Below are 143,437 nucleotides of genomic sequence, written 5' to 3' on the forward strand. Positions count from 1 at the left end.
TTCTTTAGTAGGCTACAAACTCAGCATTGTTTAAAAACTACAGTACAATCTGAGTACTGTTGTTGTCCATCCCTTTATGACCACAGTGTGCCCACCTTCTGATGGCTGCTCCCATTAGGAATGCACCATGTCACGAACCTCAAATCATCTCAAAGTGGTTTCTTAAATAGCCTCTAAAGTCACCACATCTCAGTCCAATAGAGCAACTGTGTGATGCGGTCATGCTGGTAAGGACCAAAATCTCTGATGAAAGTTTCCCGCACTTTTGTTGAATCTGTGAGAATTAAGACAAAAAGAGATCCTCCTTAGTACGAGTAAAGTGTACCTAATGAAGTGACCGGTGAGTGTACACAACTTGGTAGTGAGTTAAGCGTATGAGAGACTATAGTCTGCTACAGTTACAAAGCTGCCAAATAAAGAGAACGCTTACAGAATGTATTTATGTCACATTATTGACACATTTCTTCGGTCATCTCATTTTCTCTACGTTTAATTTGAATGATTCGTTTAGGCGAGAGTTAATAAATCAAAGATTAAACTTTTATACCACATCCTCTCATAACAGCAAAATACACTGTTCTTATAAGAGAGATTAGCATTCTTAAAAAAATGAGTCACTTTGAAAATAAACACAAAAAAAATCTCCATCCGCTTGGTTTCATGAGAGTGACTCACGTCGTGCCAGCCGGGCGACATTCCTGAAGAAGAGGGAGAAGAATCCAAGAGCTGTTGACAGTCATCGTGCTGTGGCGTAAAATGCTCAGCAGGACTAGTTTGACGAGCCTGACTGTTTTTTACTCAATCGCACTCCTCCTCTGAAACCATCTCGGGTGCGCATGGGACGCAGATTTGTCTCGATCAGAGGTGAAGCACGCAGGAACCTGGAACAGTGAATACACTATTTAAAGTTTCTTTCTTCCTTTTTTATTTTAAATTAATTTCTTTGTTTTTTTCCAACGGACACAGGATGAGAAGCTGAATAAGAGAACGATCTCTATTCGTACAGGAGGTTTTTTTTGGTCGTTTCTGTGGATATTAAAACGCGCAATGGAACAGGTATGTCCCATGACGCTCGTAACATTATGATGATTGGATAATATGCTATTGATATATTTAAAGTTGTGTTAGCAGACATAAATCCTGGCAATACTGTAAACTGACATTTGAAGAAAAAAAAGATCAAAGCTTACAACAACATTAAGTAAAGTGAGACAGCGTTTTAGCTCCGTACGCTGTAACGTTGTTACTACAATGATGACATAGTTTATCTTACCGGATTAAGACCAGAACTAAACTCCTCTTAATAATAAGTGATTTGGGATTTTGTTCTTACTCCAAATATGTTAGGGAAATAAAATTTACCTTATTTAGGTCCTGTATTGAGACTATTGTACTGTGTGATACTTTCATCAGGAGGAACAGATTGACTTTCAGGCCATAAGGGCCAAGTTTCAACAAGAAGAATTCATACTGAAGAAACCCAAGATAAAACCTGTTCTCCCAGAGAAGTCAAAGGTGGTCTCTCCTCCCCAGAGCCCCAGTCATTACCTCCCTTCAGGTGCACGCCCCTCCCTGCTGACCACCATTAATGAGAACTTGGAAAGAAAGACACTATTTGCCCCAAGAGTGGTCTTCAAAGATGATCCGAAAGAGAGCAAAAAACCTCTCATCGACGATAAAGACAAAAGTGAAGGGAAACGGAAAGGTGGTAAGCACAAAACACTCAAAGGGAGCAGGGAGAATCTTCTTAAAGATTCCGTGGATCAAAAGAAAGTTAATAAGAAAGACAAGACGCTTCCTTCGGTTGTCCCTGTAACTCAGAAAGAGAGTACTGCAGAGCTGGTGCCAGCCGCACCCCCACCTAAAGTCACAACAGAGAAAAAGAAGCCTTTCAGTCTTTTCAAAAAGTCAAAACGAGATTCAGTGTTGATCTCAGCTGATCCAATTCTGGACACCCCAAGCTCAGATATTGCTGGACTAGCTCCACTCCTCCCAGTGCCTTCTGAATCTGGTGGGGAAACAATACCTAATTCAACATCAGAGCCCCATCTACCAGACAACCCCACCTTACCAGATCACAGTGCTGATGTAGAAATGTCCCCAACCTCTACTACTCTTGAATCTTTTGCCTTCAACCTACCTCCTCCTCTCATACCTGAGAGCCCACCACCTGAAATCCCAATCTTGACCAGTGAAATCCCACCTGAAATAGAAAATCCCACTTTTCCTGTTTCTAGCCAAGATGAAGCTATTACCAGTCCACCCAGTGTCTCTCCACCTCTTCCACCCAGCTGTGTCATCTCTGGTTCTCCTTCCCTGGTTTCTTCTCCATCTCCATCACCCGCCGAGCCTGAGATTACATCTGAGATTGGGAAAGATGATATTTCTATAACTGCTGTGGAGAAACTTCCTTCTCTAGCCACAAACCCTCCATCTGTTCCACCATCTCCCAAACCAGAGCGTCCAGTCTCAGCACTCTCTGCCCTGGAGAGGGCAGAGGATATGAGTCCTGGAAAAAGAACACCACCAGGTGACCAGAGGATTTTCAATGCTCTACAGAATGCACGCAAGAAGACCAACAGGTAAAGAACACAAACAGCAGGAACACACACAGTTTCATTCCAGCAGTTACGAAGAAACATCTCTGTTTACAGCTCAGTCACTAACAAGATGTAATTTCTCACCTGCTCTTAGCCCCTTGATATGTGACATCCACTCCTATTCTGTTACCCCTCCACCTGAGGAATCTTCCCAGTGTCAGAGCCCCACTGAAAGTCTTCCAGAACTCCCACCCATTGATTATGAAGATCGAAAAGGCAATGCCGTCCCATCGAAACCAGCACAAGTCAATGGCATTGACCACCGTAAGTCTAATTAACATAACCACAGTAGAGCTCCCCTCCCCCCTCCTCTCTTCCCCACCTCTTACTTTTCCGTGGATTTACTTCACCTCAAAAGAAGTTGAGAAGAATTTATCTCATCATCATCAGGTATGTGCTGTAGGCCTGCAAAACATAATTTAATAGCTTAGAGTTTTAGCTGCAGAAAATACCTGGCCACAAGGTCGCCTCAGGTGGTGACATTCTTCTTTTGTGCCAGAAACAACTTAGCAGAAGGCAGGGCAGAGCTGCAGAGGTATGTTTGCTATGTCAGAGGTGCAGTGACAAACAGTTCAACGTCTGTTAAGCACAGTGCAGAAAGAGCAGGAAGTCTGCAGCTCTGTTTCATTTGCATTGCATTTTTGAAATTGTGCATACAGGTTTTTATGTCAAGCTCGTTTAATATGATGAAGTCTACTGTTACAAATTACAGATGAGTACCTTTGACATGGTTTCTAATCTTTTATTCTGCAACAGCAAACAGTTTTGTACAGCTTCAAAAGGCAGCAAGCGGGCAAGTTTCTAGAGATGTGTTTTTTATTTTAATTAAAGTAGCAAAATTGAATTATACTGCACATTTCTTATAAATGCATTAGCTCTGCTCTACAGAGTTATACAAGAACAACTTCCACAGTGGGTTTGACTGGTTTTGTTTCCTTACATATGCAATTCTTATTCTTTTTCTTGCCCTATCTCTATTTCTGTGTTGGAAAATTCACTTTCAGATGTAGTTTTGATGTTGAATGGTTCTTTTTGACTTAAATGAGATTAAAGTTCAAAATCTTTTAGCAATCATATCTAGTCATAACCTTCTAAACTGTTATATGTTCATATGTAATGTCATTCCTTCCAGGACAGCCCTCTCCATTGTTGCAAGAAATCACTGAGGGACCTGACCCTGTCCCTGAGGCGATTCCCCCGCCTCCACCCAAGATGACTATTTCAGATAATGGGCTTCTGAATTCTTCTGTAGAGGAACCTGCCATACCTAACTCTGCCAACTTGAGTGAATTCATTCCTCCACCTGTCATGGGAGTTAATGGTGTGGTCACCAGTGCTAGACTCACAATTTAGAGAAAAGCTAAACTTCAGTGGCCTGTTCTTGTAATGCGTCATAATCCTTTATGCTTCTTCTGCAGATATCCCTGCTCCACTTGAGTTTTCAGAGACCTACACCCCTGATGTCCCAGAGGTTGACAATGTGGCTTCAGGCATTCCTATTCCCGAGCTGCAGGGATCAGAGTTGGAGTATGAGATGTACCCAGGTGCAGATGTTCCAGACGGTTATGACCCGCCAAAGGCTCACAGTAATGTTCCGCAAACCGAGATCCACACAGAGACACCATATGGAGACATATCCCAAAATAATCCACTACCAGAATCATCTCATGCTCTCGGTCAGGACTTACAACAGGCGTCAGAGTAAGACATGCAAATTTAATCTATTTTATTTCTCATTAAAATGGTTCTTAATCCCTGACAAGTTAGTATTCATTAGTGTTTGTTCAACTTTTTGTCCCACGCAGGCCCCAACCAGAAGACGATGTTTATCAGAACACGGAAAATGCGTACGAGTATATCGCCACACCTGATGGTGACAAGAAAAAAGTCAAGACTAAAGTCAAGAAACGCAAAGAGCCAAAGAGTAAGAAACTATTTATACTAGAAAAATAGGAATTGTGCTCAAATTAATACAGTAATATTAGAAACTGCCTGGAAGGGTTGCATCTTTGGTATTGTACATAACTGTGTCCTTCTTTTTAAACCACAGATCCATATGTTGAGTCAATGCCAGTAACGGTAAGCTGCAGTGTAAAATCAAGACTTTATTTTTCTTCATTCAAAAAGATAAGCTTTCTTTATGCAATTTTAATTCAAAGTTAATTAATCCACATTCTTTATTCTTACTTATAGGTTCAAGAGAAAACCAAGACGTTGAGGTTTGGCAAGTAAGGCCTAATTTTTTTTATCCAGAGATTTTTTAATTTCTCTTATCCCCGGGGAATTAGCGATGAGAGTGTGATTTGCTTTTGTTTCACTCATATTCTCCTCTGCTATTAACCAGTAGTCCTTTTCTAACTGGATGATCCTCTTCATTCTGCCTTCCTCAGGAGTGAAAAGAAAGCAGCTGCAGAGGGGCCTGATGAGAAGGAGCTGAAAAAGAAAGAAAAGCAGCGGCTAGAAAAGGAGAAGAAGGAGCTAAAGGAGAAACAAGAACGGGAAAAGAAAGAACAGAAAGAGAGGGAAAAGAGGGAGAACGAGATGAAGAAGAAATTCAAGGTAAGTGAACACGGAAGGTTAAGAAACATCGGGGGAGGGTGGGGTATATGTTCGGGCATACAAACCTGTCTGGATTCATTCCTGGCAGTGGAAGAGTTGAAGTGAGCAACATGTGCAAGCTCAAACAGAATACGAGCAAACATTTGTTTTGTCTGTGATATTTCTGACAGAACACCTATGGGCCATTCTTTATTTCTGCATGTTCTTCTACAATATTACTGTTCTGAACATGTTCTGATTAATGTTTGTGTTGTAGCAGAAACTGCTGTAATAATTAACATAGGGATGAACCCAAAAAAGATGCAACAACTCTATAAATGCGGTTTTGTGTCTACTTTAGCTCTGGTTTTTTTTTTTTTTTAACACAACAGGCAGCTGGCTTTACCAGAAACACAAAAAATGGAGTAAATGCCAGCAGCCCAGTTAATATCATTAAGTGTAAAACCCAAGGATTACAAGATTAATGTCACATTTGTCACACGCTGTAAGTACTGTACATGTAAGAAGCACGTCAACATTTATTATGTCATCATGTGCTGCTTCTTTGCTCTATTCCTCTATTGATAAAACACAGACAGTTTTAATAATCATATCAATTCAAAGCCTGGTGCCTCTCCTGCTGATGCTTTGACAGTCTTACAGCTTAGCTGTGGTAAATATCATACATCTGGCAACTAAATGGTTTGATATGTCAAACCTTTTTTTGTGATTAGTGCGAAATGGTTACCTTGCTGAGATTGTGTTCCTATGCAATTCTCAGTGGAACTACTTTGATTTTAAATCTTACCCATATCCCCCCTGGACTTATGTCCCTTTTGAAACAGTGCTTTTTCCTAATAAAGACAGTATTGTTGTACAGTATAAAATCTTTTAATCTACCTTTTGCAGATAGGTCCAAGTCCTATCTGCAAAAGGCAGTCTACCTCTAATTGTACTTGTATCATCAGTAATCATGATTGCTCGTTGACAATCATGACATCATCATCCTTTCATAACGAGACTGTGCACTGTGGAGAAATTGTGATGGGGTTGTTGCCTTTGCAAAAGACATAAAAATATCCTCCGATCAATGAGAGAGAAAGAGAAAGAGAGAAGTTAGAAGAAAACAACAACAACAATAACAACAATCCCCAAATCAGATGATGGAATTCAAGTAAATCATCACTCCATTTCTCATTTCTCCAATTCTTGATCAGATTATATTGGGCATCCACAGGGCAGTTAGATGGCAGTCTTGTCACTCAAATACCTTCAGATCAGCAAATGCAAGCCTGTTGGCTTTGAGAAAGATGCCTTTGTAAAAAATAATACACATTTCTTACTTATCAGGAACAAAATCACGTATCGAGAGTAAGTACTGTGAACATAACAGCAGGTTAAAGATAAACTGCTCCTCCCACTCTGACACTTAAGAAGTCTACTATAGGTCTGTAAATTCTGACTGTTAAAATGAAGAGTAACAGCATGCATCAGGCAAATGGGAGTCATCTCAGTGTTTCTGCACAACAACAAACTATTTGTCAGGAGACTGCTCTTTAATAGAATAAATTACACGATTAGCCCACCATCCAGCTAGTGAACACATGTATTTGTTTTGTGGTATAAAGCCTCTTGTAGTGTTGTTTTCAAAAGTGCTACATGAATATTGTTTATTGAGGTTATTTGAGTGCAAGTGGAGGAATATTCAGTGTTAACATGTAACTGTGTTTGTTAGATCACAGGACAGGAGGATGCCCTTTACCAGGCAAGAGTAGTTGTAACTGCAAAGGGACGAAAGACTGATCTCCCCGTCAAAGCAGGAGACACGATCAGCATTATTCGAACAGCAAACTGCCCCAAAGGAAAGTGGCTGGCCAGAGACAGCACCAACAGCTGTGAGTTAAAAAAATAAACAATCAAGATTAAAAGGATAAAAGGATGCAAGAACCTGTTTTTGAAACATAAGTGCTATAATCTGAAATGACATCTGAAATGACTGAATAACGACCATGTGAATGTGTTTTTAGATGGGTATGTCGCCGTTGACCATGTGGAACTGGACATCAAGGAGATGTTAGAGCTGGGAAGGAAAACTCATCCCGGGTCAAACAATAACTTTATCGAACCAGACGGTGCCCGCATGATTTCACAGTAAGAGTTTCATACAATAACAAGCTATCATGTGTAACCTTCTACTACTGTTATTACCTTTAAGTTAAAAAGTTATTTACAGATGATTTTTATTTCCCCCAGTGACTCAAACCATTATCAATTACCAGGAGAAAGCTGTAAGTGTTTCCCGTTTCTACCCAAGATAACAAAATACAGTGAAATTATTCAGCAGCAGTTTAATATTTTTGATGTTGACATGCTCAGTCACAGACGACAGTGAGGAGTGGAGCGGTGATGATGATGAACCTCCCTCTGGTTCTCCAAGTACACAGGCTGTACTGTGAGTAAATGCTCAATTATGCTCTACTTTTGGTGTTTACTGCTTGTTTCTATTGAGGACAAGAGTTAAGGTGATCAATCTGCTATTAACAGTTTTTTTGGCACTCTTTTTTCCTGCAGAGGTCATACCCGGACATTTTCCATGCCAGATGTGGGTAAGACATAACAACTTAGGCAGCACCATTCCCCAGTCAGCTCTTGTGAAAAAACAAGTTTGGGAAGATCTTTAATTGTTTACTGGAAACATACATTAAACAAAGCATAATGAATCACTTACTGAATTACTCACTTAAAAGTCACCTTTCAGTACAATACAAAAATTAATGGGACACTTGTGTTTGTCATGTTGATTTCCTCAATTTGTTATCTTGATGTGGGTTAACAGATACAGTAAACAAAGATACTACAGACTTGATATTTTGCAGCAGCTGTTTCAGAGAAACACAGGAAGGCTTATGTGAGGTTGCAACACAACTGCGAGTGTGTGAGCGCCCTCAGTATAAAAAACACTCAATCTGAGTCCATAAACAAGTCCTTGAGGACTTACTGATGTTCTGGATGTTGTATCAAGTTTCTATCCAATTATAATTTCTTCACAACTACCGAAATTACAAAACTGCACCCTTCTAAACGTCTTTAATGAACAATGGACTTTTCATTACAGCATTCTTTAAACGTTAATTCCCTGCAATGTGACTCATTAGACAAGCAGGTGCTTAAACAGGAAGCTGCTAGTAAAATATGTAATGGCTAATCTTAGGTCTGGTAACTTAGGAATTATTTCCTTGGTGTAACTGTTGTATGTTTACTTGTATACAGTTATTTATCTGTCGCTTGTGTGATTTCGTCTTTAGGAAACAAAGACCTTAGCGTGAACCACCAGCACAGTCACAGTGACATGGGTCATGATAGCTCCCACAACCAGTGAGTTCACCTGTTTCACTCTTACAGAAACACATACAGACACGCGCAGACTCATATAATTCTTTTTATTTCTCCTTATAGAGCACTTCAGAGGTTGTCCACATTTTTCCATTCACAAAAAAATGTAGAGCCAGCTGCAAGGTAGGCATGGTGGAGAAAAATGTAACAATGTTGTCCATCCACGAGCGTGCATGTACACACACATCCAGAGCTTCTTTTCAATTTTTGTTTTTTCTTCTTTTTAACAGCACCGATGAACCAGTAATGAGTAAGTAATGCCCTAAAAATCACATTTAAAAAGTCACTAATGTACTACTTTTTCAAACCTAATGCTGATGCACTTTCAGGCAATACACTTATGCCGGAAGAAGCATTTAAAAAAAAAACATTCATAAAGTATTATCATAAAGTTTTTATAAACTGATTTTTAAATTGCAATATCAATACATCTTCAGGTTACACTGCAGGTTCTGTGAATGCGGCACAAGAAGCAAATCACACGTAAGTACAGAAAGAATAACGCACATAGAAAAATGTCAAACATGCTGTCCGACCTGTAGACGGAGAGGGTTCCTTCCTTTTTGCCTGGAACAGCTTGATAAGCATGAAAAGAGTAAATGTCTTCCTTTTTTTTAATCTCTGAGAGAAAGAAAGCTTTTAACTCCACCTTAACGCCACCAGGAAGTTAAGCCAGGTTGACTCCTGACAGAACAATGAGTTGTTAATTCTCAAGTAGGTCCCTCCTCTGTGCTTAGTGCAACAGACAGCATTTACATAACAAGAGCACTTAAAGAGAAGAGCACAGAAGAGTATATTGCATATACTCAATATACCCAATATTTCCATGGGTAATATAAAGCTTTTACTACTTTTTACATTTGGTGTGACCTTGACCTTGACCAGAAATTCACCAAAATAAAATCATCTCGAGCTGATTGAAATAGAACCAATTACATACTCCCTCCCTTCGAGGGAAGAATGAGTTACTGGGTTAAGAATATAAGGTGATAGATGAAAGACTGAGTTTTTTTCATGTTTTTTTTCTACAGGCCTGAGGCTGTGTCAGCAGGAGATACAGATTTTGTTCCTGATACACTCATTTTACCTCCTCCTGTCATGTATGCCGATGGAGTGGAGTGAAGGTAAAGTGGCCTTCATACAACAAGGCAAGGATGAATCACTCTTCACTGTCCATCACTGTGCACATGCCATGATGACATGATGTTTTTCTGTCTTAACAGCTGAACAGAAACTCCCCCAGGTGGAACTGCATTTGTCTGCAGCATTACCTGCTGGACTATGATCTTATTTATCCAATGACTGCATTCGTGAAGTAGAATTACATTTAACAACAATGAGAATTATATCATCTGGGCAAACGGAAATCTTTCTTCTGTTCTTTCAAATGCTGCAATGTGGAACCAGCATGGGACAGTTGATCTGCTTGCTTTAAGTGATCACGGTGAACTGCGTTGCACAGACACACACAGTATTTGTGGACAATGTGATCCTGGAAACTCTCGTAGGGACAATGAACTGCTTTCTGTGCAAAAACCAGAATGGAAAATATATTTAAAGTGGAGGAAATAAGGGAAAGAACAACGGAATGGAAACAGCGGTTTTTCTTATCAGATGGAAGTGTGTGTAGCTAAGAAATACTGGAAAAAGCTTCATTTGTTTTAAGATGCATCCATTAGAAACAATTAACCAGCTGTAAGCAGCAAGTAATGTGAGCTAATACCAGTAATATTCCTGGTTTATGTTTATCTACAGTACTCCAGCATTTAAAAACATTGTTTGTATTTTTTGCACATAAGCTTTTGCTAATTTGTAATTTGTACACTCATTATTGTTTTCAGTGTCAACTGTGGTATTTGGAAGGGACTATGTGACTACTCATGCTACAATACATATGACCTTTGAGTTTGACTTCTTTTTCATTGGACCCAAATAACCAGCATGCTGTGTAATATAATAGGTATAAAATATAGCATTTGCTCTGTATTGATCATAGCTGCAACTTCTAGAGGGATATCCATCAACTGAATTTTCTTTACTTTTTATAGAGCTTTTACCTGCCTCTGACACTAACAGTTCCCTATAAACAGATGAATAAGTATTATAGATAAACAACATAATGTGATGATTACTTGAGGTCATTTGCAACCGGCATTTGTAGTGGGTGTGAGTTTGTGTGACTCTATGAAAGCACGTTAAGACGGAATTTTTTTTATGTTTATTTTTTTTCCAATAAATATTCATTAAAGTGCAAATCAATACAGCAATATCATGCAACGCATAACATGAGAAATCCAAACCTCAATCAGACAGAAAGACATATAGAGACAGTATCAACACGCACGCATACAGGCAATCACAACAACCAGCGTGCACCCACATACCTAACACACACACGCACACACACACACACACACGGTGGTATTTAGGGTTACACTGATCATAAGAACCCCACTACAGAAAATACTCACTTTGGTACAACATGTGAAATTTGTATTTAATTAGGCCCTTTAGCATTTCTTCTGGCACTAAACACAAATTAGCTTACATGACTATCATGCCACTGGTATTTGCATACAGTTGTGATGGTAGACTACACCTGACAGTAAACACTGGTGATGTCAGAGGAGTTTTTAAATCTCACCCATGACTTCTGCTGGATAGTGCACTTCAATCATACATATTTTTGCAAGTGTTTTTTAGGAGCATCAGTACCCGGAATTAAAGCATAAAGGCCCATATATTATATATTGATGTGACTGAAGATGCTTACAATAGAGAAGTAATTTAAGACACAGCAATAGTGTAAAATAGATGGCTGACAAAGGCTGTGGACTAGTGTTTACAAAGGTGTATATGCAGCAGCATATTGGAGCAGGGAACACAATTTCTCCTTGACAAAGAACAATGAGCAGTGTATGAGCTTACAGACAGAACAAATACACAGAACATGTAAATAAAGGGTTTCAGGGTAGCAGAAAGTGGCTTTCACTGGTTCAACCAGACCTCGGTCTACTACCAAGTAGAACCAGGTGAGAAAAGCGACCCGATATTGATCTGGGAAAGCGTGGTGTTTGAATCCAATGTGAAACGAAAAGGCAGCACTTTTTAGACAAATGTGCATTTGTCTGTGCTCATCTCACAGGGTTGACGTGTTGGAGAAGAAGTTCCACAACTTTATTTTGAAAGATTTCTGCAGATTTAATATTTTTCTGTCGTTTCAGTTATTTCGTTTTTTTACTGCACATATTTATATCAGTGTATATTTCTAAGTGCTGTATTTACACTTTTGTAAATCTCTGTGACACCACTCTGCAGAACAGTAACTGCCTCAGTGCCACTGACTTCTACGTCTTACTGCAAACAGTAGAAAGGCAACGGTCCAGTATCCCCACATCAAAACAGCAGGTTTAAAACCAGAAGAACATAGTGAGAGAAAGAGAGAAAAGGATTTATATTAGCAGCACCAGCATTCAATTTACATTCAGTCATAAATGATTTTGATATAATGTTATGCCTGACTATAGCAATACACAACATCACTATGGAAATCTGACAGGACATTACAGAACGGTGGCGTGCATCAATAGCAACCAGCAACAACAGTTACAGTAAAGTTTGCAGTGCAGTAAACAGTAAGTGTGCAAACTGTCGGCCACAGCAAATGAGTTTTACAGTGCAGACTGGACAGCAATGACTAATTGAAACAGATAACAGCTCAGACAGCTGCACCACGCCGAACCGTCATGGTTTGTCTCTCGCCACTCACTTTTCTGATTCTGTCACCTCTCTGACATCCCAGACATCACAATTATACTGAAGAGCCTTTAAACACACCAGTGTTAAGTACCATACTTATCTGAGCTCACAAACACACACTTGTATGGAAAACTTCCACAACACACTCCATACCAATTAATGCGTTGCATTGTTTAAGGCAACTGTAGAAAAGTTCATGTGGCTTATACACTTGTGCAACAGATACACACCGTCTCACATCTATTTTTTGCCCTCCTCAGTGTCATTCTGTTTTGAAATTTAATGGCTTACTTAAGTATTTTAACAAGTTAGAAAAAAAAAAACTGGCCACACCAGCCAATAAAAATAGTTTTAAGATCTCACATTAAGCATCTGTCTCAATTTCTAAGGGGTATCTGCCTAATTTAAAAGCTTAATAATATAATAATAAAACAAAATGTTAGTTTTTACCTAAAAACAGCTATAATGCCTGTCTTTATTCAGCTTACTACATATGTGACTGAACTGAACACCCCTATGATAACTAAGCAAGTGTCTAAGTGTCTTCATTAGGGACTTGCATGTAAAGGGATCTGTTGGGTGTGTTGCATATAAAAGACTGCTTTAAATAGCAGGGTGATTGAATGCTTTGAAATATATCTGGATATCCCCCCGAAAAAAACCCAAACTCTTGTAAGATGGTCTGCATCTGTCTTCAACACCAATGCAACACATACTCGGCGTCATGCAGAGCATCATTCTACTATCCCGCTGTCTCAAAGAGCTTCGCTACTCATCTACAATCAATTCAAAATCAAGTAAAACTATGTTGAAGTAGTAATTAAATTAAAAAACTATAATGCCTAAAAAAACCTCTTAAAAATAAATATGGGTCTGACCGCTAAAATATAAATCTTAAAGATGTATAAAGTAATTTATTTGGTATTTCTCTGTCAAACTTTTCAGCTACATAATGATTGTAATATAAATATAATACAAGGATAACAAAATCTTCCTCATAAACAACATAAATAAAAAAAAATAGAATTTTACATTTTGCGATACTCTCTCTGACACGATTTAATGTCGAGTTTAACAACTTTGCCTCAGTGAAGATTTAAGACCAGATGCAAAACTGACCTTTGATCGGTGGTACAGTGGGTGAAGGAAATTCAGCAACTGATAATCAGCCGAAGATGTTTGTGGGAGAAGTGACAGTGAGCTTGAGCTTTGCTGAACTCTGACCACTCGCTTCTCACTTTACAGGCCTCCACTAGTTCATAGATTCCCCTCAGCTGCAGCCTGATGTGTAAGACATCAAGACTTTGACCCAATGACTGTCAAAACAAGAAATAATAACCCCCACTATTTTACCCCCTCATTCTCTCTCTCTTCATCCGAGGCGAATGCCACACCTGCCTTGCCATTTACATTTCCAATCGCTTCCCCCAATCCAGTAAAACAGAACAGATGGAGAAGAGACAGAAAGAAGAAGTCACTCCAAACATCTACACTCCCTACATCCTCGATCTGTGATTAGCTTAAAAACCCCACTGACATCCAGGTTACAGTGACCTAAGCAAGTCAGCAGGGCTCAGCGTGCTAGCGTAGTGATCAGACTGGCACACATTTCAAAGAAGTCCATGGTGTGTGATCCCTGACGTGGGGTGAGCAGATGGGAGCTACCAGACAGGGATCCCGGGAGAGAGGAGCTGAGCTGGGGCAGATCAATCGCTGGGGTTGCCGAGTCAATGCTCAGTCTGGGCCTGTGGAGACCGGCTGTGGAACCTGACCTCTGAGGAGTGGATGAGCCCGATTTAAAGCCCACTGCCTCGATGATGTCATCTAGAAGCACAGCAACAGCAAATATTAGTAGTCATTCATAAAGTAACTACTACGTTAACTTTTGTTTTATTAAACTTTGTGAGAAATATCTGTGAGACAGTACACAAATCAGTCCAGCTATTTCGAACCAGTGCTAAATGCTAAAAGAGGTCATTTAAAACAAAAGACACAAAGCTAATGGTACATTTTGTCTTAAAAACGATGTCAATGCATTTTTTAATAAGTAGTGGTCCTCTCTTCCTGAAGTGCAATTCTGTGCTAAAGCAAGTACAAGATGACTCATTCACCTGATTTGCATAACCATAAAAATATATATCTGTCATCTAAATAATAATGTCATCTATTGGATGTATGAAGTTTCTTATAGCCTTTTAAAATATTTTAGGCTTCAAATGACGTGATATTAAATCTGTTAAATTTTTTTAAATATAGTTACGTATCCTCAGAAGAAGATTTAATCTCATTATTGACAAAAAGAGTTAATATTATATGCACAATCCAAGACCAGAAATCTCTGCAGTGGATGATTTAAATGGTCTAAATGTAAATAATAGATCACAGACACCCATCTACTGAGCATCAAAGGCACCGGTGAGGTGAGGTGTCTACGCAGAAAGGATACTAAAAGACATCTTGCAAGTAATACATTAGTACCAACACACTTCAAAACGGTTTCTTTCCTCAGGCTGTAGGATTGCTGAACCCACTCTCAACGCTTTAACATGAAAAAGGAGCTTTTTCATAAAACAACTTTTTTCTTTTTTTTATGTTTTGTGACTACAGCTGCAATTTTCTTAGACAACCTTGTGAAGTGCAGTTCACGCCTTTATTCATTTCAGCTCAACTTTAGAATGACAAAATTAAGGACAAACATCAGCAGCTTTACACCTGCACAAAGGCCACGCATGTTTTATGATTTGGAAAATGTGTATTTTATTTTGGTTTTAAATTAGTCATGTATTGATTGTGACTAGATTGTGAAACCTGCTTAATGTGTTACTAACCATCAATGCTCTTGAAGTCAAGGAGGTAGGATCTGTTGTCCACTTGATAGAGCTGCAGGCTCATTTTCACCAAGTTGCCTGTCACTGGATTCTTCCTTCGAACTCGCAAATGGTATGGGTTCACCACCTGACACACACACACACACACACAAAAGAGTCAATAAATATATAAATAAATATTTTAAAAACAGCCAAAACAGAGACTCTGTTTGTGTGGGGTTCTTTGCAGTGATGTGCTTTATGTATGTATAAGCACCTTCCAGTCAAAGTTTAGCTGCTTCATAGCTCTGTACACCTCAGCCATGATATCATAGGGTCTGCTCTGACTCCTGATACCCAGGTGCCACTTAGCCTTCTTCACTGCCAGTGGTTTAGGCCGAGTGGTGTTGAGAGCATCCAGAGGACAACGCGACTTTGGGCTGTCAGCCAAGAGCGGAGGCATCCTCTCTGGGTGAGGTTTAACTCCAGGGGGCAACGGCATTCCCTCCTCTATAAAGGAGCCCTGTGGAGGACTGGACGCCAAATAGAATTCACTGGCCTGGGTCATGATGCGCCTGTTATCTATGATGAGGTGATAGGCTACGGATAACTGATCCTGCGTAAACAGAAGGATGACGAAAAATAAAGTGAAGACCAATAAGATAATTCACTCCCAACAGACCATTATACTACTGAAACCTACAAACGTTGTTTACAGCTTTCATAATATATCAGGTTAAGTTTATCAAACATAGAAAACATGTACTAGAACAAAGACAATGAGCACCTGTGGGTCTCCACTGTACAGGCTGGTCACAACCTCAGATTCAGTGCATTCAAACTTTTCGCACACTTCCCTGACAGCCTCTTCATCCAGAACAGTCGCATCATATGATGGATCCTCTGGGAAAAGGTAGCCTGGTAGGTCCTGCTTAAACCATTCATGTTCCCTATCAAAAAACATTGATCAACTCAAACGCTTCATCCCAAACTCAATACTGACATTATCAGACACGCAAGGTATGACTTTTAGCTTGCTTCAAGCTGGATTATCAAACAGAGGAGTCTGTAATAAAATAATCCTGTGCCACATTACAGAGCTAACAGTTATAAAAGAGTGGACAGGGAACTAAATATTTGACATATTGAGGAAAGAAAATAAAGCTATAACTTGAGTTATAAAGCTATGGCATTTTCTTTTGTGGCAACATTAGTTAAAGAACTGATATATGAAGAGAAACATACAGTATAATATTAATAAAAAAGTGTTAACAATATAGCTAAAGGAGGCCTCTGGATTCAAGACAGTGGGGTCAGTACCTGATGTCTTTGATGGTGGCTCTCTTCAAAGGATCCACCTGCAGCATGAGCATCAGCAACGAGGCCACAGAGCGGGTCAGATACTCTGGGATGTAAAAGACACCTCCTCTGATCTTCTTAAACAGTGTGGGGACATGCTCATCATCAAAGGGCAGGGTGCCACACAGCAGGGCATACAGAATCACACCACAGCTCCAGATGTCAACTTCTGGGCCTGCATAGAGTCTAACAGAGAGATGAAAGGATGTGACAGTTAAAAAAAAAAGCCAGATGCTTAACCACCAGAAACGCTTTTTTTCCACAGTGATTTATAGGTTAATGGTTAAACGGTTTGTTTATGACTTATCCCATGAGGCAGTTAAAAAAATAGTTGGTTGTATGATCACACACAAAAAATAGACGTACAAACCTTCCTGAGATGACCTCTGGAGCTGCATAATTGGGTGAGCCACAGCTAGTTCGTAGGAATTCTCCATCTGACATCATGTTTGACAGTCCTGTCGGACAATCCCAGTTACATGGCAAGAGAACATTAATATCTCTCCGTCTTTATTCTTACAGTAACAAGCATAACAACAACAAAGCATCTTAGTATGGAGATGAGCGACCAGCTGCCACCAGAACAGCTTCAGCTTTAGAACTCTTTTAAGGTGTTCAAGTACCCTCAAAAGATATTTCATCATTTGGTGGAGATGGGGGGTGGAGAGCAGTGAACCTATATCATTCTATCAATTTTCTTAATTTCTAATAATGGACAGATATATTTTCTTCTTTCCATTCAACTTAGGGTTTCAAGGGAGTGAAACCTATCACTGTCTATCTGTCATGTCTGTGACAGAGTGCCAGTCCAGCACAGAGCTGGCACAACGAGAAAGACTAGTCATACTCACCCCTATTGCCAATTTAGAATCACAAATTAACCGACAATCATGTCTCTGGAGGCAAAACTTCACACAGAAAGACCCAAAACAGCACAGTATATGACTATGTTTTCCATCCTCATGAATCCAGTCAGTGACCACTAATGGCCTATAAACAGGGTACTGTAATCCTTAAAGCGACAACTCTAGGAGTCAGGATAGAAATGTTTCATCCCAGGATGAAGTAATAAGGCATTGATTTCTAGTGACCCTTTCCTCTAAAAGAACAGAAGGGCTAGTCAAACCCTGCCAGCAAAAAGATCCCAACAACACAACAGATCTCCAGCACCCCTCCTCGCACGGGTCAAGGGTTCAGGTTTTTCCCCTAATCTGTCACCTGTCTGCAGGTTAAATTTGAACATAGCCCAACAGGGAGTTACACACTGCGGACACTACTGAGACCTTTATCCTTCTTTACTCTCCAAGACACTAAGCTCTAAACACACAGCTCGTTTAATTGGATGAGCCTCTCTCTGCCTACCAGGGTCTCTGCCAAACATTAAACGTCAGACCCTTTGTGTTGTGCTGACCTTCCCTTTATCTTTTATCCCTGGTCCCTTAACACTCCCTTGCTCTGCTTGCCAGTATTTTTTGCTCTCAGCCAAAACACTTCTCCTGCTGTACTCCACTGCCACACCCCGCCTTGATTCCTTCCCTATCAGATGACACTGGGCCTCAAGGCTTCCTGCCAGACTTGATATGAAACCTTGCCGTTGCTAAGGGATGTCTCTCCACCCCACACGCCCTGCTGCGCATAAGGGCCCTTGTGTGTTTTTGAAATATTTCTCTCTTTCATGGTCATATTACATCAGGATTTTTAACTTAAATTGCAAAAATTAAGGCCTTAACTGATAAGAGGCATTCTCAAGTGAAATTTTCCTTATCATTTAATAAAGCTAAAAGGTGCACAATTAGATTTCACATTTTTCTTCAAGTTAACAAAGTTACTGCATGTGTTGAATCATAAACAGCTGTCACTTGGCTTTATTTAAACTATGTAATTTTACTCTGTCACCCTAAACAAACCTCAGTATTTTATCTGTCCTCTTATCATGAATTTACAAAAGATTCTATTGTCAAGCTTGTTTTTATGTCTCCCCCTCTAGCTATAACTGTTTTCTTACCAAAGTCTGCTATCTTGGCATTCTTATTGGCATCCAATAGGACATTCTCAGGTTTGAGGTCTCTGTGAACCACCATGTGCCGGTGACAGTAGTCTACAGCTGAGATAATCTGCTGGAAAAGGCGGCGTGCTTCAGTGTCCTCCACCTGAAAGACACAAAATGAATGGACTTGACTGATCTGAGTGATGATGTTCCCTCTGATCTACAAGTATGCAACTGGGTCAGTTGCAACAGGACCCGACTTTAAAAACATTTCTAGCAGATTTTGTTGAGCCAGTGCAAAAAAAAAAAAGCACTAACATTTAGAGTTATTATGGAAAACATTCATTTACTGATTTATTAGAAATGGAAAACATTTCAGACTGTGTTTTCTATGCATGTAATTAATTTAAGATCAATAATAATTAGCCCATTTATCTCTTTTAAGTGCCCTTAATGACCTGAGGGAATAGCTAGCTTTGTGGATGCTAAATGTAAAAAGCTAGTGATTTTAAATAGTCTGGTTTTCTAAACTGTAGAACGCTGCCTACGGACTAGTGGATAATGGGCTTTAACACAAAAGGTAGTGACAACAGAGTTCATGAAAAGAGAAAGAAGCACAAAAAAGATCAAAAGATTAAAAAAAACAGCAATAAAAGCAAAGACAGTGGACAGTTTCATTGCTTTTAACACTAGTTTCACTTCACTATAATGAGTGACTTTGGCTCGCTCTCCTTGGCAGAAGCAGGACTAAAGGACCAACAATAGCACAAACATGTACAAGAGTAGAAGTAGTGCACATTCTGGATGTTTCTGACCCTGGCGACATAACCAGGTAAGACATGCAACGTTCTGCAAAGCTGTGTGTAGGTGCTGTGTAGGACTAATGCATAACCATGCAGTCCATTAAGAGTCACGCTACTTCAATTTCAAAAGGTGAAGTTCATAAACATCAATAGAAAACTATGAATGGCTTTACTAGACTTTACTAGGGCAGCTTTTCGTGACTCGCAGTTCAAAATAAACCATATTTATGTCATACTAGGCCTGTGGAACCTATCAGTTAATATGATGTCTGAAACAAGCCATTTTAGCCATCTTTACCCTCATTTTAAACCAACTTTCTTCTGATTGGTTGCCCCTCAATCAATCAGAAGAAAGTTGCCCCTCGGGCGGCACGGTGGTTAGCACTGTTGCCGCACAGCAAGAAGGTCCTGAGTTCAATTCCAACACCAGGCCGGGGTCTTTCTGTGTGGAGTTTGCATGTTCTCCCCGTGTTTGCGTGGGTTCCCTCCGGGTACTCTGGCTTCCTCCCACCGTCCAAAGACATGCAGCTTGTGGGGATAGGTTAATTGGAAAATCCAAATTGTCACTAGGTGTGAATGTGCGAATGAATGTGAGTGCGAATGGTTGTCTGTCCCTGTGTGTTGGCCCTGCGACAGACTGGCGACCTGTCCAGGGTGTACCCTGCCTCTCGCCCTGTGACAGCTGGGATAGGCTCCCGTGACCCTGAAAAGGATAAGCGGAAGCGAATGGATGGATGGATGGATGGATGGTTGCCCGCCCCTCGTAAACAGAAAATCTAAGAAATGTTTTTTATGCTCACAGGTAGAGCTTTGTGCTCTAGAGACATCTGCTTTCATTGACACCCACAGAGCTAAGGGCAGAAAAAACTGCCTGAAATTAAATGTTTAGACGAATCTAAAGCATGAAACTTTGGCTCAAAGGAATTACTTTCACATAAATTGACTTCATCTAAGTTTTTTAAAGTTTGCCCATGTTTAACATGAGCATCCACTATTACAGTGTAATACGATGTAATGTATACATGACAAAACAAGGAGAGACGTTGTAAGTTGCACTTGAAAACAGTGCACATGTTTAGGAACATAGTTTAAATGTACATTATAAGTTAATTAAAATATAGATACCTACTCAAAATGACAGTAGTAAGAAGATGTATTTAAAGCTAAAGCAAGACCATACAGTTTATAATATATATAATGTGAAGGATGTGGATTTAAATAATGTGAAAAAATACAGTCAACACAAAGTTAAGTATAAATACACTCAGCTATTTTTAACAGCAAGTCTACTTGGATTACTGCACAACCCCAGGAAACAAACCATCATCAGATTTTTGCTTGATATGTTTACCAAATATATGCAACAATTGCTTTTAAACTGTCAGAACTGTTTAACCAGTCAGGCTTCTGTTTAGTCAGCTAACCATGCCACTGGATAATAAAAGAATTTCTGATGATTCATTGACCACTGTACTCAGCCAGGCTGAAATCTACCAGCAAGATAATAGAAGAATGTCATCTTACCCGTCCATTCTTGCAGATGTAATCAAACAGCTCACCTCCCGACACATACTCCATAACCATGAAAAAATCTGTCGGGGTGCTTATGACCTGGTACCTGACAACAACAACAACAACAAAAACAACAACAAAAAAAAAATGTTGTATTACAATGAACTTTTAATACATTTATTAGTTGATTTCACCTTCTATCTTCTATTTTCACCTTTTATTCTCAAAAATTAAAAAGTGAGATCACTTAGACATGTCCCTTTTTTATAGGTAGATTAATTTTTAATCAAAATAACATTAAAATAATTAAAACTCTTGTACCTGACATAGTCAGTAATGGAATCGTTAATTAGAAATTACATGTTTTTAATTGAATTGCTTGTCCAGTTTTTTGAGTATATCAGGAAAAGATTATGATGGGCAAAAGACATTAGCAGAAGGATATATGGCTTTTTCTTTGCAACTCTGCCTACAAGGGAGGTCTCCGGGAGCTGCTTCTTCACTGCTGATCCCAGAAATAGTATTTTGTGGTTACCAATTAGTGAAGCTGCCAGTTTAGGACCCATGGGGTGTCTGTTTCTCAAAATAGAGTATCTGATGCATTTGTTTCCTTGCTCTGTGTTGCAGGCCTCTCATTCCACTTTCTATTTAGGTTCAAGTTTTTGTGGTTTTATGTAGGGGGTAGGACACACCTTCCTATGGCATCTTCAGTTATCGAGCAGGCAAGAGTTGATGTTCCAGTAACTCAGCTAACCAAATGAACAGTTTCTTTAATCAACACAGCAGTTATCAGATGTGCTATCATATTTGGAGAGGTTTCTTCTCATGATCATTTTTGTAACTTGTGCAACAGGACACAGGAGTCATTGTTGCTATTAAAAAATCACCAGTCAGTCATATTTGTCATTCATGACATTTCTGATTAATTTACTGGAAATAAGAACAAATGTGCTTTTCTTTCAAAACAAAGACACAGATGGGTGAACCGGAATGTCTAAACCTATATCGTCTACATAAACAATACACAGCATTAGTACACAGAAACAAAGGCACAGCAAGGCTGTGATATTGGGTTGCTTTCATAAAGGTCAGGTATGTTAAATTGCAGGCACAATTTCATGAATGGTTGCCGGTGGTAGAATATAAACTTTATCACAATCTATTTCAATACTGTCAAGCTGGGTGAAGCCTAACACCACAGGGACTATGGGAGGAGAAACATTAAGACAAATAACTTTTTTCTTCTAACAGTTGAGAGTGTGGCAGCTTTTATAGTCATGGTCAGTATGTTAAACTGCTTCCACGTCTGTACAAGAAGTGTACACAGTGTGCATGTGTTTATTACTGTATACGTCTCTGACACTGACTTCCACAGCACTCCAGCTTATGACCTGACAACTCGCATATCTGCCATTGCTTAGAGTTTTACAGTGGACTAACCATAACCCTAGACTAAAAATATCACAAACAATGTTGAGAGGGACGGACAGACATGGACTAACAAGGGGAAAGAGGCCAGGGAGATAGAAGGAAAGAGAAAGAAGGACAACAAAGTCACAGAAAAATCCATGAGGAGAGAGGGATTTAGACATGCTCCTTCATTACAACAATATCCAGCATATTAACTGGAGATTTGTCCTAGCCAGAGCACATTTCTTTATCTAGCTCCAAGCTTGTGTGCATGCACTGGTATGTTTGTGTGTTTTACCTCCTGTGACCCTTGTGGGTATGCTCAGTAGAGTACAGCTCTAGGAAACACATGTAAACAAGCAAAGCATGCCACAACACACAGCAAAGAACCCACGTTACAACAAGCAATAATAAAAGAGAGCCCAGTTATCTCTCTGCAAAGCTTGTCAGTCTTCACTGAGTCTGAGTCTTAAATCTGACAGACGGATGTGTCGTCTTTCTGTACTTACAGCTTGATGATGTGTGGGTGTCTGAACAGCTTAAGATTCTGGATCTCTCGTTTGATCTTCCCCACAACATCGAGACTACGGATCTTCTGTCTGTTCAGGATCTTCACAGCCACTTTATGGCCTGTCAACTGATGCTCGCCAACTAAAAACAACAGAATACAGACATGAAAGAGACCACAGAGGCTAAAAAAATTAATAAAAAATAAATAAATCACATAACCTACTACATAAGCAGCTTGGTGTGGATTAAAAGGGTTACACTTTGATTTGGAGTCCTGTTGCGTAGGAAGCTTGCACAAAGTAGTGAATGAACTGCGTTTGTTATATTGAGCTTTTGCTCTCTTTTGTAACCCCTATTTTCTTTCCATGCGTTTGTTTATAGTGTTGGAGCTATCTGCCTGCTGGAGGCTCTGAAACCAAGCTGTTATTGCAGCTGCCAAACACTGCACACGAAACTCAGAGTCAGATACGAACTGGGGCATGAACTGCTCCACAACTAACACACAAGCAGTAACCTGAAACGAGCAAGCATTACACACACACACACACAGTCATTTTTTATTCTTTCACACATGACTTTACACAGATTTTCTCCTAGTGGTTTGGGAGTGTGAGCAAAATCATTTTCCTTGATGATGATGTTCAGAAATAGCCATGGTAGCAAATGTTTTTAGCAGCACACGCAAGAAACAGGCGGGGTGAGCATAGAGTTAAAGCTCACAAGGTCATGCTGAGTGTCAGAGAACTAGCGAAGGCTACCCTAATAATAATCTGTTATACGCATCCTATTGAAGCTTTAAGATTGTTTAGGGTTTGCTCGACTTGACAAGCACTTAACAAGCTACCACCGGCTAGCAGAGAATAACACATCGGACTAGCTTGCAAAATTAATGTCAGTTCAACGTTAGGTTCCCACGGTGGGTCAAACGGTAAGCTTCAATCGTCCTTTGTCGCCAGACAGGGCAAAGGACAGCCACCACCGCACAGTCCTTATTACTTAACGATATACCATAATAATGCGAGTGTGACTGTGCATCTCTATGCATCCAGGTTTTATCACCTGCCATAGCTGATAACAGCAGCTACTGAAGGGGGCTTCGGTGAAAGAATTTGACTTTGAAGCGGTCAGATTCTCAGACTACAGTACGTTTAAAATCCAGTCTGTTGCCGTGGTTAAACCGCTCAACTACGCCAACTGCTTCACTGACCACCAGCAAGTTGAACACGAAGCGTTAAAGGGGTGGTAGGGGAGTGGGGGCACAGCGACTACTTGGCATTAACTACTCCAACTGAAGGCACAAACGTACACATGAAGCCTGGCATGACACAGAAACAGGACTTAACTCTTCACTTTGCCGAATGTCCCCACTCCGAGCGTGTCGCCGAGGATGTAATGGCCGATCTTTACCCTGCCTTCGTGTTTCTGTTGTTGCCTCTCTGCCATCTTCTCCGTTACCGACGGCTTGGCTCGCTCGGTGAGGTGGGAGAACTGCCTGCCTGGCCTGTGCAGCGCACGGGGGGCGGGGAAGAGGGGGGGGGGGGGGGGGGGGGGCGGGGCACTTCAGAGTGAAGAACCACCAACGGCGGAAAACGCGCGCACGCACGCGAATTATCCCTCCAAGAACCAGGCGCGCTCTCCCACCTACCCTGCACGGAGCAACCAGCAGGGTGTTATGTTGAGTTTAGTAGCCCAGTCAAATACTAACCCTCACGGTCTAAATATATAGATGTGTGTATATATATATACAGTGGGGCAAAAAAGTATTTAGTCAGCCACCGAATATGCAAGTTCCCCCACTTAAAATGATGACAGAGGTCAGTAATTTGCACCAGAGGTACACTTCAACTGTGAGAGACAGAATGTGAAAAAAAATCCATGAATTCACATGGTAGGATTTGTAAAGAATTTATTCGTAAATTAGGGTGGAAAATAAGTATTTGGTCACATCAAACAAGGAAAATCTCTGGCTCTCACAGACCTGTAACGTCTTCTGTAAGAAGCTTTTCTGTCCCCCACTTGTTACCTGTATGAATAGCACCTGTTTGAACTCATCATCTGTATAAAAGACACCTGTCCACAGCCTCAAACAGTCAGACTCCAAACTCCGCCATGGCCAAGACCAAAGAGCTTTCGAAGGACACCAGGAAAAGTATTGTAGACCTGCAGCAGACTGGGAAGAGTGAATCTACAATAGGCAAGCAGCTTGGTGTGAAAAAATCAACTGTGGGAGCAATCATCAGAAAATGGAAGACATACAAGACCACTGATAATCTCCCTCGATCTGGGGCTCCACGCAAGATCTCATCCCGTGGGGTCAAAATGATCATGAGAACGGTGAGCAAAGATCCCAGAACCACACGGGGGGACCTGGTGAATGACCTGCAGAGAGCTGGGACCAAAGTAACAAAGGTCACCATCAGTAACACACTACAACGGCAGGGAATCAAATCCCGCAGTGCCAGACGTGTTCCGCTGCTGAAGCCAGTGCATGTCCAGGCCCGTCTGAAGTTTGCCAGAGAGCACATGGATGATACAGCAGAGGATTGGGAGAATGTCATGTGGTCAGATGAAACCAAAGTAGAACTTTTTGGTATAAACTCAACTCGTCGTGTTTGGAGGAAGAAGAATACTGAGTTGCATCCCAAGAACACCATACCTACTGTGAAGCATGGGAGTGGAAACATCATGCTATGGGGCTGTTTTTCTGCCAAGGGGACAGGACGACTGATCCGTGTTAAGGACAGAATGAATGGGGCCATGTATGGTGAGATTTTGAGCCAAAACCTCCTTCCATCAGTGAGAACTTTGAAGATGAAACGAGGCTGGGTCTTCCAACATGACAATGATCCAAAACACACCGCCCGGGCAACAAAGGAGTGGCTCCGTAAGAAGCATTTGAAAGTCCTGGAGTGGCCTAGCCAGTCTCCAGACCTCAACCCCATAGAAAATCTGTGGCGAGAGTTGAAAGTCTGTGTTGCTCAGTGACAGCCCCAAAACATCACTGCTCTCGAGAAGATCTGCATGGAGGAATGGGCCAAAATACCAGCTACTGTGTGTGCAAACCTGGTAAAGACCTATAGTAAACGTTTGACCTCTGTTATTGCCAACAAAGGTTATGTTACAAAGTATTGAGTTGTATTTTTGTTATTGACCAAATACTTATTTTCCACCCTGATTTACGAATAAATTCTTTACAAATCCTACCATGTGAATTCATGGATTTTTTTTTTTCACATTCTGTCTCTCACAGTTCGAGTGTACCTCTGGTGCAAATTACTGACCTCTGTCATCATTTTAAGTGGGGGAACTTGCACAGTCGGTGGCTGACTAAATACTTTTTTGCCCCACGTGTGTGTGTGTATATATATATATATATATATATATATATATATATATATATATATAACTCATATTTCGTGAGTAATTACTAGTATGGGTTTTTCTTCTTTATTCCTAAATGCAAAATGTGGAGTTCACCACTAGATGGCAGCATACGTATGATTCATCGATACTCAATACCTGGTATGAGTTTCGGATTTCTTTCTACTCCTATTGTTAAACATACGCAACAAGCAAGCAATATTTATTTATATAGCCATTTGCCCGGACAAGAACGGCATCGAAAGGAATCTAGGACAAAACAACAATGTGAAAAAAGAGGAAACGGGAATACGATGAAAATACACAAAAAAACACAAGGCTCGAGCTTCTCAAATTGGACAACAAATAGTGTTCGCTCACCAACATATTATATTACATTATGTTATATTATAAGATTTTTTTTGTATTAAACATAAAATCGTCTGGAAACAGAAATTTCCTGAAGTTAAAAAGGATTAAAATCACGAATTACAGACTTCCCGTCTTTGTCTCTGTATGGAGACTGGACAAATATATATAAGGTTTCGACACATTTTTCACATGAAAAACAAATATCAATATTTTAATTAACATTTGAACTTTAATTGTTGCAATATTATATTTTTGTTCATCTTTTAAAATAAACACTTTATTGAAAATTTAAAAAAAAACTCTAGCACTATATACTGGAATATATTCTCTTTATTTTGTCTGTCCAAGAACAAAGATTTTTAATAGTCTCAACTCAAAAGCGCTTCGGTTGTTTTGCGCCTGTTACCGTGAGTAACCGCTAGGAGCAGTTTATCCGCAACGGTGGTCAGTCCACTGCTGGTCTCCACTCTTCCAAGTTTTTCAAGCAGGGATGGAGACGATTACTCGTTAGCAGAGAGAGGAGGAGGGCTGCTGTGGGAACTAAGAGAGCGGGGGGAGGAGGAGGAGAAGAAGGATTGATATAACAAGAGCGGCTGTCGATGCGCAACGCAAGTCTCACTCCAAGTCTTTGAAACAAGACAGATAAAGGGGAGCGGGCTTTCCATTCAGTACCAGTGCAGGCAATTTTTTAAAACTAAGTTCGTGCCGCGGGTCAGTTCTCCATTTAGCCTACTACTCATCTGACTTTTAATTATTTTGTAAAACTGAAATACGAGAGAGCGAGTCATAAACAGATCAGAAACTCCGAGAGAGCTGCGAGTTGGGAAGTTTGTTTCCCGTTGCTTTGCATGACATTTCTTCCAAGGACTTGAGAGCCTGACACAGTTTCTTCATAGACCGTGCGGTGTGGGATTTTGATCTGAAACGGGGACTCATCAAATGCAAAATTACATGTATGAGAAAGCAATGGCTCAAGAAACAAGGAACGGAGGAACCTCTACGTTAAATAACAACAATGGTGTTGACAACAGTAAGAAGAAGGTGCTAATAGTGCTCGATGTCTTCTGCCTTCTACTTGGTAAGTTCACACAGATATGTTTACACGATGCTTTCCTCTCTGTTACCATTTAAACTGCGTATCTCACATCAGCTTTTGTAGAGTACATGCAAAAAAAAGTGAAGACAGAAACTTCTGCACATTGCACTCACAATAAAAGTCATCTTTAGAATAGATAAACGGTGCCCGCCTTTTCTCAAGTCTGCCAATAAGAGTATTATCATTTTAAAAGTATTGCCCGTTATCTGACTGCAAAACAACTTCAGCTGCTACATCCCCTTATCATCCAGTACCAACGCAACACCCCCGGGCAGTGGAAGTGCCGAATAAAAAAAAATCAAACAACATTTCAGGAGTTCGCACTTTTAATTTTCTTTAATTCACCCCAGAATCACAATCAGTTTGTAAACTGAGAAGAAGAGAAAACTTCTTTTCTTTGTTGTTGTCAAGACAGGTGACTAGCTTCTCTCATCGGAGATAACTGTCACCGGGTAATATACTGATCATTTCAAAGTCCATGGAGTGTCACTGTAATTGATCAGTTGTCAACATGCCTTGGGCATAAATATTTTCAAGTGTTCTAACCTGCCCTTAAAAATAGCCAGACAACACCCACCACTTCCCCCAGTCTGTTCTCTGATAACGATGATCATCTGACCCCAAATCAGATGAACATGTTTATCAGTCCAGCTAAAGCTGGCCATAGGCTGAGTTGCAAGGTGACTGAAGTAAAAATCAAAGTGTAATTAAAATACTGACTAACAGCTCACAAAACATTCCCCAAAGCTAATGTCACATCAGGGTTTTTTTTGCATTAGCTCTCATTTGCTCCCACAGAAATTTTAATGTGTGTTAGTTCTAAGTTCAGTGGGCATCCCATACAGATTCAGTGTGCTGCCTTTGTGTATGTGTGTCTGGTGTCTGTGTGTGTGTTGTTTTGCTGGTTTGATTTTGGCTGTTGTCACTGTAGCCCAGTCCTTTTAGTGTTGAGCGCCAGTAAACCCCCCCCCCCCCCCCCTTCTTTTCACACTATTTTCATTCCCCCCATCTCCCCTTTCTCTTTTTTGGAAAAGGATTACGGGAGTTCTGCTTAACTTCTACACATTCACTCCTAGAATCTTGCCAATCCCTGGCCAGCTGCCCCTGATCTCTTCACTTCAAATTACTTTCTTTCTTTCTTTCTGGCTCTCTTTCTCCCTCTCTGTCCAGGGGAATGCGTGGAATAATTGCTTAAGCATGTGTTGTGGTAGGGGAAGGCCTCTCCAATTTGAGTGAGGGATCGAAAAGTGGGACCAGTGGCTGACCGGGCTTTAGAGGAGCAGGTGGGAGACACACCAATAGTGCAATATAAAGGAACCAGTAAAGTACCGATGAAGTATGCAACACTACCACACAGGAGCTGGATTGTATCATCCAGTATGTTACAAATGGTGCACATTAACTCCACATAAGTGCTGTGAGGTAGAAGCAAAGCTCGCTGACAGACAAAGTTTTCCATTGGGTTTATACTAGTTTTCTTATTAAAGAACCCCAGACAGAGATACACTGTTTCATCTGCACTCATATAACTGTAGATGAGCTTTGATCACATGTGGACTGAATTTCCTGCACAAACCAACTTCCTTTATTGGTTAAAGCTCTACAGACAGTTCTCCATTGCCTTGTTAGGACACACACACGCACTCACAGACACGCATGTATGCCTGTAAACTCACACAATGCATGTAAGAACACAGTAACAAATGGTTACAAAGATTCTCCTTTGTTATGCTAAACACAATCTGGCTGCTCAGTGATGATTGGTTGGCCCACTTCAGGGGTTTGGGGGGAGTTGCGGGTTTGGTGCGAGGGGGTGACTGGGGAGGGGGTTAAAAGAGGGAGAAGAGATCAGTAGAAAGGGAGGGTTATCAGGGCATCCTGAATGAGGAAGGAGGAATGCGTTGAATGTTGTCGAAGAGCTCAGCGGAATGCTTAATGGTTGATAGCTTTTGTTCTGAGCCTGTTTATGGCTAAAAAGTAGTGTACACTACTAAAACTGGGAAATAGATAAGTATCTCATTACCTTTAATTAGTTCCTATTCTGCCAGCTGGGCTCTACACGCAGAGTCTCTGCAGTTACATCTTCCTATAGGATGTTAATGTGCCCAACTGACACACCCTTAGGCGCAGATAATGAGTGTCTGCATAAAAGACATCTGAGACCATCTATAGCTGCACACAAGGACAAAAGAAAACATCTTTAAATGTTTAATGAAGAAGCCATCCCAGTTGGTTTTGCTGAAGAAAACTGATAATGCAAAAGTACAGCAAGATTAGAAAGGCATTGAAAAAGCATACTCACATTCTCTCCAGCACTCAACTACCAAGACCAGGGTTACGGCATATAGTTTTGGCAGCTGAGCGCAACCGTCATCTGCTGATTTCACTCTGGATCAGGTTCCACTCCTACAGAGCAGTCGAGTTGATTTAGCAATGCTATAAGGAGCGTGCACACAAACAGTATACACTCACTATAAATACACAAACTCGACCGCAGAATTTCGTATTCCCTTTTGGCGACTCACTGCCCAATAGTCTTCTCTTGGCTGTTTGAAAAAAAAAAGTTTATTGTGAGAACACTTTGCAACGAGACGCAGACTAGAGCCCTCTGGAACCCAAGCATCCAAAAGTAGTCTCACTTAAACCATGATTAAGTTTTACACAATGCACAGGGGATTATACTTTATGTGTTTGCTTCTGCAGAACTGGTTTGGGATGGAGCGGTCTTTTTGTAAAACATAAACATGGATTCATTGACTCTATATATGCTTCTTTTAAAGGATCACGATCTGTCTCCTTATGATGATCTGTGAGGCAAAAAACTATATATATAATGTTTTAAAACGTTTAATTATGTGTTTATTGCAAAATTTGGAGCTCTGATACAGTCAGGTGTTCAGCGGTCTGCTTTTCCACAAATCACAGACAGGTAGCCAAGAAGAGCGTAACCTTTTGGCCTCGAGGAATCAGCTTCATAACTGGCCCCGGAGCGTTAACCCTTCTGTATTCGACTCCTGCGTTCCCATCAGCTGCTATAACATTACAGCAGTCAGTCACACAGCCTCTCATTAAAGTCAGAGAGGTTTAACCTCCACCTCTCCAGGCCTCAGCCACTTCAATCCTGAGCCGCTCTACAAATATTTTTGAGAATTTCACAAATTCTTCATCTGGCTGTAGCTCTGTGCCCAAAGACTCTGGATGGGACATCTGGTGCAATTTTGGGAGTAAGTGAACCAGGGGGCATATAGAGTGTGTGTGTATAGTGGAGCTCAGGAAAGGGTGGGAAACGGAAAGGTAGTGTCGGTCGGAGGTGGGTGTGGTTGTGAAATGAAATCCTGTCTCTTTTTTTTGCCTCCTAGTCCATTTCCACATCTATCTCCATTCCTTCCCCGTGTTCCTTCTCTACCGGAGCCAGTCTTCTGTCTTCATAATAGTCTCAGAATAACAAGGGAAAGATCAATAATGAACAAAATAATATTAGAAGAATATTGATATGCATGGATTATACAGTCTGTGTCTGTTAGAAAACTACATTGAAGCAGCATGTGAGTCTATCACAGAGAAATTGAAACACAGGCTCCAATCCAAAGATGCTGACCTTAATCCAAGGGTAAATATTCTCAGGGATTCTGCACAAGTCTTTCAGAGGTGGGAGCCATGAACATGTTCTTAGAAATATATTTGGCTGGGATTTATTGGGATCTGTTTAAGACATTAGGTGAAAGGTCAGAAAGAAAAGAGACTCACATATGATCAATATCTGCAATGCTCTTTGTGTGACATTAGTTACACTCATGTGTCACCCACAGCAGACACTTAATAGACATGCACAGAAGAATATGTCTCAGGATTTAGTTTTGACAGTAATCAGATTGAGTGTTTATTGTGAGAACACTTTGCACATCATAACACAACATAGCTTGATTACTCGACTATACTTTTGTCGTTATGATATCTAAATGTTATCTGTGCCCAGCCTGTGATGAGTGTTTGTTGGCGGCTTCAGGACAAGGTGAGGTTATGGCTCTTAAGAAGGTGACGAGGTGACGAGTGTCCTCTGGCAGAAGATAAAGATCAGCAGATGTCCCTGACAACAGAAGCCTAGGGCTACTATCTCTCCTAGATAAGATGCTAATATAAGTGCACATTTTTGGGAAGATCTATGTTTTTCGTGCATGTTGAGATGAAGAGCACCAGTGGCATCAATGCCAGACAGGTCTGCAACATTTTCCGACTGTCATTGTGACATGCGGTGGGTTTCTGTTGGTGCAAGAGTTAACCACCAAACCCCTGGGGTATGTGCCTTAGCAGGGCTGTGATTAGAGGTGCGTGGGTGTGAGCGTGTGCATGTGTGTCCTTTGGGATTCGGGAATAAGAGAGAGGGCACCCAGAGCTGTCATTAAATGGACCATATAGCCTGAAGGGTGAAGCATTTTGTATTCACTCTGTGGGTAGCATGTGTGAGGCATGTGTGGCTCGATTTATAGACCTGTGTCCCATGTGGCTCCCGTGGGCAAGCTGAAGGCATAAGCTTGACCAATTTGCCTGTAGCTGTTCACACTGCTATACAAACCAGACACATTCATCTCCTTTACCTTTTTTTATACTGTCGCCATCCTGGCACACAAATTGCACAATAAAACAAAGACACCAGCTTGTAGTTTACGCTTTGACAACAATAGTGTAGTAATGCCTCTCATTCTCATGTCTCATCTATGATTATATCCCTCTCATATAAACACTTTTCAAACTGCTTATTTAAGTCATTTTGGATTACTGGGCAGGACCTTACAATAAGCTTTTGTTAGCAGTCAATTTTGAATGTGTTTAAACTTGTGTTTTAGCCTTCACCAAGAAATGTAAATGTATATTTCACAGAATTCTGCATGTGGGCAACAAACATCTACTTGCCCATTACACCCATGGAAATATTAACTCTTAGACTTTCTACTTTTTCCACAGTTACTTTTTTGATTTAACCCAGTGTTTTTCTAGACCCTATTTCTACTTCTATTAGTCAACATGTGATGAACAACAATGGCACTAGCCCTTTAATGTAAATTAGAGCGCAAGCGGCAGATGATCTGAAGTTATGGGCCTCATTAAATCTCTTTCCCCCCCCACAATATCCTTTCTTGGGCCTGCTTCCTGCTGTTACACAGGCCCCTCTGTCTGTCACTTTCTCTTACTGCATATACAGTCTTCTGTATTTGTGTGTGTGCTGTGTGCATCCAGGGATGGGGGTCAGGGCGATTTCTCTGTTTCGGAGAGAACAATACCCCTTTTGATGCATCTCAGCGCTCTTTGTTTCGTTAACAGGGACCAACAGACCAGTGGCAGACTGAAGGAGGATGAAATAGAAGGGAGGGGTAATAAGTGAATGAGGGAGAGATGAGAGGGCGTAAGAAGCTTCTTACTGGGTACTCAAGGTCGCTTTATTATCTATCAGTGGTTTATGGCTGTTGCTGCTTCTAGCTTTATTGTTGACTGGATTGTGGGCTGTAGTGCTTATCTGCTCAGAGCTGTGTAGTAATCAGCTCAGCATCTTTAATGGCACAGGCCTTATCTAAGCTGCAGCCACTGAGCTCTATCCTGTTTACATACAGAGCAGCCCCCTGGCTGAAGAGGATCCATGTAACACTAGAAAACATCATGCTTTACATTTGTACTGTAGCAGCAGTTTAACATCTTGTGTACACAGTTATTAAAAAATGGTCTGGGGTATAAGCTGAGGTGAGCTGGAATGAGAAGACAGTCTTGTGTTAAGTTCAGGGGAGCATTACCCAGAGATAGAAGCATCAGGTTTCAGAGAATCCATAGCCCTCCTCTGCACAGCCAGGCTTTTGTCCCAAGGGGTAATAATGCCATTATGGCAATCGTTGAGAAACGCCTAGCCAGCCATCTAACCAACCAGCCAGATAACGTGATCTGGCCCTGGACGGTGCTCATGTTTCTCTTCATTGGAGCAGCTGTGCATTTGTCTTTTTTGCTGACAGTGCAGCCAAGCATTAAATAAGTCTCCATGACTTTTAACTGATCTTTTTAAAACAAATTATGAATATCCTCTCGCATTCCCTAGTTTCTGATGTGGACCAAAGGTGAATTTCTCTTCATCTCTACAAATGCACTTACAAGCCAAAAGCAACACAGGGCCAGCAGCAGCACTCAGAAGTTGCCCACACAGGTGCCTGCTGGTAAAAGACCCTAGAGTGTGTCCCAACAGATGCCTGTGTGTAAAAAGGCATTTATTCCTGTGAATAAAATCTCTCTGAGTAAGCACATGCTTCAGCCAGCGGCCCCCCGGTCGCTACAGCATTCACACAGGGGGGGGAAAAAGGGATTCACTCTGCGCACCACTCTGCTGACCTCAGCCACTCCTGTGTATCTATGTGTGCGTCTGTGTTTGTGTAATTGTGAGCTTTGTACATGCGTGAGACACATCAGCAACCTGTGGAAACAAAGAAACTAATATCTCGAGCCAAACATCTGTATCGGTGCATGTTTGTGCACGCGTTTATAAACGTATGTTTCCTAAACAGTGATTATGTGTATGGTAAAAGCACGGGTGGTTTATATGGAGCCGAGTTTGTTTATTTGGATTGCGAGGACATTTTTAAAGCCCTTTGTGGTCGACGGCTTAAAATTTTTTCAGAAAGAAGTTGGCTGAAGTCGCCAGTGAAACCACAGTAATCCACTTTCACACCCACATAGCCACACACACAACCGCACACTCTCGAAGATACAATACACAGCGTCACAGTGACATTTGGATCCTGTAGGCTATAGTATAATCCTAGAGTTATGTCACATCTCTCACCTATGACCTTTTGCTCTTCCGGGATCTGTCTTGAATGTATGCACACTATCTCTAAATATGTGGAAAGCCTCACATAGTCTTGCTCATGGCTTTAGTGACCTTAAGATAGGGCTAACTGGGTGGGCTTGCCTAACTGTAAAGTGTTTGATGTGTGACAAATTTCAAAACATCCGAGGCATCTGCTTGGCATGCCATTTTTAAAACCTCAGGGGTGACAGTACAAATGATAATGAATATGTGTCCTCTGTAAACACTTAGCTTAAGATTGAGACTGGAATTACTATTAAATAAATTAATAGAAACAGTTAAAAATACACTATGTACCACTGTTTTAATAGAAAATTTGCCACTATGACAAACTGTGTGCGTTACAAACACAGTCTCACTACTGACACACACAATTCCCATTTATAGTGCACATGCACACTGTGTAATTGCAATGTCACTTGCAGCTGGATGAGAGCATTCATTCATCAACAATCCCGGACTAAAGGACGCTCATAAAGAAAGACACTCCTTCTCATTCACACACATATCAAATAACCGCAAGATAATATCTCTCCACACTTCTCTTTAGCAATGTAGGGCACTTTAAAACGTCATTTTACAAATGCAGATTATGTCGTTTGGTATTTACAAATCAGAATTATAAAAGTATTAAGAGTTTCTTCAGTAGCCTGAAAAATATAAATGCTTTGACATGTCCACACAGGCAAAGATCATGTTGTTTATAGGTTTTTAAAAAGTTCCACTTAGTTTAACAGAAAAGAAAACATTTTAACCTGTTACTAATTCGCTCAAAATGTCACAGATTGCTTAAATTGTCCAAAATTTGTTATCGCAGAATCCATGTAAATCTAACCACATATTTAGAGACTGCATTTTGCACTTGGCATGTTGCAATAATTGGTGCGACATGCAGATTTCAGCTACGGAAGTGAGCGGAGCTGCTATCTGATCTGCTAAAATAGAGGTGAGAAAAATCAGAGAAGAAGCGACTAAACAGTTTGATTGATTGACTGTTCAGTCTATAGAGTCACAACCCACTATAGACACTATAGACACTATAGACCCGGCCCTCTCTAACCCTCCTCTGAATTGTCCTTGTTCCCACTCCTTCTTAGAACGAGTCACATATTGCTTATTGAGAGACAGGAGGAGGAAATCCTCCATTAGTGCAGACTACAATACCTTTTCCTCTGCCCTGCTCCGCCTCCCATTTACCTCTCACACTCACTGCTGACAATCAGCATCACTCACTAAAATAACGATATCATTCTAATTTTGCTTCTGAAAGCCATGAAAACCTATTACAATATCAATAGAAACCCAGAACGGTGAGAAAGTCATGAGAACCAAAATGCGGGAACCTCACTACCATGGACTCGACATACACGCTGGTGTTCTACAGGGATATTAGTGCAATGTCAAAGGGTATTAACCTTTTAAGCAATGTAGAGCTTTAGCTGGCACTGGAATAACAATTGTTTCCTGTTGTGCCAAGTATAGCCAGGCTTAAGGTAAGAAAAGAAAGTGATAGCAAATTCATGATCATTGCCTTGTAGTCTCAAGGAACTTTGAACTGTATAGTAAAGAAGACTGTTTAAAAACCCTAAATTCTTCATTTTAGCTATGTAACATTTTGATAAAGTAAATCCTTTTTTTTCTTACTAAAAAAATCAGTCTTAGCCCTGCTAATCGAAGCTCTCGCTGACTACGCCAAATTTAGCTCCAAAGCCAATCAAACGGACGCCTGAAGGATAATCTCAGTCACATAAACAAATGCGCACACATACACACTCGATCGCATACAAAGAAAACTACATACATACATTTAAAAACCCCAACCCAACCAAAACGCACGTGGACATATTTTTATCATGTGTTTGTCATTTCCAGCAGGCAGCAGAGCGTGAGCATGTGAGTGGATTTACGAATGGAAAATAAGTCCAGTGCCCTTACTCGCTCTCTCACTCACACACACACACACACACACACACACATACATACACAGGCCCTGCCATGACCTCTGCATATAAACACAGATTCAACCAGCCAAAGGAATTCCTCTCTCTCTCTCTCTGACCTGCGGTAAGTCTTTAGTGGTCTGCAGCGGTTCTCTGAAGAGAGAAGTGCATGACAGGATCTGATAAGACAAATAGAACTGTTCCCAAACTCACTAAGCCACCCACTTTGGTTATGTGTGTGTGAGTGCATTTATGTTTTTTTCCCCTGTTGAATTCTTCATACTTTCAGACCCTCCCTGTCTTTCTCTAGCTCGCCATTGAGGAAATTTTTAGACCCCAATTATTCTTTACATGCCAGTTTGTGTGCTAAAAACAGCTCCTTGGCTTAATAGTGTGTAAGGCTCATTTCCTATCAAAGCACACACACAACTTCTTCAAATGAATGTTTCCTCTGTTTCGGTAGTTGAAGTATGAACTGCATCGTCGCGTAAAAGCGACCTCTTGACAGAACTTGTAAAGCAGTTGTTTTTTTTAATTCAGTGATGCACCACAGGTCTTTGCTAAAGCCCATCCCACTTCTTTCTGTTTCCTTCCCTTCTGTCTTGGTTTTTCCCTCCTCTGACACTCCTCCACCACTTTTCCTCTCTCTGTGGGTCAGCAGGTCTCCCGAAGGTCATTTGCTCTTGGGGAAAAGGGGTCATATATCTTCACGCCACTGTTTGTAGAGGAGGTTCAGATGTGACATAGGGTTAACACTGGTGCGCCTTTGAATTTGTGCTGAGAGTTTCATGGACTGACTGTGGTATGAGGAGAATGCCAACATACAGGGTGCTTTAAGGGCGACAGCATGGAGGGGTGGGTGGGCAGCGCAAAAGAGCCTGGCATCTCAAGGCTGTGCAGCAGGCAGACAGAGAGGCTTTCATGACTTCTCAATAGGTAGTGTCGAGGTGTTCAATTGCTCAATCTCGCTTTACTTTTTCAGTCATTCAGCTGGTCAACTCCCGAGTTTCCCATGGTATTCTCCCATCGGTTTAGCCTTTAAGCACTGGTTAGCTTGTGTGTTTTTGTCTGAGTGTGTCTGTTAAGCCCATGAACTTCTTTCATGCCTCCTCATTAGCATGTGAATCCTCCCTCCACAAGCAGGCCAGCATGGAAGGATGGAGAAAGACAGGAAAGAAGGGGGAAGAAAAACACAAAACCCCAGGAAAAACAGGGAATGCTGTGAGAGAAACCAGAAACTGATTTTTGGAAATGTTTTATTTTCCAGGCTGACTGTTTACCCAACACACCCCAGTTTATGCCTAGAGTTAACATGTGACGGTTCTCACTTTGTTTAAAGTATCTGTAGCCAAGTTCCCAGGCAGATTATGCTGAAAGTCTTGTATGAACAGAAACACGCTGGAATCTCCTCATCTTAAGTTGTGTTGATCGTCCCGCCCTGCCTTGCCTGGGCAATTCTGTGCTCACCCACATCTCCTTCTTCCTGTTGTATGCACAACATGGTTCTCAGACACCACTGTAGCCTGGGCTAGCCTTGTGTGGGCCCACCAGTGCCCTGATGAATTCTGCATGCTGTTTGTGCAGGTGTCTGCTTCAGTGACCATTACATCTGCTGACCTATGTTGACCAGTGGAAAGAGAGTCAATGAGAAAAAGAGCTTAATTCACACTAAAATCAGCTATAATAATACAAAAACGCTTTAAACTCTGCTGGCAAAATTTGTCTTCAGAGGAAGCAAAACAGCATAAAATCAAGAAAAAATGTTTTTTTCTTGACTGTAGCTATATTACATGGCTTAAACATATACACATTGATCTGGCGAGCACCTGAGACAACACTGTCTTCTTTTGGTTTCATTATGCAAGTCTGAAAGCTGAGTGTGCTTCTCTCGGAGGCATGCACAAGAATGTGTGTTTTGAGGTTTGCGTGAAGTTCATCTGAGTGCTGTGCTCCTCAGTACAGACCGGTAACATGATCTTCATCACCCATCACTGGCGAGAAGACAGCTGTGGCTCTCAGCAGCATTCATGAGTAGACCTGGATCTTAAACCAAAACATCAAAGGAAACCATGATGTGAGCTAACCACATGAACCACATGTGGGACTACTTTCTGAGCAGTCTGACATTGAATGTATATGTTGGTGTGTTTGGATGTGGGTCTTCAGGACACCTTCTTGTCTTGACTTCTCTCTATTTATGAGCAACTGTGAACACATAGCTCACATTTTGCATGAGAACATGTTCTTATGCAAAAAATGTTCCAGATTTGGGTGGGCTTTCTTTTGTTTTTCTTGGTATTCACACATTTTTAAATCCCTCAAAGAAGAATTTGAAAGTCCCAGCCAGCGTTTACATGCCTATATTTGTATTGCTTTGATTTGGAGATGTGTATTTCTTTTCCCCCTTGTCAGGAGTATATTAGTCCATGTGTGTGAGACTGGTTAGGAAAGCAGACATCAAAATGAATTTTTACTAATGGCTAATCATGGCCCTGCATTGTTATTAGTTGTGAAATTCTTTAGATTGTTATGGAGTGTTAAAGGAGTAGTACAAGAGGGATGTCCCAGAAATGTTTCTTTTTCTTTACTAGATATTTTGAAACTCTTTTCCCTAAAACTATGCAAACTTTATTGACAATATCCCCCTGTTGATTGGTTTCTTTCTTCTTTAATAATGAACCAATAGCCTTGAGTGTGAGTGTGTGTTTGCTCTGTGAGGAATGAGTGAAGCTACAGGATAAAGCTCAGTTCTCAATGGCCTGTTGTCGCACTGTCAACTAGAGCAGCAGGAGACAGTTTGTCGAGTAAACAGACTGTTTACTGTGAGCACACACACCTGTGAAAGGTTTTTGTCTTCTAATTTGTTTTCTAATCATACTTTCTCTTCAGCTTACAGGTAAGTAAACTGAGCTATGTGACAGTATGATTCCCCGTATTAGATGTGACTGTGAGTCGGCTCATGTATTTGCATAGGTTCATGCAGCTATCCATGTGTTTGTGTATGTCTGTGTGTAGCTATGCTGCCAGCCCTGGTACTCCATCGTACCGCTATTCGTCCTTACCACAGGGGGTTTTACTGCAGCGACTCCAGCCTGTACTACCCCTACAAGAGAAGCACCGTACCTTCCTCAGTCCTCATTTCTGTTGGCTTGACACTGCCTGCGGTGTCCGTAAGTCCATCCGACATAAAAAGCACTTGGCGATGGGAAACTCTGAAGGCGGAAATAGGAAGGGCTTGAGGTTTATGAAGGTGGCTGTGAAGGAGTGACTCTGCTACATAAGCTCTACCAAAGTTTAGATAGGCTTATATAACTTTTTTCTGAAGCTGCAAGTGCATCTGATTTTGGAAAACAGTCACTCCTTTGCTCTAAGCTGTCCACCTGACTTCCTTAAGCCCCAACCACTTCTGCTATCCCATGATCCCCAGTGCCGGCATGCTCCTTGTGCTCCCGCCGTTCTCTCCTGTTTGTGTCTGTGTAACTGACCTGGTGCTTTTATTATTTCTTTCTTCTCTCCCTCTTCCTGTCCTTCTCTCTTTGTGTCTTTTGTAGCTAGCCTGCCTTTCCTGATCATTGAGACTAGCACCATACAGCCGTACCAGCGCGGGTTTTACTGTTCGGACGAGTCCATCCGGTACCCGCGAAAAGAGGGAGAGACCATTAGTGATGCTGTGCTTTGTGGTGTTGGCATTCTTATTGGCATCTTCTCCGTAAGTCGATCTTTACACCTCCCTTGGTTTAATCCTTGTAAAACTCTTAGATACGTCATAGTAGGGTTACTCAATTGTGACAAAAATCATCATTATGGCTATTTTGGTTAACGTCGAGGTCTAAATTATTTAACTTTGGCTCTGGAAACATCATACATTTATTGACATTCCAAAAAGCAAAAGGTCTTATAGCTCAGTGGATTTTTAATCTATGAATATAGTTTAACTGAACTAAGATCTTCACTAAAGATCTTTGAAAGTAAAGAAAAATCAGATCGTCTGGACCGGATTAGCACCTTGGCCCTGTCACAAGTGGCTCTTCACATAGAGCCATAGGCAGCTATCAGAGACCAACGGAAGTTCCGCGCTGCTTCAGTATTGTAAATAGTAAATAGGCGGTATTCTCTTGTTAAGTCATAATCGTGCAGATTGTAGCTTCACAATGTCAACTGGAGAGCTAAGAACATACACCAGATGTCTCAAGGTGTGGATTCCTTCCTATGGAGCAAAATTGATATCCGGTTAATATCCCCAGTAAGTACAGAGATCGGTGGGGCTGCTTATTTATTGCAACAAATAATGCATTTTGGTCAATATTGGAATGAAGATTATATAAAGATGACTCATCAAAATATCTACATCTTTTAACACGGGATCTTCTTGAACTTGGTGGGGAGTGAGTCAGTGTTTTAGGTAGAGCAGACAGAAGCTGGATTTAAAGTATAAGACAAAAGAAAACAATCATTAAGAAACCAAAACGCATAGTCCCAAACCTAACATAGAGCCTTCATCAAATTTTTGTTTTTATCATGCAGTGTTATCTAAAATTCTCCAGTTTTTTCCTTTAAATGTGCTTTTTTGTTTCCCCCTCCATTCTATAATGCTTTCTTCTTAATACTTCATTCTTCAGGAGCTTTTTCCAAGCCATTTATAATGGCCTGCATTTTATTACTTTACTAAGTGAGTGAGTCAGTCGGTAGTGAGAGGCCCCCCAAGCGATATTAGGAAGTGTATATTGGTGTATATGTGTGTTGATGCCTGCATGCCAAATACCAAAGAGATTTTATGAGCTCTTACTCCATTCTCATGGCTGACTCCGTGCCCTCTGTGCCCTGTACATTACTACTGGTAAATATGTCAGCGCTCTGTTCGCTACCACACTGGTAGCCTCGAGCGTCTCACTAGTTAGCAACAGCATGAAATTCCCATGACTGGAACCGTGCTCCAGAAAACGGGAATGGTTCTGGTGTTGTGCCAGCAGATTAGAGGGGGTCAAGTTTAGTGGAAACATGTTATAATGACTTGTGGTGGGGTGCATGACAATTACTGCCACGTGGTCAAGCTAAATGATCTTTACAGCCCCCAGACTCCTATGTGGCACAGCCCCCTCATAAGTTCCCAGACTGAAACATTGCTTCGCTGTCGCCTCTGTGCCATCAACTTAGTGGGCGCCCACGCACGTACACGCTGGACCAGCTCAGCTCTTCTGCTTATTGGATCCAGGACCCTGTTCTTGTGTTAGTTAGCTCCCTCACATGTTCACGTGTGGGCAAAGCTGGCGTGTCTTACACAGCTGTATTCCATTAGTGGCGTCTACTGCCATGCCGACACCATTCCTGTAACACACGCGCTGTCTCCCATGCTGGCACAGGCACATGGATACGCATATATGCACATATATACATGCAGTGGTAGCAGATTCCACTTGGGTCTCTTGTTTATCTCTGTTGAAAGGAAAATCCCAATAGCCCTGCTGGTCAGACAGATTCATGTCTGGCAGACTCTGTTTCAACAGTTAGAAGTTATGAGTTACCATGCATAACGATGATCTAAAAAAAAAAAGATTAGATTCTCTGGGATACTCAGAGATGCTCTATACAAGCAGATATATAAACTAAGACAGGGGGTAGAAACAAGAGAAGAGATTTGAATGCTGGCAACAAAAATAAACAATTGTGGCCTGTATTAGCCTCCTGTGGTTTTAATCTCCACCTCTGATCTGAGTAATTCAATGACAATAGCACAGACAAACATACAGTACACCACCACGTTTATTTTGCCTGGCTGTGAGCTGAGCTGAGCACCTAATACCCAGAATAGATGTGTTTGTCAAGATTAACAGCACACACAAAGAGTACATGTACACAGTAAAAGAAGCTAATAATACGAGGGTACATTGTGTGGAAAGACTGCCATAGGCAGTGTGAATGTGTGCACATTCATCTGTGCACATAGTGCTGTTTACATTCACAATGTCTGCAGGCATAACGATGTGCAGGTAAATACTTTTTAAAGAAATTAATCAGAAGACTAAAGCCTTTTGTGGGAAGAAGAAGGAAAGAGCAACTGGTCTATTAGTCCAGGAACCCAGGTGGTACAGACTTATTGACATCTTTGTGCCTCAAGGCATGACTTGGCGCGCAAGCCCCTTCAGTATAGATGAGGTCTTTTCAATGGGCCTTACCTCTACTCAGCATTTCCTGGTTAGACTACCACAGGACTCACAATTAGCTCACTGGACTAAAGCTCCATAAAAAATTATATAGATACCTGTTTTCCTTTTTCATTGACGTTCACTTTCTTTTTTTATTCTTTACATCCGACGTGGAAGACCGGATCATATCATTGAACCTTTGCTCACATTCACATCATATTCAAACTGCCTGAGGGAAAGGCAGGCCATGCTCATCTTTTATGTTTGTTTATGTGTGACTTTGCACCATTTATTGTCCTGTCTTTCCTGTCTGTTACATCCTTCATAATCTCTCTGTTACTTCAACCTGGAATTGAGTTAGATTTCCTGCATGATAACTCAAAAGTTACAATTTTATTGCATGGTTTTATGTGTCTGAAACTAATGTAGTGCTGTTTGATTCGGCAACGTCTTAAAAAAATTGTAATGAGTGTTGTGTGCTGTATCTGAAAAAAATGTTCCTTTTAGATTGTGATTGGAGAATGCTACAGGATTCACCAGCTGCACCAAGGAACAAAGTCATTTGTGGGGAATCCCTACGTTGCAGCTCTCTACAAGCAGGTCAGCTCTGCATCTGACTGGCATCATACGTGTTCTAATAATTTCTTACATAGTAAAGCATTTTTTTAAACATCTCAATTTTATTGCCAAACCTAACATTGTATGTATGTAATTTTTATGTAAGGCACATAGTCGACTGTAAATTCTAATAACAGCTATTGAATGTTTTGAAGGAACTAAAACATTATCTCAAAAGTGGGATAGGAAACATGTTTTTTTGCATCAACACAAAAAAATATTATAAACCTTCAGTGCAATATAACTGAAGTGATATGAGACCTTTCTGTGGTCTCTGGACCAGCCTCTTGAGGAAGTCAAAAACAGTACTGAGTGTAGTGAATTACTCAGAAGACATAATTAGTAACAGCTGTTAAAATCTGTTAGCGATACAACGTTTACATCAGCCACAAAATTTTTGGTCTTAGAATAGCATGCTACATTTTAAAAACTCATATCCTGTGTACGATAAATCTGCCAGCATTATTGTTTTAGGTACTTGTGCTGTGTAAGTGTAGAAGTCTTAAAACCATAGCAACAGTAATGGAGACAGTTCTTATCTAACAATCAGTTACAGTCATCTGCTTTATCTAATCACTGTTGTGTGTCATCTTGCAGATAGGTGTGTTTCTCTTTGGCTGCGCCATCAGCCAGTCATTCACAGACATTGCCAAGGTGTCTGTAGGTCGGATGAGACCCCACTTCTTAGATGTTTGCAGACCAAATTTCTCCACTATTAACTGTTCATTGGGGTACATCACCAACTATACCTGCACTGGGGAAGAGAGTGAAGTACAGGAAGCTAGGTTTGTGTAAACAACGATGCACACACAGTATGAACAGAATATAATATGTTTATTAATGTACTCCAGAGTTTAAAAGTTACGGTTTCTCTCCACAGGAAATCCTTCTTCTCAGGACATGCCTCGTTTTCGTTATTCACCATGCTCTACCTGTGTGTAAGTAACCATCAAGCTCTGATATTCTAACATTCATGCAGGCACACATATGCTGACAATCAGAGAAACAATGATTTGCACATAGATGGAGTTATGGAAACAAGGCTGGGCTCTGATTAGGGGATTTACTGCTTGAAGAAAGAGAAAAACATTGTTCTTATCCACTGCTCCACCTCCTCTTCTTCATCTCCTCACTCATTTTTATACTCTTTTTTTAATTCCTTGGGGAGAAGGATGGATGCACTCCACCTGTTTTCTTCAAAACAGTTGCATGCATACTTCCTGTTCTCACTCATCCCTTTCCACATCTTTCTCTCAGTCCACCTGTTGTGGGTGTCTGGTAGGGTTTAGCACCCCAGAGGCATTTCAAGCTACACACACACACGAACACACATCCCAATCATCTCCCTTTCTTCCTTTGTTTACAGACCACAAATTTTAATCTCCCTTGTATGCTACAGGGATTTAAGAATAGAGTCAGTGTTTTGGATTTGGCTGGCCTGGTTACCAGGTGGTCTTGGTTCTCAGAGTGAAGACACTTGAATATCCCATGTATTATAGTGGATTGCAGTGCAGTGCAGTGAGAGGTTGCTGTGGGTATTTCCCAGCCTCTGGGTGAACCTACAGCTGCACTCTGGTCAGACGAAGGAAAAGAACTGCATAAAACGCAGGGGGAAAGTAGCAAGGGAATGGAGATGTGCTGCATCCAGACCACACAGTGACACACTAGTCAAAGACCAATGTTCCAGCTGTGGTAAACTCAGGACTGCCAGCATCAGTCCAAATATGAATGGAGTTGAAAAGAGGCAGAACAGCTTGTAGTTGATGTTTTTGAATACAAAACCGTCCTGAAACAAAGACCACAAAGTAGGCCCACGCAGTGGTAAAAGGAAACTGCTGCTTTTCCACTCAAAGAAGTCCCCTCTTGAAGTCTGCCTAAATATGCATTCTTGTAGACGTCACTAAGAGCCAAACTCTAAATTAAAACCAAAGGAATATGAAGAATATAGAAGTTTGACAGTTGAGGACACGTGGTAGCTAATAAGAATTAATGTCAGGGATTAATACTCAATACTTAAAACAATTAAATGAATAGAATATAAATAGAAGATGGAACAGCTTCATATGCAAATGTTGCTTTTTGCACAACCGTTCTAGTGAAAATAGGTTATCAAGGCTGCCTTTTTCCTCATCAAAGCCTCTAGTGGCATACATATTTCTTTTCTTTGGTGCTTTCGCTCACTCATCGCTTTCCACTTTGAAAGTGTCATTTCCACATTGGGGCTGCCACCTCGTCCTCTTTCTCACAACCTCAATTCATCTGCTAATTGGCATTTAGTGAAGTTGAAGCACTTAATTTCCTGACAAGCATGCCTCAGTGCTGCATCTCTGACTGATGTGGTTTGAGCTGTGCCTTAACAGCATCATAGGCTTCAGAGACAGCACACCCATAACTGGCGCAGACCACATGGCATGCTGTTCAGCAACACCACAGCCACAGAAAACAAGCATATGCGTGCATTTGTGTGTGCCACTGAACTATCTTTTGTTTTGGCTAATGCACACTCAACATCTGCGTATTCTCAGAATGAGAAAACGAAGTGTTTGCGTGAGTTAGTTGTGACTATACGATATCTCACTGTTTCTGGGCCAGAATGCATGTTGGTGGTTAAATAAAAGACAATATTTGTCACCACAACATGGTGTGAACCAAAAGAAAAGAGGAGAATGGGGCACGCATGTAAAGCGAGACCTTGCTTTCTAATTCTTTCTCACTTTGTTGTGTTTGTTCATGTTTTTTTTAATTTAACATTCACTCTGAATTGGTGCAAGAGGGACAAGGCGAGAAGATCTTACTGGATTCCTTTAGAAACCACCAGACTTTGTGTCGCTTTTGGCTCCATCTGTCATGGGAATTTATTCCTTTTGTTGTGTTTTGTTGGTATTTTCCTCATATCTAACTAGTCAAGACAAATTCTGGGAACAAGACTCGGTTAAAAAGGCAGAGGTCATGTTGGATTTAAAGAGGAGACACTGAACTTTATTTTAGATGATCATGAATGCTCTCACATGCTTTGTGTGACTTAGTGTGTTGAACCAGGCTTGGACTGGCTTATTTGGGTTACCTCAGTGTGTTCGAATTAGATATGGGCACACTGACTGGTAGGTTGTAATATCTCATGTTTTGACTAAGTTCAAGTTTTCATTATTGTTCCCACATCCTTCATTAAAACTTTGTTAAACTGAAAAGGTTCACAGGCTGTGCAAAGTTGTTTTTTTTTTTAGCTAGGTTTCATTCATAGGTGCATTACGTCAGTCAAAAGCTCTTATCAGTAGTTCTAACTCACTACCTGACAACCATTGTATAGGAAGCCTGAAGTCTAAACATCCCTGCCAGCGAGGAGGAGAACAAGAACAGAAGGGATGGGAGGGATCGTTTCCTCAGCTATCGTAAGGATAAGAACAATGATAGGGTGTCGTAGAGGAAATGTGAGAGAGCTTTATGTCCACACCTACCAGGGCTAGTGGTTGGGGGTTGCAGGCCGGCACTGTCTGCAGGAATTGTTAGACTGACTGATTATAGGACACAAGTATGGAGGTCTAGGCTGGGTAGACCTTGGCTGAGGCTCGCCCTCCCAGGCCCTCTGTCTCTGGTTGTGAGAGACAGGAAGTCAGGGGTATGAGTGGTGGAGAAACACAGGATGTCTGAGGAACCTGGGCTGACCTCACCGCTGTGCATGTTAAGTGGATAAAAAAAGAGCAAGAGCGTGTATGACTTTGCTCTTGTGTAAGTGACTGAAAGTGGCCTTGGATTTAGTTTTTCCTGTTTTGGTTCTCCCCTGTCTTCATCATGACCCAGAAAATGGGCTGCAGGCGGAGTGTAAGGGGGTGCATCCGTTTTGTCTTCTGTTTGCACTATAAGAGGGTAAAGAGTTCATCCCAAGTGTTGAAGCATGCATGGCATGGTATGTATATATATATGTGTGTGTGTGTGTGTGTGTGTATTTGTGTGTGTGTGTGTTCAGTGGCATACTGTGGTTGTATTGTTTTTACAGCTGGGATCTTGAACCATGAATCAGTCATGTCCGGGTCTCATGCAGTCAAGTGTGTGTGTTTCAGAAGACAGTATGTATTTCTCTACGGATCTGGCAAGCGCCTGCCCACTTTGAGTCAGTCTAGACCTCTCAGACAGTAATAATATATACACACAGACACCACAGGTGCAGGGTTATAAAGGCAGCGTTTAGTGTCTTTTATGAAAACTAGTCAGGTGTGTGTGAGGGTTTATTACTGCCTTCTGATAATTTAGGTTATATGTTTTACACCAAATACACAGAACATTTTCTGTTTGTCGAAGGGAATTTATGTCAGAGCATGTGCACAGTTTTGCATATTAAATTTGGTTCTTCTCTTCTCTCCTCCTTGCTTCCAGTTCTACATACAGTCCAGGTTTACATGGCGTGGCGCTCGTCTCCTCCGCCCATTGCTCCAGTTCACTTTGCTGATGATGGCTTTCTACACTGGCCTATCACGCGTGTCCGACCACAAGCACCACCCGACCGATGTCCTGGCAGGATTTGTGCAGGGAGCCCTGGTGGCCTACTGCATAGTGAGTTCACACAACACCACACAATACATTCAAACGATTTGAGACATACGAGAAATGCAACATAATTAGAAACAGGGAGAGTGTCTGACATTTACACCTTTTCTATAACTGATCATTGTGGATCCTACAACCAAAGCAGTCTTCAAATAAAGTTTGCCTCAACTTATCTTCCTTATTCCACTTTTTCTTCTCTCTGCTTTTGGTAAAAGGAGAAACGGAGCAGGCAATGAAGTGAGGACAATCTGATTCCCTTTAATGAATAACACATTGCTTGGAGCCAAGCCCTAGTTAAGAAGTGTGTTCGTGAGTGTGTGTGTTGGAGTGAATCTTTGCCTCTTGGTGGGATTCCATACTCTACAGCCATTCTTGCTACTTTAGTGACATATTGTCACAGGAGTTGCCAGATGATTTTCATAACCCTCGTCATTACACTAAGCTAGATGGAGCCAAGGAAAATGGAATTTGGGTCAAGAAGAAAAAAAAAGGGGGGGGGGGGGGGGGCGTGTAAAAAGAAAAAGAGAGAGAGGGGAGGGGAGAGAGGATTAGCCTTTGAAACAGGAATGAGGCTGTTAATTATTTGGGTTTTTTATTTGGTGGCTCTGGTTCTATCAGCACAGCAGGACTCAGCTAAACTCTGCTGCCTGTGGCAAAAATACAGACATGAACACACACGCGCACGCACACACTTACCTTTCGACAGGATCCAAATCATCAAAGTGGAAAGTTAGGTTCATAAGATTGAGCAAGACCTCAGTAGTGGCGCCTAGCAGACCTTGGCAGAGCTAAAATGTACAAAGACACTCACACAAACACACACAGAGAATAACACACAGTCCTTCAATACCTGGATTAGAATTCATGAGCAGAAACCAGCAAGTAAAACAATAACTGTAATGGCCTGGCGAAACCAGTTCTCCTCCAGCTGGGAGCAGCCTTCTGACGACATCAGCCTTGACAAGTAAAGAAATTATGTTTTTTAGAAATATACGCATTGAACTCTGAATTGGCAAATTTGGGGGAGGAGTGAAGGGAGGAAAGTGACTAGAGAAGAGCCTTGTCTGACATCTTGGCTTGGGATGAGCATGGGTTTAATCCAACTCAACTATCCCACAAACTTTCTGCTTTTGCATGAAGAGAGACAGCTTAATCCAGACGTACAGACACATTATTCATGTCCATATACTTACAACACATATAATGTATACACACACACACACACACACACACATGCGCACACAGTCAAACCCCTGCCGATTAAGGCAGTGAGGTTACTTTTACAATCCGTGACGCCTCTTCTGATTTGCCAGGTTTTAGTAGAAACACACATCTGTGAGTACTTTACTTCAGCGCTTTCTGCCTCTCAGTAAGCAGTGGAGCAGAAAGCGCCTGATAGGAGATGAGTGGAGGCAGGACAGAGAAGATGTAAAGCCTGTGTGGCTTTCAGATGCCAGAAGAAAGTTTTAAGATCTTTAGATTCTAAGTTAGAAACTACACAAGTTTAATCATTTTTTGTAAATGTAAAATGAAGAATAATCATGATGAAGAAGGTAAAAGAATTTAGGAGTTTCATGGTATGCAGTCCATTAATCCAGTCTGAACCTTTCAACATGAAAATGTGATTTTCCAGTCACTTCATGATACGCAAAGGTCTGACTTGATGAAGTGAAGAAAAAATGAGACGAATTAGTGGATTTTCTTGCTAGTCTGTTATACTGTTATACTGTGAAACAGCATCTTCCTTTCCAAATAAATTTAGCTGACTCACTGCAAAGATGTGTGTTGTGCCGGGACGTTATTGTTATGGGCTACAGTTAATTCTTTCATCGCTGTGCACCCCCACTGATTGCCGGTAAATGAACAATTCAAATGTTTATGGACACATTCAGATGTAGTGATGTGTTATACTGTGGCTTTGTAGACTTTACTTTGTGCTTTACTGTAAGTAAAGTGCTGCTTTAAACCCTGTTGTCTGTGCACACAGATAAAGTCTCTGAGTTAAATACACCCATAGTTTTTAAAAATACCACAACAGGAAGTATTACTGTCTCACCTGGTACTTACTATAAGACACAGTGACCCAGTTTTCAATATGAGTTGTAATAAAGGTCAAGGCGACTGAATCCAACAAGAACCAGCTGTGATGAGGAAGGAAGAAGGGGGCAGCGTTTATTTGTTTTTCTAAGTTCGTTGTCATTTGCGAAAAGGCGTCAGGTCAGGCATAAAACTCCCCCTGAAAAAACAAACCAAGGCGCTCAGAGAGCGAAGCAGTCTTTGTGTGGTCCCGATGAACTCATATAGAAACAGGAAGTAAACAGATATAACCTAAATGTAAATTTGGAATTCTATTTGTGCCACCAGATAGCCTACACTGTAATTTTTATCTGTTCAGGGACATTTACAGTAAGATACGTGCTTGAAGTGTGAGACGATGCCATTGACTGATAACATTCTTAGAATTATGCAGTTGTATAATAGCTGTAGCTGCTCCTCCGAACTCTTCTGGTGTAAATGGAAAATGTGTGGTTATAATATAATTAAAGTTGATTTCATGTGCATGCAAACTAATAAAAAACATTTTATATATGTCAGGTTCTTCTAAGTAATAGAAGACACTGACTTAGCTAACTTCCTGTGTGACTCTGCTTTTAACTGTGTGTAAAGATATGCGATTAAAAGTACAAAAGTTTTTTTTTTATGCAGTTGTCACGAAAAAACACCAAACTGCTGTGTATGCACTATACAGCACAATGGGGCTAGATGCTTTAGGTGCATTAGTGTATATTATGCAAAGGAAGTGGTGTGGTCATGATAAGCCTTCCAACAGGGTAGGTCAAGGTCAAGTGTGATTGGTCTTGAATCATGTAGCAACAGGGCCTGATGTAGCTGGCCATGAGAAATCCCCATGATAAGTATGGAAAGTTTCCCATATCTCTGAGTCACCTCAGCTGTATGGCCGCATATCCATTAACACTCTATGAGTCATAGCATTTATAATATGGCATTTAAGACACAGTGCCCAAACCAACTGTTGTATACACCAAGGGCCATTTAAAGTCCATGAAAGCACCCATCTGTTATGAAGGTGTCATTCTACATATCGCCCTTCTATCAAATGTCGCTAAGTGTCCTTATAGTCTGGAAATATCAAGCTTAAATAGCGGAGAATGGGACACTTTTTGTTTTATAAATAGATCAGTGACTGCATGTCAAGTATTTTGGGCAGAAAACCCAGATGAACACTAAACTGGCTACTGTTTGTCCCTTGAGACAATTTCCATATGACAGCATCATTTCCAATCCATGTAAAATCCCTGAGGGAAATATTCATTTTATTTCCTTGTACTGCTGGTTCCCAGTAAAGGTTCCCTTTTACATAGTTTAGTGTTGATGGGAGCTTCTCCCCCCTGGACTCCATCGCACAGGCCATTCACTCGGCCCGGACTGGCATCATGGAAGGAAAAGCTGCTGTACCTGCCAATTATGTGTGTGTGCTTTCATGTATTTGTGTGTGTTAGTCCACAGCTGAAGCCAGTTTTGCTCATGACTGACCTCTGCTCCGTGTAAGTGGAAACGGTAATCCACTGATACAGTGGGCTAGAGTTTCCATGGGCCCACTTCCTGTCCACTCTTGCCCCATTTTCCTGTTTGGCATATGATGTCATTGTGATCTTATGTAAAGCTTTTTTTCTTATTTTTTTTCTCCTTTCCTTTATTCACCACCAAATTAGTTTTTTGTTTTTTTGTTTTTTTTTTAAATCCCTCCTATATTAGAGTGAGCAATACTAAGATCACTTCCTTCAGTCAGATTACTCAGTGTTGCCAGTCTGGGACTGAACATGGTGGAGGAAATGCAGAAGGGAGTTCCTTGTCACTAAAAAGTATCAAGATTACAGATGCTTTTTAACCACAAAGGGCATTCCTCATCCAACAAAAAAGAAAAAACCTGGGTTTAGGAGCAGATCATCTTCTAGCCGATGCCCACATTGCATTCTGCAGATACCCCTGACTTCTCATTGGGACATCAAGATATAATGCAAAATTCACTTTAACATTTCTCAAGAACATCCCGCCCATAAGAAAATACATGTGCATGTTAATATTCTTGTATCGAGCATAGATTGTATGTAGTCACTGGTTCGAGAACACCTCTTTTGAAGACTTGATTTCAAGAATGAAAGGATGTAGTTCTAAGGTGCATACATAGACTGTATGCGTGCACTGCACAGACATAGATACCTGCTAATTCATGCTAAGTTACATGCAAACTAAATACTAGAATTTCAGTCTCCAAAACTGGAGCCTTGAACTCAAATGAAAATAGAAAGCACCAGAATAACAAACACAGTCAAGAGGTTCAGTTTGGAGGCTTGAATTAGCTGTGATAAAGCTTAAAGACAGCTAGGGACCTGGATAGCACCCTACCTGTCACTCAAATGTCTCAGCACTAGTGGTACACAACTTTAGCACTTAAAATTTTTAAGCTAGTGGGTTATAAAAGCAATTTTTCCTTGTAAAGTTTTGAAAAGCTACAGGTACTTTTTTTGGTAAAAATCTGTCTTTTACCCTGTGGCTGGTTGTTTGACAGTAGCATGATGATGTGTGCGGGGATTGATATGCTTTATTTTTCTACTTGGGATGATGCCACTTGTCACAGAACTAGAACTAGAAGTAACCAGTCCCCACTGAAGCAATTGTTTATGACCAGAATAAACATTTATATTTATATCCAGCATGTGATCAGAGTAGATGTAGGAATGAGCTGCTCGCGTGAATTTTAACAGCCTTTTCCTTAATTTCACCCCTCCAACTGCCACTTTAAAGTCGCCCATCTCCACATCTCCATGGCTTTTCCCCTCTTAGCCTGTTTGTGTCCATGTCTTTAAACCTTCTATCAGGATAATATATTTATGGAGTGTCGCAAAAGTGGAATAACTTGCTTTAAGGACCTTTTTATAGTCAGCCTAACTAGAATCATTTGAACAGCTTTGTAATAAATACAGTCTACCAGCATCACACTTTTTCAGATATCTACAAGCCAGACCGTTTATTCATTCCCATATTTCAAGCTCAGGTCCTGTACCAGAATCTACACTTTTAGAAACTATTCTACAACTTAATCCGACCAATAGAGGGCTGACTTCTCTGCTGTACAATAAAATGTAATACTTCACACATATCTTGGAATCAGACATCCTTGAAATGCCTCTGTAAGACTGACTAAAGCATAGTCAAATCAAATGAGATAAGTTAAACACGGTATATGTAAATTAAAACAGTAACTTGGCTGTCCTTCACTGTGTGCCATTTGCATTAAACCAGCACTGCGAAACTTTTTTTTGCACACAATCCAATCTTTGTTTAGTTCTCTTTTCACATCTTATCTCACTTTGTGTCCACCAGGTGTTCTATGTGTCAGACCTGTTCAAGCCAAGGGTGAAGCCGGCCACACCCCCGCCCTCCCCGATTAAGAAGGAGCTGCTCCCTTCATCTGACATCATTGAGAGAAACAACCACCACAACATGGTGTGAGGGAGCCCACATCGTCTTGTGACTGAGGAGCCAATCGCAGCACTGCTCACCTCCCATCGGACAGTAGAATGTAGCGACAAGAGACAATTGCTGCTTGTTGAATGGCATCCTCCGCCCTTTTGCAGTGCCCCAGCTGGAGGCACTTTGTGGACTAGGGTATCAGATTTGAGATTTGCACTTCAGAGTCCACTCTCACTATCCAGACTTATTATTTACTATAACTACTAATCAGCATTTGAGCCCATCCTTTTGAGCACAAAAAAAAAAAAGAATTGGAAGCTGAAAGACAAAATTAATTAAGAAGATGATAACTTGATAGACAGAGCTAAGGGTGGAAAAAAAGGCAAACCCCCTGCCTAGGGAGAGAGGGATTTCCAGTGAAGCTTCCTCCCCAAACTCTCTGTGGCCTTGGAACAGCAAAGGAAAACAACTTCCTTACCTAAGGGAAGGAAATTACTGCAATAATTAGCAGCGTAGAAATGATAACAATATAGAAAAATATAACTTATAGCACTGTTTTAACTCCATTGTCCATTATCACCACTTGCTGCCTGAGATGTCTGTCTGAAAAGATCTTGATCATGCTGACATAATGAGACAGAAATATTGACTCCGAGAAGCAAAACAAACCCAGGTTGGTAGTTTCATACTAGACTTCATATGTGGGGGAAACATAGTTTTCATAATAGAAACTCTGTATCTACAGTCCACTGTATGGATCACACACTGATCTTAGTAGGCCTTTATAACAGGCTACAGAGGAGTCCTTTTATTTCAAATCTTAGGCCCTGGAAAGTCAGGCCCTCTGACCTCATTGACCTCTGTCTCCAGATCAGCACATCAAGCTTTTTTTAGTGGATTTCAGAGTGGCCCAAGCCCGGGATGTTGCATTTTTGAGAGTTAGATGAAGTAAAGGGGGTTAAATTCTATGGAAGGATGGGGGCAGACCTCACAGCACCCGCCTGCCTGTACAAAAGGCGTGGCTGTGCCACCACTTCTTGGTGATGGGGCTATTCTCTGTAGCTTCCTAAACCAGAAGGTGATAGGTGGGTGGAATGAAAGGGTGTGGTCTGTTACCATGCACAGAGGGTGATTTACAGCAAAGCTGGCACATTATTTTGGGATGATTTGGGCTCTTTCCGCTGGCAGGGAGGGGCTCTCACCCACTCAATCACTCATTGGCAGTGGATGTCTGTCTCTCAAAGTGTGTGTGCGAGTGTTTGCATGTGCGTGTGCATTCTTATCTTGGTATGCTCGTGCTTGTTGTCAGTGTGATTGCGTGTGTTCGTTTGAATGTGCCCTGTGAAAAGGAGCCCCCTCTTGATAAACTGTGTCAAATGACAAGCGTGAATGTGTTCCACTGTATGTCTGAGAGCAGGTGAGTTATAAAAACTGTGGATCTAATATTTTTATTCTCTGCTAAGAAGCATCTTTAACCTTGTATGTTTATAGCCTGTCCTGTGTAATCACTAACAGTTGTACAGTACAGCATACAGAAGTCCTTTTTATTTACAGCCAACTCAGATATCCTCCAACAACACACTCCGCCATGTTGCACATCTTTCTCATTGTATAGTCCGTCCTATCATTTTACTCTCTCTTTTTTATAAATATATAAATAATGTATAGATCACTAAAATTAACCCTGTAAGATATTGTTTCTTAACATGTTTAGATATATCCACTATACAGACCTGTGTTCTTTACAAAATGCTGCTTAAAAGCATCGATTGACAGATTTTTGTATTTAGATAAATAAACTATTGTAGATTGTAATAGTTACATTTGTAATATGCTAAAAAATACACCCCCTACTTGTATTAAAATTCATAGTATTTTTGTATTGTCTTGTCCTCTTTTGTACAAAATAAATAGCAGTAATGGTGTTTTTTCTGCTATATGTACTTTGCTTTATTACATGTGCTTTTCAATAAAAAAAACAGCTCATATGAACACACTTTTGGAGTTTGGTATGTTTTCCCTGACAGATGGATTTGATGTTTTTTTTTTTTTTTAAATTTGAAATTGGCAGTTCACAAGGCTTGCCATTTAGGATCTGCCCAGACTGAGTCATCTGGCCATCCTCAAGTTCTTACACCTGCCAATTTCTCCTGCATCCATCATAGACAACTATGTGAGTCAGCTGTTCCATTATTTCCTGATGTATCCCAGAACTGGACATTCACTAGACTATAAACTAAAATTATGTAAAGATTTGGGTCACCATGTGCATTTCAGAGAGGCCAGCCATGAGAAAAGAAGCTGTTGAAGTGTTAATTTGTCAGTGAAAACACATTTAGAGGAAGACTCGTCTCAGGGGGTAGAACAGATTATCTACTAATCAGAAGATTGGTGGTTCGATCCCTGGCCCTCCACTCCATGTACTTAAGTGTACAAGATGCTGAACCCCAAATTACTTCCAAGACATCTATGGGAGTATGAGGCTTGTAGTAGTGGCTGCTTGGTTACAGTATAAAGGTGCTATATAAGTACAAGTCAGGAGCAATTCATGTAATATATAATAATAGTGAATGACACTGATAATGAGTAGTTTAACCAAGAATTAGTTTATTGATTTTGATATGAATTGCCTTAAACTGCAGTCCTGCTACATGAATTATAGCTGATCTCAATGCCAGCACACATAAGCTGATACCCATCTGTCCCTATAATTGGAAAATCTGATATTTAATTGCTTGAATTGCCTCACAATGCTGTGATTGCAGCCATCCCCCAACTCTCTGTGACTTCATAATGTCACTTTTATTTACTGCAAATAGTATTTCACCACCAATTTAGGTATTGCTCATCAATGCTGGTGCACAGTAAGACAGTGACTCACCTTTAAGGTTATACTCAGTATCTTCCATTGGCCCACTTTCTTTTGCCAATAACTCTGCATGAATGCAGGCACAACATAAAAATGCACGCTGAGAAAAGGCCGAAGAAGTGCTTGTGAGTTCATGACCTCAGAGGCTGGCGTCATCAAGTGCGTGTGCGTGTCTGTGTTTATTCCAAAGCAAAAAGAGAAAAGAGTAGAGCAGAACACTGTGTGCTTTTGACAGAAGAAATATGTGTTTAATGCAAAGGCTACAGATTTCTTCATGCACAACATGGCCAACAAACAAAACAAGAAAGAAAGAAAGTGCATAACTGGTGCTTAAATGAGACCAAAGTGTTGAAAAGCAATTATTCAGAGCCATCACTTGACTGATGTCATCATTATTGTGGCATGCATTTCCCCCCCTCAGTGTCTTGTAAAGTATTGTCTTACAGCTGGTCTGAGGTCAGTTGTAAAGAATATAGCACCAAATGGATACTGCTGGTGAACAGCTGGTAGACCTGGGGTCAGCCATGCATGGCTGTAATAGTAGAGCGCCTGCTGCTGAGGCGAAGAGGCCCATGTTGTGGTCGTGTTTGGCAGCAGCAGAGCAGAACTGCAGAACTGGCAGAGGGCTGTCACAGGGAGGCCAAGGCATTACACAGATCTGTACCTCTCTCTCAGTGTGCTGGGTGTGTGTCACCATGGCAAGCTGTAGTACATCCTTCTTGCTCTGTTTACTTTTACTTATTACTCATGTTTTACTCATGTTTTACATGAATAATAAGTAAGTGCTTTTTACTCTTGTTTTACTCTCCTCTAAAACGCGAACAATTCTGTATCACTGTTGGAACGTCAAACCCTTTTGGTAATGTTGACATTGTAACTCTTGTTAAATGGATTACGTCTTCCTCTGTGGGCTGAGAAATATCTCCACCCAATGTCTTATAAAAGCTTTTCACAACCTAATTTGGATAAACTCAATAATGTGTGGTGGCTGTATTAAAAACAAGGCTTTTTCCCCCTCCACCGTTTCCAAAAGGTTTATACTTCAATGATGCACAGATTTCAGCATCGATACAGGGAATTATGAAAAGTGATGGAATATGAAACCTGTTTGAGTTATAAAGCTAATTAGACTATATTTGGATACACTTGGATGTGGAGAATAAGAGTTATTTGCTTGCTGGCACTTGCCAGGAGCAAGTTAGCTTTGTTCTGCACTGCTGGACCTTGTTAGAAATTCCAGCGTAATTGAAGTGGAGAACCTTTCCTTTATAACAGATTGGTAACATATGCAAGCACATGCAGTGTACTGAATGACTAAAAGAAGACATCACGCACTGAAAGCAGTTTACTGGTAGGTAAAGTAAGGCAGCAATGTGAGAGAAATCATTTTCAATTTATAATTGTGAACCAGAATGTGTAAAAGTGGTTATAGTGGCTTTCTACTGGTTATCCAAAGCAGGGCTTACTAACAGACTTCTTTTCTTGCAATCAAGTGGTCACAGTCAAAATGCCCTGAGCAAAATGGCCACTGACACACATGATATAAAAAGCATCACATCACAACAAGAGCGCTACTGTAGGTGGCTTTGGTTTGGTTTGAATGTTTCAAGAGAGTGTGTGAGGGCGATGGAGCAGAGCTGCGGTGAGGGTGGTACCTCCAGGAGTGCCTTGAGCAAGCTTGGAGCTCAGAGGGTCTTTTCTCTGCAGGGAACTGAGTCCGGGGAAACACACGAGCTGACCGGCCAAAGAAGAGCGACCTGGGCAACACTTCCCTGAGGTAAATGTAAAGGACTCCCCGCAGCCAAATGTTTACACTGAGGCAGTGTCTGTTTTGCAGGTTTTAAGCACACGTGAGGCATGTAGACATAATATAACACACCCATAGGGGAAACTAGTGTATAAGAAAGAATAAAAAAGAGAAAGGGCTAAGAGTTTTTACTGCACTGAGTTGAAAATGATTATTGGAATACTTACCTGCCTCCAAAAATTCTGAAACATAAGAAAATGAATGACAGTACATTAGCAACAACATTCTTTTTTACCTGCCAGTCCTGCGCTTCAGTGCCAGAGACAGCTTCTCATAACAAATATCTCCTAACCCCCCCCCCCCCCCAAAACACTGATAATGGGCAAAATGGAGCAGCCTCTAAATAAATGACAAGAAGAAGCATTAACCCAGTTTTTCATAAATCTACAATATTACATGCATATCACTGATTAAAATAAGGCCACAGTGGAGTGAAGGATGAAGCTATCATTCAATAGGCACATGTGGAGCCAGCATGAGGATTAATATCTAGGATTAATACCCTGTTTTTATGATGATGATCCTAGACTAGAACACTGTGTCTTTGTCTCAGCTGGGGAGATAATTTAACACTTTTTTGATGAAACCTCAATCCAGTGAGTGTTAAATGGAGCTCGATGTGATTCTGGCATTAATTGACACAGACCGGAAGAATGGATTAACCTATTTATTGTGCTCCAGTTTTTAAGGTTTTAGATAAGTGTGCAATATATGGGCAATCAGTGCATAACTCTGCTGAGAAATATTCAGTTTGTTTGTGTTTGACAGGGTTTTAGCCTTGATGAAAACATCCATCTGCCAGTAAAGCCACAACTTTGGTCCAGACTGATAGATCTCAACAGTGATTGAGTTTCCATATTATGTACAGACTGCACACTACTTTGAGACTGTCTGACCTTTATCTCAAATACCTCACTGACACTCAGGCATTCAGACAATGAATCCTAGTGACTTTGGGAGTATTTTCCTCTGAACCCATATTTGTGAGTTTAAGTGTAATATGTCATCACCCTGGTACATTCGGTTTCCTTCAGAATTTTTTTGCTGTACTTTCTCTTAATTGCTAATATTAATGAAAACAGCTATACTTAAGAAAGGGTTTTGGTTTTTCCAGCAGTGTACAGTGGGTGTCACAGCTCTGTTCTGGGACTTCCCCACCCTTTCTCGTGCATACATTCAGGAGGCGGAGAGTCACGACATTATGACAGAAACAGGAAAGCAGAAGCGGGTCGCAAAACCAGTCACAAATGCACAGCTACAGCAGACAGGCTAAGGTCTCATGGTATGGTTTTTGTTGCTACTACTGTCATTACAGTGATGGGTTTCAGTTTTGCAATCCTGTGTTTTGTGGTTTATACCTTGATTTAGTTTTACTTAAATCGACATCCCTTATCTCATTTTTCTGTTAGTGCCCGTTCCCCCACGTGAGTCATTTTGTCTTTGTGGTTAGTGTTTGTCTTTTGGTTAATTCCTGTTTAATTTCAAGGCTGGTTTTCATTCATGTCTTGCATTAGTGCGACTTCTTCCTCTGTGACTGCCCGCCCTACCCTAATTGTTCTCAGTAGCTTCCACCTGTGTCTTCTTCACCTTCTGTTTGTTAGTATTTAATCAGCCTTTAGCGTGTAGGTCCCTCTTTGTGCTCACGAGATTGTTTCTTCTTGCTTCTCATGTTTTCTGTTTATGTTCCTTGTAATATATTTAATAGTCTCAGGGTGTTAAACATCACCAAGGCTGCTGCTGATGGAACAATCCACTAGATTCTCCTGTATCTAAATGAAATAATAATAAAATAATCCTGATGACTTTTCTAGTCTTACTGACCTAAACACTTACAGCACACACTTTTAGCAGTGCTTTTCCTATAAAACACATTCATAATGCTGAGCGAATCCAGATTAAATACTGTGGGCATGTTTAACTCACTTCACAATACAGTCCTCAGGTATGCTGTGAAGGTGTTAAACATGCTTTAAATGCATGTGGCATTTCAGTCCTAATGGCATTTGGACTGAAAACATGTTAGCCTCCAGGTCTATGGCTGTCAGCTGCAACTGTCAACACACTTGACTATAATAGATTCTAAAACACACATTTGTAATTTTCTGTCTTACTTCTAAAATGTCACTTTTTCATGGACATGAAAGTATCTGCTCTTTTCACGCACACAATAGAATTACCCTTATGTGAGATAGCGTCTGTGCCCGGTTAGGGAGCTGGATGGAAAAAGAGCGTGAGGAGAGGGTAGGATAGAAAGTTAATAAATTTCGCAGATGTCAGCTGTACATGGAGGCAACAGGTGATTATGTCATCTTCACATAAAAGGCCTCTGTGTCTTCCTCCCCCTGTTGCTCCTTGTTTCTCATCCAAAATTCTTCTCAGCATGCGTTAGAAAGCCACATTTCTCATCGTCCTTACAAATCCCAATTTCTAGGTTTGCGCTTAAAAATGTGGCCTTATTTCCTAACCTAAATGCCACTGTCTTAGTACTCTTACTTCCACTTGTGACACACTGTATGGAAAACACATCTTCCCCCTCCCATCTGCCCCCTTTCTTGGCCCATGTGGACAAATAGACAGGTCAAAAAAGGAGCAGCGGGATTTGGTTGCTCTGAACTTTTTTACAAGACATGATCTTTACAGCTGAAAAAGTTTTATTGATCGTTACTTTCATTTTTTTCTCAGTGAGACAGAAATTATTGTACCAAACACTGGTGGAGAAACTTTAAATGGAAAAACATACTGACATCTTGGCCTTTTAAAATGAGCGTGCACGCACACACAAACACGCACACAGGCAAACACTCTCTGATGCAGTCAGACAGCTAGTGTATGCAGAGGCAGGGTTTCTACCAAGAATCAGCTTTCACCTGTCAAGTGTCTTTAGAAGAGAAGGATTGAAGAGATGGAGAAGAATGGAGAGGAGGAAGGCAGACGAGTGAATACTGAGAAGGAAATGGGGTTGGATGACTAAGATGCATGCCTTTATAATCCTTTAAATGCACAAAATAGAATTAGGCTAACAGCCTTTTTCTCTCTTCAAGGTTGCCAGAAAAACAATTTTGTCATACAGCCAAACTTGCTTAAACCCTTACAGTTCACCTGCTCACGCAACACTCTGCTGAAACCCATAAACGCTTCATTGTATGTGTGTGTGCTGCCACATGCACACACAAAAACAGAACCCACAGAGGAATTCTCCTGCGGTGTGGAGCCACGGGGTGCTTATTAGGAATCAGAACATAGCTCAGTACCTCTGGCTGTGATCCAGAGGCTGCTGCCTGATTTACTGGTCATCCGTGTTAGTGTGCGTCTGTGCAGCATTTTTGTATCTGTTGTGTCATCCTGCTAGGAGCCAACTGTGAGGTCAGCGCCCAGGGACCATGCATCTTGCTGACAAAGAGCTGAGTACCTGCTCCAGACATTTGGTCCATCCATCATACTCATAAAGCTGTGATATTCTCTTGCAGGAATTTACAGGAATATGTGTGTCTTTAGGGTGAAATCTGTAATTGACCATTTACCGTAAAGTAGCTTGTGACCCAGTTATAGTATCAATATGTCTTTCTCTGCTACAGACAGAGGGCAACAAAGATGAGTTAAGATTTGGAATGCACTAGACTGGGACAGAATTGGGAAAGCTCCCACAGGTCCTCTAACACTGATGAATATCTGGTCTCACACATGCATGAGTATGTTTGCTTGTATGTATTGTTATTCATAGCTTGGCTAAACAGTCATTTTTGAATTTCTCTGAAAATTGGTGAAGTTTTTTGAGATGACTCTCCCAACATATGTGATTAAGACTGTTTGCTCAAAGGGGTTCCAAATGTTTTTGATGTAAAGTGTTTTTGTTTTTTCATATACACGTATGCCTCGTAGTGACTGCCAGGGTAAAAAATTGCAGGATTGCGGTGGCCAATTGACAGTTTCTTAAATCTTATCAAAATATGCAGATCAAGTGAGGAGTATGGAAGTAGAGAGGAGATTAGGTAGACGTCAGCTTGCATATGTCTCTGCTTGGTTTTTCCCCCCCGTAACTACTAAACCACAGCTTACGTATCTGAGTTACAAGAAATAGTTCAACCACAAGGACAGGACACTTGCATATGCCCCCTGACGTGTGCAGATGCTACACGTAATAAAACAGAGTGAGTCAAACTGAAAGATAAAAGAGACACCATTTTCACTGCACATTCCCCATCCCTGCTGAAGACTTTAATTGAACACAGCTACAGAAATCCTGAGGTGTGGTACAGGGTTGTAAACTGTCCACAGCCAAATGGGGGTTTGTTGTCTTTCTGAGGCCTCCAGAGCAACAAGATAATGTCTCCTCTGAGAGCCTGAACAATAACTGTCAATGAGTGTTTTATGGCCTCTCTGAGAGACAATGTCATTGATGTCTTTATTGCCTTCACATGTTGAACGACTCGATTTCTAAGTGAGAAAAATAGTCTACTCCTCCGATGCCATGACTGCTGACAGGCTGACATATTATTAAGTAGACATACTTTCCAAATGTGAATTTTATTACCTTCTGTGTTTTGCTGTTAATGCTTACACTGCAACATGTATGTCAGGAGCAGTAGCATGATTGCTGTCAAATTGATAGGCATAATTATATAGTGGTAATTATTGTAAACAAATGAGAATGTACTTCGAGATAATTGTTATTTCAATTGTTTTCTTTCCCCCTCAAAGTTAAACCGCACTATTTCTTCCTGACACAAACAGAATGTTGTTAATTGCTCTGTTTGTGCTGGAACAATAGCATGTCTCGTCTCTCTCATGCATTCTTCACACATTCTTCTCTCTGTGTATTTATGTGTGTTTTGTTCTTTTGCAACCAAACCCAGCTACATTTTAAAGCAAAACACGCATGTCTACACGAGACATTTCAGTTGGTTTTAGGAAAAATAAAAAATGGATAGCTCACTGCCTCAATTGGTCATGTGCCATTTAAAAAAATTATTACTTAAAGCAGCGGTCACCAACCTTTCGTGCGCCACGGACCGGTTTATGTCCGCCAATATTGGATTGGCCTCCAAGGTGTCGCGGATAAATACAACAAAATAAAACCAGTACCGGTACCCAAAAAAGACTTATTCATAACGCACGGGAAAAGACCGAAACCAAGTTTACGATAAAAACGATTAAAAAAAATAACGATGAAAACCGATAAAAACCCTGAAGACCATATATTTCACACCCGAGCCTCAACTCTCGCGGCCCGGTACAAAACGACTGAAAAATTTCTCTTCTGTTTTTTTCTTCTCTCAACAGGTGATCCAGGTGATTTTTTTTAAGTGCCCTTTCTAACTGTCCATCCCCTCTGTTTTTCTATTTTCTTTCTTTCTTTCTTTCTTTCTTTCTTTCTTTCTTTCTTTCTTTCTTTCTTTCTTTCTTTCTTTCTTATCCCCCAGTCATGTCTGTCCCGTCTGAAACAACTGAAAATAAAATAAAAATAAATACATAATAATAATAATAAAGGTCAATCAATTAAATTAAATCAAGAATTTAAGCAACTGGTCAGATTCCATATTATTATTACTCTGAATGTTTCACGAATCTAAAAATCACTGTTCATCGCTTTAAGAAATTCTTACAAATCCAAACTGCCCATGGTTTTAAAAATAAACATTTCTATAGACAGAGTAAAACCCAGCTGTTGCTGACGTCCCTTTACAGATGTGTCTTATCTTTGTTGTTGATGGGAAAATGATTTTTGGCTGTTTAAAAAAAAATACAGAGCTTCAACTTGCTCGCCTATTACCAACTGTGTAATAGGCAAGTAATTTTATGGTAAGCAAGCCTGCAAAATGTTTGATTAATCTTGTCGCTCATCACATAGATAATGAGCAAGTCTGATGTTATTTTATATACACAATGTGTCTTTAGGGACACCAGTAAATAAACTGGTTCTTATATAGCACTGTTCTACTCTACCAGAGCACTCAAAGCATTCGGTACAGCTTGCCTCATTCACTCATTCATACAAGCATTTTTTTTCTATGCTTTTTCTACACAAATGTTTGGTTTTTTTTGTAACATTCACACACATTGAGGCTCCCGTACATGCACTGGAGAGCAACTTGGGCTTAGTATTATTGGCATTTGGCATGCAGATTGGAGCAGCCAGGGATCAAACCACCAACCTTGGGATTAGTAGATGACCTGCTCTGTAGAGAGCTACATCCCACCACTGATGGTTATAAATGTATTGTTCTTGTCTAGAGAAACAGTTGTCATTACTTTAAACAAGGGGATTTAGGCATCAGAACTAAATGACAACTAGCTGATTAAGTTTAGGAAATTATCATGACTTGTTGGGTTATCATGACTAACCCTACATGTTCAAAAATGACACCAAAAGGTATCCAGCATGTCTGAATGTGACCAAACATCCATATTTTGGTAGGCTGAACTGTACTGAGATGATTACTTATCATTCTGTGTTGTATTAGTTATTCACTCGTGTGGATGCCACTTTACTGTGGCATGTCACTTTACTTTTTCAACTAGGAGGGTGGAAACTTTGTTGTCGAGAGACTTATCTTCTTGTTGGACTCACTGAGCATTCTTTGAGGAGGTTCATTTCTTAACACGTATGTTTTTATTTGGGAAAAGGGGGGAAAAAAGGGATTTTCCTGTCATCTTAAGCAGATTAAAAAGCATTCTATTTGAAAAGCAGCTTATCCCACAGGCAGTCTTTTTTACTGGAAGGTCAGTAGTTTGTATGTTTCCATGTAAAACTGTAGTAGTATCCAAAGCCTGACTACCTTATTTATGTCATCATCTAAAAGATTTAGCCATCATTAGGTGGCTTGTTTTCTACAGAAAAAAAATTTAATTCCCAAGAAAATATTCTAGTCCACAGAAGCCAGGAATCACATCTGCAGTGTGTTGTTGTGCTGAACGAGTTACATGAACATCAGCTCTCTTACATGCACGCAGTTGTCTTTGCAGCGAAAAGAAAATAGAAACCAAGCCAAATCAACAAAGTAAAGAAGAGATGGTGTAAACAAGAGGAAGAAGAGCAAAACTAAGGGAGATAATTTGTTAAAACGATGGGATGTGTGGTAACAACTGTTCAAAGGATCTGAAGTTTCATGTTATGAAACTAGAAAATTATTAAAACCTGGAAAATGTGCAGATTTATGAAGTGTGGCAGATTTCTCTCCTTTGATCTCCCGCCCTTGCTTTCTTCAAGGATGCAGATGGTATTCGAGACTGAAAACAGGCCACTCACGGGTTACACATTGTTATTTCTTCCTCCTGCCCTTCATCTACCTTCAGCGCTGGTCCTTTAACTCCTCCTCCTCCTCCTCCTTACTCCCACTTGTCTTCCTGACATCTGGTTTCAATCTCTGTTGAGATTGCGAACGTAAGTGGTGCATCAACAGCAATCCCCTCCGTCTCCCTGTGACGTTGTGTTGCTCATTTCCCAGCAACCTTTAATGAAAGATTTGGTTAAGCAAGAATCTTGGGATGGATTGGGGGTTACAAACGTTTGTATCAGAATGTCATAAATAAAATGATGTTTTATATGAGTCCCCACGGAGCGTGAAGAAAAGTTAAAGAAATAAAAACAAAATGAGTGGAGACAAACGGCAGGACACTGACCATGACCTTTAAAGAGAAAAGGTCAGAGATCACGATGGAAGACTATATGTTAGAGCTCATGGGTTAACAGGTAGAGCAGAGAGCAGTGGGATAAAAGGTAAAGAGTTGTTTATGGCTGTTGCTGCTGAAGAGGGCAGAGAAAGGGCAGACCTACATTATCTGGTCGAAGTAGTCTGTCTGTCTGTCTTGGCTTCCTGCTGTGACCCAACTCCTCCCCTCAGGTCTCTGTCTATTATCTATTGTCTGTCACTTTGTCTGTCTCTGTCTGTGGCTGCCCTCCACTGTTTGGGTCCACAACACCCATAAATATTTTTTTTAGCTTAGCATTCATTGTTGCTATGTCAGCAAAATATTCAACAAAACATATAACACAATACAGACGGTGTCTCATCCGGTGATAGAACCTTCTAGTGCTGCCCTTCCCTAAAGTGTTTTTGCAAGCAAGAGGCAGATTCAGAAAAGTAAAAGCAGCAGAGGACAACATAACATAATGAAGTGCCACCAACCTTGGGATTAGTAGATGACCTGCTGCGTCCTGAGCTACATCCCACCACTGATGGTTATAAATGTATTATTCTTGGCTGGAGAAACAGTTGTCATTACTTTAAACAAGGGGATTTAGGCATCAGAACTAAATGACAACTAGCTGATTAAGTTTAGGAAATTATCATGACTTGTAGGGTTATCATGACTAACCCTACATGTTCAAAAATGACACCAAAAGGTATCCAGCATGTCTGAATGTGACTAAACATCCATATTTTGGTAGGCTGAACTGTACTGAGATGATTACTTATCATTCTGTGTTGTCTTTGTTATTCACTCGTGTGGATGCTGCATGGACTTGGCACCCAATTCTTTGTAAGCTATGTCACTTTACTTTTTCAACTTGGATGTCGAGAGACTTATCTTGGTAAATGGCCTGCATTTGTATAACGCTTTTCTAGTCCATAGGACCCCAAAGCGCTTTACACTACATTCAGTCATTCACACACTGGCGATAGCAAGCTACATTGTAGCCACAGCTGCCCTGGGGCGCGCTGACAGAGGCGAGGCTGCCGGACACAGGCGCCACCAGGCCCTCTGACCACCACCAGTAGGCAAACATGGGGTTAGTATCTTGCCCAAGGATATTTGGCATGCAGCCAGGATGCAGCCTGGGATCGAACCACCGACCTTCTGATTAGTGGCTGACCTGCTCTGCCACCTGAGCTACAGCCACCCCACTTATCTTCTTGTTGGACACAATGAGCATTCTTTGAGGAGGTTCATTTCTGAAAACGTATGTTTTTATTTTGGGAAAGGGGGGAAAAGTGATTTTCCTGTCATCTTAAGGCTGGGATGCAAGGCATTATTGTTATTCAAACACTACATCAATGATACTGTATATCAGTATAGGTTCTCAGAGAAGCCCAGATTATACAAACAGAGATGTTGCATTAGCTTGAAAAGATGAGACATTCGGGAAAAAACTTTCAAAAAACCTTGTTTCGATTTCTTTGCTTGACTTCTAGTTTGATACAAACCGTGTCTGAGTGGAGATACCCATTGTTCTGATGTTGTTGTTTCTATACCTGTTGGAGAATGCTGCATCGTTCCCTTGGTGCCAGTGTTAAAATGGTGACTGTGCAGTTGGAGGGTGAGACGACGTATGAGTGACCACAAACGGGGCTGAACTTGTGTCTGAAAAAAACTGAACAGCAGCATTGTTCAGATGAACTTCCTTTGTAAGTCAAAAGTTGGAACTCATTCAGGGACCACAGCATAGAGAAAAAGTTTGAAGCCAAATAAATTGTCTGCGTCTCTCATTTCAACTCAAACTTTGACATGACCAAGCAGATGACTCGTTGAAATGCTGGAGACAAGAAAAACCCTCATTTTTTAACCTCTTATTGTGAACACATGTCTAGCATTTGTCACAAACCAAATCTCTTGAAAATCAGTTGAAAATTTCAACAGTACTGTGTAAAACTCTTGACCCACCTTTCATTTCTTTATATATTTCTTCTAAGCAGCAAGATTTTCTTGGAATATTTTTCTAAGTGGTCTTGAGCAACAGTTCTCCAGGCTTTCTGGAGGTCTTTCAAAGTTTTCTTTGGACATTTTCTGCTTCTTGAAAAAAAAAATTCCAGGGAAGTCCTTGTACCTAACCATTTTCAGATTTTTATTTTTCATTTTTTAGTGGTTAAGGCACTTAACACAGGCAGTTCTTCCCATTTATCTAACATAAATCTTCATTAAATAGAAAAGATTAAACAGTGTAACAGGCATAAAACAGTACTTTTGCACCATCAAGATGATTACCAACGAGATTTAAGCTGAAAGCTTGACATACTTTAGCATGACTTGCAATGTGTCCTTGAAAGTTTTGAGAAAACTTAATGAGTGGAAGAAAAAATAAATAGTTGCAGGCCAAACAAAAAAGAGAAGAAAGTCATGTCCTTAAAAAAGAGTGACTAATCTGCCTGACACAGGACCTGACATATGCATCTGGCTCTTCAGCTGATCCATCCATTGCTGAAGTCTCATCATCTCCTTTGAAGGATGGCTGTCAGGAAGCCATTCCTAATGAAGAGAAATGGGAAGAAATGACTGAGGTTGTCAGATTACACAAGAACTGTACTAAAAATTTGAGACAACAGGTCTGATGGAGTGATGAATCTAAACATGAATTTTTTGTCATCAGTATTTACAGAGATTTTTAGAAGAGAGGTACAACAGTGAGCGTCTATCTGCAAAACATAGCCGAGGTTCTGTAATCGTTCGGGGTTTGTGTTTCAGCCAGTGGTGTTGATGGAATTATGAACACAGAAATGTACTGTCAGATTTTTATCCATAGTGTAATACAATATGGAAAGCATCTGATTGATGGAAATAAGAAATTTAGGAAATAAGATGTGGACCCGAAAGTTAGAGAGAAAGAAGGGTGGATGCTTTTGCTAAGGATTGACACAGAACAGCATGTGTCCATTTTGAGGAATCTGAAGGTTTATGCTGAGTGTGTGTCCAGGTTAGGGCCCAGATCCAGCTGGGTAAAGTCCTGTTTCCTTTACCCCGTTTTGCAGCAGCATTGGTCACCAACCCACAATCCTTCATTCACATACGGACATGCAGTTTCTATATGCAGGACTCAGTCGGAGCTCTCGTGGCTCTTACCTAAAGGAAGAGAAGCAAACGCAGAAGCACAGAGACACACAGAGAGACAGAAGCAGGGGCCTTCGAGCTGGGAAACGTAGCTCTGACAAGGAGAGCAGCTAAACTCAAGCAGAATGTGGGCCAAGTTCCCAGGAGAGAGTGTGTGTTTGATTTTTTTAAAATATTTATTCACAGAAGCACCATTTATACAGCTTGACCGGCGAGGTGAAATATGAATGCGATCTGCAGTAAGTCTGTTGAATCTCATGGCTCAGAGTGATTTAAACACATCTGAATGTCACTGCCTTTTTCTTGCAGCTGGCCATAAAACAAGATAGCAACAAACTGTCTGAGCAAAATGCCTCTCCAGACAAACTGTCTATTTAAATTGTGTAAAACATTTCGACATTTGTTTGTCTGACTGCCTGATGACAATTGTATTGTGAGAAGCGCCATTTAACCGTACTGCAAATCATGTACTTACTGTCCCTGTCAACTGAAGTATAACATATGGCAAACACATACTCCAGCAAAAGTATTTTTTAAGATAAAACATCTGTGATATTTCTCAACAGTTATCTCCTGTGATGTGAAAAAAATATGTTCAAACAGAAGAGGATAACTTTTTTCATATCTGAGGACATTTTTAAATGTTGAAACAGTGCTTGTAACATTTTTCATAATTTATTATTATATATATTAAAAATACATGGACTACACCCCTACATTTATCAAACCTTGAAACCTTGAAAATTATAATCAAGGTTTCCACATTAAGTTGTGCTGTGGTGGTTAGCACTGTCACTTCACGACAAGGAGTTCCTGGGTTCTCCCTGTGCCCCTGTGGGTTCTCTCTCAGTACTCTGGCTTCCACCCACAGCCCAAAGACATGCATTTTAGGTTGAGTGGCGATTCTTAATTGGCCCCTCTATTAGCCCTAAACAGATTGATGATCTATCGAGAGTATACCCATCCTCTCACCACAGAAAGCTGGTACAGACTCCAGCCCTCCCGGTGACCCTGAATTGGATAAGTAGAAGGGGGAGGGGTCTGCTTCTCTCCACCCCAGGGAAGAGGGTAACACTACCTGGGTCTGGGTGCAGTTTCCCACTCCAGGGGCAAGGGTACCTAGACCTGGGGTATAGAGTACGCTTGGGGAGTGTGATTGTGTGTACAGTGTCTATTTATGTCTGTCTCCACGTTGGGTGAGTGCTGAGTGTTTGTATATGTGTGCATGAGGGTGGGAATGGATGTCTGTATCTGTGTGTGCCTGTTTGTCTGTGTCTATATGTCAGGTCGGGTATCAGACGCCACCTCTCTGGGAACATCTCGGGCCCTCTAAGGTATGGAGGCCTATCTCCCCCCACCATTTCCCCTGCCAGTGGCAGATGCCCTCAGACATCGGTGCATTGGTGGTTCTTTGTGTCCGGGGATGGGCGTCCAGGTACGCACCAGCTCACTCCTGGTGGCTGCTTGTCGGGGCCTGGAGCCTGGGGCTCGCTTGGACCCCTTTGGGGGTGGGGTGCCCTCGGCCTCTTGGCTTGGGGCTCGGTCACTCTGGCACAGCTGGCTGCTGGCGGAGCTCACGGGCACGTCACTGCAACCCCCCCTGGCTTCTGCTCCGCAGCTGCTGAGTGACCCCTCATCTGGGGCTCTCCTCAGCTCTTTCCGGGGGAGTGGCACGGTTGCCCCTCTGTTGGTCTTCCTTGGTCTCTTGTGCTCTGAGGGCCTCTGGATGTCTAGAGCCTGGATCTTCTCCATACCTGCTTCATGCGCTGGAGGATGGGGCTATGGCCTCCCCACACCCTCTAGCAGATCATTACATGAAGGAACCTTTTAAAAACAAGTGTGTTCATGCTCACAGGTGTACACACGGGTGCTCACAGACACAAACTACACCCTTTTTGGCTGCTACCTCAAAGCACACTGTGCGCTGTCAGTGTTACGTGCTGCACAATAATATTCAATATTTAGTATTTACTGTTATATTCACATAGATCATCGCGATGATGTTGTTATTGCTCTCTTTTTTTGCTTGTTTTCTCTTTTTTCTTTCTCAACAGGTGATCCAGGTGATTGATATATGTATTTTTTGTCTGTTTGTTTTGTTGGTTTTTGTTTTTTGCCCTTTATCACCGTTCCTCTTCCCCGCTGTTTTTCTTTCCCTCTTTCTTTCTCCCTTTTCTTTCCCCCAGTCATGTCTGTCCAGTGTGTAGCAAGTGAAAATAAAATAAAATAAATAATTAAAAAAAAAAAAAGGATAAGTAGAAGAAAATGGATGGAGATTGGGTTCCACATTAGGTGGCAATAATTCACAAGTAAAAGTCTTATTTTGTTTAAACTGCTGTGGGTCTTGTCTAGTGAAGTGGGTGGTGCCATCATGCTGTAAGACATTCAGAAAAAGGGAGGCTAAAACTACCTAAGAATTGGCCAAAAAAATATGTCCTAAAATATAATAGAATAACTCTTTCCAATGTAAAGAAAATTATCTAAAAGTGGTGGAAATTTCAAATGACTGCCAATTTGTCCATGACTGGCATGCCCCCCAAAACATAAAAGCAGGCCTTTTGCAATGTAAAAAGAAATACAACTTCATCATCATGCAGGTAAAGCCGCATCTGTTGGTGTCAAAGATCATGTGTCTGAAAGTGACACATTTGACTGGCATGGGAGGCATGCCAGGAAAAACCTTAGAGCGCATGAGAGCGAAACCAAAGTTTGACAATGAACATACAGCCAAAGATCCGGCTGTTTGGAAAAGTGAACTCTAGACAGATGAATCAAAGACAAAGGTTTTTGGCTGCAGTAACAGCAGATATTTTTGTCTCAGGCAAAGGCAGACAATAACCTTTTCATACCAGCTGTGAAGCACAATGGTGGAAATGTGGTTTGGGGATGTTCCACTGTCTCAGGGACAATGCTGCTTATAGTTATTGATCCAGCAATGAATTCGGTTATACCACATTTTTCCACAGGCCCCGAAATGAAAGACGATCAGATGTTGAGGCATGCCATTATGTCAAAAAAAAAAAAAGCCAACATTTTCCATGATGTGTGCTCTCTTTTCCCCATTTTTGCACATTTGCTGGATTCATAATCTTTAAAACCAATAATCTATAAATGAGATAGATTTACATTTATTTACAGAACTCATCAGAACAGTGAGGGCCACAACAAACTCAGACTATGGGTTGCTTAGTTTGGTGACGAGATCTTCTTCTAAAACATTTATCTTATTTTATTTACATAACCAAGTTATTTTTTTCTATGAACCTCGTTATACTAGCTTTCTCTCTGTTAATATGTGGTGTCTGTGCTGTTTAATGATAAAAATCTAATGTCAGTCTCAGTAAATAACATCTTAAGCTCATCTTAAGTTTATTTAAACTGTATCTGATTATACAGTCATGTTAAAATGAAAGTACACCCTATTTCAGTCCTCTTGTTTTTGGGTATGAGGATATAATTTATCTGGTATTAGCAACCTCAGGCACATGACATATTACACTGTGCCATTATTTATTTAACAAACACTGAGCCGAAATACAGAAGTACTTCATACAAACTAAGTAAACAATTACTACCTTCATAGGAAGTAAGAAGGTATGTAGAAAGCAGACAGGTGCTGATAAGCACATGCACTTGACTAACTTTTCATAAGCTCGAGCACCTCTACAAACACAGAGGGTTTGGAAGTTTGCTGGTCTGGAAGATTCAGGTGTGTGTTAACATGCCACGCTGTCAAGCTGATTGTGAGATCATGGGTCTAGTCCACAGGTGTCCAACTCCAGGCCTTGAGGGCCGGTGTCCTGCAGGTTTTAGATGCTTCCTTGATCCAACACAGCTGATTTAAATGGCTAGATTACCTCCTCAACATTTCTTGAAGTTCTCCAGAGGCTGGTAATGAACTAATCATTTGATTCAGGTGTGTTGACCCAGGGTGATATCCCTTGAGGCCCTTGAGGCCTGGAGTTCGACACCTTTGGTCTAGTCCAATCAGCTTTCTGCCAGCCTTCTTTAGGCCAATCAGCCTTCACTCTGTGTACTTTAAATCTCACTACCCATCTGTCATTCTTCCTTGGAGTCAGCACCGTACAACCACCTCCTCCCTATCACCGCCTCTCATCACTCAGGCTCCATTCAAGCCTCCATCTTCATCTCCACCACCGGCATCTAGACTCCGGGGGATCCTGCCCTAATCTCTATCACCACTGAGATTCTGTTCTGTTGTTCTGGGCCATCGGGGTCTAACAACCAAATACCTCAAAATGAATTCTGTACATCATAACTCAAGTCCAGTTTCTTCTATTGATCTATCCTTATTGAACTGTGAGCAGTTGGTAAAGAGTTGTGGTGAAGGGTTGAGGTTTTGAGATTGTTTCGCAGCCACACAACTTGGGCACCTTGCATTCACTTAATCGACCATTAGCTCTGCTGTATAACAAACAATTCTAGAATCAAAAGTGAACCATCTGTTTGACAGCTAAAGCGTGGCACAAACTAGATCATGCAACAGAACAATGGCAGCGAGCGTGGCAGCAAATCTACAACAGCATATCTGAAAAACAAAAGAAGAAGGTGTTGCAATGGCCAAGTCAAAGTCCAGACCTGAACCCGACTGAAACACTGTGGCAGAATCTTACAACAGACTTCAGTGAACTGAAGCAACCTTGTAAACAAAGGCAGACCAAACTTCCTCCTCAGTGATGTGAGACACTGATATATCCTGATATTTAAAACCTTTTACACGCTTATAACATGAAATCTAAAATCTTAGAGCTGAAAAGTGTGTGGTGCCATGTTTGCATGACTGTACTGGTATCATTTGCACAACCTAGCTTGTCTAGCTGCTCAACTAAAAACCGTAATGTTGACTGGGTAAACAACTGCCTTCTAACATGGGACATTTTCTCCAATTAAATACATGTAAATACATGCATTTCTACATGCAGAAACATCAATCAAACTCCACCCGAACTTCAACTGCACCATTAAAAACAGGCCTGTCTCTGAACATGTCTTGCATGCGAGACGTTTTACACACAGCAGATAGGGTTCCTCATTTGTGAGAACATCCACGACACATGAAACTACTTGGCTTCTAGAATTCGTACACTAAGTGTTTCCTGTCTGAATTGCGGGTTGCCACAGAGCAGCTGTAGAATGTGCGGACAGAGACTGAGGTTTACTTTTAATTGGGTCTGGTAATCCTTCTGTTTATGGCCTAATTACAGTAGGAGGAGCTGTCACTGCACATTCCTTTAAAACGTGTGAGGGTGTTGTGTAAGTTTACTCCACTGTAAATACTGCAGCATCAGTCTGTTTGTGTAATTAGACCGTTAATAGCTGCTTGATGGTTCCTGTTGATACGAATACTCAAGAAAACACACACAACGGTTACTTGCCAAACCACTCAGACCGTAGATGAAACTAGTCGCTGTGTAAAGACCTCAAAAGTTCACCACCCTAGTGACCTAAGCGGCTCTGTTTAACAAGACATTTGCACTTTTATCCTCAGCAGAACTTGCACGCAATCAAACTATTTGTTAGAAACACTTTTATATTACTTACTTATTATTTTTCTTTTTCTTTTATTACCAGTGTTTGAATAGTTTTGTTTCTTTGTGTTTGTTGCATGTGTTTGCAGTTCCCGTGTTTGTGGTGAAGACCAGAACTTTGTTACTTCTGACACTCAGAGCCTGGGAAAACCACGCTCGTATTCACCCCTCCGCGTTTCTCTGGCTTCACTTACACTATGTCTTTTTGTGTTTTGTGAAGTTTGTGCTGCAATTTCCAAACAGTCTCTTCTCGCTGCTCCTTCTCTGAAACCTCCAAGATTAGCTCAGTGTTAAACTCGATCTGGCACAAGCAAGCTTTCCCAACACTGAAACTTAACTCAAGCACCCTCTCACGCTATTAAAGAGAAGTAGAGAAAGAAAGGATGAGATGGGAGAGGGATAGAAATGTGGCTCTCCAGTTTCTGAGAAGTGTCCGTTGTTATTAATGATGAAGAGAAGATGGGTTCCACTGGGAGGTGGAGGAGGCTGGGCGCTGGGAGGGAGAGAAGGGTTTCTGATTGTGGTCCTACATACACACAGTCACGCAAATGTCATTTAGTTCCAATTTACTTAAAGACATCTTACTAAAACACAACAATATAATAAACCTTGCAGGCCAAAGCGAGTGCACGTAATAAGGACCAGACGGGCAAATGAATACCATGAGATGAACTTGGAACTGAAACAACAGCAGTACGTTGTCTCCCTGTCCCGGTCATCCTCTGAACACTGGGGGGTAAAATGGGGTCAGAAAACTAAGGAAAGAAGTCACAGTAAGTTTTCCTAAAGGGCCTTGGCTAATATTATGACAAGAAAAATGCGAACAGAGTAAACACAGAAGTTTGAACTCACATAGTTTTACAGAACTTACTGTACGTCGAGGGAACTTTCCGGTCTGAAGAAGGCCATCTAAAAGATTCGAGGATCCACGATTACCATAAATGTTTTCATCAGTTACAGTGACAAAACATTCACCAAGTGAGCCGGAATCATGATGCGTGTTTCAGCAACCATCATTACGCTGATACATCTGACCCTTCAGTGTGTAAGAGTTCATCATCATCATGCCAGATTGCTTAGACTGAGACTAAACAGATACCCGGAGGAGTGCATCAGACAGACACATTTTCTTCAGCCAAGACAGAATTCCTGTTGCATGACTGGTGAATTTTATCCCAAACTTTGGGAAGTCCACACTTACATTGGGATCATCTCATGCAATTAATTATTACAGGCTTGCTTTTTGAAATAAAAGGCAAAAAAAGAAATTCATTGTCTCGATTACAGAACAATAAAATAACAAGCGTAAGAATTTAAATAAAAACAAATCTAATAAATCAGTGACCTGATCTTCAAATCAGAAGAAAGCACAATAGCAGCTGTGGAACCTCACAGTTCATTTAATGTATTTTACAGTTTTATGCGCGTTACTATTTCATATTACTTCAGACTCATTTCACAACTGTAGATATTATTTTGATTATTTATGATACTTGATACAACAAAAAAAAGAAAACCACCCACCAGTACATACGCAATATTTCAACCAATTATGGAGTAAAAGCAACAAATTTAAAAGATATAAATATGCAGACTTCATAATTTAACATATGTTAATTTAATTAGAATCAGCCCCATCTCACACAACAAAGCATATTATTGCTTCAGTTATAATGCTATGCAAGTGCCTTTCTGCATTGTGAGTAATTTTACTCCTAATGCTTTATTTATATTTTGCTGTTATTTTAAAGTGATGTCATTATTCTTCATATTGACATAAGTACAGACCAAAGGATCACAAATGCCAGAATTCCATTATTTATAGCCGCTCTAGCATTACATCTATAAACCTTTCTCTGTATTTTGTGTTTTGTGGGGAAAACGCTGCGCTCGTTCTCTGACCTTGCCATTGGTGAGCAGTATCACATTACCAGGAAAACTCTGTGAAATCATTCATAGTCCAACCTTGCCAAAAGTGCTACCATAGTGTGTTGTGATAGTCTAAGACAGGCAAACAGATATCATTTTATGGCTACATTTTTTCTTAGTCTTTTAAAGGTCCCTACATCTTAGACTTCCACCTGCATGTTACTGTGTTTACTGTAAGGATATTTTAATGGTGGCTGAGGTTGTGGACATATGCAGAACTCATGATTTCACCCAGTAACAGCACTTCATTGATGTGCTTGGCTGTTTTCTAAATCAGTAAAGATGTTGAAAGTTCCAGAGGAGGCTGTGTGGTTTTTTTTTTTTATCCTTATCTGATTAAGTGAGAGTAAATCTCAGAGGCCCCCAATAACTCGTTCATGTGGATGAGTTATTCTGTCTAAATTGCTTCTGTGGTTTATGATTTGAGATAAGGGAGGGGGAGCCATGACCCACAGATTACTGTTTGGGATGAGCTGTGGTCAGCTCACTGTCAAAGCTTTTTTGTTTGTTGGCCATTAGTTAAACTAAAGTTACCCTGTTTGACATTTACCCCTGTTTATCTATGACCTTTCACCTTCTCCGGATCAAATGTCACAGTTAGAATGTTAAACGGGAACTACACAACGTCTCCAAATTTTGGGATTTTATACAACTTTTCATGAGTTTCAACCATTTGTGTAATTTAACATTAAAAAGATAGTAAAGGACAAAAAATGAAAAATGGAATCATTTGTCACAAATCATTAATGGAATAATTAATAACTAATGCAAGATCACATTTAAAAAGTTGATTATTTGTTTTAGCAACTTTATTAGCAATTATGTTATCTGCCTTGCTGATTGAAGAATCAGTGCATTTAGCTACTAAAATGTCTGAATTATCTGAGTTCTGCAGCTCAAGAATAAATGACGTTAAATCAGTTTTTTAGAAGTCATTGGTGTTCTTTTATTTTGAAAGAAATAAAAACTGTTTTTGATGGGAAACAGCCAAAATTTAACGCATGCAGTACATGCAGAGAATAGTACATGCCTGTGTATGAACTCTTCAGCTTATAACCTTCATTTCCAAGAACTGCCAACTCTGTGGTCCTGAGTTTTGAACCCGAGTTTCATATCTTTAGTATTCTGAAACAAGGAATTTGTCTCGTTGTCATGGTGCAAAAACTGTGGTACAGAAAGCATAGCACACATTCTATGTATATTTTTTCAGTGCATATAATATATACATCTCTATTTAAATATTCAGATATTCAATTATTTCTATTTTTGATGCTTGGTGTTTTAGTAGCCTAGTGTCTTCCTGTATCTTGTCAAGTCTCTATTAGATTATGTCTGTTTGGTACTTCCTGTTGCTTTTGACAGTCATTTGTGTCTCGTATTTTGTTTTACTTCCACTGTTGTCTTTGATTCGTTCCAGCTGATTCCGGCCTTAAAGTTATTTCCACTCCTCCCCGATTGGCCTCCTGTCAGTATGTATATTTACTGTTTTGGACTTAAGTTGGACTTTATCAGCCAGATAATCTGCTGGCTTGCTGTTTCATCAAATAAGCCTCTGTAGTCTGAATTCATGTGCTTTACTCTTCACATTGCATTTCATGACAAGAACCTTTATTTTCTTTGGCCAATTACCAATCCACGGCTAACCAAATTAATTGGATTATTTAATCATGACAACAGTTTTCAGTTATGCTACTTTGCACTACTATTTTTTTTCTTTTTTTAATGAAGACCTATTATACTTTCTACATAATAACTTTCATCAGGTAACAGGGCATGGTGCTGGATCATGTGATTAATATTGAAAATAGAGCTCTGTTAGTCTAAATGGATATTCCATTAACATCCTTGTTATTTATGAGAAATGGTTAAATCAATTATAACTGTCATTTGTAACATATTCAATCAATTTGAATATATCTGATGAACACAAATCTGTTTTTGTTTAAAAATCAAGGACATCCCTAAGCGATCCCAAGCTTTTGGGGAGTAGTTTATGTGAAATGAAACTTCTGTCATACTTTAACTTCTCTATATTCAAAGGTTAAGTACATCAACATACTCCTATGTTAAAACGTTAATAGTTGCACTGTGGCTCATGTAGTCATTGTAACTTTAGCAGGGCTTGAGAGGTGAAGTCCAAAGAACACCTCACAAAACAGACTTGGTCGAAATTTCACAAAAGAAGAAAATCTAAAACTGGCCTCCTGCCGAAGTCGTTTGTGCACAAATATACATGCATCAAACACCATCTAGCCTTGTACGGGTAAAATATGTGAGGTGTATTTTCAAAGGTGAGTGATAATTTATCAGAAACACATGCCAAGCTTTTCAGCTGCACGCTCTGCTCCCAGTTCTGTGCCTCATTTATTTGTACCTCTTTGCTCTCTCTCACTTCTTCTTTATCTGCACGGCTGCCAAACTGTGAAGAAATTTCGTTTTCATTTCTAGCATCCCCCTCCTTTAGTTTCCCCCTCTCAGTCATGGGACTGCAAGGCCTGCATGGTAAGTCTATACTTTCAATTGCTCCACACTGCTTATGTGTAACTTAATAAAAAAAAAAAGAAATTCAGACCTGAGGTGTGTTCTGACTATAACGATCCACTCACTGAGCCAACAACTGCTCCTTCTTAGCATTCTCCTCCATCCTATCGCTCTATAAATCCCTGTTTCCCGAAGTCCTGCCCTTTGTTATCTTCCGGTAAATCAAAAACACATCCCGTTTCAATTTTAAAGTGATTTCGTGGATGAAATGATAAAACACATTCCCCCTGAGTAACACAGTCTCTGGAGCAGATACTCTTGGTCAAAAAAAGACCATTTGCGTATTTTGCTGTACAGCGTACCTGTCTGTGACTTTGATTGCATGGAGGAAAAAGGCAATAAAAGTTGGTGCTGCTAGATGATCACAGGATCAGGGAGCGAGGTGATGAGGGATACATAAGTCGAGGTGGCAGAGGGGTTGTTTTTCACCACCTCTCCCTCGTCTGGCCTTCTCTCCGGTGCTCAGCGGGAATATTACACACCCCGTCTACTGATCCACATATTACACATTCCTGTGTGAATAAAGAGAAGGGGGAGATGGAAAAGGAGGGCAAAGACAAGGACAAGGAGAGGGAGATTTTACACAGATGGGTGGGCATCAGAAGAAGAGAAAGAATGATACTGGCATGCCATGCATGGGAACATATAATTCAACCAAAAGAATGACAAGTTAACATCAAAACTGACACACACTTGCTGATAAACAGCTGTTATGACCTGGACATATCTCCTCATCAATGAGAAAGTTCAAATGTCACACATAAGCATGAATATGGACTCTAGACTCTGATATATGAACATGTGTTCATATCGCATCAGGCTTATTCAGGCAGTTCAATTAGAACCTCTGGCATCTTGTGTCTGGATGAACTCTTTTTGTTGTGTTCCTGGAGATGTTCCTGAGCAGTATGATGGGAAGCATTGTCCTTCTGCAATGCAGGACTGCTATCAGTGGCGCTTAGGTGGGTGGTATGTATGACAGTAACATGAATACCAGGATCCCTGAGATTTGGTGCACCTGTTAGTTAGTTAGTTTGCCCAACCAGTCTACATTGTTTTTTTGGACTTGGAGAAGGCATTCGACCGTGTCCCTCGGGTCCTGTGGGGGGTGCTCTGGGAGTATGGGGTGTCTGGCCCATTGCTACAGGCCATTCAGTCCTTATACAACCGTTGCAAAAGCTCGGTCCGCATAGCCGGCAATAAGTCGGACTCATTCCTGCTGGGTGATGGGCTCCGCCAGGGCTGCCCTTTGTCACCAATTCTGTTCACAATTTTTATGGACAGAATTTCTAGGCATAGCAAAGTGGCGGAAGGCTTTCACTTGGGTGGTCTCAGGATCTCATCTCTGCTTTTTTCAGATGATGTGGGTCTGTTGGCTTCATCGGGTGATGGCCTCCAGCTCGCCTTGGAACGGTTCACAGCTGAGTGTGAAGCGGTGGGAATGAGAATCAGCACCTCCAAATCTGAGGCCATGGTCCTCAGCCGGAAAAGGGTGGAGTGTCCACTCCGGGTCAGGGACGAGTTCCTGCCCCAAGTGGAGGAGTTTAAATATCTCTGGGTCTTGTTCACGAGTGATGGGAGAAGGGAGCGGGAGATCGACAGACGGATTGGTGCTGCGGACGCTGTACCGGTCCGTTGTGGTGAAGAGAGAGCTGAGTGTAAAAGGGAAGCTCTCAATTTACCGGTCGATCTACGCCCCTACCTTCACCTATGTCACGAGCTGTGGGTAGTGACCAAAAGAACGAGATCGCGAACACAAGCGGCGGAAATGGGCTTCCTCCGAAGGGTGGCTGGCCTCTCCCTTAGAGATAGGGTGAGAAGTTCGGCCATCCAGGAGGGGCTCAGAGTAGAGCCGCTGCTCCTCCACATCGAAAGGAGCCAGTTGAGGTGGATCGGGCATCTGACAAGGATGCCCCCTGGGCGCCTCCTGGGTGAGGTTTTCCGGGCATGTCCCACCGGGAGGAGGCCCCGGGGCAGACCCAGGAAATGCTGGAGAGATTATATCTCTCGGCTGGCCTGGGAACGCCTTGGTGTTCCCCCGGACAAGCTGGAGCAGGTGGCTGGGGAGAGGGAGGTCTGGGCTTCTCTGCTTGGGCTGCTGCCCCCGCGACCTGGCCCCGGATAAGCAGGAGAAAATGGATGGATGGACGGACTCAAAGTGGTGTGAGAATGCAACCTCTCAAAATCTCTATGAAAATCTATTATATTGTCAAGATCCTTTTCTCTCTCTCTTTTTTTAAATTAGCTGGCAAAGGTTCAGTATGCAGCATGTCGAAGTTCACTTCCCACCCCCTGTTTCAAGACCATGACCACGAAGCAAGATTAAAAATTCCAGTCCAGTTATTATTTATGAAGAAACTGCTCCTTAGTCGAGGAGGACAATTACCTTGTAGAAATTAAAAATATTATGAAAAATATGGGAAGGCAAGAGCGACTGTATGAGTGATGAAGAGAGGATACGGGGGAGTGTGAGATAAATTCAGAAAATGGCGAGGGCAGATAAAGGTGTTGAGGAAACATCGTCCTCCCTCGACAGACTATGCACTGGAGATCAAAAGGGCATCAGTGGGAGTGATAGCGAGACGGCAGTCTATCTGCAGCCCTGCAATCATCAAGATATTTCATTAGAGATACTGAATGCAGATGTCAGAGTCAAGGGGAAAGACAACAGAGACGGACAGGAGGATAAATGAAAAGAAAATCTTAATCTGACCTGTGAACTCTCCTCTAGCAGAGCACAGGGGTGCTGTCAGGAAAAAGGAGCTCTGTGTGCGTCACACTTTGCACAAAAGGCCTTCACTCAGCTCATCCACTCAGCTTATCTCCTCTCTTACTAAACGATCCCATTTCCACAGGAAAAGAGTGAGGCTGAGAAGGAGAAAGATGTGGGGTGTGGTGACCGCTGTGAACTAACAAAACTTTAACACCGGTAGTTTTCTGAGTGCTAGCTTGAGCCACAGTGGGTGAACAAAAACAGAGGGGTGGAAAACTGCAAAGATAAACGAAGAAGTGGAAAAGATTTCAATACAGCTGAATGCGAAAAGAAGTAGACGTTAACCAGTTAAGACAGTTCCGTGCATGCTTACATCCACGAGTGGGATGATATTAAGGACTGCTGCAGAGCTAAGAATCATGAGGCTATGTGGGTGGAGGTGGAAAAATGAATAGATGGCACAAAGCGAGAGATAATCTCATTCTGAGGGGGTGGGATGCACATTAATGCTTCCTGTTCACTCAGTACATTCTAAATAGTTATAGCACAACTGGATTAAGGAACAAATTAGGGACTGTATGTGATTCTAGCTTTATGAAATTCTAGTTTTAGGTCACAGCAAACCATAAAATGGATATAAATTTGAAGAGAAAATGAGAAGCACAGTTTTCTTTTCTTGGTTGGAGAGGTCTGCTCACAACATCCGACCACTTTATATTTTTGGATTGGGCACTCAACCCGGGATAAAGACCATCACGCTATCTTCCTGTCTGGAACTTCCTGTTTCCTGTGTTCTAGGAAATGAAATACATATGTGTTATATTTATCCATCGGAGAATGTCTATTAGAGTCATAGCTAAAATATGGTTTGGATCTAAATGTTTAATCCTCATGCTTCAGGCTAATAGCTGCACAACATTCAACATTTCTTGATCTCACACATGCTGTTCGCGTCACTACTTCCCTTTGACTCTGTAGTTTGACATGTGTAAGTATTAATAACAGGCTCTTTAACCCTGGCACATTCTCTCCACCTACTCTCTCACTTTGATCTATGTGTGACAGCCACACATAAATAGAGGTGTCGGCTCAGGTTGCTTAACAGAGATGGAATTTCCACTGGCAGGTGTGTTTAGGTGTGTTTTGAAATGCACCAACTCTGCAAAGGTCTAAAAGACACAAAGCTCTCCTGCATTTAATTGTTTAAATTGAAGTTGCCAAAGTCGATACTATTTATTTAACAGTGGCTCACAGTTGCTATATGTAGATCAGAAATGCTGCTTTTTTTGACAGAAGCCTTGAAGCTTTGAATTTGGTATTCTGGCCATTTACACCTTGTTTTATTTTTGTTTTTAAAACTGACTTTGTTGGATATTTAGATGGCTGGATAACACTGGTACTAATCAGTAGACTTGGTTAACAAGGCCAAATAATAATTTATTGAGATATTAAATGGGATGGTCACTTTAAAGTAAAATCAGCCTAATGGATAAACTGAACAGGATGCTGGACATTTTAAAACAACACATCATGGCCCCCAGTTTGTTGTTGCAGTTCCAGACTTACCTGCTCTTTGTCTCCTCTTGGGCATGCTCCAAGGAGGATCCAGGCAGGCATAACTGCTTCCCATCTCCAGTCAGTGACAGTATTTAAAACTGGCTCTCATCACCACTTGCCATCTGATTTTTAACCTTCTTCGTGTGTTAGTGTTGTTCAGACTGCTTACAGTTCAGATTTATATTTCAGCATGTCCTGTAACCTTGTACCCGCACTTACATGCTTTTTCTCCTTCTACTCCTCTGTATCTGGTTTGGTGAACCTTCGGTGTTGAAAATATTAACTTGCTGGTCTCAAGCCCACACAGTTGGGGGTTACATCAGGAAGGACATCTGGTGTAAAATGTTTGTCAAAAACAAACATGTGGATCACTGAGAATGACAGAGGATAAGAAAACTTGGTGGTGAAATAGGAAGTACAAGAAAGTCTTTAAAGAAAGAGGTTAGCAAAGACAGAAGTACTTGGAGGCTTGGAAGGAGAAAAGGATTTGTATCAATTGACTAAACAGAGAGATGGATCTGGCAAAGCTACGGGAAAGAGCTGTTGAAGGTAGGTAAAGAAGAAGATGATCAGCAAGCAGCTTTATGGCTTCTTGCTAAGAAAGAGCACTACAGATACAATGTTTGCTTTGTGAGTGTGTTTGTAGCTCTAGAGAAAGCATATAACAGGATGCCAAGAAAAGAAGCTGGTACTGTATGAGGAAGGATGGAGAGAGTGGAGACAGGTATCATTTGTGACAGAAGGATAGCAGCAAGATTGAAAGGGAGGGTTTACGAGATGGTGGTGACACTTGCTATGATGCATGGTTTGACAGAGCTGCAGATCCTCATTGTGAGTGAACAGGATGGACAAGATCAGAAAAGAGTACATCACAGGGACAGCTGGTTTAGAGACAAAGTTAGAGAGGTAGGACGGAGAAGGTTTGGACAGATAGTGGATATTTTGGGGAAAGGATGCTGAATATAGCTGCCAGGGAAGAGAAAAAGAATCAGATCACAGAAGAAGGTGGTCCAAACAAGCAATAAAAATCAATTTATACAAGTGTGGTATTTTAACATTTTTGTCATTTGCCTCATTTGACTCTCACAGTTCTCATGATATCAACACTGGTTTTGGGGGACACCATGTTTTATGGTCCTAAATTAAGGCCCCAGCATTAAGGGGTGCAGGGTTTTTGAGGGATGGACCTAGATTAAAGCAGTCACAGAGCTGAGTGTTAAAGATGAGTTAGGATAATCAGTTTGAGTGCGGTGGCTAATAGGCTCATGAATCCAAAACTGTCAGTGTAAAGACCTCTGGTTGATTGGGAAAAGGGGAACCACATGCTATAAACACAACTCAAACCCCAAACCAAGAGTCTGCAATCATACAAGAATACAGAATGAACATGCAGGCTTGAAATTACATACCCACACCCACAATGTGACTCACATGTGCTTTACATGCAAACACATCAGACATGCTAGAACTGTATATGCACACATATAGAGGCTACAAATGTGCTTCCAATGCATTTTTTAAAAGTGAACTGCTCATAGTTGTTGGCCGGATTCTTACTCCTACAAACAGATGTATGCCTCATCCTGGCCTCCATTCGCAAACCATAAGGAGTCCAGAGGAGACAGAACAGAGCTTAAGAACATCTAAGAACCCTGAATTGAGCTGGACATTTGCTTATAAAACACAAACAACAGCATGAGTGGATCTGAAGAAATCCGAGTTGGCTTATGTGACAGGGTTCAATCTCAGTTCTCTGAGCTTTACACAGAGACAAAAAAAGGAGGAGTGGGTGGGTTAGGGAAATTATAATAAATGTGGCAGTAATTTAGATTCCTCACAGTGTTGTCAGATACGCCACAAAACACTTCCAGCTTTACAGAATAGGTTATTTACAACATTCAAATATTTTCAATGTGTCCTTTGTGAGAGGTAGACTAGACTAGGTAGGTTTGTTATTATTTGTTTGTTATTTGTTATATAATTCAGTAATATCCCATCACTTATTAATGTTTCCTTTAAAAGCTTAGTTTGATGATATTGTAAGTCAACCACTGTACTATCTTTTTTAAATCTTCTATTGATCACTGGACTAATAAATAACTGCACTGCAAGGCCAGAACACCCCATCTAGTGGATGGCATCATAAATACACCAGGCAAGACGCTCAGTATCTTCTGAATGGCAGCTAATTAGGACAAGGGGAAATTCAACTGTTCAATAAGATCTAAGAAACAGCTATTAAAGTGTTAGGGTATATCCTGAACCAAGTTAATGGAAGGCATGTCTCTCTGAGCCTGCCATTAAGACTAATGGGAAAATAAAGTCAGCAAACTCAGCACTTTGTGTTGGAGGACAGAATGCAGCAGGATGTATACATTCTACATTGGGCAAATGCAAAGAAGGAGAGAAAGCTGTAGAGGCATGATTGCTATGAAAGACTCCTGTGGTATGGCAGCTATCATTTGCGCAGCAAACACCTCTCTGTAATATCATCCACCTGACCCTGCTGGAAGCATCCTAAGCAGATTCATTTCTCTGGTCTGTCTCCCACTATCTGCTAAATCCTCCACCTCATGAACTCCACTCAGACACACTTCCACTTCTAGTTTCCCACCTGCAGGGCAGACACACTGTCGCTCCAAGTGCGCAAACACATGGCCAGTCAGTGGGGTGAAAGTTTGCTCTTCTCTTTTTGTTAGTGAGGGGGTGCATGGGAAGGTTCTTCCAGGAACAATAGACTCATAGACAGGGTTATTTATAGAGAGGAGGGGACATAGTCCTGGGATGACCAGTGAAGGCAGTTGCATAGTTCCTGGCACTGTGAGAAGGTTTGATGGCTGTGCCAGTTGACTGGCGGGGGTACATCCTCTTTCTCTTCCTTGATGGCCGTCAGCTTCCTCTTCATGTCTCCTTTAGTTTTAGTTTTTCCTGTCGGCGGGTGCTGTGACTCATATTGGATGTGTGGTTTTCTTACATCTGTAGCTGCCACATAAATCATTTGTTGTCTGGGATATAGCTTTGCATTCGTCCATGTGCATCCGTGAGCATACATGACTTTTCCATGTTTATTCAGAGCTTGCAGGCTGACGACCTGGATTATCCTCTGTGGATTGTCGACAATGGCACATATTGATGGAGCTACTAACAAGAACATATTTTGTTTTCTCTTATATGCAACCTAATGAATAAAAGTTATCATTATGAATATATAAAGTCAAGAATGCTCCAGTGGTCTTTTAAGCTTGTTACAAGTAGTCAAAGATTTAGGCTTGATGCAGACCAGAGACAGGAATCCACGCATACCTTTAGAGGCATGCCTAGCAATGGTCATTTTTAACAGTACATATTTTTTGATATTACATCATTTTTTCCCATGTACTCATACTTTTATTTACATACCTCCAGCTTATCAGTTTCCTCTTTCTCCACAAGTCGTCTTACATAAGGTGCTCTACTTTTTTAAGCTTATGCTGATATTGAAGTGTTAGCTCTTACTGGAAATGTTAAAACAAAAAACATGTGTTGTGTTTAATTGGTGAATCATATGCCACTGGCAAGATGTGAGCATTCAAAGTAAGAAGCAAACAATTGGCAGATGTTGAAAATGACTTTGTTTCTGGCTGGTCTTTCATCTGGTCGGTGTGATCTTTGATCCTCTTATAGACTACATCTACATTATGCATAATTTAGTGCAAGCCAGAATGATTCTTTGTAAAGATAAAACAATCCAGTTAGAAGTTCTGGTTAAAAGCAATGCTGTCTATAAAGTCAAAATGCATTAGCACATTAGCAAAACATTTGGATGAATTACTTTGCCTTTAATGAACATATCAAAATATTCTGGAATGTCTCGGTTCAAACTCTTGCCTTAGAGTTTTGCCATACAGTTTATTAAATCTTATCCAAACTCATCTTAATAGTGAGAGTGAAAAAAAAAAGGTATTGCAGGTTCTCAAAAAGGGAAGCTGGGAAAATTTATCACCATGCAATCAGGTGCTTTCATGGTCTGCCAGCACTGAGGCCAAACTCTTTCCATTTCTCTTAGACAGAAAGACAGACGGGCTGGTCGGGAGGAGGAGAAAGAGCGAGCTTTATATGATTTGTGACCGAGGGCCTCAAAGAGAAAGTATGTGCATTAGGTCACACCATGGTCACCTGCTACATTTCTCTCAGCCTTTACCTTCTGGCAATCTGATATATACAGTACTGTAAATGATATACACCAGAAACACAGAGGCTTCATGTAAGAAAGGCTCAAAACTGTGCAGTTTGTTGTGTATTTTATATCTTCAGTGTCCCGATGGAGGACACAGAGGTGGGTGGTCATTCTGTGGGAGTGTGGTATGTCCCCATGTTTACTACTTGGAATATAATGGGGATAACCACAGTGTCTCTCTGGCTCCAGCTATATTGGTTTAGACCAGTCAAACCAAATTCCAGATGATTTACTGCTGCTTGATATCGGTGCCTCAGTGTGTATATACAATATTTATGCAAATGACTGCACGTGGGTGTGTGTGTGTATACAACGGAAGTGCATTATGCACTTATCTTAATGTTGTTGACTTACTATTGTTTAGTATGTTTCTTCTGCAGTCACACAGCCCTTGCATCACTCTTCTCTTTGTTTGTTTTTTGGAATTTGTCTGCAGGATGTCTTTTGCAGATGTCACAGATCAAACTGTCCTCACTATCTGTGCTGTGGAACGTTCCCAGCTCAGATGCTGGTTGTTTTCTTCACTCCTCTACTCTGGGTTCTGGGAGGCCGGAAGCTCTTGTGTTTGGGTAATGTTTCTGCACCCTAGAGCACAGACCATTTGGTCAGCACCTGATATGGTCATATCAGTCTCAGATTCCGGCAGTTGTGCAACTGTATTATGTATATAGTGGACAAATTGGTTTAAAAAAGGCTTCAAACACCCATTTGATCTGCTTTGCTTTAACACTCAGCTTTTTGTCCATCAAAATCATTTTTAGACCAAAAAAAAAAAGTCACTGAATCTCTCAAAACTGCTGACCACCACCTCAGAGCATAAACAAGCATGTGTTTGTTCAGCCAGAACATCCTGAATCCTCTGGGAAGACCTACATTGTGTGTTGGTTATCCTAGTCTGTATATGTGTTGTTCTGCTTTCTGTTTTTGTGGTGTCTTTTTGCAGAGTTTAGAGGGGCTGTGCTGCAGACCTCCACAAAGGAGTCAAAGATCGAGTCCTGGGAGAGACAGCGAGAGGCGAAAGAGAGACAGAGAGGAGCTCTGGGAGGAGAACTGAGATTAAACAAACAGAGGTGATGATGGCTGGATGTCATAACGACCAGTCTAATCTCTCAGGTTTATAGGGGCAAAGTTATGATGAGCACCAAGATATGCAGCTGATAGTGGAGAATGGTGGTGGATGGGGTTGAAGTCATAGCATTTAAGCAAGAGAAAGATTGGGATGGGAGTAAAGTGGGTTGCATGTGAATAGCTGATTGAACGTTTAGTGATGCACAGTTTGTCAAAATACCAGCATGCTACACGACCATCTCTATGGGATGGGATCCCGTCCCATGAACAGCTTGTACAGATTATTCACACAGCATCAGACATAGATTACACTGACAACTGTGTAAATTTGTTGCATGCATGCAATTCTGCTGAACCTTCCCCATAGCAGCATGTCCTGTAAATCTTTGAGGTGAATTTAATTGGTCAATGTGGACATCCTGAAAGATTGCACCAAGAAAAATCCCAACAGAATGAGGGAAGAAAACTTGTATTTCTTCTTTACGGCCATACTCTGTTAACCAGGCCGTCATTGCACAGGTAATACTAAGCTTAAACACAAAGCTCCTGCTCCAGCAGAGTTTGTCTGATATTTGTTCTGTACTGAATTCTGGTACAGCAACTTTATTTTAAAACAAAAAACAGTGATTTCTACCCATGACATAGATTCAGTGTGTAAGTGAAACATTTGGACCAACATCTGGGATTGCTACATTACAAAACAGTGAGTCAGTATCATGAGAATGCCTCTTTTTCTGGATGAAACAACCATAAAAATGTGCTAAAGCTTACAAATAAAAGGATGACGCATAGAGTGGTAGATATCCTGCGTACATTTCCTGAGTATGAAATGTCGGGTTCAACCGAGTATTAACATATTGTAAGATCTCATCACAAGTACGGTGATGATGCATCGAAGATTAAAGCCTCCTAAGACCCGAACTCTTCCACGGCATACATTTTTAATTTCTCTTTGATATTTGGGCTGATTGGGACCTGATGAATGTAAAAACAAAGAATTACCAGATTTTTTTTTTAACCTAATTTTTGTTTCAAAGAAAAATGAGAGCCACATATGAGGATATTCGTTTAAAATTTCAATAGAACAGTAGCAGTATAATGTCCTCGTTAGTAGATATCAGGCCCTTGAAGAGCAAAATTGAGTATTTTGGTCTAAATAACCCAAAATGTGATGTCCACATATGTGGACGCCAGGTCCTAGGAGGTTAAACCTCTCAGATCACATCAGCAGGTGGTCTGGACTGCATGTGTCCAATTGCTGTTAGCACTGTGTATGTGTATCTTACTTAACTGGATATCTTACATCTCAAAAAGACCCCAGATATATGGAGATATGAACATCTTGGCATTGTGGCTTGCCTGGAACATGCCAAAGAGTAGACCCAGTTTGTTTCAGTTTCCTCTTCTGGGAATTTGCTGCCTCTTGCCATTAAAAAACATCACATTTGGCCTTTGGAAATAGAAATTATAAGTGAAATGATTTACATATAGTGTGGGGAAGTAAGATCTGATTAAAAGTGATCACTTGAGACACAGATAAAGATGTATTTTAAGTATCTGTTGAAGGACTTTGAGCTGTCCAGTTTTGCCAGGTATAAACTGTATCCATGAACAGTGAGAAGGTCGCCAGCGTTGTTAAAACTCATACAGATGGGATAATAACTGCATCTTTCAAATTTCATGGTTCTCTGTCTAGAGTGGCCATAAATGGAAGTTCATAGTGGCAGTACGAGAAATTCGGACTCATCCTCCGAGCACCCTTTTTCATGAACAGAGGCCTTTTTCACAACATTTAGTAATGACAAGGAGGAAAAGGACAATTAAAGTGACCAGTGTTAAGAATGAGCCTGTTCCATGCAGCAGCTCAGGAAACCTGGACCTACCAGATTTTGGATTGGGCTTACCTAAATGGAATAAAGCTATCAACGACATTATTAATTCCACATGTGCTTTTCCTTCTTTAGGCCAAAGATGCGAACTGGCCCGCTATAAGAAGGTTAATGTTGCTAGATCTAGGCCACACTGCTAGCAAGACCAGAAATAATGGGCCTAACCGTATGTCTGGAGTGCCACAACAACCTATTGCCTATATTACACAATATTATCCTCATCTCCACAAGGGATAATCGGCAGTGTCTGTTGCCCATTTAGGCTTTACCTTACTGAGTGTCACAGCTTCCCATATCCACCATAGGTTTATACATAAATAAAATAATAAAAGGCTCACGTAAAGTGATATGTGAGTGATCTAAAACAGAGACGTGAATTATTGGATGGAGAGTAGTGTAAATGACCTTCAGTTTCGCAACTTTATTTTTTTTGGTAAAATGATATGTGAAGGAGGAAAATGGAAAAAGCCTGAGTCAACTCCATTAGAGGTTACATGTTAAACTGAATTATATGCGCTTGTTCTGTTTTCTCTTTGTTCTTTTAAGGCACGCTAACAAGAGGTAACTGCAATCAGCTGTAAAATATAAAACCAATGTACCATGGCCGCTAGCGCACGTGTATGTTTCTGTGTGTTGCTGAAATCAAGAACTGGGACGTGTTACACATTTTTGGCTTGGAACTCTGCATTGTTTCAATTGTGTTGGGAAGTCTTTAATTCAAACCAGGGGCTAAAATTTTACACACACAAAACTGGAAACCAACACAGAGAGTGCAAGTGAGCAACACAAGGTCTCTCATTTATCAATGACTCATCCTGTGTCATTCAGATATCACAGCTCATATGACTCCATCTGGTGCTGTTCAGCGGATTCGGAAGCGCTCACGCCAGGAGAAGCTCATGGAATAAAGCAAAACAAATCAGCCATGAGCTTCTGATGCAGGTAAAATCTGCTTTAACTGAATCCTTTGCCGTGACGCTGCAATGGGGTGGACGACATAAAGGAGGGATGGAGGCCTCTCTAATGTTTAATATAGCAAATTGTTAATTACATTTTTGTTTCTCTATCATTTTTCAGCAATGATTGTCTTTTTAGTGAACCATGGGTGGTTATCAAACACGCCCTGGTAGTGCATAAACTTGCATAAACAAGTGAATATTGCGGATTAATTACAGATTTAATAGAAAACATTTATAAAACGAAGCCGCATTATCGTCAGTCGCTTAAGCATAAAAGTTTTTGAATCAAAGCTAAGAAAGTAAATCTTTTTTAAAGAAACAACAAAACGGAACTACTATTATTCAAAATTTAAACAAAGAGGCAGCTTTGTTAGCATCCTCCAATAAATAATTAAATAAATAAATAAACAAAATAAAGACAAGATGATAATGTTTCCTCTGGCAGTGTTTCATCGGCTGTTCTGTGCTGCAGTCTCTACATCATTCACCAAGATAAATTCCAAACATAAATACAAGACTACTTTTGTTCTCTTTTAACGAGCCAATACACAATAAAGGTTATGTACCTTTAAGTATTTATATTTAATGGACCCTAACTGACCAGGTAAATACATTTGCATGCTACCAACAATGATGTTCCAAAGGTACTCGGACTATGATCAATAGAAGTTCTGAAATATTAGATAGACAGCCCTCTTTGGTGCCATTACAGTTTTAAAGATAATTACATTAAGTTGTTTCAAACAGTAATTCATAGGATAATCTGCCCCATTCATCTGCCCCAGTCTCCTCTCTTCACTGACACTGTGAGGCAAATGAAAGGCAACTTATGGAGTGTAACCAGCTGTTCGCATCAACAACCTTCCAAGAATATCTACTGATTTCTTCAAAACTTGTTTAACTTTGAAAACTTAAAACAAACCAAACAAACCAGTATATGCATATCTTTTGTGCCTTGAATTGGAAAGTATATCATCCATGATCACCGATCTGTTTGATATCATTTTAACTAGGAACAAATGTCTTTGCTGTAACTCTAGTCTTCCATGGGATTCAACACGCAATCATCTACAATTAGATGATGGAAATTTAACGCCTGAAACGAGAATTATTTGCACTTCACATTTTAGTTTTGGATTTTTCTTTTGGATGAATGCCATGATGGAAGGAGACAGAACTGGAAGGTGGATTTTTTAGGTGAAAGTGCATACAGAGAAAAATAAACTTGGATCATCCAAGGCCTATAGATGCAGAAGAAGAGAGAGGGATGGATAGATGAGGTGAAAAGACAGAAAGCAGAGATCTCCTGGTGAGGCTGGCCTACTGTCATGTTGATGTAAACGTAAAGCACTGATCAGTGGGAGGTGGAGCTGCCAAGGCTACACGAACCTACAGAGGCTCAGCATGTATCTCAGCCGGAGGCACTATTTCCAGGCATGTTGAAGTATCCCTTTCTGAAACATGTGTTGGCAATCTTTACAAAACATTGGGGTGCATGGAGGGTGAAAAGGGGGGAAATGTAAGTATCTGAGTAGAAAAAGAAGCAGGAGGTTTAGTGGGTAAAAGGATATTGGGGGTAGATGGAGGGGGAAATGCAAAAAAAGGGTCACAGAGTGTAATTGACTTCCAAGAAGTATGAGTCTGTTTTCCATCCAAATTGAAGTTGTTTTGAATTTAACTGCAACTTTAAGATGAGCTCTGTAAGAAAAAACGGCACTGTAAACCATCCAAAGTGAAACATGTCTTTGTGAGACGTCACGATTCCTGCCTTTTATTAGTTTAAGATACTCGTGCTTTTTTTAAATTTCACTTTCAAATGAAACTTGAGCAGATCAACGATATGAATAACATCATTACCACCGTATTATATAAGTTGTAGCACTCAAGGTCTCAGCTGGAGCCAATCTACTCGACACACCCAGAACTCGCATGCATGAACACAGTCATCAAGCTGTCACATTAGTGAGCATGCAGCACGGTTTCGCCCACATTAATTAGGTGATGTAATGTCCAACATAGGAGCCTCAAGCCTAGATGCATTAAGTTACACTTAAAGCATTCAGAATATATAATTTGATGCCATTTATCGTCCTCCTTTCGGTTCTCCTTTATGGTCAAAGGTCATAAAATTTATTTTAAGGGTAATGTTACGAAATCTGCGTCTGCAAATTAACCGATGATTTACGACTTGAGTTTAACCAATAAAAGAGGATAAAAGACTGAAGTGATAGGAACAGTGGACTTTATGTGTGAAATAAAACTGGAAATGAATATGACATAGTCCTCTGATATATAGTTACATTTGACTTTTGTGATGTTTTCTAACTTAACTGGAATTCATTTTGGTGTCATACTCATATGCTTTATAATAGAGCAGCAGACTGATGTTGGAAGAATCCTGTCTCTCTCACAGGGCTGTAAAAACATGAAGAAAAATCCCGTTCTGGGTTCTGTCTGTGTCTATGTTCCCCATGAGCTGCGACAACATGCAGATCAAAGACCAACACTCCCGGGAGGAGAACGTGCTGCTGTGCTGCGGTTTGGCTCTTTGGTTAGATGTTGGAGAGTCAATTGGCAGGTAGGAAACCAGAGTTTGTGAATGTGCGTGAATAAGTGTGTGCACGCACACACAACCAGAGGTGGATAGGAGAAAAATTCAAGGTAACAAGAGTTCAAAAGTTCACTATAAGTTGAAAAATCCCTGTTGACTTTTCAGATATGCTGAAATCGTTCAACATTATGCTAATGCCACTGGGTTCAGAAACAGGCTGGCTGTGCAGCTCTGAACATTTTAAACTCCAAATGCACTCTGAAAGGGTGAAAGCTGGATTGCCAACCACCCAGGGACTCATTACTTCAGAGGCCTCAACATCGCTTGAATGCTTGGAGTGTGATCAATTGCAAGTTTGTCAGGAAGTCTTACTATAGACGTAGAATCCCCATGAACGTGTCCTTCACTTAACATCTTGTGACTCTGATCCCTATATTGCTACAGTGCAAGCTGCACTTTCTGTGGCTTCTGTGCTTTGCTTGACATTGTTGGGGATGAATGTGATTTTTCCAGATAAGCTGAAAATAATGACGAATGCTGACCTTGATGTAATAAGGTAATAAGAATCTTTCATTATGAACACATGTGGAGACCAGTGTTGTAGTTTACCACATGCACATACACAATAATACTGGAGATCCAGCCCCTTTATCCGCTTCTGAGCCCCCGTGTAATCAGGCCTCCCAGGCCAAGGGCTTCTGAGAGACCAACGCTGGTTTGAGCAATGGGATCAGAAAGAGGTTTTCAAGAGAAGTCCTCTGGGCTCAGGGCTGGGGGTCCTCAGTGGGGGAGTCCACCTGTACATGTGTCAGAGGCAAATAATGGCTGTCCTCTAGTTATTACATGATTTCTGGGTAAACCAAAGGAGGAAATTGCCTCCAGGATCCAGCTAAGTTTTTGTAGGGGGGCTTTATGTTTGTGTGTGTGTGGCATATGACCAACTGCTCCACTGAAAGCCAGCCTCGCTCACTTTCTTTTTTTCTTCTCTTGTTTCCCTCACAGTTCTGACACACTCGATAGTCCAGGCAGCAGGGTCTCCTCCAAAGCACTGACTCTATCTAAGTGGAATGTGTGAGCTGGATACTCTTAGACAGACTTTCACAAAAGCAAGTGCAAAGCCACATGCACGCACATAAACATGAATAGGTAAGGCCTGCACATCCACACAGCTGTCTTTGGTGGTGGGATATTTGGCAGCAGCAGGTGGTTTCAAAACACTTACGGGAATCATGGCCATTCCCTGACCAAGGCCTCATCAGTGGCACATTTGTGTCACCAATGTTTGTGAAAATTAATTAGTTCTCAGAAGAGCAACTGACCTGGTTTAACTTTTCAGCGTAATGTTTGGGAGCTCTGTTCACACCTACAGGAGGATATTTTAGAGTCTCCAGTTCACTAAACCTCCATGTGGGAGGAAATCTGAGGACCTGGAAGAAACCCATGCAAACACATGGAGAACATGCAAACTCTACGCAGAAGGCCTGCTGAGGCCCAGCAGCGATCTAATGTGGCACTTTCTATATGCACATCCTCAGACTCACTGATAATCCATCCTGGGTGTACTCACCCTGTCACCTAATGCATGCTAGGATTGGCTCCAACCCACTTGGTGACCCTGAACATGATCAGTGCATGGGTAATAAATAAAGGATGGATACATGAATGGCTAGGCTGAAATCAGATGCATAACACAGACATGGTAACATATGTGATGCCTGTATTGAAATCAATCCACATGCTGGATTTGGATTTAGACCACTTCATGCCAAAGGAACTTAGGCATGATTTCACTTGGCTTTACGCTGATCTCTGGCTTCTTTGTCCTCCTCCTCATATTTTATGGAAAACTGGGTCATGGACTTTTCACCGTTTTGTGTTTTTGTGGTAAAACTTGGTGATAAAGCACTTTTTTGTAACAGTCTTTATTTTCATTAGTACTCTACGTATGGTTTCTGTGCTTGTAAATCTTATTGAGTGGGAAAAGTTGATTCACAGGAACTATCCTCACTGCCAGTAAACTATAAAGTAGTGAGAACTACTACTAGGCTGATGATGAGGCTGAATGAATGTACCTTCCATCACTTTCCCATCTAACTTTATGCATGAAGACCAAAACTGATTTTGTGTACCAGTCTGTGTAAGGGCTTTTTCAATAAACTCTTTTTAGTAAAGCATTTTAACAATGAATTCTGTGGTCACTGACTTTTGACTTTTGGAACCAGCTTCAAGTGCCAGCTCCAGCTGTTGTCAGTTTTTTCAACAAAACTGGTTCATGTTTTCATGAAGAAGTTTTCTTAGAGGATGGATGGATCACTCCAAACACATACTTTAAGTATCTGCATGAACACAAATAAGCTAAAAGATACAGAGAGGACAGATCTAATTGCAGTTCTGTTACAGTACTTCTAGCTTAACCTCTTAGTTTGTCTCTTCACATATTCAGCCACTCCCTTCTCAAAAATAGATGCACACCAAGTTTAGAGCTGCAGCCGTTAATCATACTGGAAAGAACATTATCCTGTTTCACTCAATGAGCAGGGAGACAGGTGTGTAGCTATAGCGTACGTAGTATCTGCTACTTGTACCTGGCAACACTGCAGGCTGGCAGGATTTGGAGGAGTCGTTGTCACTATCATTTATAGCGACCGGGTTTGAGGATCAAAGCATTGCCTACATTACTGAACTTTAACCCAGGAGTAAGTGGAGAAGGTGTGCGTGCCTGGCACACTTAAGTCCATACAATCTGGATCTGTACTGACTCTGAATCTGTCAGAATCAGTCCACATGAATACAACATCACAGCAGTCACCCTGGATCTAAAGTAATGTGTTTTTGATGGTTGCAGGAGACACTATGATTTCGTCCATGGGGTGACTCAGAGGAGACCTGGCCCATAGTCCAAGCCACACATTGTTGCCGTTACTGTCATGACACTCAGGGAGCAGATGAGGTAAATAGGTGTGTCGAACACTCTTGATTACGCATGCATGGACCTTGGATTCCCTTCAGTGACAGAAGTTTCAGGATTATTGATGAGCTATTTCCACATGGGTCAGAATGAGGTTTGATGGCTGAGCTGACTAAAATTCTCCAAGGAGAGCAATCCAAGAGTGACTTGGAATTGAATGCCTTCTAGAATGAATGCCTGCAGACGATGTTGACTGACATAAACCACTGCTCTTTGCAACAGCTGAGCTTGCAGTGCATGTGTGCATGCGTGTGTGTGCATCTGCACCTGTCAATGAGCCCTGAAGGCAGCATGAATGGAACTTGCTGGTGTGTGAGTCAGAGTGGCGTCTACTGGAAATAAGTGCACAAGGCAGTTTGCTTTGGATCCTCATTTAAACCTCATAAATATATAGCGGGCCTTTAAACACTAATTCAGCCCATCAGTCTTTCTGTGGGGCATCAATAAAACCTTTACATCATCTTAAAATAATTAGTATTGATGCCATCCATTTCATATTAAAATTAATGTATCAGGCATGGCTGCTGCTGCATAATGCTGAATTTGCAACGTAGTTTCAAATAATGAAAGGTATTCCTGCACCGATAAATATACAGGTAAATAAATTAAGGTAATTAATAAATTAAATATTTATAAAATTGTGGGCTGAATTCACAGGAAATGACAGGCCTAATGCATTTTTGACAAACAGGGATAGTGCACATCTAAAACAATTTAAGCTAAAAGACAATGCCAATCCTTATTCTCTGGCATCTGTAACTGAACAAATAAGAGACTTTCATACTGAGGAAAACAATACACATTCACATCCACATGTGTATGCACATTTAGTGTGTGTACTAATTTGTGCACAGGCATCTAGACACAGGCATTGTCCTCTGCACTCACAAAGCTGTGCAATCTTTAAAACAGGATTTCACCTAAAACCCCAGAAGTAAAAATTTCCTAAACACAGCAAAAAATGAGACCCTGACATTTACCTGAGGAAACCCCAGTGGGCCCCAGTGAGATTTGAGACAGGATCTTCTCAAATCTCACTGACCAGACAGTGCAGCGTTTTTACAACCACTCTAGTTTAATTAAAGCCAGCATGTTTTGTAGTGTTTGTTGGCTTTTGAAGACTATGTTCAGAATTTTTCCCAGTTTCACAATAACTCTGCTATCTAAACACAGAGGTGGAAGATTAAGCATGGACACCAGCTGCTGGTCAGGGAAATCCATCATTGTTGTTACAAAACATCTCAGGCAGTTGGCAACAGCAGTGCACTGAAATGAGAATGTACAATTAAACAACCTATGCTGGAATGTCTCATTTGTGTCTTAAGACTTCCTCACTGAGGTTTTGTGTTTGGTTACCCTTTTGTCCATGTGACTCACACTACAAAAACAAATCCTCCTCTCAATTTCCCAACACAAAAACTCAGAGTATATAAACCAAATCAAAAAAGGGGAACGCAAATGCATGCTTGCTGTATGTTCACTTCGTATGTGATGACAGGATGTGTTCTGCCCATTGTCAGTGGTACTCCATACTTCAGCTAAATCAGCTTCTAGCTTTAGATTGTAGTCTTTGGACCAAACAGTGTATGCGGTGTCATTTAACGAGAACTCGACCTGGATGCATTAATGCTTTTAGCAGTGCAAGTACTTAACACATTCAATTGTTGATCCTGACTTCTAGACTTTATCAAAGTGGCGTTTCATCAATTATGGTTCTCAGATATTAATCGTCCAATCATGTGATATCACTATGGATGCACCAATCAGCCTAAATTATTCTGAATCAGCAGCTTTTCTTTTGTAGTCTTTTCTGCGGGAAGTAAATGCAGGATAGATGCATACAGCTCTCCTCTGCCTTGATGACTTGAAGAATACCACACATACTTTAAATATGCAAAAGCACATTATGCTTACATTCATATTCCAAACCACTGTTTCCTCTTGTTGCATGGTTGTGTAGTTTTCTCACTACTTTACTGTCTTAAACAGTGATAAAGTTTGAGTACAGCTGCTTTGCTTGGTGGGTTGGTCTCCCTGCTGAAGGGTGGGTTGCAAAGGAGCATCAAGCTTAGGGTTTGATCCAGTTCCTGTTTGGAGGTGAATTCAAAACAGAATTTAGCGATTTAGATCACTATGTCTATCCTGTCTTTTCAGACACGCTCCAGAACAAACAGGAAATCGTTTAGCCCTTGGGACATTGCAGTTCCCATGGCAATAATTCCCACAGTAAAGGTTCTGACCCCATCACCCTTGACCTCTGACCTGAATGCTCTTTTACCCATTAGAAACTGGAGCGTTTGCTTGAGGTCTGCCAGATTTAAAACAAAGGACACATCAGTACATCTGGCCTAAAACTGTTCAGGTCAGGATCTTCTTGGGCTGGGAAGGATACCATTATCAACTCTTAAACTTTAAATAAAAGTTTTTTTAAATGAATTAAATCACTTTTTAAAGCTGGCCAAAAAAGATGATGAAGAAGAAAAACGAGCAGCCAATCAGATTGTTTCTTAGCACAATACAGTACTGCTTTGGCAAACTTCCATAGCCACTTTAAAAGAGCAAAGAAGCAGCAATGATGCTCAGCTGATTTTTAATTGAACACAGCTTTTGTTTTATCTCACAAAGCTTCTACTGTGTTATCTCCCCCACTCTCATCCCCTAAGCCCCCCTCTGGCCTATGAGAGGTCTGGGTCGTCCATAAAGCCAGAGGTCAGTGTTAATGGCTCAATAATGTGTGGATTGTTGTGGTGGAGGGGCAACGCAGGTTTTCAGGCCAGCAGGGAATGCATCCCTCTCTGATGAGAAGAAACACAAAGAAGCTTTGTGAAGAAAATTAGGAGAAAAGAAGCGAGGAGAGAATATTATCTAAAAGGCCACATCATACCAGAGAGATGTTTTTATGAGTCTTCCATTTCCAAAGTGGATTTGACGTTTTACACATGCCTGGTTATTAAGTGCCCTTATGCAATTAATTGCCAGGAAAAGAAAAGTCTGTTTTTCTTACGCTGGACTTGAGGATTATTATCTTTCCCTGCAGCCACACCTGAGATGTGTGCGTGTGCTTTTCAAAATAAAAAGTGCATTCATCTCTAATGCACCTTCCTGGACATCACTCACAAAGGAAGGTGAGGATGAAAGTGTGGCACTGAAATTTGAAAAACTGCTAAGTAAGTGGCTTCCCTTACACCCTGAAGTAATATAACAAATCCAATTATCTCTCTCTCACACACACACACACACACACACCTACCAAAGTACCGACTGTGTTTAAGGTTTAAAGACTTTCCTCAACAGACATTTCTTCAAAGACTTGCAGATATATATGTGTGCACGTGTGTCTAGGTGATATGGTGCTGAAATTTCCTCTCATGACCTGACTTCACACAGTGACCACCAGCCGCATGTAATGACTTCACCTCTCTGAGGCCCGTTAGAAAAACACACATTAGTGAAACTTGGATTGAACAAGTGTGCTTGGGCCTGTGTGTGGGGGGCTGTGCATTAACACACGTGCAACACACACACACCATACTATATAGCACATGAAAACGTACATCTGATTCTTCTGTAAATATTTGACCAAGCTGTATCTCTGAACTGTGGATGCTGAAAGAAAGGGATAGAGGAGGGAGGGAGGAAAAATGAGACAAGGGGAAAGAGTTGGACTTCCCCTAAATCCCTCTAAAAAGCTGTGACACCCTGCATGTGATTTTTCTACTTATAACTTTGCTTGACTCACTGCCTTCCACATTCTTAGCACCTTTTGTGGCGTCCCATGATACATATTAGCTAATAACTCTAAATCACATTTCCTAAGGTATGTCTAAGCAGGGATATAACTGCTCCTCTGTGACTCTGTGACCGGGGTGGTCATGAGTTATGATTATGCATAGCTCTCTTCTCTCCAGCACTGGACTCTGTAAGCTTCTTTTAAAACAGCCCTGGTATTCTTGTCTAAAATTGTTTAGAGCAGATGACATGATAGGTATTTATCCCTGAGGATGCCAAACTATTTTGTGTGCGCTTCAATTTTAGATTGACTTGCAACTTTAGGCCACGTATTCATTAATGAAATGAATTTGGCAAATTAACACAGCTCCACTATATGCTGGTCAGAAGATGGCCCGAGCTCAGACCTCAGACATCCAGAAATTGTAAATTCAAGCCACAGTGCTGTTTACCCTCGTTACGCGACATTATATCCAAACACATTTGCTCTCCAACTTGGAGAACAGGAGACGAATTGAGGATAAAAACTGGTGAAAGTAGCATGCCATGTGTTAATTTAATCCACAAGCTGTGGGGGGGAATATTCTCAGTGTTAACCTTTAGGAAGCAAATGTTCAGAGTGTAAATGTGTGAGAAAAGGCCCCACAGAGGGAGATTGAGAAATATTACAGTGGGCAGAAAGGCAAGGGACTGTTTTTCTTAAAAAATGTTTTCACAAATTGAAAAAAATAATTGTGGTGTAACCCACCAGTATTTCATATGTCAAAAGTAGCCTTAGTGGGGGTCTTAACTGTGAAAACAGTTTATTCCTTCTGCTCCACTTAGTAATAGTAGTAGCGTATAGTGGTAGCAGCAGGTTTACTGGTACCGTTTGATATTGACAGTCACATTCAAGCTTTAAATGTTTGAAATACCTCTGGCTTTATTATTCTTAAATGGCTTTGATTATTTTAAACAGTTTAAATAGTGCAAGGCTTTCTGCCTGACCAGCTCCCAAAACTTCATAACTACAAGAGATAGCCACAAGAAATTTTAAGAGCTGAAAAACATGTTTGATGTCTGTACAAACTGCACGCAAATCAACGTTACACACACTCCAAGTGTCGCAAGCTTAAATGAAACTTTTTGTTCATCAATAACATGGCTTCATCATTTTAATAGCAAACTTGTACCAATTTGATGTCTATGATGCAGAGTAAGAGGAAGAGTCAGTTTTTAACACTCCCACATGTGAGTGTCTGGCTGTGATATAGAGAAAAAAAATTGAATACACGAAGACATAGACCCATATTGGATAATATAGTTCAGGTATACGACACTGACCAAATACCTTTAAGTTTGTTTCTTTGGTTTGTTTTTTTGTATACTTGCAATTTGTGCTTGCAACACGACCTAGATTGCAGATGTTTTTCTTTAACCTATTGCACTTGGGGCTGTGCCTGCTACAATACTTATGGGTATTCAAAACATTTGCTGCTACAGTTATATACTGAGCAGTAAGCTTGGTGTCAGGAGCAGCACTAACACAAAGGCTGTTTGCCATCAGTTCTTTCTAAGTGGGTCACAGTGCCTTTATCAGGCCATCCAGCAGACTAAGCTGGATCTGCCTGAAACCGGAGTGGAAAATACCTGCAACTCGCTCCGCAACAAAAAAAACCCATTTCCCATTTTTGGACTCGATTGAAACTCAGTGTGTGTATGTGCGCAGCAAGAGAGCACCTCATATCAAGAAACACAAAACGCACACGCATGCAGGGGCGCTTTTACAAACACAAGTGATGGATTTACCGTGCCCGACTATGAGACTCCAAACTCTTCCCATCCAATACTTAGGACTTCTGTGTGTGTGTGTGTGTGTGTGTGTGTGTGTGTGTGTGTGTGTGTGTGTGTGTGTGTGTGTGTGTGTGTGTGTGTGTGTGTGTGTGTGTTTGTCTATGCAGGCATGTGTGAATGTGCACCTAAGATGATGGAAAGAACGTGGCAATCTTTGGCCTAAATAACAATGAATGCGTAGACACATAAATTGCAGTCCCAGAAGTGCAAAAATTCATAGCAGGAGCTCAGTGTGACAAAAGAGCATGTGAGAGGATTTTGGGAGAGAATGTGGCTCCCAGCGCAGTGATACATATGCAGGTATAATATATACATTCCCCATAAGAGAGGCTGAGAACAGGGGAGAGAGTGAACATCTGGCGCCATAGGTACAACTGGTAATTCAGCATTATGCTCAAAAAGTTTGTTTGCTGCTGACTGATTTTTTTTATTACATATTTATATTTATTTATCACGATGGATGCATATTTACTGCCATATTTACGGTGGCCCCGAGAGGCCAAACTTAAGACTCCAACTTAAGAAAATACCAGCAATAAGAAAAATGCAACAAAAGCACATAAAACACAACGGAAATAGAAATGGAAACAGGAAAAAAGAAAACAGAAATAGAAAAAACGAAAACAGAAAGAGAAAAAACTGATTTCCAAAAGCACAAGCACTGGTTATTGTCTCCCAAGAAACACTTCCCTTGTGCTTTTGCTGTTTTGTTTTTTTTTTCCAATTTCTTTTTTTGTTTTTTCTATTTCCGTTGTGTTTTGTGTGTTTTTGCAGCTTTTTTTTATTGCTGGTGTTTTCTTAAGTTGCAATCCGTTTGGCATCTCAGGGCCACCGTGCAACCACTAACGAGAGGTCCAGTTTGTAGCTACCACACCCATAACTATAAATCAATTTTAAATTTATCAGTCAGTAAACACGCTTTTTCAATACTTACTTAAACTAACAGGAGTCTATGATGATTGCCTTGCTTTTGTAGCCAGCCTCCAGTGGCCATTCAAAGAACTGCAGAGGTTGCCGCTTACCTGTGTGTCACAGGATAGCATCAACCTCTGCTGTTTATTTTCCTCAAACTGGAATCATAATTTCTGAAAAGAAGATTTAAGACTAATACTTGGGACCATATTCAGTAGGAGCTCATAAATGAGATGAAAAGTTAGGTCATTTTCAATATAGTCTTCTATAATTTTGGCCTTAAGAGGAGCCACTCCCTGCTGCCGACTAGAAAAACTGCATGGCTCAGACAATTTCAAAGTGAACCCAGAGGCCAATCCATATTTTAGACACAGTCCGGTTTAGAATTTGGACCGTTAGGTCTAAAATGGAATATTACATTTTTTTTTCTCAGTTTTATAGTTACATTTTCCACACTCAGCAACTAAACCTTTTGGAGGTATAAAACAGTTCATGTAAAGTTTGATGCCAGAGAGCTTTTCCATACCTTATGTTCCTACGTTGTTTCTGTGGATGCACAACAACACAAACAGCATGTGTAACTGCATGATGTCAGTTAAATACAGAGCTGGATGATCAAATATAACATTCAGGAATATCAAGACAGCAGCAGTGATCTTTTTCTTTCTTTTCTTTTTTTTTTTTTTTTACACAGGTTGGTGTGGAAACGGGTTCACACAGACTCATCATGAGTTGACGCTGATTTATGCTGAATCACCCCCTATAGACTTGGAGCGTAAGCATGTGGTGTGCCATACTGTGTGTGTGTGTATATATTCACACAGTATATCAGAGAAAACATCAAATCAGAGCCAGATTTTTTTTTTAAGTGATTTCATTATTTTTAGTTCTTCAGACACATTGATCCTAGAGTGACACAGCAGGGTCTGATTTCCCCCCTTGCTTAACCCGTCTGTCTAGACCCAAAACAGCATCACCACCCACCAATAAATTGCGTCAGCCCATGATATAATGCACCATGTGCTCTTACAGTCTTCCACTGAGAGCAAGCTTACAAAATACTACCCACAGCTACTTCGACTGTTGGGTGCTTGGGAAATTACACATGATCGTTGCCCCACTCACCTTCTTTCTTTTACAACTGGGTGTCATCCAAACTCACCCACAAAGAGCTGAATTTCCACACTGATGCTGTTTTTTCCAAGACAAGTCTCAAATTCGTCAAGACATGCTCGGGTCCGATGTTATTGCAGTTGAGTGAGTCAAGGCACCATTTCAATCATTGTTAAAGACGATTTAAACAACATTCAGAACCACCGTGTGTCACACTGGAGCACCAGCATCTCAAACCCTCTACTGAGTGGTAGAGTGGATCACTCCCTGACTCCTCGAGTCCACATACCAAAGTATCCCAGGGTCTCGATCAGACTGTGAATAAGTGTGTGTGAATGATTGAAAGCGCTTAGGTGTACATATATTGTACAAATGTGTGTGTAATTTAAGTTTTAAGTGCTCAGCTGAATACAGAATACAGAAAGGTGCTAATGTAAGTACCAATGTATTTACCATTTACTCAACACTCTCTTCATATTCCAGTCTGACACACTGGATAGCTTTGGACAATGTGGAAATTTTTAAGGAGGGCAAAATGAAACAGACATACGCCACTGTTATGTTTTATGTCTGTAAGATAGTTATTTTTTTTGTTTACACGGTGTTATGGTCTGGCTCTGAGACCACGGTAAACTAAAGCAATGCTTGGAAAGCAAATGAACTGTTAACCAAGTGTAGCAAAAAGGCAAATCTAAAAAATAAGACAGAAAAAAACTGTATGATGACAAAAAGAGAAAGAAAGAAACTGAAAATACTACATGGGGGAAAGGTGAAGTGTGACAGAGTGGTGTCAGGAAGTCTACAAGGAATAAACACACAGGCAAAAACAACAGAGAATCATGGTATAGACATATTAATGTAATTATAATGTATGCTACAGTTAGGGGTGCTGCACTGTATTAAAATCAGAATATTGTAAGTGCAATTACAAAAGCTGTTAATTGGAGATTTTCCTATATGGGTGCTAAGTGGCCTCTTGGGCTGTATGTGTGTGTGAGGCGGCTGGTTCTGGGTATTAGCTGCTCTGTGAGTGTGCCGCTGACAGGAAGTTCCCACTGCTCTGACTATCAGGGCGGAAAATGAGTGTTTGTCATCCACTTTATGCACAACTCTCTCTCTCTCTCTCTCTCTCTCTCTCTCTCTCTCTCCCTCTCTCTCTCTCTCTCTCAGTTTGTCTATCTCTAACACACATACACACACACATGCGGATCACCATGGATCATTGCTTCCCATCCTTTTTCCCACAGTGGCAGCAGACTAACAGGGATCTAGCTGTTTAACTGAGCCTTAGGTGTTGGCTTATGCTGTTTCTAGTGTTTGGAAGTGTGCTGAAATGCCACTGATATTTCATGAGAAAGTTTTCCTTGCTCTTACTGTGACATTTAGCTCCAACAACTGTGGTTGCTAACACTAAACCAAAAACAAGTTGCATATAAGACTGAGGTTTGGCTTCAATTAATTGGACTCTAGCCACTGGACTCTTGCTGCCTGAAAACCTTAGTTATTATGCTGTAGATGAATCCTTCACTCATGCACCTTTCTTGTGATACATGAGTATACACATTGTAATGCAATGGAAGTCTCAGTTAGCTAAAAAGTTAAATAGGCATTTGAAACATTGATTATTTGTGATTCTGGAGAACTTTTCCTTAATATGCTGGGAGTTCAACAGGTTTACAGGGAAAGCATAGTTTTATTTGTCCAGTGGAGGTTTTTAGATGTTGATCTCGAAGCATGAAAAAAAAGCAAAAGGGGGGTGCATGGAAAGGCGATGTAATATTTAATGAATTTAGAAAGGCTTATTGTTAGTTTCATTTTTGAAGCCAGAGGTGTTCAGTCAAAGAGGAAATATAAATATGTGTGATAAAAGCCTCCTGGCTTGGAGGAGTTCTCCTTTTGTAGTCGTGACCTAATTTCAGTAGAGAGTAAAGAGGTGCAAGGTGGGCTGAATCTCAGAGAGTGTGAAAAAAGGTGCGCCTGAAGTTTTTGTGTAAGTGAAAATGCAAAGAGCCATGGAAAGTTCAAGAAGTCATACCATTTTTTTAAATATTGCCCATAAATCATCCTCAACTTTGCACAGCAACATTACCATCAAAGACTAAAGTTAGAGCTGACCTGAGATTTGTTAAGTTCTAAAGCAAGAACTGTAAAAATCTGTATCAGTTTACAGGAAACTGAGCTGTGTCCCAGTCTCTGGAGCACTGTAATACTTTTCGTCCATGCTATGTTATGTTTGTGTGGGAACTCAGATTTTGTATTTTGTAGCTCGACATAGGTTTAAACTTGAAATCTTCTTCATAATTGTTTTTCTTTCATTCAAAACATGCACTATTTAAATTCGATTACCAAAATGTCTGAAAAGCAAAGTTGTGTTCTTAAATGGCATTCTGAAATACTGACAGGCTCCACAAAACACAAAGAACAAAGCACTCACAAAATGCTCATGAAAGATGGTAAAATCTCTTGATTTTATCCCTTTTACCATTTGGTTTTTCATTGATTTTTCAAATATTTACACATGAGTGTGATTATTGTCCCCTGCAAGCTTATGTGATTCATGGGAGACAGAGAATGGGACCTTTTCAAGCATGATTGCTGGGAAGGCTTTGATCAGACAACAGTCATGCAGCCTAAAGCTACAGAAACTACTGGCATGATGCAGCTGGCAGAAGACAAAACTGTTAAGCCCAATTACTGCAACAAAACATGCTTAAATAGTTAATTCATTAAACAAAAAAAGGGGTACATATTGATTCTGTTAACATGAAATGCAAATATGTGTCAAATCAATAATTACATTCTGAAAGACTACAGTATTTTTCAAAGGCTAAGATGAGTAACAAGTAATGTATAGGAGATTTTAGTACAAGTACAGAAGGATTTAACCATTGTTTTCACTATGTGATGATAAAAAATATGGAACATAGACACGAGTGTCTTTAAAATGAATGGCCAAAAATCTGACAGAAGGGGGAAAAGCAATCCAAATGCAATTTTCCCAACATGAAACTTGTGCTATGGTGGCCCCAGGCAAACCCCCTTTATCGAGACCCCAGGAAAGGTACTAAATTTGATTTAACCCTGAACATTTACTAAACTGACAGATTAAGAGTTCATACATACCACTCATGTTACTCAACCTCAAGGCCTAAATGTGGTCCCTATTTTTTGTTCCCTGCAGACCTGACTTCCCTTGTTGACTTATTTTATTAACCTTTCTCATTTATGCATTATTTTGTAAGAGAGAATTTGCCCGTGTTTTCACACATAAATCCAGACTCCCACAACAAATAGATGCAATATTGCACAGACGCAGGTCAGCGCAAACTTGACCTGCACACACTCTTTTATTGTTAATATGTCAGTACTTAACCATGGTTTCCATGAATGCCACTCGATCTGAGTGAAATATTCTTGACAGTACTTTTGAAAATTTGATTTGGCTTTATTAGTGGACACGGCCCAAATGACAATATCATGAATTCCTGAGCTTCAGCAATTACTGGAATGTATTTTTGTGTGTCTATATGTTAATGTGCCTGACCCCTGGCATCTGAGCATACATGCCTGCAGCAATAAATCTGACCCACTAATTTATACAGGCTAAATCATTTTAGGAATGTGAGTGCAATACTGTGAATGCATGTGGAGGGGGTGGAGGTTATGCACAGTACACATCAGTAATGAAAATAAAGCTTTAATGCATGCATGTATAGTAAAAGGCCAAACACTAAGGGGTCACAAATAGGGCTGGGTATCGTCACTGATTTCTAGAATCGATGTGATTCCGATTCACAAGGTCCCGAATCGATTCGATCCACGATTCGATTTGAATCTGGGAAATTTTGCCTCAGACAGTCAGAAATATTATAATTCAGATCAGTACATTTACATATTTTGTATCTATAAAAAGGAAGCTGACACTTGTAAGTCTTTATCAAAGGTGTGAGCATCACAGCAGAGGCCTTTGTGTCAAAGTAGCTGAAGATAAAACACAGAAAAACATGAAGGTGCTTTTCCTGGCCTGGGATTTTATAAAAATATTCTGCAGTACATCAAAAACGAAAGAAAACCATTAATCAACATATGAACATTACCTCTGAAGTTACAGCGGTTTTATTAGAGACACGGCTAAGCGTTTTGCATTTTGTATAATTTTAAAAAGTTTTAATTTGTTCAGAAGCCTATTGAACAGCAGAAATTAGGTTTTCTTTACGGAAGTAGGTAAAAGGGAAAAAAACAGCGGCCGACAGCGCAGTAAACAACGGAAGACTTGTGTGTAACAAGCAAGCGAATAATGCAGAAAACAGATTTTTAGACGGAAAACTGTTCTTGAAGTACACACACACACACACACAGAGAGAGAGAGAGGGAGAGAGAGAGAGAGAGAGAGAGATGTGCATGAAGTGTGATTTTATCGTGTTGGAAGCAAAACAGCAAAACTAAGAGGGAATTCATGACGATGTTTATGTGAAGCGTAGTTTGGATCTTCTTTTGCTGCTGGTTCGGTCAATATTGTTTGGAGAGAGAGAAAACTAACAGCTTTAGAATCAGCGCAAAAGGCCGTAAACACAAAGCGTGTCATGAATCGCTGTGCGGCAGGCAGGAGTTGGACCCAAAATGCAGGACTCACAGACTCGGGGAGGTGAACTCAAAACACAGCTTTATTTGCTGGTAGAACAAACATACAAAACTAGACTAAACTGGGAAACCATAAACTAAGAACTCACAGGGAGACACAGGGAGATCCACACACAGCATGAGGGACGACGCAACACTGACTCAGAGAAACACAGGGTTTAAATACACTGGGACGTAACGAGGGGAATGAGACACAGAAGGAGGGCACAGCTGGGAGAAATCAGGACTGACGAGACAAGCAAAGCAGGACGCATTCACATGAGACACGGACCATCAAAGTAAAACAGGAAGTATCACACAGAGACGCGAACTTGACACAGTGGAGACAGCAACTAAGAAATACAGAGACATAAACCATAAGGCAGAGGTCTAAGAACCAAAATACACAGGGAAATACTCAGCTGGGAACACAAGAGACTAGACTAGAGAGAGTAACAAAAAACCAACCATGAGAACATAATGCACAATGCAGGGTGACAGAAAACAAGAAACTCAAACATGCAAAGACACACAATTACACAGAACAGAGGGGACACAGAGAGACATGAAGGGCAAGGGATCAAAACTAGAAGCCATAGAATAAATCACACACAAGTACAATAATACAAAAATCACAAAGAACTAAAAACACTGGGTCAGGAGACCCAGGACCGTGACAAAGCGTGGACCCGCCGAAACATCGGAATCAGCGAGCTGTCGGCTTTCAGGCCCGACTGTGTCCGTGCCGTCGGGTGAGAAAGGCGACATCTCACTGATTCTGATCCACGCTTTGTCTTTGTGCAGAATCCGTGTACCTGCTCTCTTTTACTGTTTTAGCTGTTTGGTGGTTGTTTAAATTTTGTGAGGTTTAACCTGAGATTCTGGCGTTTTGGGCAAAATAAATTTATATTAAAAAATCGATTCAGGATTTTAATGAATCGATATCACATTATCCAAGTCAGAATCGATTTTAATCGATAAATCGATTATCAAAACCCACCCCTAGTCACAAATCACGGCCCCACATAGAGGTTCAAGGCCTCTCGGAGAGCTGGCAACACCATCGGGAACGTTCTGTCCTGTTACTGTTTCGCTCCGTTCCGCTTTCTCTGTCCATGCAGCAGAAGCAGAGACAAAGGGGCAAAAGCAAGTGGAGAACAAAAACAGAGAGGACAAGATTCTAGGAGTAAGTAATCCATGCCAAGAAAACTCCATTATTGAAAGCAGAGCAAGAGATGGAAGCCTCTCCAGAAATAGGAACCTTCTGTGGTGTCATGGTCTCCGTGCCTGCCCGGTCGGCCCCACAAGGCTACAATTGCTGTTGCTGTTTTCTCCCTCTCTGCCTGGGCGGAGCTCACTGTGGGCTCCCGCCCTTGGCCCACACACACACCTGACAACACTCACCCATCATCACCGGGAGCACTATTTGAGGCTGGAACACAGATCCTCTCGTCGCTGGATGATTGTACCCCTAACGTTAGTGTTCTCACAGCTCTTGTGCTTCATATCCGTGACTTGTGATTTGTTGGTGACCTGCCTTCTCGTCTGCTTCAGATCTCCCCCCCCGGACCTGCGACCTCCCTGCTACGGGAAAGTGTGTGAGTGTGAGCGGAGAAGACGTGAGCGAGTTACCCTGTGATTCCCCCCGGAGTTTTTGGATCCCTTCACTGTACATATATTGCACTGCACTGTAAATAAACCACACCTTGGAGATACCTTACCGCTCTGCGTTGAATCCCTGTACCAGATCGTGACAGAATCATCCAGCCACGGAAATGGATTCAGCAGACCCAGCGGTCTCGACTCCCACCCTCGCCACTTTGGCCGCGATGCTGGCACGCCACGAGCAGATGTTCATTCACCTTCGAGCAGAGCTCGCGAACCTCACACAGGCCGTGGCTCAGCTAACACCGCTACCGGCCGCTCCTCTGGTCGCCGCTCCTCCGTTGGAGGCGCCAGTTCCAGCTGTAAGTGTCGCGCCACCTGTTCCCTCACCTGTTCACGTTGACAGATTCCTCCCTACTCCCAGGGCTTTCACGGGAGAGATTGATAAATGTGCTGGTTTTCTCACTCAGTGTACCCTTCAGTTTCGCCAGCAACCGCAAGCCTTTTCTACTGATGGTGCTAAAATCACTTATATCGTCCAGTTACTCCAGGACCGTGCTCTAACCTGGGCTCAAGCTGCGCTTCAGGCGGAGCCGGACATCACCTTTTCTGACTTTCTGACTAAGTTTAAAGGTGTGTTTGACAGGAAAGCCACAACTGCCACCGCCGGCCAGCGCTTGCTTGCGCTTAAACAAGGTAAACGCAGCATGGCTGATTTTTCTATTGACTTTTCTACCTTGGCTGAACAGGCGAAATGGGGGGAAGAGGCCCTTAAAAGTGCATTGCTCACTAATATTAATGAGGAAATAAGGAATGAACTTATGCTCCGAGAACTACCTTCCTCCCTGGATGCGCTTTTGGTTTTGTGTATGCGGGTGGACGATCAGGTGCGCGCACATCGGAGCGCACGCGCGCGTTCGGGGCATGCCCCGCTGGACTTTTGTGGGACCCCTACTGCGGCCCATGGGTTGTGTGACGCCGACGCCGGGGATGGGGAAGAGCCCATGCAGCTTGGGCGCTCGCGGCTGTCGCCCGCGGAGCGCCAGCGCCGCCTTGCCTCCGGTGAGTGCGTTTACTGCAGCCGTAAAGGCCACTCTGTCTCCTCCTGCCCAACGCTGGCAAAAGGGCGCGCTCACCAGTGATCGTGAGGGTGCTGGTGGGCGATCTGTCGAGTGAAAGCCCTCTCCCCAGACTTCTTTTACCGGCTACTCTGCGTGTTCGGACTGTTTCTCATTCTCTCTCCGTTCTCATTGACTCTGGGGCTGAGCAGAACTTTATTGACACCTCACTCGCCGCCAAACTGAACATCGCCTTGGAGCCTCTGTCACGCCCCCTCCGCGTTCACGCACTGTCGGGCCAGCGCCTGCCTGACATCACTCATGTTTCTGAATTCCTTTCATTATCTCTCTCTGGCAATCACACAGAAAGGATTTGTTTTTTTTCGTTTAAGGCTCCTCTCACTCCGCTGGTTCTGGGTCACCCCTGGCTTGTCCTCCACAACCCGCATATCGACTGGGAGAAGGGTGCCGTACTAGGTTGGAGTGTGGCCTGCCATATGAACTGCCTCCGGGCTGCGGCTTCCCCCGTTTCGCTCCCACCCACGGCCTCGCCGTCGGACGCCCCGGACCTCTCGATGGTTCCGCGGGTTTATCATGATCTGCGGGATGTTTTTTGTAAGGATCGGGCGCGGTCCCTTCCCCCGCACCGCCCGTACGATTGTGCCGTCGATCTTCTTCCTGGAGCTCCGCTGCCGTCTAGCCGCCTGTACAGCCTCTCCCGGCCTGAGAGGGATGCTATGGAGCGCTACATCTCGGAGTCGCTGGCGGCGGGGTTGATTCGCCCCTCCTCTTCCCCTGTCGCGGCTGGGGTTTTTTTTGTGGATAAGAAGGATGGTTCGCTGCGGCCGTGTATTGACTTTCGGGGCCTTAATCAGATCACTGTTAAGAACAAATACCCTTTGCCGTTGCTTTTCTCCGCCTTTGAACTGCTTCAGGGCATGACCGTCTTTACCAAGCTGGATCTGCGCAACGCTTACCACCTGGTGCGCATCAGGGAGGGGGATGAGTGGAAGACCGCGTTCAATACGCATCGGGGCCACTTTGAGTATCTCGTGATGCCGTTTGGGCTGACTAACGCCCCCGCGGTGTTTCAGGCGATGGTTAATGATGTCCTTCGTGATTTTGTTAACCGTTGTGTGTTTGTGTACTTAGATGACATCTTGGTCTTTTCTAAGACGCTCGAGGAGCACAAGGTCCATGTCCGGCAGGTCCTGCTACGCCTTCTGGAGAACCGGCTCTTTGTGAAGGGGGAGAAGTGCGTGTCGTCTGTGAGTTTTCTGGGCCACATTATCGAGAAGGGGGACTTGCGGACAGATCCGGAGAAAGTGCGAGCTGTGGTGGAATGGCCTACTCCTCCTGATCGCCGCCAAGTGCAACGTTTTTTGGGATTCGCCAACTTTTACAGACGGTTCATTCGTGATTTCAGCAGAATCGCTCTCCCTCTCACTAAACTCACCTCTCCCAAGGTTCCCTTCCAGTGGGATTCTGCCGCTCAGCGAGCCTTCGCCCTGCTCAAGGACAGGTTCACCACCGCTCCCATACTCCGGCAACCGGACCTTACACGGCAGTTCGTTGTGGAAGTGGACGCGTCGGACTCCGGGGTTGGGGCAGTTCTGTCTCAACAGATGGACGGTAAGCTGCACCCGTGTGCCTTTTATTCTCGCCGTCTCTCCCCAGCAGAGTGTAACTATGACATCGGGGACCGGGAGCTTCTGGCCGTCAAGCTGGCCCTGGAGGAGTGGAGACATTGGTTGGAGGGAGCAGCACAACCATTCATCATCTGGACGGATCACAAGAATCTGGAGTACCTGCGCTCGGCTAGACGTCTCAATTCCCGGCAAGCCAGGTGGGCACTGTTTTTCGCTCGTTTTGACTTCACTATCACCTACAGGCCAGGAACACGGAACGTAAAGCCAGACGCCCTGTCCAGGCAATTCTCCATCACTGGGGAGGACTCGGACCCTGAGCCTGTCCTCCCGGCCGCCTGCGTAATTGGAGCCATCTCCTGGGAGATCGAGGGGCTCATCCAAGAGGCGCTGGAGACCGAACCGGATCCTGGCACTGGTCCACCTGGTCGCCTCTTCGTTCCTTCAGCTGTCCGCTCTCAGGTTCTCCAGTGGGCTCACACCGCCCGCTTTTCATGCCATCCTGGGGTCCTCCGCACCTGCTCGTTCCTCCGACGTTACTTCTGGTGGCCTGCTATGACTAGGGATGCCAAGGAGTATGTAGCCGCCTGTTCGACCTGCGCCCGGAATAAGCTTTCGAACCGCCCTCCACCGGGTCTTCTGCAGCCTCTCCCTACACCAGCTCGACCATGGTCCCATGTTTCTTTGGACTTTGTCACGGGCCTGCCGCCCTCCGCTGGTAACACCACCATACTTACCATTATCGATCGTTTCTCCAAAGCTGCACACTTCGTCGCCCTCCCGAAGCTCCCCTCGGCCTTGGAGACGGCCCGGCTCCTCACCTCCCATGTGTTCCGTCTTCACGGGATCCCCGAGGACATCGTCTCGGATAGGGGGCCGCAATTCACGTCCCGTGTTTGGAGGGAGTTCTGCTCCGCACTGGGGGCCAAGGTCAGTCTGTCTTCCGGTTTCCATCCACAGAGTAACGGGCAATCGGAGCGGGCCAACCAGGAGCTGGAAGCTGCCCTCCGCTGTGTCACTTCGCACAACCAATCGACCTGGAGTGAACAGCTTCCATGGATCGAATACGCCCACAACAGCCACACATCCTCCGCCACGGGCAAGTCTCCCTTCGAAGCGTCCCTGGGCTATCAACCACCTTTGCTCCCGGCCATCGAAGGTGAGCACTCCGTTCCTTCTGTACAGGCTCACCTCCGCGGGTGCCGTCGTGCCTGGCGGACGACTCGGGCTGCCCTGCTCCGTACTAAGGAGCGGAACAAGACCCTCGCTGACCGTCGCCGGACACCGGCCCCCGTGTACACCATCGGTCAACAAGTATGGCTGGCTACCCGTTTTGTGCCGCTACGGACTGAGTCGAAGAAGCTGTCTCCTCAGTTTATTGGCCCTTTTCCCGTTGAGGCCATTGTGAACCCTGTGTCTGTCCGCCTCAAGCTGCCGCGCAACATGCGCATTCACAATGTCTTTCATGTGTCTCAGGTCAAGCCGGTGCTCTCCAGCCCGTTGTGCCCTCCCTCCAGGGCCCCGCCGCCCCCCCGGCTCGTGGATGGTCAGCTGGTCTACAATATCACCCGCATCATGGACTCCCGGTGCCGGGGTCGGGGTTTTCAGTACCTGGTTGACTGGGAGGGCTACGGGATAGAGGAACGCTCCTGGGTGCCTCGAGCTGCTGTCCTGGATGTTGCCATGCTCCGGGACTTCCACCGCAGGCATCCAGGTAAGCCTGGTGGGTCACCGGGAGGCTCCCGTTGAGGGGGGGGTACTGTCATGGTCTCCGTGCCTGCCCGGTCGGCCCCACAAGGCTACAATTGCTGTTGCTGTTTTCTCCCTCTCTGCCTGGGCGGAGCTCACTGTGGGCTCCCGCCCTTGGCCCACACACACACCTGACAACACTCACCCATCATCACCGGGAGCACTATTTGAGGCTGGAACACAGATCCTCTCGTCGCTGGATGATTGTACCCCTAACGTTAGTGTTCTCACAGCTCTTGTGCTTCATATCCGTGACTTGTGATTTGTTGGTGACCTGCCTTCTCGTCTGCTTCAGATCTCCCCCCCCGGACCTGCGACCTCCCTGCTACGGGAAAGTGTGTGAGTGTGAGCGGAGAAGACGTGAGCGAGTTACCCTGTGATTCCCCCCGGAGTTTTTGGATCCCTTCACTGTACATATATTGCACTGCACTGTAAATAAACCACACCTTCAACGCTCTGCGTTGAATCCCTGTACCAGATCGTGACATGTGGCTCCCATGAAACACATTTTGATTGTGAAGCACAGATTAAACCAACGCTAGTGTTATTTATTTCTTCCCATGACATCTGCCCAGTTACATTATCTTCAGCTTATTTCAAAGGTACATCATGTATTCTACATTAAACACCATCAGTGGTTCCACATTCAGACTGAAATCAATCTTTCATAACAGCTAACTTTTGAAAATCCATGGTTATTAAGTTTAATGACACAACATGTTTAGGGGATTATATGTCCTATTGAACACAATATTCCTGTGGTGCAAAAATGATTGATTATCTAACTTGGGTGATCGCAAAGACTTAGTCAGCTTTCACTGATTTGCGTGAATAAATGTCTACAAAAACATCTTGATTTACTGCAGACGCTAGCAGAAACAATTATACAAAACAGGGCAACTTAGACCATGCATAAGCAGTCGAATGTGGACTGGCCTTTATGTCTGGCCAGTATAATATTTTGTTTGTACAGTCTTTGTGCTCTAATTATGTCTGTGGTTACTTAATAATCCACTCACTGCAGGAGAGTGACCAATAGCTCTCTGTTATGTAACACACTTTTAGGAATATTTTGGTACTATTTCTGAGCTGAGTCATTAGCACTATAATGTCTGTGTGCTCAATATAAAGCTGCAGGGGTGTTCAGTATGTAGGAAAAACATCTGTATTATTATATCTTTAGTGTAAACGGACAATTCTGAATCAGCAGGTTCAGACTAGTCTCCCAACCTGGTTAGCCTCCAGATTTATTTCTATTTCTGTTTATTTATTAGGGACAATGCAGTTTGAGCTAGTTCCAAAAAAGAGCATGAAACTGACGTGCTGCACTTAACTTTTATTTCTAAAGCTAATTTCCAACCCTTGTTGGGCTTTTACATTCTTAAATGCACAAACAAGATTTACAGCATTCAGTGACATAAAAGCACAATAAACTATTAACACAAAACTACAACAAATACACATTAGAAAATGAGTCATATAAAGGGAACGTTCAAGTATTGTTACTGTGTTTACTTTTTTGGTAAATAACGTGTTGCTGCAAATGTAACATTAAGTGCATAGATCAACTGTTTTGTACAGAAGTAACGGCTCAGCCTGGAACATTATAAACAAATCACTGACTGAAGACAGTAAAGCAGAACTGGAATCTGGACCCTGTGATTGTGGTTGTGTTCACTTACTGACCCGCTGAAGTGCATTTGAACCGGGCAGTTCATTCCACATTTTGGTTACAATTTTGGAAAAGCCAGACATTTACATTTTGTAATATACAGACCTTACCTTTTGTGGATATTGGCGTTATCTCCTCCATAAAGTAACCAAAAAGAAGCTCGCACAGCTCCCCCTAAGTGGTGCCTTGAGCCAACCAAAAGCTGGGTCACCATTCTCCTCTTTGCCATCTGTGCTGTGGAGCTGGCCTTAGCTTGCAGGTGCTTGCAGGTGCTTCATTAACTCTGAAGTAAAGCGCATTACAGTTGACGGAAATGTGCTATCACCAGATATAACTGCATTTCACTCCAGTGGGTTTGATACTTTACAGCTACAAATTCAAGATAATGGAGAAATCACATTGCAAATATACTTTTACTAGCTGAGCTACTAGCGTACAAAGACAGGATTGGGTGCCTTCCTCTTATACTGCCAATAAGTACAAGCAATTAAGAACAAATTCCCTTTTCATGTGCTCAGCTTTTAACAGTAACAGACTGCGTTTGATCACTTCACTTGCAAAACTAACATCTCGCATTACTTGTTGCAATAAAAATAATCTCAGTACATTTTTCCCAACACTGAATCTGACCAACATGATCAATTACACTTGGACAAGCTGAATAAACTATTCAGGAAGTAACTATAAATCTTTGAACTAATGGAATCTGATAATTCTTGCATTTAGCTATCAGCAGCCACCACAAAAAATAGAAGCATAAAGAGAATGCTAACCAGGTCCAGAAGAAACAACACCCACCTGTCATCATCACTAAAGCTTTTTATATTTATTGTTTAATACATTTTTCAAAAATTAAGCATAATAAACAGCATATTGTGAATTTACAATTGCAGTTATATGCCTGGATATTTTTTGGTTGTGCACCGCGGTTTCCTGGCGTCTGTACAGGAAGACTCCAGGTTATTAGACTACTGTAACTGCAGCCTTTAATTTCATAATAAGCTTACATACAAGTGGTTCTTTTTATTTCCACTCTCCGCAATAAAGTGAATAAACATGCGTCTCCAAATGTCAAGCTATATATTTAATGCTTTGGGGATTAACACCATTTCCTGTAAAGGTGCCAGCATCATTTGCATGTTATTAGACCTACAAAGGTACACATATAGCAAACTTGCTGTTATAATAGGAAACCTATGCAGAGTCAATTTACACATGTTAAACAAAAGAGAGAACTTCAATCGCAAATACTACCATTAAAAAATAATTTGATGGGATTTTATTGGTGTCTTTGTTGGTTGTGATGTTTGTAAAGGCCAAGCAGGCACCAACTACATCCATTTTTAAAGGTGAACCACTTAACTGACACTTAATTGAATCCTACATATTAGCTCTAATCATAGAAATACAACTAAAGAGTTGCCTTCAGCTATAGAAACCAAATAAGGGAATGATTATTGGAACATTTAAGTTGTGCGATTCTCTTGATATAGTTAGGAAAGATTCAATAACAGTGTTTCCAACATGAAATGTAAAGATGAAAGCTACAAATTATTGCTGTTATTTACTGTGTTATGTTTAACATGAATGCAATAGAAAGTGCTGCATATCCTTTACAGATGTTCTTTTTTATTAAAACACACTTTGATATCTTCTTCAGAATTGTAAAAAAAAGCCACAAAATGGAAACATTATTGGAAGATATTTGTTTTATCCACATGGAATCTGGATTCAATCAGAATCAAATTCTTGTTTGTTGGTACACTGAAAGAGAATCAATCAAACTTCAATCTGATTGCTTAATAATAAACTTAGTCATTAGTTAAAAGACTTAAATTCCACGAGTGTATGTGAGCATATATTGTATATTTGTGCATGATTTTTTTTTATTTATTTATTTTTTGTTAGAGGCAGGGTGGTATTTAAACTGGCTTAGCAAAGGCATAGCCAAGAACATAAACAAATAGTGGAGCAGTTCATGTTGTGCTTTTTTTCAGCCAAATAATAAGCTCTCACGAAATACACCAGAGGTGAACTCACCCCATATCTCCCCTCTTTTTCTTCCCTCTGTAAACTTGCTTGCTCTCATTTTGACTCTTAATTCAGTAATGAATGCTTAACTAATTCAACACAGATTGAGCAACATGACATACCGTAATCTGATTTTTTGACTTTTTTTCGTGTGTGTGTGTGTTTATGTGTGTGTGATCTGGACCCAGAGGCTGTTTGTCTGACTTCACTCTATCGTGGCTTAACTTGACCCAAAATATAATTTAATTTAAAACATTCGAGCAATAATTTCACGGCACAAATATGGCTCCAATGAAACCTAATTCTCCAATCCCAAAGGTGCGTACAGTAAGGGTGAGCTGAACCTTCAGTGGTGTTCAAATTCTCACTCTCTCTCTCTCTCTCTCTCTCTCTCACACACACACACACACACACACACACACACACACACACACACACACACACACATGCATGCATGCACGCCTATCAAAAAGTGTGTGGAGGATTATGGCTCAGACTTTGCCAGAGCTTTTCCTGCTCAACATGAAACTGTCAGAATGTATCTGTCAGCACAAACTTTAATGTCAAACCTATTGTTGAGTAATTATGGATCCCACTGGGGTTTTTGGGCTGAAGCTGGCGCTCTTGTTGTTAATGTAGTGACTCCTGCTGGTCAGTCTCGATGCCCATACAGAATTAGGTGGACACTAAGGGAATGGGTTTTCTTTAACAAGATCTTCTCTGCTGAGTTAGTTCTAGTTTGGTGACTACATTTGGGTTTGTATGAAAACTGCAGTGTTATGTAACTAAAGTTGTAAAGGTTGTAACTTATTTTGATGGAAGCTCAAGGAAACATTCAAAAGGTTCAGACCAACCAATAATTGCTTAAAAAATTTAACCCAGAATCACAAATATGAACCTATTGGACAGTGAGGAAAAATAAAGAAATAACTCAAGTTATGAACATCTGATATTTTATCGCGGAACAAACTGGTGGGCCATTCAATTTACAGGTAGATTTTCAAAAAAGAAGGGTGGAAATCTTGAAGCTGTTTAATTGATGTCTGACATACCCTGTTTTATAATGGCCTTACCGCAGAATCAAATTTCCTCACATGCCATATGTGACGTGCATGCATGCATGCATGCATGTCCTCATGCAGGCTTGTGTTTACATGTTTGTGCCTTTGTGTGCTTGTAGGTTTAAAACAGGAAATTGGAGGGGGGAAAGCATTTTAGTAGATCCTGTTTAAGGAGACCACTGACCACAGGCAGACCACAGCGTGAGAGGAATATGACCACAGGCTGCACGGTGAACCAGAAGAAATTAGAGCAGGTCAGACACCCAGCACTGTAGCACAATAGGATGGTTAAAATGGGCAGTGAATGTATAAGCATAAAGGAGCTTAGTGGTGCATAATATTTGATTTTATAAACAATTAAATGTGGAAACCTAGGCAGATAGTAGATTTTCTGTTCTCTCTTATGAAAACAATAATTATTTCACTTTTCATTTCACTCAAGGTCATTAGCTTCCAGACAGATAAGCAAGGTCAAGATGGTATCCTATCTGCTCTCCCGTTTCTGGGAGCAAAAAAAAAAAGACAAGAAAAAGTGACAGGAAAAAAAAACAGAGAGTGATGGTAAAGAGGGGGGTGGCAAGATTCTCAGGAAATTAAGACACAAGCAAGAGTGGCCTGTGGAGAGAGAGAGGCAGATGATGGAGAAAAGGGGATTGAGAATATGAAGAGGAGGGAGGCTCAAATCAAAACCACATGTAGGCTGAATCTCCAGTATTGTTCCCAACTAAAACCAGCTGGTCGCTCTTGGCTTATCCATCAAAATAAACATTCCCCCGATTGCCACGAGCTACACAGGCCTGTTAGTTATTAAAGTTTAGAGTTTTCTTACACCCTGCAGCCACACTTGCTCAATAAAAGCACACACAAACAAGCCTCCATAAATACGTACGCAAGAAACACTATAATTTTCAAAACAATCACAAGGTGCGATGAGATTATTCAATCATATACACATATTATATCCAGACAAGGACTTATGTTTGCTCCACATTTGCCTCTTTTTTTAATATATATTCAACCTGGGTTCATTGGCTCAAGGACAAAGCATTCTGAAACAATTACTTCAGGACTACTGAAGATGAATCAGAGATTTGTTTTGCTCTTTGCTGGCGTCATGGCTGTGATTAAGGTTCTCATCAATTTACAAACCGCACTTCAAGTCCATTAAAGGTTTCCTTCTGCTGAAAATGTCAAAGGTCTATGTTCGGTAAGGACGCCAAGTGACCTGTTGCTAGTGAGGGGAGTGCTTCAAAAGTCAATCAGCGAGCGGCCGGTAGCTTTTGATTCGCAGGAACTCCACTGAGAGATAAGGGGGTAATTTATGAATAGTGGCAGCTACTTTCATGCCTTGTTTTATTTCTCTTAATGAGTTCTCTTGGTTCTAACACGCACTGCTTAAAAGGGCTGTGTTAGGCTGCTTCTAATTCACCAGTTCACTGAACAGTAACAGTCAAGATCCTTCTAGAAGCAAGTCCTACCACTCAGCACTTATTTGGAAAGGAAAGAGCCGTGCATTTCATTTTAATGGACAACAAGACATAAATGCATTCAGACAAACATCTTTTTGAAAGTGATTTAAGAAGTTTGTTGTCTTTGCCCTAAATGTAAATATTTTTTCAAGAATGTATGTACTTCTACTATGCATTTGCAAAGTTGATTGACAGTAAACTTACTCACCCAAATCTTTACTATAAGTATTTTTGATGGCTACCACACAGTTTAAACTGTCATAAACCTTTGCTGTTCAGCTTGCAGTGCAACATCATGAATGGCTCACATGTTTTCTGGCTGCATACTTGCATTAAAAATAGATCAGACACTAAGCTACAAGAATTTTGTCAAACTTTTGTAGGCATTTTACTGCAAATTAAAACAATGCATTTGCATCTGGAATAAACTCACAGAAGGACTGAATGTCCTGTCTCTAGAAATAAAATGCATCATTTTATACATTGTTATATGGAGAACATATATGGGATTCCAGCTGTAAATATGAGTCACTATGCATACTGCTAGCATATCTGGTTACAAAATAAACACACCTTCATTCACAGTGAACCAGTCAAGTGCAACACACAGAATAACTTACATATATGACTGTCATCACCAAGAGACTGTTCACAAAGAAAAAGATAAGGTAGGATGCAGAAAGATAAACTAAAGGTGCACAGAGTACAGAGAATCATTATAGGTATGCAGGTATGCAAGTTGCAAGCAAATAGGTAAGCATTAGGCAATAGGCAAAAAACAAAAAGGGGAAAAGAGAGGAGGGAAGTTGCTCTTTTTGTGAAGCAGCAGAGAATAGTTATGCTGTTGTCTGTCTGACTCTTTTGCCACTGTCTATTGTCTTACTATCCATGTGTTTCCTACCATCAAGCTCATATGTGTCAGACAGAGTTGTACTAACAGGACTGGGATTAACCCCTGCCAACAGACAAGAACATAAAGACTGGAAGGTTTGGGTGGCCTTGAGCAGTAATGTGGTGTCCTTCCTCTTCAAACTCAATCCACACATTAGCACTGTGTCTGATTCTGTTTCAGCCTTTTACAGATGAAGATGGACTGAATAACATCGATTGTGCATTTCTGTGTTTTCTGAACCGAACCTAGGGCCATTTCTGTTGCGCCACTGAGCTGCTCCATATCCCCCAGCAGGCTTTGCTGTAACCAGTGCCAAGAAAAACAACCCAGGCTTTAAACCTGGAGAGGCCATATCCTGAAGCCTCAAAGCTCTGTTCATGCGTGTGTGGCTGTTTGTGTGTTTTAGCAGGAAGCGATTGGATCAGCATGCAGATGAGTTTGAGTGAGCGTTCGGGCACCTATGCGCAGATGTGTTTGTGATGAAAACAAGATTGAATGCATGCAGGCACAATGTAATCAGAGTTAAAACACTTGTGTGCACATGTGTTTACTTCCATAAATAGTCCGTGATAATTTTGTGCTCTCTTTTTGTTGACGCGTTTTAACGAGAACTGTACATTCCTGAGTTCAGGCCAGGTTAACGCAGAAAGGTCCAGAAGTGATTATGTCACAGTTAAACAGACAAACTGCATCACATGATCAAGAAGCAGTAAAAATTCTCTCAGTCACATCTTTCCACTTAAATTTCTACATAGTAGATGCACAGTCAACACACTAGAAAGACAACCACTGTTTAGGTCTGTCTATAGAATGAGCTGCTCATTGTGCAATCATCAAAAAAACAGTGCTAAAACAATCACTGTATAGTTAACTGCAACTCAGCAATTATCTTATTGAGTCAATGTATTCTGCAGCAATTGTATCTTTTGTCTGAAGGTCATAACTAGTTTAGCAACTTTAATATTGAGAGCAGACCAATTTATCCTGCATAACAGATTCATATTCAGCTTGAACCCGTTAACACTTAACTGTTAAGCAACTTTACACCCTTTGTTCTATCGTATTAGTCTCTGCTGCCTGGAAGCAAAGAAAGAAATCTTGTAGATCCCTCTTATAATCACACCCATGAAACAAAAGGAAAGAAAAGTTTGCCTGCTGAGATCTCCAAGAAGGTTACCGAATTCTTCTGCATGACCAAACTGAAACTACAAGAAAATTCGAAAAATACTGAGTGTGACTCTTTGATATCAAAGTTAACTTTGAAGTTAAAAGTCTTTTAGCTTTGTAAGAAAATACGTGTATAGATGTGGCATAACCTCAGCCCTCAGGGGTAGGTACTGAGAAGGAAAGGAAATCGAGCAGGGTGGCTGTAGCTCGGGTGGTATCGTGAGTTGGTACAATCCTCTGCCTCACCACGTATCAAAGTGTCCTTGAACATGACATTGAATCTCAAGTTGACGAGCATGTGTGCAGATGGGGAAGTGGGACATATATTGTAAAGCCCTTTATAGTGCTGCTAGGTTAAAAAGAGCGATGTAAGCGGAGGTCTTTTACTATTACAGAGATTCCCCATTGATTCCTTAACACAAACTGCTGACTGTTCTCTTTCTGGGACAAACTGTCTCCTACTCGCTTGTTGCTTTCCTGTTGCTTCAATAAAAGACTCAACAGTTTTACTCAGGATGCAGAGTTCACTGACAGATCTCTTGAGCTGTCTCTTTTCTCCCTTTAAGATTTCCACTCCAAACCAAATGAACTACCGGGTGGGAGTATATCAAATTTATACATCTGATGATTTTCTCAATGGCAGAAACATGCTTTCATCAGTAGGAGTATTTCTCTATAGCAAGCTCACTTCTGCAAATGAGCTCAGGGACTTTGGAAAGCCTGTGTTGTAAGATTTTAACAAAGTAGTGGGATTGTTTCCTGTAAGCTTCCTGCTGTACTTCAAAGGTAACTCTGGTTAGGGAAATATCTTAGATATAAACTGCAGCTGTGGAAGTGGACTTGACTCCCCACACACGCTGCATCCCTCTGTGTGGCAGAAACTCCTGCAAACTTTTCATTCATTTACATGATGGGAAGATTGATTATATCTATTTTGATATCAAAAGTGTTTTCAAACTGATTGAACAAATATGCAGAAGAAAATGGATGGATTTATTATCCATAAAGAGAAAGTATAAACAAAATGGTAAAAAAGTAATGGTCACTCATTAAAGGAATGCTCAATGTAGAACAGCAACCATGCCACTTTAGTCTGTCCGGCAATAAAGCTCCATTTGTAACACTGAGGATTTCACAGCACATTACAGCTGTGCAAAGGAAATTTCACAATTCTTGATACCAAAATCAGTAGATGATAGAAAATGAACTTTTTAACAAATGTAAATATGCCAGATTATAGCCTTTGGCTAATTTCCATCTGCAGACCCTCTGGCAGGTTGGTGTAACACAGAAGTTAGTAAAAACATACAGAGACACTATTTACAGACCATGTATATAGAGAAAAGGACAGAAACAGTGATCACATCATAATAGAACAAACAATGACAACAAGAATGGACAACAGAGGACAATATCAGTTATACTGGATAAACCCCAATATTGCACATGCCCTGAATGTCCTGATATTTCACTGACCAATTACACCAATAACTGTTTCCCTTTTTGTAACGCACTAACTCTATTTCACGTCCACCATATAATCATGATTATGACCAACATTGTATTTTGTAAGAATTACGCTGTGTTCCAGTTACCATGGAACTTGGATCTCGAGTAAGTCAGTAAGTCAAAGTAAGTCAAAAATGCACAACAGTGGCAGCACAGACTAAAAGTTTACAGTTTTACAACCATTTATGTTCAGTGCCGCCATCTTGGATTGCCAACTGGTTTTGTTGGTCTGCTACAACTTTCTGAATGGGAAATCAAAGTTGAGGGGGTGTGCCACAAAATAATTCTGTCTGATTTGATCTGACTCTGGCAATAAAAAAGATCACATGAAGTAATGCATTAAAATATAAAATGCTTGATGTTAGCCAACATAATGTTATTGTGGCTAACATGACAAATTATCCAAATTACAACATTTACTCTAACTATTAGCTGGATTAAGTTCATGCCAAACATCTCTACTGGATTAAAGTCTGGACTTTGACTTGAGCACTCCAAAATCATCATGGACTTGCTGGTGGGTTTCTAATCATTGTCCTGCTGCTTAATCCATGTCCATGTCCTTGAGCTTCAGGATGTGAACTGATAGTCAGACACTCTCCTTCAGGATTTTTTGGTGGAGAGCAGAATTCAGAGTTCCATCAGTTTTTGCAAGTCACCCAGGTCCTGAAGCATCAAAGCAGCCCCAGACCTTTACACATCCACCACCATGTTTGGGTGTTGACCATGATGTTCTTTTTATGAAATGCCATATGTGTTTTACACCAGATTTAACGAGACACAAATCTTTCAGAAAAGTCAACTTTTGTCTCATCAATCTAAAAGTCTTGAGGATTATCAAAACGTTTTTAGCAAATGTAAGAAAACCCTTTGTATACGTTTTGGTCAGCACTTGTTTTTGCCTTGGAACTCTCTTGACTATGCAATTTTTGAACGAGTCAGGCCTGTAGCTTTTCAGATGTCGTTTTGGCTTCTTTTATGACCTCCTGTATGAGTCGTTCATGTGCTATTGGAGTAACTTTGGTAGGCTGGCCACTCCTGGGAAGGTTCACTACTGTTCCAAGTTTTCTCCATTTGTGGCTTGTCATCATTTTTACTGGAGTCCCAAAGGGTTAGAACTAGCCCTTTCCAGACTCGTAGATGTCAGTGGCATCTTGAGTTTCTTTAGATCGTGGCATGCTGTTGTGCCTTTTGAGATATTTTAGCTTACTTCACTTTGTCAGTCAGTTTCTATTTAAGTGATTTCTTGATTCAACAGGTCTGGCAGTAATCAGGCCTGGGTGTGGCTGGTGAAAGTGAACTAGGTAGGTTTGGATATATTTTTTCTCCGTAATGAATGAAATTATCTTTTTAAAAATGGCATTTCATATTTACTTGAGTTATCTTAGTTTGATGATATGTTTTTATGATTTATTTATTATTGGATTCAGAAATTAACAGCTTATTTTTCCTAATTTCCTCTAAGAAAGCTTAGATATTGGGTTAGCTCTTAGCAGGACTACTCAAAAACCATAGACAGTTACTTCTGTACTTTTCTGGTTGATTAAAATTAATATCAGATTAAATAACAGGCAAAATGTCCAGTTTTTCATATGCTCATATCAAAAAACATACGATGTTGATTTTTTTCAAGACAATGTCCCAAACAAATGTGGCGCCAGACTTTTGATCTGGAGACTGGTGGAAAGGGGATTTTTCAGCCTTGGTGGGGGTATGTAGTCTTTGGCTGCTCTTGTTGATGTAGTGATGCTTTCATCACAACGCTGGCATGCTTTACAGAACGTGTGCTTCATAACCATAGTCAGATGGTACCCTTTGTAATGATGTCCTGAAGTTTTAACACAATAATGCCACATGGCGAGAAACATGACATGACTTCCACTCCACATGTTGAGGTGATTAAATCTAATGGCCCTATTCTTATGTCGCATTAATGAGCAAAGCAAACTAAGTGTTACCTTCTTTGCGGGCTCCCTCTCAAGAGCCAGAGTGTAACAGGCCTCAGGCTGTATGTGATAAAATACTTGTCAGCTAGGGAGTCAACATGATTTCATATGTTGTTTTATAGTCTTTTCTCCCTATCTTCATGTCAGCACACACACACACATACACACATGGGGGGTAGCCAGTTGTCTTGGGCTTCCCAGCAGTGTGGTCCCAGTGGAGGTGTCAGCCAGTTAGGGGTCAGAACTGTGAGTGCTATTGAGGCTTTGTTGGTGATATACTTTGCCAAAGTGTGCTAATCTCACAGAAACACTGCCTCATAGTGTAAACACACCTGCGTCCTGTCATGATGCCAATTCTACTCCTCCTCCTTATTTTCCCTAAATGTTCATCTCCCTCCTCACATTCTTCACTATCCATTGTTCCACTTTTTATTAGTCCTTTTCTCCCATTCTGTTGATTTACTAAAGTTTTGTAAACTATACCAAAGTTATATTAAACTCACGCCTTTTATATGAACAGATGATTATACAGATCAGAGGTGAGAGTGTGAAGAGGGAAAAATATACATTTTGTTTGTAAATTTGTCATAGGAGATATGGGTATGTGCCTGTTGGTGTTGAACTCTTGTTGTCATAGAAAGCTGGTATTAACTTGCTATATACTCATCTCCTATGAGATAATCTGTTCACTGGGCACACAGTGTAATTATACACCATTATTCCTCCATCATGGTCTCTGCAGCATAACTGTATCATGTAATAAGGACTGTAACAGATAAATGAAAAGGGCTTCCAAACATGAGATAAGATACTGTACCACAGGGAGGTCAGAGGTCCCGATGAGGGCCGAACAGAAACCCCAGGATGAGGTTAAGATGAGGTCAGGATAATTTGGACCGGACACACGATCCAGCTGGAGGTCAGAGGTAACCTGATCACTGTGTCAGGATAGCTAAATGGGGGGTTGTTTTTCTGTCTAATATATCTCATCTGTCACATTCACACAGTGTGGGTATTTTTAAGTAATGAGTCAATACAAAATGCAGTTTTTAAATAATTTCATTTATTAGGGGGAAAAACATTATGCAAGTCTTGCCTCACAGCAAGAGTTCAATTCCACCATCAGGCCGGGGTCTTTCTGTGTAGAGTTTGCATGTTCTCCCCGTGTTTGTGTGGGTTCTCTCCGGATACTCCGGCTTCCTCCCACAGTCCAGAGACATGCAGTCAGTGGGGATAGGTTAATTGGAAACACCAAATTGCCCATAGGTGTGAATGCGAGAGTGAATGTGAGCGTAAATGGTTGTCTCTGTCTATGTGTTAGCCCTGCAACAGACTGGCGACCTGTCCAGGGTGTAGCCTGGACAGGCTCTGGCGTCCCCCGCAACCCTGAAGAGGATAAGCGGAGGCGAATGGATGGATACCTTGTTAAATCATAAATTAACTGTGATTTAAGACGTTTTTTTGGAAAGCTGAGTTCACTTTTGCTCAAGCCTGATTAATGTCAGACCTGCTGAAATAAGGAAATCACTTAAATAAAACCTGACTGAAAAAGTGAAGCAGGCTAAAAGATCTCAAAAAGCACCACATCATGCCACGATCTAAAGAAACTCAAGAACAGATGAGAAATGAATTCGATGACATCTGTCAGTCTGGAAATAGTTACAAAGCCATTTCTAAGCCTTTGGGAGTCCACTGAACCACACTGAGAGCCATTATCCACAAATGGATAAAATCAGGAACAGCAATCAGGAATCCCTCACTTAGCTCAGTTAAGATCAGTGCTCGTGATTCAACAATAAGAAAGAAACTGGGGAAAAATGGCCTCCATGGGAGAGCTCCAATGTGGAAACCACTGCCGACCAAAAAGAACATAAAGGCTCGTCTGACATTTATTAATAAATATTTTGATGAACTTAAAGACTTTTAGACAGATGTGTCACGGTCCCCGTGTCTCTCTGGTTGGCTCACGCTGGCTACAGGTTTTGTTGTTGTTCGTTTTTGTTTTCTTTGTCTCTCCTCCTCCTCTCTGCCTGGATGGAGCTCGTTACGGGCTCTCGCTCTTGGCCCACGCACCTGTGTGATTGTGTCCACCTGCTGCTGATCTGGCTGATTTCCCCAGCTGCTATTTAAGGCAGTGGCACAGAGCAGCTCACCGCTGGAACGTTGAACCTCCTGAGTTCGTGCTCTTGTCATTTTCAAAAGAATCCACTGTATGTATTTTGCTGTGGAACTAACGTTAACTTCTGTGCGTAGATATCCCTCTTCTGGACCAAATCACGGGACCTGCCCGGGTGTGGCAGCGTGTGTGGAGTTTTGGAGCGAGTGCGGCTGAAGAGGAGTGCGTGTGTGCAGAGGAGCTGTGGCGGTGACTGTGGGGAAGAGGAAGCGTGTGTGTGGATTTCCCCCCCTCCTTCTCTCCCTGGAGCCCTGGACCCCCCTCCCAACTCACTGTACATATATATAGCACTGAGGTGATCCTTGTTGTAAATAAATCTCCTTTTGTTCTCTTAGAAAGAACTGTCTGCGCGTGAGTCCGTTCAGTAGCCATGACAAGATGAGACAAAAGTTGACCTTTCTTAAAGGTTTGTGTCCTTTTCCATCTCGCATTGAACTAACCTGGCATTTCATTAAAAAGAACATCATACCGACAGTCAAATCTTGTGGTGATACTGTGCTATACTGAACTTTCATGACTTGGAGAACTGCTATAATTGATGGAACCATTAATTCTGCTGTCTACCAGAAAATCCTGAAAGAAAATGCCCGGCCATCAGTTCCTGCTCTCAGGTTTTGAAGTGGCCTATAAAGTCCAGACTTAAACCTGATTGAGATGCTTTGGCATGACCTTCAACTGGCCGTTCATGCTAAAAAACCCTCCTGTGTGCCTGAGAAAAACAAATCAGCAAGGAATGTGAAAGACTCATTGTCACTTATCTGCAGAGATGGGCAGTAACAGTACAGTTACTTGTAACTGTAATCTGATTACTTTTTCAAGTAACGAGTAAAGTAAGGGATTACTATTCCATAAGCGTGCTGCGTTACTAAAACTATGATTTTTGATTTTTTTTTTTTTTTTTGCGAGAGTGTCTCATGACAATGACGTAAGCGAGTGCGATGTTTGTGGCAACAGCCGTGTGAAGATCAACAATGGATAATATATCGAGTGCCGGAGAGCTTATGGCCGTGCAGCATTTAAAGCATGGAAGTACTGACCTTACTTTGAGTTTGATTCCGTAAAAAGTGACAAAAACATTAGCGTCCTCTGTTCACTGCGTGGGAAGAAAACTTCTTTTTACAGCGAAAAACCCACCCCCCCTAAACTTCCAAGCAAGCACCAAGTACGCTGCCACGGGAATGTGAAATTCACCGAGAAACTCGCGGATTCTTCCACTGACCGCTGCGGCACATCTGCACCAGGGCAAACATCCACCTGCCCCACTCCTGCTATACAGGCGAAAATAGAGCAACAGGACTGCTAGTCTTTGATTTTATTTATTTTCTGCTGTGTTTCACTTGCATTTATTTGAAAGGGTGAGTGTAAACACAAAAAAACTATTTTATTTTATGTGCTGGAATGTGCAGAAAATAGGTTTAAATGTTAAACAAATTTCTTCCAGTCAGAGAATGTTGCATATAATTAAATTTTTGCTTGATGCATAAAGTTAAAAGATTAAAACTAATAAAACAAGTTTTAAAAAGAGACTTTTCCATTTGATTACATTTTGTATGATGGATTATGTAGAAAAAGTAGAATTGGGCTGAAAGATCTATTGCTTTATTACCTATTCAGGTTGTAAATCATGTTTTTAAAAAGTAACTAAGTAATTAATTACTTTTGAAAATAAGTCATCAGTAAAGTAACAGGATTACTTTTTGGGCGAGGTAATCAGTAATTAGTTACTGATTACTTTTTTCAAGTAACTTGACCAGCACTGCTTATCAGAAACATTTACATTTTATTTCATTCCACAACCAGTTAGGGGGCAGTTACTTTTTCACATAAGGCCATGTAGGTTTGGAAAGGTTTTATCCCTTAATAAATCAAACTATTACTTGAAAACTGCATTTTGTATTTTTCTCAGGTTATGTTTGTCTAATTCTTGAAATTTTATTGATGGTCTGAAACACGTAAGTGTGACAAATTTCTTCCAGAAATCAGGAAGAAGGCAAATACTTTTCTTTTTTTACAGCACTGAGTCTGTGCAGACAACACAAAAGGTTGACAAGTGAATAAGCTCCATCATCTGGCTCATTTCTAACCTCCTAAATCTCTTTAAAAAATGGGTGTAGTTTAAACTTCACTTTTAAAAAGTTATAGCTACATTAGGCTATGAGTGAAATGACGGGAGGTCTAGATTATATGCAGATAAATCTGCAGGTAAGACGGCCACATGTGCCCTTTTGTTTTTTTTGCTAAGTTTGTGTGGCTTCATTGCATCAATACAAACACATTCATCATTATTATTATAGGATCTTGAAACATTTCTGAACTCCAATGACAACCTTCTGAATAAGCCAAGTTAGTGATCTAGTGCTGTGGTGCTGTCATTAGCTCTTACACAAGAACTGATGGATTGAAGTGACCTTGGGATTGAGTCTCCATAAACCTGCTGAGTAGGGTTGAATTACATTTGTAATAGAGACAAAAGACAAAATAAATAACACACATGTGCTCTTGGAAAGGTTACACAAGTTATGTAAGCTAATAAATACAGAAATAGTGCTTTCTTTATGAGATCATTCTGGCAAGAACTAATCCACACAATGAGATCTAGATAACCAGGAACATCCCTCAGTTATTGTTGCATGGAAAAAAACTCATCCAAACTTTTCCAACAAAGGCACATGATACCATGTATGTTATTTTTTTAGCCAGTATATGGTTAAATCAAAAACAAAACCTTTTAAGTTGTGAAATAATTCTTATTCCCTTTTTCCAGTCATGTTTGTTTAGTGATATTATCAGGTAGTCCATGTGGTTGCCTGCATTTGTGAATTACCATTGGAAATTACAGGAGGGGGGGGCATTGTTGCTGTGATGGCATCAGCCACACATGGGTAAAATCAGTCCATACATTCACCTCATTAGTTTCGTTTGCAGTTATTTCAGTAATATGTCTTCACTTAAACCTAACTGTGATACTATGAAGCACGCACATAATAGTATTGTGTGGTTTTTAAAAAAAAATTTTTGTTATATTAATTATGTTTCTGTTTTTTTGAGTTACCTGGTTTGGGGAGGTGGCTGTTTCCTGTCTGGGCAGAAGGTGTGGCCAAGGGCTGAGGACTTTGAAAACACAATGCCTGCTCAGCAGCAGACCAACCAAGTGCTTGTCAGTGTTTTAGGTTTAGTTATGTTATTTTGTGCTTAGTTAGTATTTGTTTTGGTTTTGTTTCCCCCTATTGTGTGTAAATGGTTTGGCCAATAAAAGTTACCCTCCTGTGTCTTTATTTTTTAGGTCAGTTTGTGAGTTAAGTTGTGTCTTCTTTGTTTGGTTAAGTTTCTGGAAGTTCACAGAGTTATATTTAGTTGACCTCTTTTATCGGCCCGCTAATTATATTTTGGACTTTATCTTTTTAAACTTTTTGGGGGGTTAAAATTTTTAAAAAGCCCATTTTAAAAACATTTTTCCTGTGTCCTCTATGCCTTTGCTGCTTGGTCCTTCACATTTGCCCACTCCAGGATTAAACACTCATTGCCAAAAGTTTAGTCACCAGGGAGGTGACGTCGTGATACGTACTGTTGCAACATTTCCACGAATCAACACTCTAATGCCCTCAGTGGGAGATGTCTTATCAGTTGATGATAGGAAAGGATGAGTAATATATATACATGCTGGCTAATTGAGTAGGATCAATCAAAATAGTGGCCCTAGAGCCTGGAATAACTTCTGTAAGATCCACTGTATGTGTTTCTGTTATGTAGCTGCCTCTCCACTCTCTTTGCCTGCCTCACGTCTGACCTATGATAATGATCCATCTATGCCTCACCTCTGACCCCACAAATTTAAACCAGGTGTATGCAATGTGAGCGCTGAGGGGAAGCATGGTGGTGTTTGTGTGCATGGAGGACTCCTGCCTATGTTGAGTGACAGCGCTGAACTGCTGCTGGTACCAAAGGGCTGAGGTAGGGGTGCAAAGCTTGAAAAGAGGAGGGGAGACTTCTACTTTTCTCTTCTCTGTTTTTCCCAACTCACTAAAGAGTGAAAAAAAAGAACATATTTTACCAGCATTAAGAAAATTAAAGTAACAGATAGCAAACTGTGTTTAAACTCTTTCACCAGTATTTCAGTGGTTCTGGATGTACACACAAAAAAGGCCAGATGCCTTGCACAGGGTTATAATTTCCAGGGTTCAGGTGCTGGTCTTGCCCTCTTTGACACACGGGGCACCAGGTAAACAACCTGCTGATAGGAAATCCTGTCTGTCAAACACCAGCAAGGCAGTGACGTCAGACTCCTGACCCCAGAGTCACAGCTTCCCCCCCTCCACCCAAAACAACAAGAAGAACTGTCCTGTCCCACCCCACTCCACCCCAACACACACACACACACACACACACACACACACACACACTAAAAAACTACAAATATGAGGCATTTGATGGAGGTGCTTCTAAAATAGAAGATTCCAGCTGCTTTCTAGAGCTATGAATATAGATCTTACTTGACAGGATTAATGATACGCTGGTGTTGGCAAACTAATTAAATCCAGTTGAAATCAATAATTAATGACAGTGACAGTGTAATAAAAAGACATTACAGTAATAAACAGATAAAGCCAATGAATCTCTATAAGCCAGCACTTGGTGACACCAAAAGGAACAAAAGGAAACCTCTGACAGAATTGTACTTAGGGAGTCTGATTGGGGAGGGGACAGCAAAGAAAGAAAATGAAATCATAGAGAGACAATAAATAGTATAACATTAATCTGCAGAGATTTCAACAGAACAGTACTGGAAGAGAGAGCACAGAGCTGTAAAACCACCAGAGAGCTGTGAGATAAGGTTAACGACTTGTTCGATCATGCCAAGAACAGAGTGATAAAAGAGTACAAGTGAAGAGAGTAGAGCAGAGGTGCTACAGAGAGCACAAGCAATATAATCACATGAATTAGTCCAAATGCAGTTTTTCATTATTATTAGCACTGTATAAAAAAATAAATTACTAATATTGAAAAATAGTGGTCATTTCGACTCAGCACCTGGGTTGAAATACCACAGAGAGTAAAAGATCTGGATGAACAGATCCCATAAGATGACTTAGTTTCTTCCTTTTTCCGCAAAGATTATTTTCAAGTAACGACTTGTCTGCCAAACCTGACACTATTTTCCTTATCCCTAGACATGAACCACAATCTGTGATCTGGCAAATCCTCCTTCCAAGTCTCAGTCTCATAACAGATTTTAAAACAATGACAGCAGAGTTTTCAAACAATTTTCTATCAGCCCCACTGCCTGAAAGTGTGTAATAAGAGTAGAGGGTGCTATACTAAGACACTCAGGTGAAATACTGAACTAAGAGTATGCTACATGTTGCTGGAGTCTCCTGGTTGTGTTTCGCCCTCTGAAGCACAATGACTACCAGAACCTGGCAAACATTAGAAGAGTCAGAAAAAGCTGTTAACGCATGTTTCTGTTGTTAAGTCATTAGTCAGTCTTTCGTTGGCCAGGAAGGATCAAAGCCCAGGGGCCCTCTGTATTTATGAGAGTTGAGGTGTATGGTAGCCAATTGCTAGCTTTATGTGTGGCTGTGTTTATGTGCAAATAGGTTGTGTGTGTTTTTGTGTATATCTGGGTTCTTGCCTGGAGTTATCATACTGCTGTGGATGGAGGGGCTGGAGTCAGTGCTGCCACAGGATGCTATTTTCTCCAAAGGCTTGTATTAGTGCTGAAGTACTGATGTGCTCTGATCCACAGCCAGGCAAACAAAAACTGTGTGTATGTGAGGTGTGTGACAATGCCTGTGTGCTGGCCTTGCTTTTTGAAATGTGTTTAGTTTGGACTGACAAGTAAAACAGCAGATTGCCAGGGAATGAAACACTCCTATCTGGCTAGAAGAGGCCTAGTGGGGGTCTCAAGTAACTGATCTGAGTGCAGTGGGTGGTAGTAAATGGTTTGATCAAGAGGTCAGTTCGCTGGCTGGGGTCCTTTAGGGCCCAAACCGTGAGATTCGGTATTGTTTCAAATGCCAAGTGAAGCACAGCCTCAATGATGTGTCAAATTGGCTTTCTGAACTGATCTTCAAACAACAAACACACACAGAATAAACACACTTATTTCCTCTTCTCTCCTTTCCCTTTATCTGCACTCAAAGCCCCTGAGGGCTCTCTTCAAAGCAGACTTCTGCTGGTTCAACTCAAAAAGACTCCACACAGCAAAAGTGTTCTCCTTTCAGTCCGCCTTTCACTTCCCTTAATTTTCATTTTACCTCTGTCTGTTTCCCTACTGTCTGTGTCCCTCCTCATTTCCTCTCATCCCTGGTAGCAGACCATATGGTATTCTCATTCTGTATTCAATATGATAGTTGGTTGTGGGACTGTCACTCGGTTTTGAAGCAGACATCCGTATTAAGAGCAAAATGTGGTGCCTCCCTGGCTCCTACCGTTCTCTTTGACAGAGCAGATCTGTGATACCGGAAAACAAACTCACAAGCCTGCAACTCGAGCAGTGGACTGTGATGTCCTTTAATAAGCTGAGTGGGAGGTCAACTTAGAGTGGGTAGAAAGCAAGATGTTTTGAAATGACTTGAAGTGGTAAGAGGAAGGGACAAAGGATAGAGGCGATCAAGAAACAGAAGTTACAGTATCTTTAAGTACTGAATACTTGAATGTTGTCATTTTAAAGGCAGAAAAATACATGTACATTTTTCATTGTCAACATATTCTGCATATACTTCCAACTTCTAAGAAAATACAAATCTACAAAGATGAAGTGTTCGTTTGAGTTGAATGAATGATTTTCCAGCAAACAGTACAGAGTATTTCCAAGTGTAGGACAATCAACAGCAAAATGCAACCATAAATATAAATCAATCGTGACTTTTCTCTTTTTGAGGCAAAGGCGGAAGCAGCATAACATTATGGTGCTGTAAAACATCTTAACATGGAGGCCCTGCTGGATGGTTGGGTCAACAAGGTGACACTGACAATGAAAACTGTATCCTGTGTCTTAAAACATCACTCAGCATAGATAGCTGGGGTAAGCAACATGTCTTTAGCATCATTGGACAAAAAAGAAATCCATGAAAACCTATCAGCATTTTGTAATTTAAGTGGTCTGAGAAGGAGACTATTGCACATCCTCTGGTCTCTACTTCCAGACATTGGAAAATTGCTTGCTACAGGAGATTTGGATCTTCTCAAAATAGATCAGACGAGTAGTATTTGTATTATAAGGAGTGAAAAAGACATTTTGGTGCAACAAATTTAGCAGAGAACCTTTACCCTGGAAAGCTATGTTTGATGGGCGCATGAATTGTGGGAAGTGAAAAGAGCTGTATTCCTACGGTGGCCCTGAGAGGCCAAACGGACTGCAACTTAAGAAAACAGCAGAAATAAGAAAATACTGCAAAAGCACACAAAACACAACGGAAATAAGAAAAAACAAAACAGAAATAGGAGACAATAACCCGACGGACCAGTTGCAGGAACCCAAAACATGGTAGGTGTGTTTTATCATGATTCATACAATTTCCATTGTCGTTTTTCCTATTTCCGTTGTGTTTTGTGTGCTTTTGCAGCGCTTTTTTTAATTGCTGGTGTTTTCTTAAGTTGCAGTCCGTTTGGCCCCTCAGGGCCATGCATGTTTAGCTAGCTCTATTTGCCTACTGGTTGCTGAGCAGGTCATGTAGAGTAAAAAGTTAAAGATGCTTGAAAAGTTCTGCAGAATTCAGAAAATCACAGCCCGGTAAACAGTGGCATTTAAAGACGGACTCAAATGAATTGCTAAAAGACAATTAATCCTAATCAAAGCATAACAAGCTATAATATGCACATACATACAAATTCATAAGATCCATATTCAATGGGTTCTTATAATCTTCATGTCCTCTTCCCTGTGAAGCTGCAGTCCCTCTGGGGAGGGTAGGAGACGGAATTGCTTCATCCATGCCAGACCGGTCCCCTGAGGTCCGCTTATCAGCGCCGCCAGCCTGGTGCATCCTAACCACTACAGATTCTTATTGTTGTACTACTACAAAGAGGGATGCTTTGGTGTTGGAAGACTGGAAGTGACAAATTTACCTGGACAAGTGCCACTTTCCACTGAAGAGAAACACATGTGTTCCTCTCTCTGACTTCAAATAAATGAGTGTGTTTTTGTGTATTTTCAGTACTTATGAGAGGGCTCAGTCTCTTCAAATGTGACCAGCCTTAACTGATGAAATCCCACGGCAATTTAATACAGCTTTACTCTGCTGTTGCTGCAACACCTCAACATAGGCATGGGGATCCCAAAGAGACCATTACATCATATCTATCCAAATTAAATGAACAGTTGCTAAAAGGTCTCAAGAGACACTTGGAGTCCAATGCTGTGGTCAGGACCAGAGGTTACCCTGTGTAAAGATGAATCATCTGAGGTGCGAGGTACAAAATGTTTAAAGCATGAATGCAATCATCGAGTCCATCCTCACCTCCTCCATCACCGTGTGGTACGCTGGAGCCACTATCAAGGACAAACAGAGACTGCAGCGTGTTGTGCACTCTGCTGAGAAGGTGATTGGCTGCAGACTCCCATCTTTGCAGGACCTGTACACCTCCAGGACATTGCGGCGTGCAGCTCGGATCTCAGCTGACCCTTCTCACCCTGGACACAGTCTGTTTGACCTGCTCCCCTCAGGCAGGAGGCTCCGGTCCATTCGCACCAGAACCTCTCGCCATAAGAACAGTTTCTTCCCCTCTGCTGTTGGACACATGAACAATAACCATATGACTGTACCCGCCACTAACACATGACCCTACGCTGTGTCACTGCATCATTCCATGTTTGGCACTGATCACCACCTGCACTCATGTATATATCTTTCAACGTAGCACTCTTAATTCTTATTCTCATGTATATATCTCATGTATATCTCATGCACATATCTTTCCACGTAGCACTTTTAATTCTTATCCCTACTTTTATTTTTTTCCATGTCTATTTAAGTGCTATTTATGACACTATGTTTGCACTGAAGCACCGCAGCAATTTCCTAATGTTGTAAACCTGCTCAACATTTGGCAATAAACCCCATTCTGATTCATTCATTCTAAATAAAGGCTGTAGGGATATTCAGGTCCCTGGTGTCTAAATCTTGAATGTAGATCCTTAACTGTACATAAGTAGAAACCCAAGAGGAAGATACACACCCTTCAGCATCCTCATCTGCATCTCAACAGTTCCTGTTTTTGGGACCAACTATATGTGGTACAGTGAATGTAGAAGCACAAGCACATACACGCAAAACTGCCAAGCGAAGGAGGAAGGAGGGCTGTTGAGATTCTTTAAACAAAAAGACATTTTTAGAAAGGTCCTCTTGAGTGGGGAAACAAAGAAGGGAAGTGACATGATGTTGCACAGGAGGGAATGTGAGGGTCACCGGTGGCATAATGGACACACCTATGGAACGGTCTCATACATAAACAATCTTATTTTAACACACACACACACACAACAAGGTTCTTTGAGCTGCTCTCAAAATAGCCGTTTCCTTGTCTCCCTACTTATTTGCTGATATTAGAATCATAAGGATGTTTGGTATCCACTTTGTCTTTCCTTCAGAATAATCTACCAGAAATCCACTGTGGTTTATCAAGGGATGTTTTGATTATCTGCCGTGATCCACCTGGAAACCTGTGATAATAGATGAGATAACATGCTAGGAATAATTCTGTCCTAGCTACTTAAATAGTTAAATGCATTGCAGTGGAAATGGCTTGATTGTTGGCAGATATTAACCTGGAAATTATTACAATCCACATGTGCCACATGCTCATTACAACATATTTCTCTCCAATGGGATACTGTTGTGTTTACAGGAAGTGTTTATCAAACAACAAACCCACTTTTTCATCATCTAAACATGGATCTCGGCTACGCGAATGGCCAACAGAATAAAACACAGTAAAAATAAACTGTCCAAAAATATAACTTTGAAAATCTTTATGTAAATGCGAAGTTTTTGACATATTTGGAAACATTTGCGCCTCTTTGAAACTTCCATAGTTGTCCACCAGCATGTATCATTGGCTTGATTTCAAACCACTCTTTCATGTGGAGTGCATTCAAATGTGATGTGTTTGAGAGTTTTATTGCATGTAATGCCTGTTTAAAATACACCTGCAACAGTTCAGCTTGATGTAATGCTCTTTTTGAGCAATCCCTTTGTTTGCACAATCTAGTTAGATACTTCAATTTCAGCTTCAACATTACCTTCGAGAACTCTTTGATATGATGCAACAATCGTGGTTGGATTAATGACTACAAGCTGCCCCATCCCTCCGGCAGTGAAGCAACCCCAAACTATAACATTTCTTCTACAATACTTTGCTGTTGGTATGGGATTTTTTCCCCTAAAAAACTCTCTTTGATTTGTACAAAACTGTGGCCATACAACTCTGTCTTTGATTCATCTGTCTGGGGCACATTATTCCAAGAGCTCTTGAAGTTCATGTCCATTGCCAAACTTTGTTGTCACTCTAATGTTCTTTTAGGATAAGATATTTTTTTTGGTATGCCTTTGAGATTCAGCCAATTGCTTTTTCATTGTAGACGCATGTACCCTGACACCAACAACTAACTAAACCTGCAGATCCATTGATAAAGTTTTGGGCTTCTCTAACACTTCTTTTGATAACAAGCCAAGTTTCTGGTCTAAGGCCAAAATTTTCATTTGAAATATGGAACACCTTTTTGGATTTTGTTATATTGGGATAGGGATTAGTTAGTTAGTTTTATGGAGGCCTTAAATAACTCTTTAGATTTTGTCAAAATGTCTCTGCAAGCCTCAATAGCAAAGACCTCAGCAGACACTACATGTCAACGGGTTACATAATACAGTCTTTTCCCGTCACGTCCAGAGAAAGTCAAGCTCATTGGCTGTAGTATTCTCAATCTGGAACCCCTTTTTCTAAATTTATTGATTTGGTACTTAATATCGAGGTTTATTTGCTTTTTCAATTCGACTGACACATTGTTTTTAAATGATGAAAACAACCATGTAGTGTCAGCTTGATTTATTTAAGTATATCGCCTTTAATAAAAAGGTATCAATCGTTGTTCTTGTTCAAATCATTAGCTTCCAAGGGGCTTACATTTTCTTGTGATAGTTTGGTTACTCTAAACAAAACTTAAGGAAACAGTCAGACACTTCCTGAAAAATGCCTATTTGCTTTCTTTTTCACACAGAGCCAGGACTGTTACAGAGGTAGCAAGTAAACAAGCAATCTTACGAGGACGAAGAAGCATATGCATATGTCTGCCTGAATTTTCTTTTAAATCAGACAGAAAGTTGTGTAAAGTTCTAAACCTATCCTTGAACGGGTGATGTGGAAATACAGAAAGGCCTAGAGAGGCTGGTCTCTCTCTTTTTCTCATTTGTGAAGACACACATCCACACACAGATACACACAGCTCACACATCTGTTATAGGTTAGATCTGTTACAGAGAGTATGAATCTCAAAACCAGTGGGGGTAAAGCCATCAATCATACCTCCCTCTTGCTTTTTCTCTCTTTTAATGACACTTGAGGCAACAATAGGGGAAAAGTTTGTGTTTATTGTAACGTTAAAGGTAAAGCCTTTTTATTCTCAAAATAGAAAGAACAGAGGAACTACAGGCAGTTTGGCTGTATATATCGAAGTTTAGGCGGTTATTGTCTGTTATCGTAATAATAACTTGTGGTAAGCTAGATTCTAGATGGGGGTAAATAAGGAGATTTAGTTACATGTGATTTGCAAAGGCCGATTTAACTGCTTCAGGATGAAACGTGTTGGTTGTTGCACAGCCTCACAAATGCTCAAAGCTAATAGTATCACAGATCCAGATGTAAGGCCTAACTCTTCCTAACTGAACGTGGTGAGCAGTTTCCCCATGTACTCGCAGTCTCTGATAGGATAATGGGGATTTGGGGGCAATAAACAAAGGAACCAAGAAACCACACTTCAAAAACACAGTCACATTATACTGCCATGTGACATGTTAAACAAAGCCTCTTAAATAACTGGAGTAACTTGATGATGGTAAGATTGCTGTGACTGTTCCCTAGAAGAGGCCTTGTTTGAATATCACGTATTACCAGCTATATCTGTTATTTTTATGTCAGTCTGTTAAACACAGATTAGCGATGATATTTAGATTAGAGCTGTTATGACACTGACGATTTAAAGGAGACAGTACTCACACACAGGCTGATTGTTTTGTGTCACATGATGTCTCAAAACTATTTAAAATCCATTAGGAAAGTGGGAGAGGCAGACCAAGAAGAAACCACCTGATTTTTTTGGCAGACTAGTATCGACTCCACCATGACCTTAGCACAGTTACTGTAGGGCAGGGATAGCTCAGTAGGTAGAGTGGTTGCCCCATGATCGGAAGGTCGGGGGTTCGATTCCCCTTAACAGCTACCCTGAGGTACCCCTGAGCAAGGTACCGTCCCTACACACTGCTCCCCGGGCGCCCAATGGCTGCCCACTGCTTCACTGAGTGAATGGGTTAAATGCAGAGAGCAATTTCCCCACGGGGCTCAATAAAGTACAATAATGTACACACTTTCTTCTTCTTCTAGCACCACCTGCTACAGAACTACACACACAGCAGAACTGACCAGGTAGCCCAGCTGAGCCAGGTACAGTTATGTTTTTTGTTCTCTGAGAAATTAAGGTAAATATTATTGCAGCCTGATACCTTTAACTCTGCTCTGTTGGTGCACTTAGCATGGACAAATGGCCAAAGCTAATTCACACAGAGTGGTGAGAGATGAGTGATCAGTGTAGTTTCAGATGACTGATGCATATAATTTAAACAAATTATGTTCTGGTAAAAATAATAACAAGGGTAAGATCTGATTTAACTGCTTAATTATTTGATTTTTTTTTACCTTAAAGTATATATTTCAAAAGGCCTCTCGTCACAGCCTCTGTGTTTTTGTACACTTTGTCCACCGGCCTTCTCTCTCAGTTACTGCTCATGTTCCTCATAAGAAACGGGAAATAAAAGCATGTCTAATTCATTGTTCTGTTGAATTTATCTCACACACTGCTTGCATGCACTCATAGTTAACACAAAACAGAAAAAATTTTTGTCCTTGGTCACTGTCTTGGTTTCTCGGATGTAAATAAATCTTCTTTTTTTCTTTTTTTTGAAAGGAGAGAAAAATAAGCTCTGCATACCAGGAAATATTTTGATATTTGAAGGGATGTTTGATGAAAAACAAAGAAGATTTTAACATGATTTTCAACTATCTGGAACCAGTACTTAATAAAGTGGAGAGACAATGGCGACCGAACCACCTTTGATTTTAAGCCTGTTAATATAGTCTACTTGGATTTATATATTGTTGTTTCTAGTCTTACTGAATACTCAGAGTCCCCTTTTAACCATACCTTCATACAGTGCTTCATTCCATACCCTACAAACACTTTGTCTACCTCAGTATTATATCACCGGTTGACCTAACATGTATTTCTTTGAACTGTAGGAAGAAGCTGGTGTGCACAAGCAAGCCCATGTTGGCACAGGGAGAGCATCACGCTCAAGAGCCGGGCAGCTTCTTGCAGTGAAGCAACACTGATAAACAGTCTGCCAGTGTGCCAGCCACTTATCTATGCAATTGTGAAATTCAATGAAAATAGCAGGAGTAACTGGGTCTCTTAAGCCTTGACCTTAAATTCTGTGAATAATCTCAGATCTGAAGGCCAGAAGATAACAATAATAAACAGAAAAAAATGGATGAAGAGAATGATCAGAAATGATGGTATAATATTGCATGACAAAACAAAATAAAAACAAAATAAGGCAATTTCATTGAAGTAACCATGATTCATATAATCCAGGGAGTTATATCTTTTTCAAGTCATTAATAACTTGAAGGAAACTCTCTTAACACTCTAAATGCTGGACTGAAATTTACCTTTTGAAGATTTTGACTGAATGACAACCAGCTGGCCTTGGACAGAATTGATGGAGCATGATTACGAAGCTCACAGCCACGACCCTGAATGGGATGCCACACATCAGTGATATTGATGAGGAAACATAGAAAAAAATATTAATTTCACAGTTGTACGAGCTAAAGCTCTTTCTGAAGTATATGTATGGCACAAAGACGGTTTTCTGCTTTGGCCTCTCTGCAGTCACTTCGCACTGTGGTATGTATGCGATTTGTTACCCATTTAATTTGAGAGCTGGGAAACTGGGTCAGATCAGATCAAATCTGATTAACGGTTGCACAAAGGTTGATGTAGATTAAGTATGTGCAAAATAAGTCCTGCTTATACTGTAATGGATACGTTTTATTATGTGCCTGTGCTGGACAGAAAGAGCAGCAGGTCTTTGCGTGGAAGTTATTTTCTGGTTCCAAATGTCTCATTTTGGGACAGCCTGTAGCACTCCACTAACAAGATGAGTCAACAATGTCCTTTTATGGCTTTTGGACACTTATTACTCATTTGGATGAGCTAATGCACACATGCTGAAAGCAAAACACGCACACACAAAAGCCCTTTTGGAGAAACCTTTACACTGTGAACTATTGACGTTGTAATTTGGATAAACAGGATGAGACTTGTTAAAGAAAGCCACTGTCTGCCATAAACCCCCTTTATTACTCAACCACAGTGGTCTTAGATGTCTCAGTCAATATAATGATGCAAAGGCTATAACAACAAGCACAAACTGACATTTTGAGATTTACAGTAAGTTAGAACCCCAAGTCACTTTTTAGATAAAAAAAGAACAATAATGACATAATTG

The 143,437-nt window shown here is 41.2% G+C and overlaps 3 protein-coding genes across 6 annotated transcripts; 2 read left to right on the forward strand and 1 right to left on the reverse strand.

The window, feature by feature from the left end:
* The first annotated feature begins 805 nt into the window (after positions 1 to 805).
* Positions 806 to 10,786, forward strand: LOC146680195 (uncharacterized). 3 transcript variants are annotated; one of them, XM_085447271.1, is made up of 21 exons: positions 806 to 864; positions 967 to 1,056; positions 1,414 to 2,582; positions 2,695 to 2,864; positions 3,733 to 3,921; positions 4,019 to 4,301; positions 4,406 to 4,524; positions 4,651 to 4,679; positions 4,794 to 4,828; positions 4,991 to 5,159; positions 6,874 to 7,033; positions 7,166 to 7,289; positions 7,392 to 7,426; positions 7,515 to 7,590; positions 7,710 to 7,744; positions 8,444 to 8,513; positions 8,595 to 8,654; positions 8,762 to 8,781; positions 8,969 to 9,014; positions 9,563 to 9,655; positions 9,755 to 10,786. In XM_085447271.1, the coding sequence occupies exons 2-20, from the start codon at positions 1,048 to 1,050 to the stop codon at positions 9,651 to 9,653; spliced, it is 2,889 nt and encodes a 962-aa protein (XP_085303397.1). In that variant the 5' UTR covers positions 806 to 864; positions 967 to 1,047; the 3' UTR covers positions 9,654 to 9,655; positions 9,755 to 10,786. The 3 variants fall into 3 exon arrangements, with proteins under 3 accessions (XP_085303397.1, XP_085303398.1, XP_085303396.1); XM_085447272.1 differs by having other exon boundaries at positions 808 to 1,056; positions 9,563 to 9,679; XM_085447270.1 differs by having other exon boundaries at positions 809 to 1,056.
* A 1,175-nt stretch (positions 10,787 to 11,961) lies between these two features.
* On the reverse strand, positions 11,962 to 24,205 carry prkaa2 (protein kinase, AMP-activated, alpha 2 catalytic subunit). The gene is made up of 10 exons (XM_085447273.1): positions 24,022 to 24,205; positions 22,678 to 22,819; positions 20,771 to 20,864; positions 18,462 to 18,606; positions 16,827 to 16,914; positions 16,418 to 16,642; positions 15,885 to 16,047; positions 15,375 to 15,713; positions 15,119 to 15,245; positions 11,962 to 14,114 (listed from the first exon to the last, which is right to left on the reverse strand). Exons 1-10 carry the CDS (start codon positions 24,119 to 24,121, stop codon positions 13,864 to 13,866), a joined length of 1,674 nt encoding a protein of 557 aa, XP_085303399.1. The 5' UTR covers positions 24,122 to 24,205; the 3' UTR covers positions 11,962 to 13,863.
* Positions 24,206 to 26,892: 2,687 nt separating this feature from the next.
* Positions 26,893 to 55,085, forward strand: plpp3 (phospholipid phosphatase 3). 2 transcript variants are annotated; one of them, XM_085449856.1, is made up of 7 exons: positions 26,893 to 27,488; positions 39,306 to 39,460; positions 42,941 to 43,033; positions 43,649 to 43,836; positions 43,932 to 43,989; positions 47,423 to 47,599; positions 53,000 to 55,085. In XM_085449856.1, the coding sequence occupies exons 1-7, from the start codon at positions 27,350 to 27,352 to the stop codon at positions 53,126 to 53,128; spliced, it is 939 nt and encodes a 312-aa protein (XP_085305982.1). In that variant the 5' UTR covers positions 26,893 to 27,349; the 3' UTR covers positions 53,129 to 55,085. The 2 variants fall into 2 exon arrangements, with proteins under 2 accessions (XP_085305982.1, XP_085305981.1); XM_085449855.1 differs by lacking the exon at positions 39,306 to 39,460 and adding an exon at positions 39,842 to 39,999 and having other exon boundaries at positions 26,894 to 27,488.
* The last annotated feature ends 88,352 nt before the right edge of the window (positions 55,086 to 143,437 follow it).

This window comes from Copadichromis virginalis, linkage group LG23 (genome assembly GCF_057382275.1).
Source record: "Copadichromis virginalis isolate Kocher_CV1m ecotype Utaka linkage group LG23, C_Virginalis_male_GT1.1, whole genome shotgun sequence".
NCBI classification, from domain to species: Eukaryota; Metazoa; Chordata; class Actinopteri; order Cichliformes; family Cichlidae; genus Copadichromis; species Copadichromis virginalis.

Excerpts from the sequence above, each read along its gene's own strand:
- LOC146680195 (XM_085447271.1), top strand. Across the intron at positions 2,583-2,694 it reads GCACGCAAGAAGACCAACAG|CCCCTTGATATGTGACATCC; the intron begins GTAAAGAACACA and ends ACCTGCTCTTAG. Across the intron at positions 7,290-7,391 it reads GGTGCCCGCATGATTTCACA|TGACTCAAACCATTATCAAT; the intron begins GTAAGAGTTTCA and ends TATTTCCCCCAG.
- prkaa2 (XM_085447273.1), bottom strand. The coding sequence starts at position 24,121 with ATGGCAGAGAGGCAACAACAGAAACACGAAGGCAGGGTAAAGATCGGC. Across the intron at positions 20,865-22,677 it reads CACCCACACATCATCAAGCT|GTACCAGGTCATAAGCACCC; the intron begins GTAAGTACAGAA and ends TGTTGTTGTCAG. Across the intron at positions 15,714-15,884 it reads TGTACAGTGGAGACCCACAG|GATCAGTTATCCGTAGCCTA; the intron begins GTGCTCATTGTC and ends CTGTTTACGCAG.
- plpp3 (XM_085449855.1), top strand. The coding sequence starts at position 27,350 with ATGCAAAATTACATGTATGAGAAAGCAATGGCTCAAGAAACAAGGAAC. Across the intron at positions 40,000-42,940 it reads TTCTTATTGGCATCTTCTCC|ATTGTGATTGGAGAATGCTA; the intron begins GTAAGTCGATCT and ends TGTTCCTTTTAG. Across the intron at positions 43,990-47,422 it reads TCACCATGCTCTACCTGTGT|TTCTACATACAGTCCAGGTT; the intron begins GTAAGTAACCAT and ends CCTTGCTTCCAG.